The sequence below is a fragment of the Rattus rattus genome, chromosome 8, assembly GCF_011064425.1.
Source record: "Rattus rattus isolate New Zealand chromosome 8, Rrattus_CSIRO_v1, whole genome shotgun sequence".
NCBI lineage: Eukaryota > Metazoa > Chordata > Mammalia > Rodentia > Muridae > Rattus > Rattus rattus.
Genome location: NC_046161.1, coordinates 104,796,163 through 104,921,748, shown reverse-complemented (window position 1 = coordinate 104,921,748; position 125,586 = coordinate 104,796,163). Strand labels below are relative to the sequence as shown.

General features: G+C 47.1%; 2 protein-coding genes across 9 annotated transcripts; one reads left to right on the top strand and one right to left on the bottom strand.

The window, feature by feature from the left end:
* The first annotated feature begins 30,576 nt into the window (after positions 1–30,576).
* Positions 30,577–79,135, top strand: Fbxl2 (F-box and leucine rich repeat protein 2). Its single transcript, XM_032910987.1, has 15 exons — positions 30,577–30,628; positions 39,197–39,258; positions 55,711–55,765; positions 56,059–56,133; positions 58,401–58,495; positions 65,209–65,277; positions 65,369–65,464; positions 67,175–67,301; positions 67,416–67,490; positions 69,424–69,554; positions 70,634–70,694; positions 71,384–71,428; positions 71,920–71,976; positions 77,457–77,669; positions 78,221–79,135. The coding sequence occupies exons 1-15, from the start codon at positions 30,626–30,628 to the stop codon at positions 78,326–78,328; spliced, it is 1,272 nt and encodes a 423-aa protein (XP_032766878.1). The 5' UTR covers positions 30,577–30,625; the 3' UTR covers positions 78,329–79,135.
* Positions 79,136–80,170: 1,035 nt separating this feature from the next.
* Positions 80,171–125,330, bottom strand: Ubp1 (upstream binding protein 1). Of its 8 annotated transcripts, none has more exons than XM_032910985.1 (17): positions 125,254–125,330; positions 124,713–124,971; positions 111,933–112,084; positions 105,867–105,943; positions 101,271–101,376; positions 100,547–100,653; positions 98,604–98,756; positions 98,404–98,514; positions 97,855–97,962; positions 92,589–92,692; positions 90,659–90,713; positions 90,375–90,468; positions 87,564–87,654; positions 86,735–86,853; positions 84,561–84,703; positions 83,911–83,965; positions 83,637–83,792 (listed from the first exon to the last, which is right to left on the bottom strand). In XM_032910985.1, exons 2-17 carry the CDS (start codon positions 124,823–124,825, stop codon positions 83,737–83,739), a joined length of 1,644 nt encoding a protein of 547 aa, XP_032766876.1. In that variant the 5' UTR covers positions 124,826–124,971; positions 125,254–125,330; the 3' UTR covers positions 83,637–83,736. The 8 variants fall into 8 exon arrangements, with proteins under 8 accessions (XP_032766870.1, XP_032766872.1, XP_032766876.1 ...); XM_032910986.1 differs by having other exon boundaries at positions 124,713–124,902; XM_032910984.1 differs by having other exon boundaries at positions 124,713–124,950; positions 125,254–125,321.
* Positions 125,331–125,586: the final 256 nt, after the last annotated feature.

Genomic DNA, 125,586 nt, shown 5'->3' with positions numbered 1-125,586 from the left:
CCTCAGGACAGCGAGCTCCTACATCCCATTAGGAAAAGGCCATCTTGGGACTGGGGATGTGGCTCAGTTGGCAGAAGGCTTGCCTGGCAGGCGCGGAGCCTGAGTCCTATTCCCCAGCACCGCAGAGAACCGGGCGTGGTGGTAATCGCTGGTAATCTCAGCACACCAGGAGGTTGGCAGAGGTAGAGGGAGCGCATCTCATTTAAGTATTTCCTTCAAAGGTATTTCCTACATCACCCTAGCATTCCTGAGCATCGTTACCACTTAGATCTTGGTGACCTCCAGAGCGCACGGAATTCCCAGGTATGGAGGGCAGGTGACCTGAGAAGTCACACTCTTAAGTAAGCGTCTCGTCTCGGTAAATCAGTCCCAAGGTTGGTCCCACCCAGGATAGAAGATCCTTTCCAGTTTACGGGGTCCTGTCTCTCCAGCATCTCTCCTGGCCTGGTGGCCAATGTCTCTGTAATCCTGACATTCTGAGACCGAGGCAGGAGGATTGCTGCCAGTTCCAGGCCAGCATGGGCTACATAGCAAGACCCTGTCTCAATCACTCAATCAATAAAGAATAATATCATTGTTAAAATCAGTACACCAATGACTCTGTACAGTTTATAAGTTCCCTCCATATTAATGTACACAGTAAAAAAAATGGTGTTATGTGTCTATACTATGGCTGCCCGGGACCTAGACGATAACAACGCCATGGTTTGTCCTTCTGAAATGTCCTGTTTAGGCAAGCCAAATGCTAAAGGGTGAACAAGAGTTTGGTACTAAACCATGAGAAACTGTCTGCAGTTAGTGAGCTAGGACACAGACATGGGAAGAATTTGCTTCTTTTTTGCAGTGTGGGCTGGGGTTTGAACTACATTGGCTTAAGACAGACATCGCTTTTCAGCTCACATTGTTTGCCCGAGTCAAAGCTAGTCTGGAACTCACTAGTTAGTCCAGGTTGACCTCAAACTCACATCCCTCCCACCTATACCCCCACAGATAGAGAAAGAGCTGCTTAGCCCAGGGCTTCACACATATGTCGCGTGCGTGCATGTAACTCGGGTCATAAGATTAGAAGGCAAGTGCCTTTATCAACCCAAACCATCTTGCTAACCCCCACATAACTTTCAGATTACACTAAAGAGACAGCAAGTCTCCTACACTGATTAATTCCTTCAGGTGGATAAGTTCCCCACTTAAAACATAGGTGTTTGAGGGCGTTACTGGAGCGAGGGCTGACAACCATTCCCATGTAAGTATAAATGAATTCACCTAGCTACTTTCTGTTTAGCAGTTAACAAGACAACCCAGGGGGGGTGAGATTTCACATGTCTGGGCTAGAGGAGACATTGAAAGTTGCTGCAGGCGACGCCCAGAGCCCCATCCAAGGGCAATGCCTGCTAACATCATAGAAGTCATTTTGAAACTCACTACCTAACCCTGATGGCATTTTAAACATTATCTTTGCTCGGGTCTGTCTTGGCCTGTCCTCCTCCAGGGAAATGGTATGTTCTAGAGGTATAATTTGTGCAAGCACTGGGGAAAACTGTCCAGCTGTCTCCCGTGAGTGTATCTTTGCCTCCTGTCCCAGAAAGTGCTGCGGCGTCTATCCAGAAGAAACGGAACGGACATCCATAGAAAGATTTGTTCAGGACAGCTCGTAGCTCCCTCATTTGCGCCAATCAGGAGCAGCTTGGACGTCACCAATGGATGGACAGCCTGACACGTGGTGATGATGTGTTCAAATGGTACAGAATACCAGCTGCAAAGAGATCAAAGCGCAATGCTAAGACACTGGATGCTTGCCCAGCATGCATGAAACCCCAGGTTCAACTCCAATGCGGTCTGCAGGGTGTGGGTGAATGCCTTCAATCCCAGCACTTCAGATGCAGAGGCAGGAGACTCAAGGCTCAGAAGTTGAAGGTCATTCTTAGCTATATCAGTGCAGCCTGGGCCTACAAAATATATCATAAAAACAGGCTAGCAAGAAGTCCCAAACGCAGAAGGCTCTTGCCTCGAAGCAGCTGACCTGATTCAATCTGCAGCCTGTGTGGTGGAAAGAGAGAACAAACCCCCTTGGGTGATCTCTAACTTCCACATTCAAATTGGGACAAACACATCCACGCGTCCACAAATAAATCAATGTTAAAAAGGCACATACACCAAAATAAATAAATAAAACCAAATACCGAGAAAAGTCAAATACAAAGGAGTTCCTCCATATGATCCATTGATATGAAATTTGATTCAAAAAATGAAAAAGAAAGAAGCCCAGCCAGGTTATGGTGTAGCTCACCTTTAATCTGGGCATTTGGGAGGCAGAGACAGGAGGAGCTCTTGGGGGTTCAAAGCCAGCCTGGTCTACATAGTGAGCTCCAGGACAGCCGTGGCTACATAGTGGGACCCTGTCTCAAAACATACATACATACATACATACATACATACATACATACACACATACATACACACATACATACATACACACACATACATACACACATACATACACACATACATACACACATACACACATACATATATACACACATACATACATATATACACACATACATACACACATACACACACACATACACACACACACCTACACACATATAGACACATACATACATAATACACACATACACACACATACACACACACATACATATACACATACATACACACATACATACACACATACATACACACACATACATACACACATACATACACATAGACACATACATACATAATACACACATACACATACATACACACACATACATATACACATACATACACACACATACATACACACATACATACACACACATACATACATATGTACATTTTTTATAAAGGAAAAGAAATCAGAGATGAGATGGCCTGTTGCATTGAATAGCTACTTCCTGCAATGGATCCACCACCTCCAGAGGGAGGAAGAATTCTAAGATTTAAGGACTTAGGAAGAAGCCCCAGCTTCAGGAACTTAAACTGGGAAAACCTACAAAAGTTCCAGGGTCCTGCCCCACGGTTCTATGAGCAGCAAGCAGGTGCTAAGGGAGGGACGACTTTTTTTTTTTTTTTTTTTTTTCGGAGCTGGGGACCGAACCCAGGGCCTTTCGGTTGCTAGGCAAGCGCTCTACCACTGAGCCAAATCCCCAACCCGAGGGACGACTTTTTAGTGGAGCCGCCTGCAGGTTGAGCAGTGCCTCCGGGTTGTCATTCAAGAGGGGGTGGGCCTTTCATGGTGCTTGGGTGACACATGCTCCAGAGAGTAAACTCACCCAGCTCACCAAGCTAGTCTTGGGCAGAGCTTTTTTCTTTAATCTGTCGATAGTGTCCTATCTGGGGTGAATAGACATCTGTTCCTGTCTCCCTAGGAAAGCCTCCAAACTACCAGCCATGCCAAAGTTGCCCAGAGGGACAGGAACACAAGTCTGAAGTATGTCTTTTCTCTGGAGAACCATGATGATCATGTGAGTGTGGACATTTGTGAAAGCCCACCGTATTATATGTTGAAGTATACAAGTTTATTGAATAGTTTTATTCCACAAGTAATCGATCAAATACTTTAAAAATAATACATTCACACTAGGTGGTGGTGGTGCACGCCCTTAAGGAAGCTCTAAGTTTGAGGCTAGCCTGGTCTAGAGTTCCAAGCCAGCTTGGTCTACAGAGCAAGTTCAGGACAGCCTGGGTTACACAGAGAAACTCTGTAATAACAAACAAACAAACAACATGATAATGATGATAGATTTAGTTACTTATCTGAGGGACAAAAACATTTAATGAAAAGACCACATACTGAGATGTGGGTGGGGCTAAGGGATGCTGAATTTCCGGGGTGGAGCTACTGGGACTGGGAGGGGAGGTTGGGGTGTTACCAAACCAGGCAAGAAACAGCCGTACCTTGGGAAATTACCTAATGGGAAAAGGGCATGTGCGAACAGGAGAACCCAGGTTCACTTCCCCAGCACCCACAAAAACACAGAAAGGCAGATTCTGGGCGGCAGTTGAGCTGGACTCTCAGGTTTCGCCCAGAGACCCTTTTCTAGTCTACTTTTTGCTGAATAAAACATTGACCAAGGGGTTGGGGATTTGGCTCAGTGGTAGAGCGCTTGCCTAGGAAGCACAAGGCCCTGGGTTTGGTCCCCAGCTCCGGAAAAAAAAGAAAAAAAAAAAAAAAAAAAAGAATAAAAGAAAGCCCAAAGCTCGCCTTCCTTCAACAAGGCCACACCCACTCCAACAAGGCCAGCCACACTGCCTAATAAAGCACCTCCCTGTGAGCCTTTGGGGGCCATTTTTCATTCAAACCACCACAGGGAGGAAAGGGTTTATTACAGTTTACAGGGAAGCCAGGGCAGGAGCACAGGTCAGGAACCACAATGGCTACCTTAATTAAGACATGCCCACAAGCCTTCCTAATGGAGACCATCTCTCATTGAGACTCTCTTCCCAAGTGATTCTAGGTTGTATCACGATCATAGTCTGAAGTCATCACGAAGCCGGCACGAGATGGCTGCTTGCACATGGCCCGGGTTCCTTGCTGCTAATTCTTTTCTGAAATATTTCTGGAGCAGCGGGTGTTCCGTTCATTGACCCTGACGTCAGCCGGCGTGTGATTGACACCTGCCTCTGGCTACAGGCGCAGACTCAGGGAGACAGCGACTACATCAGCTGTAGACAAGCTGCTTCTAAGGAAGTGGGAATAAACTGTCTACCGGGGTTAACAACCACACAGGGGGCTCTAGAGTGTGTTGACCTCTCCCAGCGACACCCGGGACAGTAGCGACATTTGGAATAGGATGCTGGACAAGTTTGAAAATAAGTAAGTACTACTTTCCCAAATTCTTCTGGCTTTTGCTCTGGTAAACAGGAAGGAACGCTGTGATGGAGCAGATGTCCAGGCTCGTGTTTCTTACCTACGCACAGATTCTCAGTATCCTGTCCAGCCTAGTACTGAGCCAGTGTTTTCATTGCTCTGAGGAACCTCCTATGGCTAATGAGATACCTCACCAGATAGCGGTGCTTGCCGCCATGCCTGATGACCTGAGTTGAATTCTCAGGTAATACCCTGGCACGCGTGTGCGTGCGTGCGTGCGTGTGTGTGTGTGTGTGTGTGTGTTTGCACACCTAATTTAAAAATTTTAAATGTTTGGTGTGGTGGTATATGCCTTTAACCCTATTACTCAGAAAGCAAAGACAGGCGGAGCTCTGTGAGTTCAAGGCTAGCCTGGTCTACATAGAAAGTCCAGGGCAGTCAGAGTGTCATGGTGAGACTTTTTCTTTTTTTTTTCTTTTTTTTTTTTTGGAGCTGAGGACCGAACCCAGGGCCTTGCGCTTGCTAGGCAAGCGCTCTACCACTGAGCTAAATCCCCAACCCTGTGAGACTTTTTTGAAAATAAAACTAACAATAACAACAGTGACAAAAACCCTAAAATGTAAAAAATGTAAAAATAAATATGGACGGTATAATGAGCACAATCCAGGCGAGCGCTCAGCTTCTATCGCTCACCAGACTGTCTCCCGGAACACCCACCACCTTCGGTTTCTATCTTCTGTCCGTCTCTCCAGGAAACCACAGCCACAGCTCACCATCTGCTGGGTCCTTGCTCCAGGATGTCTGGGTTTCCAGGGAAGCCTTTTCTGTACCGTTTCCTCCTCCATGCGTGCTTCGTTTTAAGAGACAAGATCTTGCCATCTAACCCAGGATAGCCTCCTGAGTGTTAGCATTCGAGGCATACACCACCGTCAGGTTCCCTCTGAGCTCCGTTTTCTTCTGTTCTGACCCAGTACCCTTTCCTGTCCTATTTCTTAAAGCCTCGCTGTTGCATTTTATTCTTTTTAAAGATGAAGCCGGCTTCCCTGAAACTCTCTGGTACAAGGGATCCTCCACTCTCTGTCTCCAAATAAGCCAGGACCATAGGTCCCCACTTCCTGCTTTGTTCTGTGTTCCTGAATACAATGCCCTAGCTCTGCCAGACCAGTAGGGTTAGTTGGGATTATATAGTTTTTTAAGACAGGGTCTCACTATGTAGCACTGGCTGGCTCAGAACTCACTATGTAGACCAGCCTGGCCTCAAAATCACAGACATCCTCCTGCCTCTGCTTTTTGAGTCCTGGGATTAAAGGTGACTGCCACCAGGCCAGTGCTCATGAGGTCACTGAGGGATGTGTCCTGGGACAACCGTACAAACCGCCACTCAGATCCTGACTGGTCTCCATTTTAAGCACAGATTTTTTTAAAAGAAACTTACACGAAGGAGATATTTTGTGTCATATAAACCCAAGACTCCAGATTCATCCCTCATTCCCCACTGTGGGCAACCAGGCACAGCCTTCTGAAAGCCCTCTCAGGCTGTGATGGTTTACATGTGCTTGGCACAGGGAGTGGCACTCTTTGGAAGTGTGGTCTTGTTGAAGTAGGTGTGGCCTTGTTGGAGTGGGTGTGGCCGTGTTGAAGTGGGTGTGGCCTTGTCGAAGTAGGTGTGGCCTTGTTGGAGTGGGTGTGTCAAGTAGGTGTGGCCTTGTTGGAGTGGGTGTGGAGGGGGTGGGCTTAAGACCCTCATCCTAGCTGCCTGGAAACCAGTCTTCCACTAGCAGCCTTCAGATGAAGATGTAGAACTCTTAGCTCCTCCTGCACCATTCCTGCCTGGATGCTGTCATGCTCCTGCCTTGATGATAATGGACTGAACCTCTGAACCTGTGAGCCAGCCCCAATGAAATGTTCCTATAAGAGTTGCATTGGTCATGGCGTCTGTTCACAGCAGTAAAACCCTAACTGAGGCATAGGCTAAGCACTCTCTCACCCCCAGAAGCTGTGTCATCACCGCGTTGTCATGAGAGTTCCCTCCCTGCATTACTTCTTCACTACGGCCACCAGCACATTTACCACAGAGTTCAGTGAATCATTCTCTTTCACAAGCCTGTCCCTGAAGTGATGCAGAGAAGGAATTACAGTTCCGGAGCTTAACAGATCTTTGTGCTATGTTTGCAGTGCCCTGAGACGTCTCATTTAATAGCAGCAAAGTCAGACAAAACACAACTCTCACCTTAAAGGGAATAAGAAACAGTCTGTGGGGTTGGGGAGTTAGCTCAGTGGTAGAGCGCTTGCCTAGGAAGCGCAAGGCCCTGGGTTGTTTGATCCCCAGGGGGAAAAAAAAAAAAAAAGAGAGACAGTCTGTTCTGGAGCCATTTGAATGACCATAGTCCAGGAACCCAGATTTAGGTTATCCCAAATTCCATGTTTCAATGTGGAATCAGTTCGACAGTTTTACAGAACAAAGAACATTGTAAATCAAGGCAAGTTTGGAATACAGTACGGAGACTGGTCGGTGTGGTGGTTTGAATGAGAATGGCTCCCACAGGCCATTTGAATGCTTGGTCCCTAGTTGGTGGAACTGTTTGGGAAGGATTAGGAGGTGTGGCCTTGTTGGAGGAGGTATGTCACTAGGGGTGGCTTTGAGGTTTCAAAAGCCTACACCATTCCCAGTTAGTTCTCTGCCTCCTGTCTACAGATCATATGTAGTTTCTCAGCTACTGTTGCAGGGCCATGCCTGCCCTCCTGTCTGCTGCCTACCTGCCTGTCTCCTGCCATGTTTCCACTGGCAGGAAGCCCTGCTGCTAAAGTCAGAGTCTGACATTACCAGAAAGCCCTGAGCATGGTGCAAAATGGCAGACTCCCTTAGTCACCAGGGCTTCGTCTTCTCTACCTTCAGGATCCTGGACACCCAGGATCTGAGGAACATCATGTAGCCCTTAGAGAAATTACAGGTCCCAACTCCCTTTCTCCCGATAAGAAACCCATTCAGCAAGTACCTGAGATTCCTGGAATCCCTCCCCATACTGATGAGGTGTCTCAGCACCTTCACCTTAACCCAGTGACATTTGCCCTCTCCGGAAATTCCTACGCCCTCCCCAAAGTTTTATATATAAGCATTGTTCTCCTGAGCAAAGCTGAGCTGCCTCTCTGAAGCCGAACCTGGAGATAATCTGTCATCTTCATTGTGCTCACCAGTTGTTCAAACCGTTTGTCTACCCTGCTCCCTTCATCAACTCTGGAAGAGAAGGGAGGATCACAGCCCACCAAAGGAGGACCACAGCCCACCAAGGGAGGACCACAGCCCACCAAGGGAGGATCATAGCCCACCAAGGGAGGATCATAGTCCACCAAGGGAGGACCACAGCCCACCAAGGGAGGATCACAGCCCACCAAGGGAGGATCACAGCTCATCAAGGGAGGACCTCCCACCATGTTGGTTATGGATTCTACTATCCTCTGTATCTGTGTGTCTCTGATTAAATGCTTCTTTTATAGGTTTCCATAGTCATGGTGCAGAAGCTTTTCTATGGACCTCAGATGCTATCTAGTGATATTCTTAGCTTGGGGACCTGCAACATTCCAACCTCTCCACACCATTGCAGGTTTCTTGGTTGGTTGGTTGATTTGGGATTTGTTTATTTATGACAGGGTTTCTCTGTGTATCCCTGGCTATCCTGGAACTCCCTCTGTAGACCAGGCTGGCCTTGAACTCACAGAGCTCAACCTGCCTCTGCCTCCTGAGTGCTGGGATTAAAGGTATGTGACCCCATGCCTGGCCATCACTGCAGTTTTAACCAACTAGTGAGTCTTTGCAGATAGCTACTTTCCAGGAATTCCTGGTCACAGCAAGAACTGTATGGACTTTATATCATCATCCCCATAATCATCCCCAGCCCCATCATCATCATCTCCCTACTTAACCCACACGATATGAGATGTGATGCTTAAATAATTTCCCCAGAATCAAGACATCTGGTGAAACAGAAGTGCCTGCCTGAGTAGCCTTGCCTCAGATGCTCCATTCCACTGAACTTCTAAGGATGAGGTCTCCCAGCCAAATACCCGCCCTCACCAGGGAGAGCAGCAGGGTTCCTGTTTATCCCCAAGAAGCAGTTTTCTTCCGTTTTCTGCCAGCCCAGGATATTATTCAAACAAGCCAACCACTCCCTGTCAGTTCTACCGGGCATCACCCCACCCTTCTGTTACCACAAAGCCCACCTCTAACGGACAGTCCTCAATTACCACACTCAGATGCTGAGGGTAGCCCTCAGGTGGTCAGCACAGTAGAGGCCTTCACCTCTATTTCCTTAGTCAGCTCCTGGCTGGGCTCTGCAGTCCTCAGAACCTCACAGCCTCCCCTGAGCACCAAAAGCCACCACTCCCAAGAGGCAGGTCACAGGCAGGAAGCTGAAGCCAAGCCCAGGAGGATGGTCCAGGGCCTCGACCCCCACCTCACACCACCTCAGCAGAAAGAACGGGAGTGTATGAGGTGACCACTATGTAACTGCAGGGAGCACAAGACTGGGTTTGCAAACAGAGTCTCTATAATTGGGAGGAAGAAGAAATTGTCCAGGGAGGCTGGGGATGTAACTCTCCAGCAGAGCGTTTTCCTGGTGTGTGTGGGGTCCTGGGTTTGATCTTTAGCACTGAAAAGAGTGAAGTAAGAAGAAAGTGAGGAGAGGGAGGAAGGGAAGGAGGGGGGAAGGGGGAAAGAGAGGACGAGAGAAGGGGAGGGAGGAGAGAGAAGGGGAGGGAGAAGGAGAGAGAGGGGGAGAGAGAAGGGGAGGGAGAACGAGAGAGAGGGGGAGAGAGAAGGGGAGGGAGAAGAAGATAGAGGGGGGAGAGAGAAGGGGAGGGGGGAGGGGCAAGAGGTGGAGGAACGAAAGAAGGAAGGAAAGAGAGAATTAGGGAGAGGAAAACTTCATTTCCGAGGATGCTTTCATGGGACTTGGTGGGACAACACAAGGAAGAGTCACCGGAACTATGAGACACAGACATTCAGATGGTGTTTGAACTTTCAAGAATCCACACATTAACCCACGAATCCCAGGTTCCTTTTGAGAAGCAGTCCCAGACAGTCAGACCGTCAGCTCCATCCCTTTGAGGGTGCTCTAGGGTTAATTGTTTTTGTTTTAACCACAAACCCATCGCTTTGTTTGTGTGTCCACACTCAGGCAAGGCGCATATTCTACTTTGAAAACCCGCGGTTGGCATCCATCTTTCTCTTCCTGTGAGCATCACGTGACAGGCCCCGCCTCCGCTCCACGGTTTAGTAAGGTTAGTGAACCCAGCACCAATCTCTCCAGCCTTGGAAACACCAACCTCCAAGCTGGCGTCTGCTTTAAACGATTCTTTTAGTCGTTATTATGATTGGTAGGGCGACAACGGGTTGGAAGTCAGTCCTCTCCTGCCGGGAATTGAACCCAGGCCATCAGTCAGTCTTAAGTAGCTGGTGCTTTTCGCACGGCCCGTTATTGGCCCTGTATCAGGCTAACTCATCCTTTCCCCTCGAGATCAACGTGCGCCCCGTTTAACCCAACCACTCATAAAGTTCTGCACAAAGTCCGAAACCTACCCGAAGTTTTCTGAGATTCCCGAGGCATCTGTTACAGTTCTCAGAGTCACCTCTGCTTTCTGATCCTTGCCCCTGATTTCTGAGGCCCCAGAAAGTTGTGGTCTCTTCACCCCAGAGCCGAAGCTAACCCAAATGAGGGATTAATTTTAGGGTATTTTTCTCGTTTATTTTATTTATTGTTTGGATCCATATGTATTCTCGCCTGTCCTGGCGCTCATTATATAGACCAGGCTGGCCTCAAACTCACAGAGATCCTCCTGCATCCGCCTTCTGAGTGCTGGGATTAAAGGCGTGCACCACCACAGCCCGGCTCTATTTTTGTTTTATTTTATAATTCTCCTCATTACCACTGTTAGCATTCCGTGGGTGGACGGGGCTCACAGTGAAAGTGAGAGACAACTTTTGAGGTTGGTCCATGGAATCTTGGAGTTGAATTCAAATCCTGAGCTGTCCGAGTTTGCTTTGCTTTCGTTGTGATAAACACCATGACCTCGAGCAACTTGGGGTCGAAAGGTTGATATGGGCCTGTGGGGAAGCCAAGGCAAGAGCTCAAAGCAGGAGCCTGCAGCACACATCATGGGGATACTGCTTGCTAGCTTGTTCACACCCATCTACCCTTCTCTCTCTCTCTCTCTCTCTCTCTCTCTCTCTCTCTCTCTCTCTCTCTCTCTTTTTTTTTGCTATGGGTGTTTTGCCGTCATGTATGCAGTGCCCATCCCAAAGCTCCATTCGCTTGCTTTCTTATACAGCTCACGCCCCTCTGCTTAGGGATGGCACCACCCACAGTGGGCTGGACCCTCCTCTATCAATTAGCAACGAAGAAAGTGCCCCACAGACGTGGCTACAGGCCAGTGTGATGGACGCGGTTCCTCAGTCAAGGTTCTCTCGGCTGAGATGACATCGGGTTTGTGTAAAGTGACACCGAGCTAGAGCAGCAGGCTTTCTTTCTCCCCAAGCCATCCTCCTGGCTCCAAATCCACCATTTTTTCCCCTTTTGGTTTGTGCTTTGTTCTGTATTGCTCACCATCTCCCCGCGCTTTCTTCTTGCTGGTCTCCTGTCCCCAATCTCATCGCCAAATGCTTCCTCCGTCTTAGGTCTCTGCTCCCCTTGGCTTCCCACCACAACTCTGCATGCGCCCAGCAGGAATAAACACCCCAAAAATGTTATACTCACAGATGAGGATCATACTGGGCTCTCCTCAGAGCTAGACCACTACGATCTTCCCTGGACCCCCGGGATCCCAGCTGGGCTTCTTGCCCTTCCCACCTGAAAAGAGGACACGGAGTGTCCTGGGACCCTTGCTTGAGTGTTCAGCCACTCCTCCCAATTAGCTGTGTATAAGTCTGTCCCAACTGCACAACACCTTGGGGTCTCTGAGAGGGGTTAGAGGAAGTCGGTGGAGGGAAACACCGGAAGGAGCTCCATCTACACAGCCATGGAAGAGCCTTCAGCTGAGCGCAGACCCTTCAGTGCAGCCATGTTAAGGCCACCTATGCTCCAGCCTGTGACCCTCACCCCTAACTCTGTAAAGTAAGCCTGATTCACTGGTTGTTTCCCAGAGAGACGTTGGGACTCACACCATAGAAGGAGGGACTTCCTGGGGTTGGGGATTTAGCTCAGTGGTAGAGCGCTTGCCTAGCAAACGGGCCCTGGGTTCGGTCCCCAGCTCCGAAAAAAAAAAAAAAAAAAAAAAAAAAAAAAAAAAAAAAAAAAGGAAGGACGCCTAGACCTTGCCATGGGAAGTTCACTGTTCCAAAGATTTTGCTTTGAGCTGGGCTTAGCGGTGCATGGCTGTAATTCCACAACTCGGGCACTGGTAAATCAGGAGAGCTGAGTTTGAGGCTGGCTTACAGGACTTAGTAAGGCTCTAGCTCAAAGTCAAACATGAAAGAGAGGCAGGCCAACTAAGCAGTTCAGTGGCCGAGTGCCCGCCTACCTTTTCGGGAGGCATGGCAATCAATCCGCAGCACTACAGACGTGGAGAGGGGGCTGGACAGACGCCCAGCAGCTTGGGGTGCTTGCTGCTCTTCCAGAGGGACTGGGGTTCAGTTCCCAGCACCCAGGTTGGGCAGCTCACAACCGCCCATAACTCCAGCTCTGATGAATTGGATGCCCTTTCCTGGCCTCCATGATCACCCAAACACACGAGGTTACACTCACACATATGCAGAAACAAACAAAAATACATTTTAAAGGAAGGGAAGGAGAGAGGGCAAGAGGGAGGAGGGGAAAGGTAATTAAACCACAGGAAGGACAATGGGCCTGCTCATAGCAGTGTATATGACAAGAAGCCACGCGGGACACCCTGTGCCTGCACAGCTGGGCCACTGTGATTATGCTCATGGGTCTGTCCCGTTCTGCACCGTGGGGTGGGGTCTTAAGATCTCTCTGTGGTTTGGAGGGTCTACACCGCTCCTATCCTGGTGACTGATGTGTACTGGTTGGCAAAGATTTGCTGAATGAGGGAGGTGAATTCCACAACACTGAAGAAGATTTCTCTCCCACAGTCCTCCTGGCTTTATATCCCGCCACTTCAGAACTCAGTGTCTGCAGCGTCTCCACGGAGCAGTCCTCCTGGTAACTAAGCCCCACTCCCTCCACAGATGGCCCCTCCCACACCTTGCCCCCACAGGACAGCCTCGTAGAGCTCAGTAACTTGGCTCCGGAATAGAACATTTAGGCCGTAGGTCTGTCTGTCTCACCTGCCTCGGTACTCTGAATATTCTTGAAGACGGAGAGCACATCCTTTCTGGATTGCTTGCTTTTGTTTAAGTTGCATGAGCAAGGACATGTTTTTTCTTTTACTGGCATATTTTCATTGTGCATGGCGCTGTGGTCACAGAGCAGCTCTGTCTCTGGCCTGTCAGGTACTTTGACCGTCTTGACCTCCTGCTCCCTCCTTTTCTTCTCTTCTCCCCTCTGCCTCCCCTGTTAGTCTCCTTCCTTCCCCTCCCCTTCCTGATTTCATATCATATATGCGTATGTACGTCTATATATTTATATGTAGATGTATAGATAAGGTTTTAGACAGCTATAAAGAATTCTGTGACTCACATATGAGGAAAATGTGGTATTATTTTAAACCTGGCTTACTGCGTTTAATGTGACAGTCTCCAGTTTCATCCATTTTTCAACATTTGATTCTTTTAATAAAAATATTTTTGTGTGTACCACATGCATGCAGTTGCCTAAGGAAGCCACAAGAGGGCAGCAGGTCCTCCGGAGCCAGAGTCACAGGTGGTTCTGAGCTGCTGGATTTGAGCGTTGGGGACCAAACTCAGTTTCTCTAGAAGAGCATCACATGGCTCTTACGTGCTGTGCTCTCTCTCCAGCCCCGCCATTCATTCTTTGTAGATGACTAGCATTCCATTGTGCAGATTGGTGGTGGGATCCATTGTTCACCTGACAGGATCTAGATTGACCTAGAAAACAAATCTCTGGATGTGTCCTTGAGAGAACTGCTATGTTAAGGATGAGAAGACCCATCCTTTTTTTGTTTTTTGTTTTTTGTTTTTTCCGGAGCTGGGGACCGAACCCAGGGCCTTGCGCTTGCTAGGCAAGCGCTCTACCACTGAGCCAAATCCCCAACCCGAGAAGACCCATCCTTAAGATGGGTAGTGCCATTCATGGCTGAGGTCTGGGACCGAAAGGTGGGCAACCAAGAAGAACTGAGCACCATGAAAAAGCCAGGGGCGGTGATGTCATCTTTAATCCCATTCCTGGGGACAGAGCCAGGAAGATCTCCAGAGTTCACTGGGCAGCCAGCTGCCCTGACTGAACCAGTGCACTGGAGGGTCAGTGGGAAACCCTGGAGGGAGACACCAGCATCCACTTCCAGCATTCACATGTGTCCATGTGTCTACATAGGACAGATATACATGCAAACACCACACACACACATACATACACACATACACACACATGCACACACACATACTACACATACATACACATCACACACACATACTACACATATACACACACATACTCATACATATCCCACATACACACACATACACACAAACATACTACACATACACACACATACACACACATACCATACACACACACACACACACACACACAAACCACACACACACACACACACATACACACACACACACACACACACACATACCATACATACACACACATATACACACATACCACACACACACATACACACATATACACACACATACACTCACAAACACACACATACCACACATACACACACACACACACACACACACACACACACACACACACACACGAAACCCACCTGATGTGCCCATTTCCAGCAGAATGAACCCAAATCAACCTTTCTCTCTTCAGTTGCTTTTGTTGAGTACTTGGCCGTAACAATGAGAAAAGCGGCTAATACACTGCGTGTGCCACGCCTTCTTCATTCATAAATCCTTCATCTGTTCAACTCCTAAGCCAATCATTTACCTTGGTCACAGCGCTGTGGTAAACGTGAATACTCAGGTGTCTCTGCGGTAAGCTGTCTTAGGCTCCATCGCATGGACACTCAGGAGTGGCATAGCTGGGTAGCTCTGGCTTCAGAATTTTCAAATGTTTATTTATCTATTCGTTACTTAGTGTGTGTGTGTGTGTGGTGTGTGTGTGTGGTGTGTGCGCCCGTGCATGTGTGCACACGTGCATATACACCTATCTATGAGTCCAGTGTCTCTCTCAGTTGCTGTCCACCTTATATTTTGAGACAGGGTCTCTCATTGAACCACAGTCCATCAATTAGCTAGACCAGCGGGCCAGCCAACTCCAGGGATCCTCCTGTTTCTACCTCCCCAGAACTGGAATTGCTTGCATGTCGCCGCCGTGGCTGGCTTTTCACACGGGTGACTGGAATTTGAACTCAGGTCCTTCTGACTGCCCAGCACTTTACCAACTGTACTGTCCCCAGTCCCTCAGGGTCTGCTCTATAGGACAACAGCCCATTGCCATGTGTTTTGCCTCCTGTGGCTACTGCAGGCCTAGGCACGTCTTGGGTGTTCGGTTAGACTTCGCTACGTGAAGGAAGACTTCGTGTGCCTGCAGAGCTGGGCTGTAGCAGCCAGTATAGAATTTCAGACCCGTTTGATGTGCAGCGGCCTTACAAATCATCTTGCTACCAGCTACCGAAAGCACTGAAAAAACCCAGAGCACAATGTGGCATTTACTTGTGGGCTGCCTTGGAGGCCCCGGAGGCTGTGGGCTGGGTCCCGGGTAAACACAGGCGGGCACTGAAGAGCCATTGTGGACACTGGGCTTCTTTCAAGTTGCTCCGGGGTCTGAAGCCGATTTGCAGCTGGACCCCAGTCATTGCCAAGACTGCTCCCTGCCTCCCAACCCTCAATTTACCTCCCCTGCCTCTTTTAAAAATTAACTAAAAGAAACCATCCAGGGAGAAGCTGTTAGCCTGCAGGCTGCCAGTGGCAGGAGAGTTTTGTATAAGCACAGGGTTAGCGCCTAATCCGCAGAGCAGGGATGAGTCCTCAGACAGGGGTGCTGAAAACTGGACCCCAAAGGAAGCCCCATCTGGACTTGGAAGGCAGGCAGGTCAGGGCTGCCAAAGAGAAGGCCTGGCACACTGAGGAGTCTTACTTCTGGGTGGGTTTTGTCCCTGCTGTTTCTGTGCTGGTATTTCAGGGATCCCGGGAAGTTCCCAGTCTCTCAGGAAGCCCCTGCAGGCTCCAGATGGTATCCTGTCGTCTTCTTCCTTTCTTGTTGAAATGCAGATGGTCCTGAGAGGGACAGCTCTGGTAAAATATCGTATTTAAAGCCTGTGGTTAATTCTGGCTTTCCTGATTTAATTTGCAACTTTCTTGGGGCCTCCTTTCACATTTCTGGATCGTGGTCGCTTTCCTCTAACACACATCATAATGTCGCCTAGGTAGAGGTTGTGTTTATTTAAAAACAAGATCTTGCAGGCTGAAGAGGTGGCTCAGTGGTTAAAAGTGTGTATGACTTTTGTAGGGGTCCAGAACTCAGGTTTCACCTTTTAACTCCAGATCCAAATCCAGGGGATCTGATGCCGCTGGCTCCAGTGGGCACCTACACTCACGGGCACTCCCATTCTTCACATATACACATAAATAATAATAATAATCATCATCATCATCATCATCATCACCAAAAGGGGACTTTAGAGATCACAAATTAACCTGTGAAACATAGCCTTGCTTTGAGAAACAATTAAGCTGACCTTCTCATTGACCCCTCTGTAGGGGCCAGCAACAGCGACAGCCCTCTTAGGGACTATCTATCCAAGACTGACCCCAGATAGCCCAAGGATTACTGGTCTTCTTGTGCCCACTGGTATACATGTGTTTGTCCGTCTTCATGCCCAAATCTTTGTTTCTAGGAACGGTTGTCATCATATGGGACACAGCAAACCCTCCCCTAAGGCTCTGCAGAGTTAAAACCGTGCATCCGAGATCTGTGCTGACACGGGCTTTGTAGTGAATCTTAGCAAAGGTATTCTCCCTGCCTTTATCTTTTCTCTTCCTTTGGTCCTCCACCTCCCCCTTCCAGTCCCCCACTCCCACCCTCCTTGGCTGAGCAAGTACTGAGCTTGAACCCAGGACACAGGTCAGATGAACAAAGCCACCCTGAGCTCCACCCCCAGCACAGGCACACGGTCCTTCCCATCCCCTTGAGAAGAGGTGTTTGAGGGGTTCAACGTTGGCCAGGAGCGAATGCACGTCACCAACTCATCGAGGGTTAATCATTCCTTTGTGTGGTTTCTGGTTCTGGTTCTGCTGCACAAAGCCCAGTGAAGGCAGAGGCTGATGTGTTTATAGAAAGAGAAAGAGAGGGGGGACATGTTCTGTGTAGATGTGGTGAAGTATGGGGCAAGGGGGTGCCTCCGAGGGCCCATGCTGAGGCATCCCTTCCCCCTGAGGGACCAGCCACAGGATGGTATAGTATAGACTAGAGTTTATTCAGGACATGGGGAGGGGAGATGAGAGGGTGGTAGAGACAGAGAGAGAGACAGAGAGAGAGAGAGAGAGAGAGAGAGAGAGAGAGAGAGAGAGAGAGGAGAGAGGAGAGGAGGGGAGGGGGAGGAAGGAAGGGGAGGAGAGGAGAGGGGAGGATGAGGAGAGGCTGACCGTGAGCATGTGGAGAGAGGGGAGGGGAATGGGGAGAGAAGGGACAAGGGGAGGTGGGGGGAAGAGGGCAAGAGGGCAAGAGAGCAAGAAAGCAAGAGAGGGAGGAGGGAGCAAGCAGCCCCTTTTACAGTGTCAGGTTAAGTGTTAGCTGTTGCCAGGTAACTATGGGTGGAGCTTAGACAGAATGCTAACGAAGGTGACGTATCCTGTTGGTGGCCACAGGTCTCCTGCCTCCCGTCCATCTCTTTCCTGAATTTAGAGTGCCTCCTACAGTTTGAATCTGAAATATCCCCTCCCTTCTACATATAGACTCATAATTTGAATGCTTGTCCCCAGAGACTGTTTTGGGAAGCTCTGGGCCTTTGGGAGGTAGGGAGTAGCTGGGAGAATCTGTTTAGGGGCAGGCTTCTACAAGTCACACCTGCCCCTGGTTTCTCCTTGGGCTCTGCTTCCTGGTTTGCTATGGGGCGAATGCCTTCGCCTTACACCCCCATTCTGCTATGCAGTGGGCTAGCCTGCCCTCCCTGCCTAGGTAGATGGAAATCTCCAGAGCAGAGAGCCAAAGCAAGCCTTTCTCTCATGCCTTTGCCACAGTGACTCAGTGGTAACTACCACCTCACACTGTTAAATTTGTCAGAGCATGGACCCAAACCCATGCCATCCTAGAGAGGGAGGTGACGTGGGGTTATTTTGGGTTTGTCACAGGAGGCCATCTGATCTGGACAGGCAAAGACATCAGGAAAAGGACTAGGGTTTACACCAGCGGCTCAAGGTCAAGAGATGCAAGGAATTTCAAACCAGAGCAGTAGCCATGAGAGACGTGGGAGCCCAAGCCAGCAGAGAAGACTTAACCCGAAGCAAGTTGTGTATTTTGATCATTAGCTGTCGCATGTCAGTGTGTTTGCAATGAAAAATAGCAAGGCAGAAAAGTCAAGGCCAGCCTGGGTTACACAGAGAATCCCCCTTCAAAACCCAAGGAATGTCAGTGTAGCTCAGCGGTAGAGCCTTGCTTAGCGTGTGAAGGTTTTACATCCGATCCCCGACACTGCAAAAAAAAGGGGAAAAAACGATTACCTAAACTGGGGGAAAAAGAAACAAACAAAAAAGCCAAAAATAGTACAAAGGAAACCCACAGGGTGAACTGAAGGTTAGAGGGGCTAGAGGAATTAATTACGGCGTTAAATAGTTCAAAGGAGGGCTAGAGAGATGGCTCAGTCGGTAAGGGCACTGGCTGTGCCTGCACAGGACCTGAATTTGGTTTCCAGCACTCACATCAGATAACTGACAACCCCCGGAAACTCCACCTCCAGGGGATCTGTCGCCCTCTTCTGGCCTGTGTGGGTTCCTGCATACAGAAACAAATCTTAAATAGCTCGGAGGAACAGGGCAAACTGAAAGTGAACGCGGGTCACTCCTGTTCAACATTGGTTCCTATTTTTCTGGTTCCTTGACACAGGGTCATGATGTGTATGTAGCCCTGGCTGCCTTGCATTGACTATGTCACCAAGACTGGTCTCAAACTCGTGACAAATACCAGCCTCTCTTACCAGGATTAAAGATGTATACTACCACCTTCAACCCTTGGCAGCTTTGACTGATTTTGTTGTTTGTTTTAAAACGGGGTCTGGATGTGCAAGCAATGTCTGCTTGAAATTGCTGTGTAGTCAAGGCTTGCCTTGAACTCAGGATGTAGCCCAGGCTGACCCAGAATTTTGTGGCAATCTCTGGGTCTCAGCTCTCAAATGCTGAGAATTTAAGTATGTGCTACCCTGTCTGGATCAACTTGTGTACTTTAAACATGTGTGAATTCATTTGGAACCTCAGTTTATTGTTTAATTTTGTATATGCAATGAAATATAATATTTTTTAACATTATACACTAGAGGCCAAATCCACTTACTGCCGAGATAACAAATCAATAACAATTAGCTGAATCATCTAACAATAAGAGGATAGGCATAGCTAAGTGTAAAAGTGGATCTGGAGAGCTAGCTCCGTGCTTAAAAGCACGCGCTGCTTTTAAATGGGACCCAAGTTCAATTCCCAGTCCTGAGTTCAGGTTGCTCCCAACTGCCTGTAAACCCAGTTTAGGGGGATCTAACACCCCCTTCTTCACAACCTTCTTCTGATCTAACACCTTCTTCACAAACGCGACTGAAGATGGGATGCTCACACAGTGCAATGTGATTTGGTAACCCCAACTTTAGGGCTGAGTCATGATTGGAACCAGAAGGGGCAGCAGGGCACCAGGCAGTGCCATGGGAATGCAGTCTCTGTGGACCCCACCAAGCGCTTGACCAAAGCCTGATCAAGCCCTGCAGAGGGCATCGCCGGCATCGCCCCCCCTCTCAGACTGGTAGAAATGCTTGGCGTCTGTTAACCTTCTTCGCCGCACCCCCTCCCCCACGGTTTACTTCCATGCTGCCCATTAAAAAGGTGGCCAGGCTGATGTTTGTTTATTGGAAGAGGAGGGGATCCTTGGGAGAAGGATTCGAAGCCCACTGGTCTTCATTCCGCCGTGATTCAAAGCTACATCTTTTCCTGTCTGCTGACTTTTTAGCAGCCCTGCCTGCCTCTGCTGGAGCGAGTGAGCAAATAAAAGGATTGCTTCGTAGGGGCTTGAGCAGCTTTGGAACTTTATCTTCGTTTGCACAGGGGGAAAAAAAAACAAAGTCTAACTCCACATTTCACACAAATGTGCAATGTGTGCCTCTGGGAGCAGAGAGGAGAGGGTAGCAAGAAGGACGCCATTATTGACGGGAAAGCTCCCCGCTGCAGCGAATAGGACGCAGTCTAGACTACTTAGGTGTTGGTGTGGACCGAACACTGAAGCAAGCGGAGGGTAGTAGGGGGTTTTCAGTGATATAGGGGAATATAGTATAAACAGAGAATTAAAAATAATTTCCCCGGGGTTGGGGATTTAGCTCAGTGGTAGAGCGCTTGCCTAGGAAGCGCAAGGCCCTGGGTTCGGTCCCCAGCTCCGAAAAAAAGAACCAATAATAATAATAATAATAATAATAATAATAATAATTCATAATTCCCCCGAGCTGGGGAGATGGCTTAGTAGGCAAAGTGCTTGCTGGGCAAACGTGAGGACTGGGGTTCGATGCCAAGCGTCCACATAAAAGGGTGGACCTGGCCTGGGGGATGGTCAAAAGTTAACACTAGACTGCTCCCCCAAAAGACCCAAGTTTGGTTCCCAGGTCCCATGTCAGGCGGCTCAGAACTTCCTGTACCCCCAGCTTCAGGGGATCCGACACCTCTAGTCTCCAGGACACCTGTGCTCACTTAAACGAACCCACACATGCACATATAGTAAAATAAAATAAAATAAAAACCCACAGCTTAGTAGCACCTGCATGTGATCTCAGGGCTAGAGGAATGCAGGCAAACTGATCCTTGGGGCCCATGGCCCACCAGCCAACCTACTCACTTATTAAATTCTAGGCCAATGAGAGACAGATCTCAAAAATAAAATGCACCCAATAATGACATTCAAGGCTGTCCTCTGGCCTCTACTCATGTATCACATGAGCACACACATACACGTACCTCCTTTCCCCTCAAAGTTCATGAACACAAATAATTATCATCTAGGAACAGGGCCTAGGAAGAGGCCATCACAATACTGCGGCTGAGATGAGAGAATGATAAACTCATAGGTCAGAGGGGACAACAAAATGACACCCTGTCCACGAAGACCAAACACCAAACAAGCACACTCAAAATAATTTAAAAGGAAAAAAAAAAGCTTCAAATGTTAGAAGCCGTCTGGCAAAATGATGCTGTCTGCCCCCAAAGGCCTTCTGCTCTAATCCCAAAATGTCTTTGCCCCACTTATAACGCTGGCTTGTTCAAGTTCTTAATTATGCAAGTTAAGATTAACTCATTTATCTTGTAAGAAATGCAACATCAGAAGCATGTGTCATTATGAGTTGGTATGTATAATTTTTAAAAGACTAAATTGGTCATAGTGCCTCGTGTCTGTAAGCTGGGAACTCCAGAGGTGGACGTAGGGAGATCAGATTTCAAGGTCATCTTTAAGAACTTAGGGAGTCCAAGGCCAGCCAGGACTATCCAAGACCCTATGTCAGAAAGAGAGAGACAGAGAGAGAGACAGAGAGAGAGAGACAGAGAGAGACAGAGAGAGAGAGAGAGAGAGAGAGAGAGAGAGAGAGAGAGAGAGAGAGAGAGAGAGAGGAGGGTGAATTTATATATTTGAATTTAAATGATCAAGGCATATGATTGGGAAAAATGTATTGGGTGTCAGTGAGGGAGGCTGAGTGGGCATGAAGACTTATCACTGAGAATCTTCTTCAGTTACTGAAAGACACAGTCTCACAGATCTAAAAGGCACAAAGCCAAGCAGGACAAACATGGAGATGGAGAAAGGGTTCAGGTCTTGCAGAGGACCCAGTACGGTTCCCACCCTCCATATTAGTTACTATATAACCTGTAACTCCAGCTCCCAGGGATCCAACATCCTCTTCCAGCATCCGAGGGCACTGCTGTCAGGCGCACTTACCCCCAACCACACACACACACACACACACACACACACACACACACACCACACACACACACACACTTAACAAATAAAATCTTGGAGCTGGAGAGATGACTGAGCGGCTAAGAGCACTGGCTGCTCTTCCAGAGGTCCTGAGTTCAATTCCTAGCATCCACACAGTGGGTCATAACCATCTGTAATGAGATCTGATGCCCTTGTCTTTCATGCAGGTACATATGCAAATAGCTTACTCACAACATAAATAAATCTTAAGTAAAATAAAACCTTGGGGCTGGAGAGATGGCTCGGTGGTTGAGAGCACTGATGAGTCTCCCACAGATTCCCAGCACCTACACATGGGTTCAAACACCTGCAAGTCTAGTTCCAGGGACCCAATGCTCTCTTCTTGCTCCCAGGGACACCATTCATGCATACGCTACACAGATGCACATGTAGGAAAAACACCCATACACATAAAACAAAAATGAAGGGGTTAGGGATTTAGCTCAGTGGTAGAGCGCTTGCCTAGCAAGCACAAGGCCCTGGGTTCGGTCCCCAGCTCCGAAAAAAAGAAAAAGAAAAAAAAAACCCAAAAATGAATAAATCCTTAAAAATATAAAATCTTTTAAAACGACAGAGTTATACCTAGGTATCATAAAACTGCTGAAGGCATATTATAGAAAATGTCTTAAATAGTAAAGAAAAAAGGAGGAACATAATACCATTTAATTTTTTTAAATTTATTTTTATGTATGTACACTGTAGCTATCTTCAGACACACCAGAAGAGGGCACCAGATCTCATTACAGATGGTTGTGAGCCACCGTGTGGTTGCTGGGAATTGAACTCAGGACCTCTGGAGGAGCAGTCAGTGTTCCTAACCACTGAGCCATCTCTCCAATCCCATAATATCATTCATAATAACCATGATCTCATTAAATTCGTGTATTCAAAGCTGAGACATCTCATATTAAAGACATAATGCAGCATGTATCTCTCTGTCGACATGTTAAACTCATCCATTCAGAGAGGAGACTATCTATGAATGCTTGTGAAACAAGTCTGTTGATTGATCTGTTCATCTGCCAATCATTTAAGACCAGCCTTCCAAAGGACACAGCACAGGATATTTGAAAAGAACAAGAAGAAGAAGTTAGACCCAACTCATACAACCAGGTGGTATCTGGCAAAGCAGTAATCAAGAGTAAATGGTGCTTAAGTCGAGACATTCGTAACAGAAAGAGAGAATGATAAACCATTGAGACGATACCAGCTAGGAATGTGTCAGGGACAGGGCTGGAGAAATGGCTCAGCTGTTAAGAGCACTGGCTGCTCGCTACTCTTCCAGAGGACCCAGGTTCAATTCCCGGCACCCAGATGGCAGCTCCCAACTGTCTGTAACCCTAGTTCCAGGGGATTTGACACCCTCATAGACATACACACAGGCAAAACGCCAGTGCACATTAAATAAAAATAAATAAATAAAATAATGAATGTCAATGCAGATTTTCTTTTTTTTTTTTTTTTTCTTTTTTTTTCAGAGCTGGGGACCGAACCCAGGGCCTTGCGCTTGCTAGGCAAGCGCCCTCCCGCTGAGCTAAATCCCCAACCCCCAATGCAGATTTTCTTAAGAGCACCTTGCCCTGCTGTGGCGTGCACACATCCCCACATCCCCTATAAATAAATGCCTTTAAAAGGGGCAGCTTTGGGGGCTTGGGGCATAGCTCAGATGGCAAGTGTTTGGTTAGCATTCACGAAGCCCTGGCGACGCACAAACCTAGTGTGGGAGCTTCCATCCCTAACTTCAGCTCTGAGAAGATAAAAGAGGGAGAGTCAGAAGTTCAAGGCCATCCCCAGCTCCATTGTGTGAGTTCACAGACAGCCTGTACTACTTGAGAGCCTGTCTTTCTTACTTATTTATTTGTACATTGTGTGTATATAATGTATGTTTCTGCATATATGTTCGTGTGTGGGTAGGTGTGTGAGTGCCCATGCGTGTGCGCCATGGTGTACACGCGGAGGTCAGAGAAGGACATCAGGTGTCTGTCCTTGCCTTCCAGCTGCTTTGGGACAGCGTGTCCTACTGTTCATCTTTGCATAAACCAGGCTATGAGGCCACAGATTTCAGGGGTTCTCCGATCTCGCTGTAGGAGTGCTGTGCCGTGCAGGTTCTGAGGAGTCTCACTACAGTGCCCCGGCTTCTGATGCCAGCCCTCCATCCGTTAAACAACCTCCCAGCCCAGTCTTCAAGCCATTTCCTAGTGGCTTTGCTCCCCGCCTCCTCCTTGGGACCTTCTCGATGTGCACAAATCAGGAACCCACCAAGTGCCAGCCACCAGCTAGGCAACCATCAGTCATTTGCTAGGCTCCTTCCTATCCAAGCCAATGTGGCGGGCGTCTCAGAGCTTCCCACACAAGCTTGTGTTGCCTCTGCAGCGGTTGCTGGACTGATTATGTGAAACTCGGAGAAGGACAGCTAATGCAGAGGGAGCGCCTCCAGTCTGCCCCCCACCCTCCCACACCCCACATCCCTACCCAACTCCAGACGTGCGTGGCAGGGAGGTTATTTTTGGATGTGTTGTCTGTTTAGGAAATCATCTGTTCTGGAAGTTAGGGAAAAGGACCGTGAACCTTAACAGAGGAGCTCGCCAAACCTCAGAGGTCACCAAAGGAGAGATGGATTGATGTCATTAGGCTCCCCAGCAAGCACCTTTATCTGGCTAGCCCTCTCGTTGGCCCCCAGTCTCACTCTGCAGCCCAGGTTGGCCTCAGACTTTGAGCAATCCTCTTCCCTTAGCTTTCCAAGTGCTAGCATTGCAGATGGGAACACAATACTTCGCTCTTGTTCGTTTTGAGACAGGGTCTCCCTCTATAGCTCAGACGGTCCTTGAATTCAATTCAATATATAGTCATAAGAGGCCTTGAACTCCTGATCCTCCTACCTCCATATGGGTGTGTGTGTGTGCGAGCGCGCGTGTGCGTGCGTGCATCTTCCCTCGCAAGCATGCATCTGCATGAGTTTACGAGCACCACATACATATAGTAGCTCTTGGAGGCCTGAGAGTGTAGGGAACCCTAGAAGTAGAGTTTAAAGTGGTTGTGAGCTTCTTGATGTGGCTCTGGGAGCTGAGTGCAGTAAGCACTCTTAACCACTGGGCCATGTCTCCAGTCCCAACCTCCTAACATCTTGCTATTTTTTATTTTTTTAATATGTGTACAAAATTATTCTTTGAAGGAATCTTGAGAATGTGGTTAACTTCATGTATATTCATGGTTCTCTAAGCAAAGATAAGACACAATCCTTAAGAAATGCAGAGTCTATAACTTAAAAGGATACAAAAAAGGTAATAAGTATCCAGTTTGAGATACTTTAAAAAGGTGTGTGTCTTAGTTACTTTTCTACTGCTGTGATAAGACACCATGACCAAAACAACTCATGGAAGAGTTAATTAGGTACTTACAGTTCCAGAGGGTTAGAGTCCCTGACTATCATAGCAGGCAGCTTAGCAGTAGGCAGGCAGGAAGGCAAGTGGCAGGCATGCGGCAGGCAGACAGACAGGCGGCAGACAGGCAGACAGGCGGACAGGTGGACAGGCAGGCAGGCAAGCCTAGCACTGGAGCCATAGCTGAGAGCTTACATCCTGACCCACAAGCAGGGCAGAGAGAGTTAACTGAGAACGGCATGGTCTTTTAAAACCTCAAAGCCCACCCCCCAGTGAAGCACCTCCTCCAACAAGGCCACACCCCCTAATCCTTCCCAAACAGTTCCACCAAGTGGGGAACAAATATCCAAACATATGAGCCTACCGGGGCCATTATCATTTAAAGAACGGCAGTGTGCTTGGAAAGTAAACTAAAGTAAGCATCAGCTTGATTTGTATCTTGCCAGATATATTATGGATTAGTTAGAATGGCTTTTATTGTTCAGTAGCAAAGGTGGTGAACTTTCGAGGCCATGGGAACTTAGTTTGATCTCTGAAGCCCATGAACTGGTAGAAGGAAAGAACCAACTCCACGAAATTGTCCTCTGAACTCTACATAAGCACTGTGTCATGCATAGCCACATACGCTTCATTTGAAAACACACACACACACACACACACACACACACACACACACACACACACACACACAGAGAACATTGATAATAGAATTAAGAAGAAATAGAGACAGTCTCCTCTAATCCTCCAAGAGGCACCCTCTCTTCCGGGTCCAGTGGTGTTTGAACGGAACCTGGAGCTTGACCCCACTCTATCTGCTACCTCTTTGCACACCAACGTCCCCAAGGCAGCCACAACCACAGCATTCCCCTTGGAGGTGTGTCAAACTACCACCAGGACCCAGATGCTGACATCAACTGCCAGACCTCCCTACATCCCTATGCCTTCTGTGTCCACGTCTTGCTACCCTAACGACAACGACATGGTTTGGAACAACTTAGCTGACATTTTCTTCACCAACCTCAAGACGAGAGGGAAGATGCTGAGAAACTAGGGAATGCACAGAAGAGGTATCAAGAAAGCAGACTATGGGACTGGAGACATGGCTCATTGGATAAGGGCACTGGCTGCTCTTCCAGAGGACACAGATTTGATTTTTAGCATCCACATTGTTGTTCAGGCCGTCTGTAATAATTCCAGGTTCAGAGGATGTGATGCCATTTTCTGACCTTGGCAGTTACCCAGCACACATGTGGCATGCAAACGTACGAGGAAAACACTCATTTAGATAAAATCAGATAATTTTTAAAAGAACTCTGGCGCTTAATTAACTAATACACAGTTTGGATCAGGCTTGCTGAAGCCCGCCTGTAATCTCGGATGAGGCAGAACCATCATGAGTTCTAAGCCAGTCCGAGCTAAGCAGCAAGACCTTGATCCAAACAACCCAAAGGGATCACCAATTTACTCCGACACTAACGAAAAGATTGGGGACGTCTCTAACTTATACCTAGTCCAACAGTTGCTAAAAGCCTTGATAACCATGTATATCCTGAAAAAGGAATGATATTAAAAATAATTTCACCAGGGTTGGCAAGGTGGCTCTACACTTGCTGTTCATGTCTGGTGACATGAGGCTGGTCCCTGGAAGCCACACGAGGACAGATGCAGGTGCTTGTGTCTGCCATCCCAGCACTCCCGTGGCAAGGTGGAAACCAAAGACACGTTGCGTAGAATCATTTGGCCTACTGTGGTGGTTTGCGTAAGAATGTCTCATATGTTTGAATGCTGAGTCATCAGGGAGTGGCACTACTTGAGAAGGATTAGGAGGCGTGGCCTTGTTGGAGGAAGTGTGGGTGGGCTTGGAGGTTTCAAAAGCCCAAGCCAGTCCCAACACCCCTCTCTTCATGCTGCCTGCCAATCCAGATGTAGAACTCTCAGCTCCTCCTCCAGCACCATGTCTGCCTGCCATGAGATAGTAGACTATACCTCTGACACTGTAAGCCAGCCCCAGTGAAATGCTTTCTCTTATAAGAGTTGCCAAGGTCAGGCAGATGGTGATGGCACACACCATTAGTCCCAGCACTTAGGAGGCAGAGGCAGGTGGATCTCTGTGTTCGAGGCCAGCCTGGTCTGTAGAGATCCAGGACAGCCAGAGCTACACAGAGATACCCTGTCTCAGAAAAACAAAGGCCATTATCCCTGCACTCAGTCTGATCCTGAGTTTTGGACACAGATGTTCAAATCATAGCTCAAAGAGACAAACTTAGGCAGGAGATAATGGTGTTGGTGAGAGAATAAGATGAGAAAAATAGATTTCAAGATATATAATACACTACGTCTACATCTGCAGTTGTATGGATTGTGTGTGTGTGTGTGTGTGTGTGTGCATGTCCACATGTGTATATCTGCACACATGTGTGTACATGCATGTGAAGGCAAGAGGATACCCTTGGGCACCCAAGGCACCATTCACCTTGTTTTCTCTGTGTCTCACCAAGTAGCCAGGGATCTCCAGGGATCTCTTGTCTGAGATTTCACACCACTAGGATTACAATTATAGGCCACCGGCGATGACCTTTCTCCTCTCTTAAATACCTGTTCTAAGGACCCAGTTCATGTCTTCACGCCTGTACAAGTACTTGAGGACCTGAGTCATCTCCCTAGCCCTTGACCACATGCTTTTGTTTTTGTGAGACAATGTTTCTCTATGTATCCCTGGCTGTCTGGGAACTCACTTTGTAGACCTCTGGAGCTCACAGAGGTCTTCCCATCTCTGTCTCTCAAATGCTTGGATTAAGGGAGTGGACCACCATACCCTCATGTTTTTTTAAGACAGTCTTGAGAAGGTTTGTTAATGGAAATCAAATTCAAAGGGGAAAAAGGGGGGCATCAAACACAATTCATTCCACACAATCAGGCAACACTAGGAATTTTTGCTGGGGTTGAAAAGATTGGGAGCAAGAATCTTGGGAATGGGCTGGAGAGATGGCTCAGTTGTTAAGAGCACTGTCTGCTCTTCCAGAGGTCCTGAGTTCAAATCCCAGTAACCACATGGTGGCTCACAACCATCTGTAATGAGATCTGATGCCTACCCTCTTCTGGTGTGGTGGTGGTGAAGAAAGCAACATACATAAATAAATGAATAAATGAATGAATAAATCTTTAAAAAAAAAAAAGAATCTTGGGAATGTAAAACCAGTGTTATCTATCATCCCAGGGGAGATGTACGGGTGATTGTTGATTTTTGTTTCTAGTTAGTTAGTTAGTTTTAAGACAGGGTCTCATGGAGCCCACACTGGCTTCAGACTTGCTGTGTAGTAAAGAGGGTGACCTTGAACCTCTGATCCTCCAGTCTATTGTTTATGAGCGTCCTTGATAGCTATTCTTGGTTGTCAACCTGACTATACTGGTATGAACCTCAATCTAGAAAGGGAGAGATCACACTGGTGATCCGAATCTTGAGGCTGGAAGACAACATGCTTTTGATCCAGATCTTGAGGCTGGAAGACATGGTCTTATTCTGTTGCCTTTGGATCAAGATGTAGAACTCTTGGCTCCTGCCTGGATGCTGCCATGCTCCCTCCTTGATGGTAAGGGACTGAACCTCTGAAGGTGTAATCCAGCCCCAGTTAAATGTTTGCCTTTATAAGACTTGCCTTGGTCATTGCGTCTCTTTACAGCAATGGAAACCCTAACGAAGACAGCACCATACAAGGTTTCTGCAACATTGTAGCTCAAACCCAGGTTTCCTGCAAGCCAGGCAAGCTCTCTTCCAGCTGAGCCATATTCTCTTACTAAATGTTTCTTCTCTACCAGTGGATGGGCTGGATCTGAGGATGTCCAAAATTTATTGAGCCACATTAAAAACATCCAATGAATTGCTGTCTGATTCACTAAATTAGAAGCTATGCTTATTAACCTCCGACAGTAAAAGATCTACAAAGACTAACACATATAAATGTGTTTATGTGTTTGAGATGAGGTCTCTCTATGTTGGTCAGTCTTGATTTGAACTCCTGACTCAAGGGATCCTCCTGCCTCAGCCTCCCAAGTACTTAGGATTCCACCTTAGTCGCTTCGCGCCAGCTTAAGGCTAATAATTTTTGATCAAAGGAAGTAGCTTATAGAATAAATGCAGACTTCACGGCATGTATTGATTTGGAAGCATGCAAGTGAAGAGATTAGAATACCAGTCGTGACCATTTCAGGTGTTGGTACTTACTGTGATTATGCTCATTGGTCATTTAAAATGGCCTCAACAATGGAGCGCCATCTTGAGTGACTGGTATTTGTTTTGTTTTTGTTTTTTCCAAGACAAGGTCTTATATATTCCCAGGCTGACCTCAAACTCTGTAGGTAGCTGAGGGTGACCTTTCTGGTCCTCCAGGTTTCACCTCCCCACGCTGAGGTTACATGCGTGCACTAACATGCTAGGTTTATGTGGCGCTGGGCTTCATGCACCCTAGGCAAGTGGGCTACCAGCCAAAAGTCCCATCCCCAGCTCCAACAATTTAACAATTTAGGGTTTTGTTGTTGTTTGTCTTTTAAAGACTTGATTATTTTATGTATATATGAGTACACTGTCTCTTCAGACACACCAGGAAGGGCATCAGATCCCATTACAGACGACTGTGAGCCACCATGTGGTTGCTGGGAATTGAACTCAGGACCTCTGGAGCAGCATTCAGTGCTCTCAACCACTGAGCCATCTCTCCAGCCCCTTGCTTTTTTTTTTTTTTTTTTTCTTTTTTTCGGAGCTGGGGACCGAACCCAGGACCTTACGCTTCCTAGGTAAGCGCTCTACCACTGAGCCAAATCCCCAACCCCTGCTTGTTTTTTTAATAGAGAGACTCCACAGAGGTATGTTGCTCTGGCCAGTGCATATCTGGGACACCTGTCGGTTGCAAGGGCGTCAAGGTGATGATGCTGTGGTGATGGGAAAGGGCCAGGTGTGGAGCTCCAGGGCAGCCAGGCCCCTCCTCAGAGCTGCTTGGGGCAAGGAGAGGTGGGCGGGCCGAAGGGCGCGCCTACGGATCACGTGTCAGACGCGGGCCAATGGCCGTTTCGGAGCCCACCTTGAGGCCGGGGCGGGGCGCCGGGCTGGCGTCACCAGGACAACGGGCGTCGCCGGCGCCGTGTGACTTCAGGCTGTGGGCGCGCTCGCGGCCATGGTGAGTCTGGGGACTGCGCCGCGGGGCTGTGGAAATGCTGGGCGCCTAGAGGAGGGCGCAGAGAAGAGCCAGGGGGATGCTGGGCGGGGCAGGGCAGGGCTCGGCCAGGTCGGATGCGGCTGGACAGGACAGGACAGGGCAGGGCACGGCAGGACAGGGCAGGGCAGGGCAGGGCAAGGCAAGGCAAGGCAAAGCTGGTTAGATCGGAACTGAGAATCTGGGTCCTCAGGTCCTGGATGCAGGGTCCACCGGGACACTGTGCTCTCTGATGCACACCCGGGACCTCCACTCGGTGGACCACCCCGATGCCGTGACGCTGTTCGGAGCGTGCCCGGGAAGCCACCAGAGGGTGTGGTTACATAGATACCCCCAGCCACACACTTCAGGCTGCGTACTTCAGGCTGCTTTTATACAATGATGTCAATATCAAAACATGCATTTGTTTCAAGTTCTGCGTCCTGACGGGGCTCTCAGCACGACGGGATTTAATGGGTGGCTTCTGAGATGCCCTTTCACCCCTTTTATAAAAATAGAGAGCATTGAACTGGACTTTCTTTTTTTTCCCTGAGTGCTGCACTCTCAGTGAGGGATTTAATGAATCTGTCATTAGTACATTGTAAACGCCTTACAGAAACCGTTAGCTTTGCTCAATAAACTTGAAAGGCTGTGGGCATGCCACCTGGCCTCCATTAACTTCTTCTTTGAAGCCTTAATTGACTTGGCCTGTGTGCTGGCTCTAATGGGCAAGGTTAAAGTGTGATTTCTTGAGAGGCCCCCATCCGGAAGAGAAGTAGGCTTCCTGGTTTGTGACACACCCTGGGAATAGGATATTTGAGGGTTAGCCAATAGAGAAGTGCCTAATTTTAAGAAATACGTATCTAGAGGTCCGGCGACATGGTTCAGGGGGTAAAGACACTTGTTGCCAATCCTGATGTCCCGAGTTCTCTACCCCTGTCCCACCGAGTGTTGGGAACAGAGTCCTGTAAATTGTCCCCTGACCTCCGAACAGGGCATGTCCTCCATTTAAGTAATGTAAGAAAAAAAAAAATACGAACTTGCCGTGAGTGATTAGATGGAGATTTGCTTGGTGCGTGTGTGTGTGTGTGTGTGTGTACACGTATGTGTGTACATGTACACGTGTGCACGCACGTGGGGATGAGGTCCAGAGGTCTATGGTTGACTTCCTCCATCCATGTCCAGGTTGGAGCTCCTAACTCTCCCACCCACGGCTTCCTCAACACCGAGGTTACAGACCTCACACACAAGTGGGCTGTACTGGAGAGCTTTCTGCTCCCCTGTGGAGAAGCTGTGGTGTCGAAGTGAGAGCCTTGCTTCTTGTTTGGATGCTTTGGTGCTGAGCCTTCAGGAGTGATTTGCATCTAGTTCTCAGCCTTGGGCTAGGTGTTGTCAGCAGAGCAGGCCTGCCTGGCCCTCTCCGACTCTGTTCTTCCCTTTAGCAAAGGGAAGGAAGGGACCAGCGCTCACAGGCTTGTGGATGTGTTCACACTTCTGCCTAGGACAGCACCTTGGTCTGCGTTACGGTCTTGGCACCTGCTCACTGCGGACCACAGAATGGATGGCTTATACCGTGCCGTTTGGGGCTCAGGATGAAACAGTATTGTTTTTAAAAATCGCTTTCTTCTCCTCTCTCCTCTCAGTCCCCCTCCCCTTCCTTCTCCTCATCTCCTCTTCTTCCTAATTTTCTTCTGGGGTTGCTGTAGACAGACATCCAGGGGTCGGTGTGATTTAGTTCATTTGGAACAACTTAAGTGTTAGAATATCTTACCTTGTTGCCAACGAGTTTTGTTATTATTTAATTTAGCTTATAGGAGAAATTTATTTTTTAAATTGTATGTCATATCGACATGTTTTTCTATTTAATGTCTCCCCTTATTTTGCACCCCACTTTCTGATTTTTGTCTATAATCGGGTCCGGTTACAGGCTTGGAAAGCAAACATTTGGGGGAGACTTCAAATTGAAATGTTTGATGATAGTCTTCCTCTTTATAGCCCCCCTCCCCTCCTTCCCTCCCTTCTTTGACTTTTCTGGGTGTGTGTACAGGTCAGAGGTCAGCCTTGTGTGTGCAGGTCAGAGGTCAGCCTTGTGTGTGCTACCTCAGGTACCAGCCACCCGGTTTTTTTGTTTGTTTTTTAGTCTGAGTCTCTCTCTGAACCTGAGACTCACAATCAGTCAGACTGGCTGGCCAGCGAGCCCCAGAGGTCACCTCTCTCCTCTGCTGGGGTCAAAGCACACTTGGGGTTTTGGTTGGTGGTTTTATGTGTGTTTTGGGGGTCAAGCACAGGTCCTCAGACCTATGTGACAGCACTTTACCAACTGGGCTCTTGAAGGTTTTAGTTTGTTTTTTTTTTTTTTTTTTTTTTTTTTTTTTTCGAGCTGGGGACCCGAACCTAGGCCTTGCGCCCTAGGTAAGCGCTCTACCACTGAGCTAAATCCCAGCCCCGTTTGTTTTTCTTTTAAGGCAGATTTTTCTTTTTTAATAGCCCCTGACTGGTCTAGAACTTACTATGTAGGCCAGCTGGGCTTCAAATTTGTGCTGATTCTCCTGCCTCAGCCTCCTGGGTACAAGGATTGCTGGCATACATGCTCCTCACACAGGCTATGGTAGAAGGTCTTAAGTTCAAGGCCAAGTTGGGTAATTTAGAGAGATCTTGTCTCACAGGGAAAGGGGCCTGGGATGTAACTCGCTGGTCGAACACTTGCCTGGCAAGTACAAGGCCCACAGTCCCCGGCACCTGCAGGGGGAGGTGCTGTGTGAGAGAGATGCTTAGACCATGAGATCTCGGGGCCCACTGACCATGATGGAGTCTGGATTTCTCTTCCTGATGCAGCTGATGTGAAGAGTGATTTCAGCTACTCTAACAGCACCTCTCTTCCGGGTTGGGCTAATCACATTGAATTCCTGCACCCTTCCACCATCCCCATGAGATGGGCATCGCTAGACGTATTGAGTAGACAGAGTATGGAGTAGTTGGTCAGCAGCCAAGGATGGATTTGAACTCAGCTACAACCTTCTCACCATAGCCTTCCAAACTAAAGCACGTGTTCCATGAAGATCAAGGCTCTCAGAGAAGGACTGGGAGGACTGCCCAGTGGTTAGGAACACCGAGCGCTCTTCCAGAAGACCCAGGTTCAAATCCCAGCATCCACATGGCCGCTCACAACCATCTGTAACTGTTTCCAGGGGATCTGACACCTTCTTCTGGTCTCTACAGGCACGAGGTTCACAAGTGGTACGCAGACATACATGGCAGCTAAACACCTTTACATAGAATAAAAAAGGATAAATGAAAAAAATTAGAGGCCCTGGGTTTGGTTCCCAGCACCCGCGTGGTGGCTCACAGCCACTCTCCTTCCTCCAAAGAGTAAAAAGAATTTCAATGTCTTGTCAACTGAGCCAGAGGAGGACCAATCCCTTTCCACTCCTCTCTCTGACAAGCAGCAGGGGCGGTGATAACAGCTTGCAGAATTAGTTTTGGTTTTGTTTGCGGTTATTTCTGGAACTGTGCGTGTGAAAATGGCCGTACCTGCTCCCTGCTCCACGATGGCCCGTCTTCTGCAGGCCGTGTCTGTAGACAGTCTCGGCTACTGAGAGCTCCAGAGCGCACGGCCTCTGTCCTGCTCTGAAGGCATTCACAGCCCCTCCCGCCAGGTCCCTCCTTCCTTTCCACCACCCTGGGCCACCACATTCCGTGAGCATTAGAGGGGGTGACATCAGTGTCCCTTTCCGGGCTCAGCTTCCCCAGTCAGCTGTTCCCAGCAGTCTGACCAGGTGTGACTCTCGGCAGTAATCACCACCCACTGCAAGAATGAGTCCCCGTGAGGGACCAAAGTGGACAGTGCCAGTCTGCGGCATGAACACGAGTGTTTGGAAGGGAATCGGATGGGCACCTCCTCCAGTCAGAACAGTAGTAGTTCCCCCATGAGACCTACGATTGCCTCCTGTTTGTTGTTTCGAGATTCATGATTCATTGATTTTCAAAACATGGTTTCTCTGCGTAGCCCTGGGTGTCCTGGAAATAGTTCTGTAGACCAGGCTGGCCTGAAACTCAAGAGACCCACCTACCTCTGCCTCCAGAGTGCTGGGCTTAAAGGCGTGTGCCCTACTGCCCAGCTTTTGAGATGTGTCGTTAATTATGTGTCTATGTTTCTGGGTGGGGGTGTACACATGAGGGTGGATGCTTGAGGAGGCCAGAAAAGGCCACTGGGTCTCCTGGCGCTGGAGTTAACAGGCAGTTGTGAGTTTTGACATTTTGTTTATTTGTTGGGACAGGGTCTTACTATGTAGAACAAACTGGCCTTGAATTTAGACATCCACCAGCCTCCACTTCCCAAGTCCTGGGATCAAAGGTGTATGCCACCACTTTGGGGTGTGTGTTTGTGTATGGGGGTGTGTGTGTTTGTGTATAGATGTGTGCATTTGTGTGTGTGTGTGTGTATGGGGGTGTGTGTATGGGTATATGTGTGTTTGTGTATAGATGTGTGTGTGCATATGTGTGTTTGTGGATGTATGTGTGCGTGTGTGTGTGTATGTATGTGGATGTATGTGTGTGGGGGGGGGCAGCGTCTCCAGGGTTACCCACTACACCTCTCCCCAGTGCTGGCCTGCCTCTTTCTTCTGGAGAGGTCCGTTGTGTGTCCTGGGATACCTTACATGTCGTTTGCAGTATCTGTGAGTCGTGTCTGTTTCTGTGTCCATCTCTGTCACCTCCGTGGTCACCACCCCTGCTCCCTAAAGGTCTCCTGGCATGCCCTGGAACTCCCATTATATGATAGTGTGGCTTCAAACTGTGGCAATCCTTCTGCCTCTGTCGCTGCCTTTGAAGTGCTGGGGTTCCAGCGCCACCACACTGGGCTCTTTTTTATCTCTAGATGCCCTGTGCATGGAGAAGGTTTCAACCTTAACGAAGTCCACCCTACCTGCTTTGTTGTTGTTGTTGTCTGTGGCTGACCTGGTTGATCCTGTGTTCACGTCATCTGTGTGGAGGAGGGAACGTTCAGTCCTGTAGTTTTCACGAGGATATCCCCGCCTATTGTGCCATTTCTGGAAAAGACTTTTTCTCATTTAAATCAATGGCTCCCGGCTGTAAGAGTTTGTATGTGGGCCTTCAGTCCTGTCCACTGTAATTGTACTTTTTGGTTACTTTATTGGGTTCTTATGTCAACCACCTTCTCCACCCCAGTCCCTTCCAACTCCCCAAAACTAGGTAGATGAGAAAGGTTGTAGGAAACGGGGCATAGATCTCTTTAGACTAAAGGACGTCGAGTTCCTTGGGGCAGCTCCCCTTGTCCTCTCCTTGCCCAGGACCACCTGACAAACCACAGCAGCAGTGGGAGTGGGGGTAGGGGTAGGGCAGGGGACAGGGGGAGGCAGCCAGTGCCTCTCCCTGAACGCTGGAATTTTTTATACCTTCTGAAGAGCCCACAGAATTCCAAACGTAAACTATCTTCAGCTGGCAGAATCCCGCCCCTGCCAGAGCATGAGTCAAATCATAGTCAGCTGCGGTGGACGATCTGAAGCAGCCCCACGTCCCACACCTGGGATGAAAACCCAGTCACACTCCCATAATGTAACTGGGTTTTTAAAGAAACCAAATTTCTTTCCCACTAAAGTTCACTTCTGTATTCCTTTAATTATCCCAGGACTTCAGTGCTTCATTGCTATAGCTTTATAAATAAGTTTAAAAATTAGGAGTGGAGAGATGACTCACCAGTTACGATTGCTCCTTCAGAGGACATGAGTTCAGTTCCCATCACCCAGGTCTGCTCACAACTGCCTGCAATTCCAGGTCTAGGTGACCTGACGCCCTCTTCTGGACTCCATGGGTACTGCACACACAATTGCATGTATGTAAACTGCCTTAGGGTTTCTATTGTCGTGAAACCAAAACCTGGCAACTCTTAGAAAGAACGCGTTGAATTGGGGCTTGCAGTTCAGACGTTTGTCCGTTGTCGTCATGGCGGGAAGCATGGCAGCACTCAGGCAGACATGGTGCTGGAGGGGTAGCTGAGAGTTCTGTATCTGGATCGGCGGGCAGCAGAGAGAGAGTGACACTGGACCTGGCTTGGGATTCTGAAACCCCAAAGCCCACCCCCAGTGACACGCTTCCTCCAAGAAAGCCACACCTCCCAATAGTGCCACTCCTATAAGCCTGTGGGGGCCATTTTCATTCAAACCAGCACATACAGAGTCTTATAAGTTTGAAAGAGTTTTAAAAGACCTCACTAAAGTATTTTAATTAATTTTGTTTATTTGTGTCTGTCTGTCTGGACTCAAGTGATTGCTCTGCCTGAAGCCCTGCAGCAGCTGAGATGGGCACAGGCTCCTGTGCCTGGCTGTTGTGTGAATGTTAACATCAGGGAGTTTGAGTTGTCCAACCTTTTCTTTTTCAGGTCTATTTGAGCTATTTTGGGTCCCTTGCATTTGTGCGCAAACTCAGGGTTAAGACATGGATGTTGGGGTTGGGGATTTATCTCCGTGGTAGCGCGCTTGCCTACCAGGCCCAAGGCCCTGGGTTCGGTCCCCAGCTCCGAAAAAAAGAAAAAAAAAAAAAAAGACATGGATGTTGGTGTGAACCACAGGCCCATGCAGCAGTCCGGGGTGGGGGTGGGGTTGTTAATACGTCACCCTCACGGCGGGCATGGAGTTTGCCAGTTCACGCCTTGTAATCAATTTCTCAACAATTTTAAAGCAAGTCTCTTTGCCTCCCCGTATCATCCTATCTCCTTTCTTTTTTCTTTTTTCTTTTTTCTTTTCCCTATCTCCTTTCTCTCTCCTCTGTTTGCATTTTCTGAGGGAGGGTCTCAGTCTGTAGTCCGGGCTGACGTCTTTTATGTGCCAACCTTCCTGCCTCTGGCACTGCTGGATTGCAGGTGTCCACCACTCCCTGCTGCTTGCGTGCGTTGTGTGTGTGAGTGTGTGTGTGTGTGTGTGTGTGTGTGTGTGTGTACGTGCGAACGCATGGGGATGTAGGTGCATGTGGGTGTATGATGAGATATATGCCTGTATGTGCTTGTGTTATGTATATGTATGTTGATGTGTGTTTGGACGTGTGGGTGTGGTGTATGCTCATATGTGCATGTGTCTATGTATGTCACCGTGTGTATATGCCTGTGTCTGTGCATGCCTGTGCATGTGCAAGTAGAGGCCAGTAAAGGGTATTGAGCAGCCTCCCCACTACATTCCACCGTATCCCTGGAGACGGAATCTCTCCCTGGGCTCAGAGTTCACGGGGTCAGCCAGGCTGGTGGACTGAGCTGGGATTACAGGCATTCACAGCCGTGTGTGTGGCTTTTTCATGCGGGTTCCGGGATTCAAACTCAGGTCTTGTGTTTGCACAGCAAGTCCTCTTACCTGTTGAGTCACTTCCCAAACCCAGAATAAAATTTTAGTATGGAACTCATATATATATAATATATATAATATATATTTTATATATAATATATTATATACACATACATATATACATATATACATAATAATTATATATAATATACATATGTATATATATGTGTGTGTCAAATTTATTTCTAAATATATTATTCATTTTAATATCATTATAAATGTGATTGCTTAGTTGATTTCATTTCAAAGCTGTCCATTATTAATGTCTAGAGAGATACTTTCTTGAAGCTGTAACGATGGCTTAGTAGTTCAGAGCACTGGGTGCTCTTGTAGAAAACTGGAGTTTGGGGTTGGGGATTTAGCTCAGCAGTAGTGCACTTGCCTAGCAAGCACAAGGTCCTGGGTTCGGTCCTTGATTCCGAAAAAAAAAAAAAAAATCTAAAAAAAAAAGAAAACTGGAGTTTGTGTCCTAGCACCTACAGTGAGTGAACAGCTCACAATGCCTGTAATTCCAGCTCCAGGGGATCTATCGCCCTCTTCTGGCTTCCTAGGGTGCTGCACTCACACACACACACACACACACACACACACACACACACACACAATTAAAAATAAAAAATTAAAAATAATTTTAAAAGTATACTTTTCGTATAAACATATAACATTGCTGACATTTTGACAAGTTATATGATTTTGTGTGTTTTTAGTGTCATCTACATACAATACCATGTCTTTAAATGGAGGCTGTCCTGTTTTGTTTTTTTTTTGGTTCTTTTTTTCGGAGCTGGGGATCGAACCCAGGGCCTTGCACTTCCTAGGCAAGCGCTCTACCACTGAGCTAAATCCCCAACCCCAGCTGTCCTGTTTTTTACACCTTCTGTTTCTCTTGCTTTTCAGAGCCTCCAGTAAAATGCAGTACACAGGTGGCTGTGTGTTGACATTTTTAAAAGATTTATTTTTATTAATTTTAATTATGTATATGTGCTAGTGGGGGGCTTGGGGTGATGGGTGAGCATGAGTTCTGGGGTCATGGAGGCCAGAGATGTTGAGTCCCCTGGAATTGGAGGTCCAAGTGGTTGTAAGGTTTGACATGGCTGCTGGGAACTGAACTCAAGTGGTGAAGTTGTTTTTCTTTTCTGCAGGAGACTTCATTTGTTTCATACAATGGCCAAAGAACCGTTTTTCAACTTTTCTCCTCTTGCAGGTTTTCTCAAACAATGATGACGGCCTTATCAACAAGAAGTTACCCAAGGAGCTCCTCCTAAGGTAAGTGTGATACGTTAGTTCGAGAGCCCGAGTTTGGCTCGGGCCTCCAGATGCAAATGGCCTCTGTCCCGGTGTAGTCCTGGGCTAGAGAGGGACAAAGCCCACCTGACTTTCTGGTTTGTTTAGTGGGAAGCTGTCTAGCTTGTTGCCGAGTCTACTTGGTCTGCTCCAGAATGTGCCAAGTCTGGATTCCTTTTGTAGCATGATATAGACTGTAGCAGCAGTGCCCCTGTTGGGTATGAATTCACAGTCATAATTGATTAGTAACGGGGGAAAGGTTATTGCTACAGGTGTGGGCCAGAGGGTTTGGCATTTTCTGAGAGGTGAGTAGTTCAGCCATTACGAAAGCTGTGTGTTTATGATAATCCTGGGCGAACAGCCAGAGTGCTGTCCCCCAGGTATTGAGCAGAACGTGTTCTAATTGATAACACCCGAGAGCAAAGGGTGTCCTTGTTCAGAGAACAGCCACTTGCTTATCATGTCACCAAACGGGTCTCCAGGTGACACTTGTTTGCCACTGGGCACTGCAACTTTGTTCTTGGTTTTCGGGTTTTTTGTTTGTTTTTGTTTTTTAGTTCTGCAGTTGTCAAATTGTTGTTCGTTGTGGAGGCTGACACATCTTAATTCTTTACATGAGTACACATGATGATCTTCGAGTGGCATTTTCCAAACTGTCACCAGTGTCCCTCAGAACAAGAACAGGTTCTGATCCAAGGATAGATGTCTCTTTGGTGCATGGCCCTGGGTGAGGAGCGATTCCTGTTTGTGGTATTCCACGGAGTTGTAGAAGACGCTTACTTACGTCCAGAGAGATGGGGAATATGACCCCGGTCCCTGGACATGCCACAGCGTTTCAGATTTGAGAATTGCTTAATTATCGGGGGAGGGGGGTAATTGTTGATGAGTTACATTTGCTTTGGGATAGATTCATGCACATGTGATAAGGTGCACCTGTGGACGTCAGAGGACTCTATGAGCTGCCACAAATCAACAAAGGCTGCAGAAAAACAGCCATCGAATTCAGCGTGGCTGAGTCCAGGGTGGACTGCTGGCACTATACAGGGGACACAGCCCTGAAAGTGACTGTAATCTCAGCTTGAGCACTTGTCTAGCCCAGGCCTCGGTCTGCAGGGTGAGTGTGGCTGTGGTACTCTGGGAGCCATAGCCAGCTCCAGGCAGCCAGGGCATTAGTCATCCATCACCAGGCTGTGATTAAACTCCACCCTTCTCCAGACCCTCTAACCCCTGACAACACACTCCCTCCCCCCATCTTAGGGTTCGCTTTTATGCTCAACCACCGAGTGGTTTCAATTTGCTGATGCAGAGGTCGAAATAAGGGGTTCTGTTGTTCTCTGTGGTCATTTCTGAACCCACTGTAGAAGTCAGGCCTCTTGGTTGTCTTTCTGTAGAGTGGCCAGCCCGTGGCACCCGCAGCCGACCTAGCTGTGGCTGAGGGCCACAGATATTCTGGAATTGTTCGGTCACTGCAGTGACATCGGTTGACAGATGAGAAAATGCTCGAAGAATGAGAAGAGGGTGGGGAACAGGGAGCCCTGTGGCCGAGGGAGCACAGAGCAGAGACTCCGCCCTCCACAGAGGCCTGAAGACAGACTCAGACCGCAGCCAAGGGAAGCCCGTAAGAACTGCTGGCGACTACCCAGAGGAGTTCCTCTCCTTTTGGTCTCCAGGGTCTTTTTGTTTCGTTTTTAATGATTTATTTTATTTTTAAGTGATGTGCATTTGTTACTGTGGGTGTGCATGTGAGTGCAGTGCCCACAGTGTCCAGAAGAGGGCGCCAGATCCCCTGGAGCTGGAGTTGTGGCAGTGACTCGGGCCTGATGCAGATGCTGAGAACTGAGCGCAGGGCCTCAGCAGGGCCTCAGCAGGAACAGGGCATCCTCCTAATCGCCGGCCAGTTCTGTGGCCCCCTCCAAAATCTTTTGAAGGAAACGTAACTGAGGAAGAGTTGAGCTTTGGAAAAATATAGTAAACTGGATTCTGAACATTTCTTAAGCAGAATTTAGTACTCAACTCTGGTAACAGGCCGGCCGTCCTCCTTGCTGTGTGTCCTTGTCCACGTCTTCTTAACATTTGTCTCTATCAATATCTATCAGTATTTAAGTTAGGCCAGGCGTGGTGCACACCTCTTTGTCCTCGGGAAGAAAGGGCAGGTGCATCTCTGTGAGTTCTAGGCCAGGCTGGGCTATACAGCGAAACTCTGTTTAAAAAAATATTCTTTTACTGAGTCAGACGTGGGACTATGGAGGTATTGAGGCGGTTCTGTGGGTAAAGGGCTTGCTGTGCAAGCATGGAGACCTGAGTTTGGATCTCCAGGCACAGTGGCACACCGCTTAACCAGTGCCCAGGGGGTCCTTGGGTTACTTGGTCGGCTGGCCAAGTGAAATGGTGAAATGGTGAGTCTAAGTTCAGTGAGAGACCCTGTCTCCAAAAAATAAGGTGGAGAGGAGATTAACAAAAGATGTAGGCGTTAACCTCTGACCTCCACACTTGCACATATAGGCACACACACACACACAGAGAGAGAGAGAGAGAGAGAGAGAGAGAGAGACAGACAGACAGACAGACAGACAGACAGACAGACAGACACGGGGGGGAGGGAGAGAACAGCAGCAGCCCACAGTGTACCCATTGTTAAGAACATGGAGGTTGTGGTCATCAGGTGTAGCTTTCGAGTCGTGCACAAGGCTCCTGTGTGAAGTTTTTGAAGTGAATTGCCCCTTGAGAGCAGCCGTCCATCACATTTCCTTGAGAGTTCACGTCCCTAAGCTCCTGTTCTTATTTTGGAACTAGTCAGAGAAGGTAAAATTTTATTTTATTTTAATTAATTAGTTTTATTTTTCTCTCTTTTTTATTTTTTTTTAAACTTTTTTTTTTTTTTTTTTTTTTGAGCTGGGGACTGAACCCAGGGCCTTGGCGCCTTCCTAGGCAAGCGCTACCACTGAGCTAAATCCCCAACCCTTCTCTCTTTTTTTAAAATTGGGTATTTCAATTTTATTTTTTGAGGCAGGGTTTCTTTCTGGGTGTCCTGGAGCTCACTCTGTAGATCAGGCTGGCCCAAAACTCCAGAGATCCACCTGCCTCTGCTTCCCAAGTGCTGGGATTAAAGGCGTATGCCACCACCATCCACCCCTTTTATTGATAGTTTTAAAAATACTTAATGTTTTTAATTTACAAATTCCTTCCACGTACTTTGTTATTCAGCTCATACAACTTGACTTTTTCTACACATCTTTCACTTATGAATTAAAGATTTTCTTGGGGCTGGGGGTCGCCCAGGGTTAAGAGTGCAAACTGGGGGTTGGGGATTTAGCTCAGTGGTTGAGCGCTTGCCTAGGAAGCGCAAGGCCCTGGGTTCGGTCCCCAAACAAGGGCAAAATGGGGGTTGGGGATTTATCTCAGTGGTAGAGTTCTTGCCTAGCAAGCACAAGGCCCGGGGTTCAGTCCCCAGCTCCGAAAAAAAGGAAAAAAAAAAAAAAAAAAAAAAAGAGTGCAAACTGCTCTCACAGAGGATTGTTGCATCTGTTGACTCCTGTAACTCCAGTTCCAAGGGATACAGTGCCCTCTTCTGGGCTGCATCTGCAAGTGCACTCATGCTCCCATACACAAGACACGTAATTAAAAATAAAAATTACCTTTGTAAAGAAGGTGGTTTTCTCTTGCCCTCCTCAGTAGCTCACACCTTTCCTGTCCCTGGCGAGTCAGGTGTATGTTGCCCACCACAGTGGGATTGCCCCTTGGAGTTGAAGACATAGTACCTGGTTTTCCACATTGTCAGTCTCAGTTTTTGAAGCCAGATTTTATGGGTTGAAATTTAAGCCTCACCCGTTAGTGTGGCCCCTGAAGATATGACAATACCCTTGGCCCTTTCCTTTCACCGTCTCTCTCTGTTCACTCAGTTTCTCTGTCACTTTTTGATTTTTGATTTTTGATGCTCTGTCTCCAGGATATTCCCATGAAAGGCTTGCAAGAAACATTGTCCCAAGTCCCTGTGTATCTTTTTGTCACTGTTACACAGATGAAACACCGAGCAAAAGCAACTCGGGGAGGAAAGGGTTAATTTCATGTTACAGTTTGTGGTCCATTGTGGTCTGTTATCCACTGAGTGGATACAGGAACTCAGGCAGGGCAAGAACTAGGACTAGGACCTGAAGCTGAGGCGGAGGGGCTTGGACAGGAGAGAGGGGGTGGGAGAGAGGGGGGTGCTGTTTGTTGGCTTGCTCTCTCCGGCTTGCTCAGCCTGCTCTCTTACAGAACCCAGGGCCACCTTCCCAGGGCTGGCCCCACATCTGGGCCTTTCCACCTCAACCATCGATTAAGAGAAAGCCTCACTTACTGCACAAGTCAATCTAACCGCCATTTTCTCAACCGAGATTTTCTCTTCCCAGGTAACTTGTGTCAACCTGACACAAGTCGAGCCAATATAGTCACTGTGTCGTTTACGTTAAAAGCAAATCTGGTGGATATTAAACTGCCTTGTTCTTCCTCTTCCTGACTGATTCAGTACATTACTCCATTTTCTGGATATCACACTAAGGACGAAAACAGTCCTCCTCTTCGAGTTTAGACCGACAGCGATCCCAAGTCTGAACCTTCCACTTCTCTCTCCATGTCTTTCAGCTGTCTGTGGTTACTGGCCTGTCTGTAGGCTGGCGTGTGTGTGAGTGTGTGTGTGTGAGTGTGTGTGTGTGTGTGTTGTCTGCTGCTGCTCTGTTCCTAACAGAGGTCTTTGTTCTGTATTTATTGAATAGTCCAGAAAACATGGTGTAGGAAAGGCACGAGGAGAGGTGCCTGTCTACAGAAGTCCCTAATGGTTTTACGGGGAAGAAGTTACTCTCCTCACCTAAGCCCATGTGGTAAATGGATGTTGTCAACCTAGAGCCACATGTTGCCTCCAACAGGGCAGGGTATTTGTTTTGTTTAGGCTGCTTTTAGCAGATGATCACCGCAACACATACATGCACACATGCACTTTCTGGGTGGGTGGCACGGCAGAGTTTAAAGCACCAGAGCGTTTGCTGCTCTTGCAGAGGACCCTGGTGCAGTTCCTAGCACCCATAGCGTGGCTCACAACTGTAACTCTGCTCTCAGGGAACCGATGTCTTCTCTGACCTCTCAGAATACATAATGCAAAAAAAAAAAAAAAATGCATGGCTTCAGGTCAGTTTTAATTTTCCGTGAGGACCTGAGCTCAGCCGTTGAGAGCAGTTGGGTCGAGCCGAGGACTTGGGTTTCCAGTGCCCATGGCAGGCGGCTCACAGCACCGGCAGCTCCAGCTCTACGTCTAATGTCTCCAATTCACACATCCTTCCACACACATTCTGGTCTTGCACACTCATAAAATGCATGTCTTTACTTTGAGAGTGTTTGTCAAGTCACTGTTTCTGCTATTTCTGCTGTTTGCACCCCCCCCCCACAGGAATGTCTGACAACCCGTCAGTTAGATATTCTGCTCCCATCTTCGTCGTCTGTCATTTTCTCCCAAATCCTTTCTATGCCTCTCTTTTGGTCTATTTTTTTTTTTTTTCATTTTTGCGACATGGTAACATAGGCCTTTAATCCCAGCAGTTGTGAGGTAGAGCAGATAGATTCCATGAACCCAAGGGCCAGCCTGGTCTACATAGTAAGACCCTGTCTCAAAAAAAAAAAAAAAAAATCCTTCATCTGTTGTCGCAAGATAATGTTCTTTTTTGTTTTTTTTTTTTGTTTTTTTTTTATTTTATTTATATGACAAGTAAGACACACCAGAAAGGACATCAGATCCCATGACAGATCACCATCTGGGATTTGAACTCAGGACCCCTGAAGAGCAGTCTGTGCTCTTAATGAGCCATCTCTCCAGCCCAAGATAATGTTCTTAATTATTCTTTTGAGCATTTTAAAGCATTGTGTTTATTATTATTACGTGTGATGTGTGGGCTACAGTGTTGCCATGGAAGTCAGAAGACTCCCTCCTGGGGGATGAATGTTTATTATTGTTATGTGTGACATGTGGGTTACAGTGTTGCCATGGAAGTCAGAAGACTCCCTCCTGGGGACCAAAGCAGGTGGTCAGGCTTGTGCCTACAGAGCCACCTCGCCAGTCCCTGGTTTTGTTTTCTGACACATTGTTTCATGTAGCCCAGGCTGGCCTCAGTCTCACTATGTAGCCCAAGATGGCCTTAAACTCTTGCTCCTGCCTCCCCCTTCCTAGACTGGGATCCTAGGCACCCGTGCGCTCAGCCTGTTAATTCAGGTTTCTGCCTCACAGCATTGTGCTGGCGTCAGCTCCTGGGAGAGGCGCTGGCCCCTCCCCTTCAGCATTTCATTTTCCTTTAATTCATTAAAAAAAAAAAATCTCTTTAGTGTGGACTGTCCATTCTTAATTATTCTTTTGAGCATTTTAAAGCATTGTGTTTATTATTATTATGTGTGATGTGTGGGCTCCAGTGTGGCCATAGAAGTCAGAAGACTCCCTCCTGGGGGATGAATGTTTATTATTGTTGTGTGTGACATGTGGGTTACAGTGTTGCCATGGAAGTCAGAAGACTCCCTCCTGGGGACGCCCAACGTTTCTCTTTCTCTTTTGCCTTTGCTGTTTTGAGCCAGGCCCTCACTGTATGGCCAGTGCTGGCCAGGAACTCCATATGTGGACCAGGCTGACCTTGAACTCACGGAGCTCCTCTGTGCGTTACCACAGCCAGCAAAAAATAAGGTTTCTTGAGGACACCGTAGCAATTTGACCATCATTTGATAATCTTGAAGAGACACAGTAGACCTGACTAATCTTCATTATGTAGATGAGAAAAACAACAACAAAAACCCAAAAAACCAGGCTCAGAGGCAAACTGTCTCAATCCAGATTCCACAGTTGGTAAGCATGTGGGGTCAGAGTTCGAAGGGCACATGTGTCAAGCCTCAAGTTTCTTCCTCTGTAAACTTACCACTCTACAGTCTTAAAAGTGGTGGGTAGTTTGTTTTGGTCTTATTATCCAGCAGAAACCCTCTAAATTCTCACATCTATTTGTAAAATATCAAACATACACTCTACATAGCCCTGGCTGTCCTGGAACTCACTATGTTGACCAGGTCGGCCTTGAACTCACAGAGATCTGCCTGCCTCTGCCTCCCCAGCACTGGGACTGAAGGTGTGTGCTACCAGGCCTGGCTGAATTCTTACCCCACCGGGGACTGCAAACACCATTTCACAGCCTGCTCAGCTCTAGAGGTCATGAGTCTAACCGGTCTGTGGCTGGGACGAGTGTGTGGTTCTCGGCTGTAATACAGGTAAAGGGACCTGACAGCCGACCATGTAGACTGCGCTGCATTCCAGTCTGTCAGTCACCACAGAAGAGAAAGATGTGATACCAGGATCCTGTACCCTGGGGCCAGTGTGAAAATACAGGCAGAAATAATGGTTCTAATTAAGTAGAGTGGGGCTGGAGAGGGGCTCAGTAGTCCCTGCAAAGGACCCAGCTTTGTTCCCAGGACACACACGGTGCCTCACAGCCACCCATAGCACAGGTTCCAGAGGCCCCAGCGTTCTCCAGAGACTGGACGCTTCTGCCTGCATGTGTGTTGAATTAATAATTGATTAATAAATCCCGGCAGCCGGTTTGCCACCCGCCTTAATGCTGAGCATTCCTGAATGAAAGACACACGCACAGCCTTATAGTTTGATATGCTTTAATTAACACAATAGCTGGGCCACTTCCTAAGCTCCATGCAGTTAATCCACTTCCTGCTGATGATCCCGAGTGAGTTACCACTTACTCAATTTTATATTCTACCTTGGTTGCTCCGGACCCAGAGGGCTGCCCAACTGCACTCTGGGCTGTGCTCTCCTGGTTCCTTCACGTGGCGGCCATGCCTCTCTGTCCTGCACTCTTCTCAGGCCAGGCGTTTCTCCTCTCCTGTACACACTCCGGCAGGGCCCATCTCCTTTTCCTCATCTCCTCCAGATCCCAAGTCCCGGAATCCTCAAGTCCCGCCTCTGTCTGTCCTGCCCAGCCATTGGTTGTCAGCATCTTTATTTACCAATCAGAACCAACTGGGGGCAGGGACCCGCAGACACTTGTGTAAGCAGTTTGGGAGACCAAAATTAACCTTAGAATACAAGCAGCACTAGGCCAAACCCACTACACATGTGTGCATGTGGCCCTCTGGACGAGCAGCCAGGGCTTTCACCACTGAGCCACCTCTCCTTAAGTGGGTTGGGGATGTGCCCTGGTGTGCGTATGTAGTCAGAGGATGTTAGAGGTACGGTGCGATTGCCGCAGCGAAACACGATGAAACACTATGACTGAAAGCAGGTTGAGGAGAAAGGGGTTATTTCACTCGTGGTACATCATCTTGAACAGTGAGGACCGGAAGTCAAGTGAGGCAGGAACCAGAGGGAGGAGCCTGAGGCAGGAGCCCATGGGGAGGCCATGGAGGGTTGGTACTGCTTACTGCTTTGTTCCCCATGGCTTGCTCAGACTGCTTTATTATAAAACCCAGGACCATGAGCCCTGGTATGGCACCACCCACCTCCCCCATCAATCACCAATTAAGAAAATGGCCCGCAGCCCTCTTATGGAGGCTTCTTAATTTAGACTCCCTCCTCTCATTGACTTTACTTTGTGTCAAATTGGCGTAACTCTGTCTAGCCCAGAGGACAACTGGTGGGAATTGATTCCTTCTATCTGCTCTGTAGGTTCTGTGGCCTAAACAAACCTGCAGCCTGAGCCAGACTTCCAGAGGCTGCATCAGTAACCAACGGCAGGTCTCTGGGCAGCAGTGATAGGACGTGACCAAGGGGAGAGACCAGAATTGGTCTCCTGAGCTGAGTTATTCTAAAGCGAGGCAGTAATAATGAAGTCGTTTTCATAATGGTGTGACCCGTTGGCAATTCTTCACAAAGAAACAAAATAATCACATGGTGGTGATTTCTTCTCTTGGGTGCCCTGCAGCCCTGTGTATCCCAGTAGCCCAAGCGACCGGGCAGGGTGGGTTCCGGTTCTCCCTGCACGGTGGTCTTTCCTATGCGTGCAGACAAAGTTGAATCCACGGAGGAGCAGAGTAAATGATAACATCCAGTGGTAATACAGAGAACGATGCACTCAGTCCAGCACCACAGGGCAGAGGCAGGTGGATCTCTGTGAGCTCTGAGGTCACCCTGGTCTATATAATGAGACCTTCTCCCAAAGGAAAAGAGAAACAACACACACAGATTTAAACTTGCTCATTTCTGGAATTCGTCCACTTAATATTTTCAGACCTTAGTTTGCCACCCTAAAATGGAGGCTGCAAATGAGCCCAAGTCGGTGATGCAAACACGGAGAACCAGACACGTGCACAGAAATATCCACGGCAGAGGTGCTCAAGAGAGCCCAGGGAGCATCTCCAAATGCCCATCAGCAGATGGCTGCACAGAAGGACTGTGTGTCAGCATGTAGGAGCGTAAGGAGCACTCCAGGGAAGCGAGTCATGTCCCAGGGTCTGATGCCTCCATTTACCTGAAGGATCAGAGAGGCACCTTTCAGCCCAGAGCCCATCCATGAGGTGGTGATTCCCAGAGGCCCAGGGACGAGGCTGGCTGCGGTGTGCGGCCTTTCCCTTGGGTGACAGGACTGTGTCAGAGCTGACGGTGTAACACCAGTATTTGCTGAACTGTGTGGTTGATTTTACATCACAGGATTTCACCTCACCCACAAAAAGCATCTCTTATGAAGGTCAGAGCTAACGTTAAAGCACAGGCTAAAGAGAGATTTATACATCTTACCTCAGCACCAACCAGGAAATAAGGGGCACAGGCAAATCTTCCATAAACGTAATCTGGTAGTGGTAGTAGTATTTTTATTTTTATTTCATTATTAGTATTTGGATTGAGGCAGGGTCTTACAGTGCAGCCTCAGATGTCCTGGAACTCTTCACTGTAGACCAGGCTGGCCTCAAACTCACAGAGTCCCCTCCCCCCACCTCTGCCTCCTCGAGTGCTGGGATCAATTGCATGTTCCACCACACCCGGCTAGAAAGAAATTTCGCCATGTGGAGGAGTCAGCGGGAGCGTGGGTGCTGGGAGAGGATGACCAGAGCAGTGGGGAAGCTTACAGCTCAGAGCTGATGAACCTTAGGCTGCAGGGAGAGTGATGCAAGGTAAGAGAGAGGTAGAGGTTAAAAACGTCCTTAGATGCCAGGGATGATGGCTCAGTGCTTGGGAGCCTGAGACAGGAGGTTTGCTGCAAGCTCTAGGCTGGCCTGAGGTAGAGTGAGACCCTGTCTCAAAATAAAATGTAAAAAAGAAAAGTGTTTTTCCTATTTGGTTAGGAGGCCATGAAGATGTTTGCTTCTTTGAGGAACATAAGACTAATTATAGACAAGAAAGGTGAAATCAGACTTTGTTTAGAGCGAGTGAAGATCAGAGGACACGGGAGGCCAGAGGGACGGACTGATTTTCATGGGGGCCATGGAGGGTGACCCGGGCGCTGTAGCTGCTTCCACACCCAGGTTCCACACCCAGCACTGGTGTAGGCGCACGGGCCTGAGGGGCTGCTGTTCTTGTTTTTAATGTGTTCCATCCATGTGCACGTGCTCTGGAGGACACATGGGGGTTGGAGGACAACTGACAGGAATTGATTCTCTCCTCCTGTCACGTGGGTTCCCAGGACCGAACTCGGGTCTTCAGATTTGGCCGAGAGCACCTTTATCCACTGTGCAATCTCACGAAGCCGTATTGAGTTTTATAGAAACTAAACCAGCCATGTTTCAGAGGCCCAAACACAACAAAAGTCTTTGCCCTAAAATTTCCCCCCATTCACTCCTCCTCAGATCCTGCCAGGATGGGCGGGGCCATCCACAGTTGCCTGGGCCTTTGGATCCTTGTAGTCATAGATTCAGAAGAGTTTGCAGAGAGTGCATCTAAGCCTCTTTTGTTTCACCTACAATAGTTAAAAGTCCAGGGTGCTGGACTCAGCCGGTGGCCAGTGAGCTGATGTAGTTTTACCTGAACTTGAGGACTAGGAATGAGCAGGCGCCCAACCTCCAGATGACGCCAGTGCTCTGGGAAGTAAGCCAAAAACCAAACAAAAGCCACCCCGTGGACTGGGACCCCACCCCCAACCCCCAACCCCCACCCAGCTTTCCTGTGGAGGATACAACAGAGAAGAGAAAAATGGCTGTTGTCCATGTGGAAGGAAGTTTGAGGTGATCCTGGTAAACCACTTAGGGAGAAGCTGTCCTCACCGTACCAGACTCATTCGGAGTGCTTTGCAGTGTTCAAGGGGAGTTGAAGCCCACCTCAGCGGCCACGTCTCATGCACACCTGCACCTCTCCTAGGATAAAACCTTGAAGACATTTAATCCCCACTATAAAGCAGTCCTCAGTCCTTTCCCACCCCTTTCCACCTTCCTGCTCAGTCTATAAAATGGCGGGATCTCTGGTCCAGTGTTCCCTCCGCATTGAGATGATTTGCCCCATTGGGGTTGATTTCCCTGGAGGGGAGGGGATGGGGCAACTATCTCAAATTGCCCTGTGCTAGTACTAAATGGTTAATAAACCATTTAAAAGTTAAAAAGTTACGTTCTTCCTAGGACCTGGAATGATCTAAGCAAATACAAGTAGGCAGACGCCTTCGTGGGTGCCCTGGTTACTGAGACCAGCTGAGCTCTGCACGGCAGCCAGCGTAAGATTCGGGAAAGATCTACAGGAAAGCCATATGCAGAGGGAAGAGGGCATGCCTTACGAGACAGTAGAACCTCTCTGTCGAGGGGCAGAAGTGAGCTGTAGAGACGGCTCAGTGAGGAAGATGCAGCCTGCTGTCACAGCGTTCCGATCCCGGCACCATATCAAGTGACTCACACCTGCCTGTGACCAGCTTTAAGCTGACAGCTCTGGCCTCCCAGGGGACCCACATTCACTTCCACACAGCTACACACAGAGATTATAAACTAATGACTAGCCAGGCCGTGGCGCACTCCTTCAATCTTAACTCTCGGGAGGCAGAGGCAGAGGCGGAGGCAGGCAGACCTCTGGGTTGGAGCCCAGCCTGGTCTACACAGAGAACCCTGTCCCAACATAACAGTAGCGTCAGCATCAGCAGCAACAACAACGAAGTAAGCAGGCGGCATGGCTGCATGTGAGCAGCAGGCCCAGTAAGAAGGGACAGTTACACAGATGTTTGACAATGGCCCCAGAGCTTTCAAACCTGCTTACAGACAACCCACAGGTCAAAAAGCAGTGAATTCCATGTGAACACACACGGTGACCAACATGCTAAAAAAACACAAAACCCAAACAGATCCGAACAGTGGGCCTGCAGCGTGGAGGAGCGGTGACCAGAGCACGCGCTTGGGTCTTGCGAGCGATGGCTCGAAAGGGAAGATGTCTGCTACAGTGCTGAAGGAGCATTCTCCAGGCCTCAGACTCTATAGTCTGTGTTACCTGTAAAACGGAGAGCCTGGAGCTGGGCGTGGTAGTGCACACCTTTAATTTGAGCGCTCGGGGGCAGAGGCAAGTCGATCTCTCTTGAGTTCGAATCCAGCTTGGTTTACATAGCGAATTCTGGGACAGTCAGGGCTACGTAGAGAGACCCTGTTTCAAACAACAGAAAAGGCCTGAGCCGCTGAGATGGCTCAGCAGGTAAAGGTTCAGAGACCCAGGTTAAGGTAGGAAGAGAACCAGCTTCATCAGATTTATATGATGAATTATATAGTTTGTCCACACCCATACACACCGACACTGTTCATACACACACACACACACACACATGCCATTTAGACACAAGTAATAAATTTTAATTAAAAATAAACCTTTTCAAGAAAATTCAACCTGAAAAAGATTCATCACAAACGCCCCTACATAAGTGCTAACAGGATTTCTCTTCATGAAGACATTAAGTCTCCAGGAGGGAAGGGCAGTGTGAGAGGTCAGCCCAGTAATGGAGAATGTGCTTTACCTCACTAGATGACTTCAGAAGTTTTGACTGGTTTTGTGTGCGTGGATTTTTTTTCTCTTCTGATATTCTAAAATGTTTGACTCTGTCAAGTTTCCCGCAATCCAGTGTAATATCAGTAAATTTCAGAATTTTTTATGCAAGTCGACATGATTCTAGAAATATTAATTAAATTCAGATAAGGGATTTCATGCATGAGGGGACTTCAAAACATTGGGCAGAACTCTGTAACGGGACTTACGGGGGCAGGACAGACGGACCAACGGAACAGCTATCATGTCTACAAGTAGACTTGTGTCATTGCTGTGATACACTATTCCAGCTATGAGGCAACTTAAGATGAAAATGTCCATTATGGTCCTCAGAGTGATCTGCACCCACTGCGGGGGAGGGGCAAGCTTGGATTGGGGACACTGGTCACGTCGTAGCCACGGTCCAGCAGAGAGTAATGAGCTCTGGCGCTCAGTTCCCCTCCTGTTTATTCTGTTCAGGACTCAGCCCTTGAATCACACAGCCCCTAAATCACACAGCCAGCTTCCCGACCTCCAGTCTCAAGTAGTAAGGGTAACTCCATTGGGCCTGCCTAGAGGCCATCTCCCCCACCCCGCCCATCCCAGGGTCTGACATGTTGGCATCACAGCTATAATCTTCACTACTTCCTTTCATTGTATAACTGCACTCCAGGTACTGTCATGGAGAAGCTGGGAGCAACTTTTCAGAGGCAACCCCTTAAGGGGCCATGACTCTCATACTTTAGCAATTGTTTCTTTTTTGTTTTTATTTGTAAAAATTACTCTGTGTGTGGGGAGGGGAGAGAGAGAGAGGGAGGAACTTGGGGGGTCATGAGGCCGGGCAGCAGGCACCCTCACCTGCTGCACACTTTCCTTGGCCAGTTCTTTCTGTTCCTCCCTTGTGCGCTAGGATCTGTCTGTCAGCGTCTATTTTGTCCATCAAGCCCCGAGTCAGGAACTGGTGTGAGTTGTAGCTTGGCCATTGGAAATGTCACCATGTCTGATTATGGAAATGAAATTGCGTTCAGTTTAAGGATGTGTGTGGGGAACTGGATGTAAATGCCCCAGGATGATTCACTTTTCCTTCAGTGACTGAAGCTGAGTAACCGCAAGAGAGCAGGCGCGTGCACTGAGGCCCACTTGGTTCCTATCTGTTCAATATACAAGGTCTTGTTCAGAGTTTGAATCTAGATTTTTCCAAACAGCATGTGCCACCCTCTCCTCTCTCTCTCTCTCTCTCTCTCTCTCTCTCTCTCTCTCTCTCTCTCACACACACACACACACACACACACACACACACACTCTGAACTGGACACAGTAGTCCTCTCCTAGTGTAGTTGTGACCAGTGAGTAACAAGTAGCCCGTGTGTGACTCACGGTGCACAGTCTGGCTGTCCTTATAATCAAATGTGTCGTTCTACTGAGACAGTAGATTGACTCTCTGAGTGTTATGCCCTTGAGGACTTTCATGGAGACCCTAGCTGACCTCTTACCTTATCACACCCTTCAGGATTAGACCTCAGCGTGAAATGTGCGCACGGGCAGTCTGTGGGACCACGTGTGAGCTATCAGAGTGGCTGCTGGGGCAGGAGGGTCTGTAGGTGAGCAAGATAAATTCCCATGGAGGTCACGTAGGTGTGCAGAGACCCAGTCGTAAGCATACACATTTATTGCCCTGCTACAGAGTACTGCAGGCTCACAGTTGAGAATGAAAGACAGAGACGGCCTTCTGAGACAACCTCTCCCCCACCCCACCCCTCAAAAGAAACAGTATAGACAGGAAGCCATTGGAGAGAACTCCTCAAAAATTGTGATAGGGCTCTTCTGGGGACAGCACTTAGAGGCGCTCAGGATGGTCCAGCGTTTGACAACCGTCGTAGGCTTTCCTCCAATACAGCCTCTAACATAACCAAGCTGTCTCGAACCCCTGGCAACAGGATTGTTCACCTTTACACCAAGAAGGTTGGGAAAGCACCTAGATCTGCATGCGGTGGGTGCCGAGGCAGACTTCACGGGGTCCATGTGAGACCCCCAAGTCCGGGTGAGATTGTCTAAGACAGAGAAGCATCAGCAGGCCTATGGTGGCTCCATGTGTGCCGAGTGTGTCCGTGACAGGATCAGCGGGCTTTCCTTTCTGAGGAGCAGAAAATCATTGTGAAAGTGTTGAGGGCACAAGCAGAGTCAGAAAGCAAGATAAATATGCAACTTTTTAAGTAATAAAAAAAATTGTGATGGGGATGATCAAGTGTAGCTTTGCTCAGTTGATGGCTTCTGGTGGGGGTGGGGGTGGGGAAGGACTCAGTTCGCAGGGGCTGGCCACTGGAAATTGGACCATGTTCCAGTGAGATATGGGCAACAATAATTTGACTTTGTGTTTGTCATCTCCCCTTCTTCCTCCTCCTCATCTTCCTCCTCCTCTCCTCTTCCTCTTCTTCTTCCTCCTCTTCCTCCTCCTTCTTGGATGAGGTCACAAGGGGCGGGGCTGGGAGGCCTGGGAGGGCTGGGAAGTGATTAGAGTCCATTATGTGAGATTCCCAAATAACCAATAAAAATATTATGTTGGGGAAAAATAGTATGACTTGGTATGTCAGCACTCAGGTCAGCCACTGGCATTTATGCACTTAGTCTGTTAAGGCCAGTGCAGCCCTAGGTGTCTACCCCTCGTGTTCACAGAGCATTGGCAAGCGATGTCTGCCATCTCTCGGCCCCGTGGTACTGTGTAGGTCCACATGGTAGTGTGCAGTGCTGTGGTATTCTAGGGCTCTGTCATTCATCGCTGAGCCCACAGAAATTTATCTCCACGTGGCTGTCACTTTGAAGAATTTGGGGAACTTTATTGGCGCCTGTTTGCTGTCTCAGCTGTCGCCTTCCTCACACATCTCCTTTTCACCCACACAGCACTGCGCCTGCTCTCACACATCCAGCCCCCTGTATTGCGGTGCACATACAGTGTGCCCACTCTGGTGTCAGAGACGCCCTGAGGCCCTGCCACGCCCACCTGTGGCCACCTTCCTTCAAAGCCATTACGGGTCGGGAAAAACCACGTAGAGAGGGAGCTCTTTGCCAGCTGAACAGAGACACCTAACCAAATGGTTTTCTCCTCACACTTTTGGACCCGCATGTCTGAACCTGTTGGGGATATACACCAGGGGTTGGCGCTGTGTGTTGGGCAGGGCGGGGAGCTAGTTAGCCCAGCCTCAGCACCGGGGAAACCCCAGTGCTGGTCTCCAAGGAGGCTGAAGAAGGGTCTGTTTTCCACGTCTGCTTCTCAGGGCAGGAGAAACCGAGGTTCGGTGACTTCTGTTTTCAGAGAATTCGTGTGAAGGGACTAGAGCAGACTAGGCAAACGCAGACTCTTAGACTTTTCCAGCAGCGGCAAGAACTCGGTGTATGCCCTGTGCTGCCAGCCGGGGCTCTCGGGAAGTCTGTGTCAGACCATACTTTAGATTTTCAAGTTCTAATTTAAAATATTGACACCATCTTATCTTCTTGCCTTTTCTCTCTTTCTCTAGAATATTCTCCTTCTTGGATATCGTAACTCTATGTCGATGTGCACAGATTTCCAAGGTAGAGTATTGCCTGACTATTAGTGTCAGTGAGAGGGACAGGCTTGGTTCAAACAAAACATTATAGTTAAACCTTGTCTATTAAAATAACAGGGTTGGGGGATGGGATGGGGGTTTATGGACAGGAAACTGGGAATAAATGTAAATAAATTTTTAAAAAATCCAATAAAAAAGGGGTGGGGGAAATAACAGGGTTATAATTGTATCCTTTGTTTTCACTTAATATACACCGAGAATAGAAGTCATTCAGCTCACGCCCCTCACTCGGCCTTCTCTTTTCTGTCCATCTCCCAGGCCTGGAACATCTTAGCCCTGGATGGTAGCAACTGGCAACGAGTGGATCTTTTTAACTTTCAAACAGATGTAGAGGTAAGTAAATTCAGCTAGCTAGTTAGTTAGTTAGCTAGTTTTTAGCTAGTTAGTTTGGTGTGCGCGTGCATGTGCATGCGTGTACACTTGCCAAAGGGTAGATAGAGAGAGAACAAATTGGAGGAGTTGTTTCCCACCTCCCGCCAAGCAGGTTCCAAGAATCAGACTCCGGTTCCCAGCTTGGGAACAGGCGCCGTTACCCACTGAGGCATCTCTGGTCCCGTTGGTGGTAGTGTTTTTGGAGACAGGGTCTCTCTGTACCCACACCAGGTGGGCAGGGGACTGCAGAGATGGCTCATGGTGGGGGGGGTGCCAGCCGTTCCTGCACAGGACCCGGGCTTGGTTCCCAGTGCCACATGGTTGGTCACAACCCTCTGTAACTCTTGTTCTAGGCAATCTGATGCCCTCCTTGGCCTCTGAGGGTTCCAGTATTCACACTGCACACGTAAACTCACACAGGCAAACACACAGACCTATAACAAGATAAACTAACGTTAAAGATCGGCCTGAAGAGGCTGAGGGAGAAACAGCTTGAGTCAAGCACTTACGCATGAGGGAACTGGGTTACACGCCGGCGGGTTCACAGCCACGGCAGAATAAAGTGTTGACGTCACGGAGCTCAGGGCTTCTCTCCAGTGTCACTCTTTCTGAGCATGCGTGCCTGTTTCCCTGAGGTGAGGCACTTACATGAGACCAGAGATGGCTCAGTGGGCAAAGGCACTTGCCACCGAGCTTGACTATGTGAGTTCAGTCCTGGGGCCCCAGCACATGGCGGAAGGAGAGAACAGGTTCTTGCCAATTGCTCTCTGACCTTCACCCATGGACCATGGCATTTCTATACGTACACACATGTAAGTAAGTAAAAAATAAGTTGTACATTTCCTCCCCAGCTTTCATAGTTACTGAAAATGCTCTTCACCACAGCCGTTGATGTCGGAGAGCAGGGAGCCCTTTAAGAACATTGTCCTTGGTGAGCTGTCTGTCCCAGCGGAGGGGCACCCTCCCCCCAAGTGTATGGACATCACAAACTGGACTTACTGGGTGACAAACAAGACAGAAACAACCCACAGGGCGGTGGGGTAAGGGAGAGGCGGGTCTGGGAGCGACTGGGGACAGATGAATGTAATGAAAACATTGCCCGAGATTCTCAAAGTCACAGGAAGTGACCGCGCCCTGCGTTACAGTTCAACTCTGGGGCCTCGTGCTCCTGGAAGGCCCTGCTCTCCGCGGAGCCCCTCCTTCTAACAATGTGCTCCTGTGGTCGTTAGGCCTAGCGGGTAACAGGGTTATTGAATAAATATCGAACTGGCAGAGGTCTTGGTATTTCCCTCTTAGAGGCAGTGACCTGTAATTGTCACCAAGACTGTTTTTTTTTAATTCTGGTATAAGAAACTTTTGTTCCAGTGAAGGAAGAATAAAGAAATTCTCAAAATGGAGAGACACGGATGCTGCGGGGTTCAGCTGTTAGGTGCTTACAGCCTGAGGTTTCCGAGTCCTAATCGTTTTTTCCCCTTAGTAACCTTGCTTTAAAAATGATAAACTCAAGGTAGGGGTGGCTCAGTGTTAAAAGCGCTTCGTGCTTTTCTAGGGGACCCAAGTTCAGTTCCCAGCACTCATGCAGGGTAGCTTACAAGCAAGTGCTTGAGTTCCAGGGATCCAGCACTCTCTCTGGCCTTTGCGGGTACTCACAGACATACACATAAATTAGAATATATATCTTTAAAATTAGCTCAGTAATCCTCAAGCATGGTGGACAGGCCGGGGTCAAGGTTCAGACTTGCAACCCAGCTGCAATGTTAGCCAGGTATCAGTGAGTGCCAGCCCCTTGGATGCTGTGGCTCGTGTCCTAGAAAGTTCACTGCTTACAGATCTCTGCCAAGATGGCTGTGCATAACTGCACACCACACACACACATAATACACGCACATTACAGATTGACTTCCCCTTCAGCAGCACGATTTTATTCTCCCAGTGGCTGCCACAGCTACGGTTGAGTCACCTTGTGTTTGGGGAGGTTGTGTCCAAACCCTCTGCCAGGCAGTGAGGCTTTCAGAGAGTCCTCACTGTGCTGCCCTGGAGAACGCGGTCCTCAGTGCCTGGGGCAAGGATGGACTCCGATTGCACTGGGACAAGCGCACTGACGGACAAGCGCACTGACGGACAAGCACACTGACAATTCAGCGTGCACCACGCTCACAGCGCATTTTACACTGGTAAGACATAAGCCGGATGCAAAAGTGACCGCTTCTCATCTTTCTCCATTTAAGGGCCGAGTGGTGGAAAACATCTCCAAGAGGTGCGGGGGCTTCCTTAGAAAGCTCAGCTTGCGTGGCTGCATCGGCGTCGGGGACTCCTCCTTGAAGTGAGTGACAAACACAGTGACCACTCGGTCACAGCAGCTGATGGTTGACATCAGAAAAAGCAAAGCAAACTCGGCCTAGATTTTCTTCCTTCCTTTCTGTGGTGATTTGGAAGAACAGGCCACTGACATGAGGGGTACAGCCTGGAGACAAATGGCTTCACCTGCCTAGTGTGAGCTCTGTCTCCTGGATGCCAGGGGGGAGGTTATGGAGCACGTGTGGAGTGCCAGGGTGCACATCAAATCAGTGCTGAGTCCTGGATTTGCTCAGTCTCCTCTGTCCCTTTCTCCCCAACCCCCTCCGGCCATCTCTCTAGTTTCTTAAGAGACTTTACTCACACACAAAGCAACTCTTTCAGAAATGCCTTTATGGTAAGATAGATTTTTGCGTATTCATGATGGGACAGGATTATTGCATTATTTTACCTTAATTACAGCAGTCGGCATCCCTGTGCAGCTATGCGTACCCCCGTCCTCCTAGGTAGCCGTGGTTTGCTGGGGTAGCAAAGGTTTATTCGACTGACAGGTTACAGTCCAACATCGAGGGAAGCCAAGGCAGTAGCTTGAGGTAGAGGCCATAGAGGCCGCTGCTCATTGGCTGGCTAAGCCTCTTTTCTTACACAGCCCGGAGCCACCTGCTTAGGGATGGTGTCACCCACCGTGGGCTGGACCCGCCCTCATTGATTAGCAGTTAAGATAACATCCCAGAGCTGGCCACAGGGCAGTCCAGGTGAAGCTGAGGTTGGAGACTCTACCCAGTCGTTGTCACCTCTCCCCAGGTGACTCCAGGTTTATATATAGCTGATAGATGAAGCTAACGATGACGTCAGGCTTGGAGGAAAGCATTCTTACTGCAGAGCCATCTCTCCAGCCCATAAAAGATTAAAATATAAATAAATAAAAGACAGAATCTCTCTATTATGTAGCTCTGGCTGTCCTGGAACTTGCTGTGGATGGCCTTGAACTCACAGATCCACACCACTCAGCCTCCATGAGGATGGTCTAAGCAGGGATACCGTGGAAAGTAGAGGAAAGGAGGGTAGATGCAGGCCACGCGGCGTGACTGTGGTCATCACTCAGCGCCCACCAGAGTGGAAAATGCCGCAATGAAGCTGTCATTGTGGACAGCGTAGATAGACCAATAACTTAATGACTAGCTCGGGCCCTCGGGCAGGCTTTTCTGCCTATGAAGTTTTGTACGTCAGTGAAGTGGAAGCAGGGTATGGCAGGGCATGCACCTATAGGCCTGAGGTAGCTTACAGTGCAAGACATGGACATGAGACACTTGTCTCACTGAAGACACCAAAATGAATGTGAAAATGAGGCTTGCTAGTGGGAATATCAAAGGCCACTCCATTGTTTGCTTGTTCTTTTGTCTTAGAATCTCATGATGTAGCCCTGGCTGGCCTGGAGGTCCCAGAAATCCTCCTGTCTCTGCCTCCTGAGGGCTGGGGTTAAAGGTGTGCGTCACCACTGCCTGATGAGGAATACCTTCTCACCGTGGAATGGAAACCCTGATTCACTAGGAAAACCCTGCTGAGAGAAACAAGAACTGGCTTGTTCTGAATTTGAGACCCAAAATCTGTATGGATTACGTTGGTCTCTGCATCAGAGGGAGCCTCTGCTCCTGTGTGCACGGTTCCTGGCATTCAGTGCAGTTGCTCCGGGATTCCTTCACGTCGCCGTAAATACCAACTGATTGTTTCCTTTTTATGGCTGAGCAGCAATCCTTCCTCCGATACAGGTGCCAGGCTCACAGCCTGTAAACCTGTCTGTCTGAAGAGGCTGGGGAGATGGCTCAGGGGTTAAGAGCTCGTGGTCTTTGGAGTTCCCAGCACCAGTGTCAGGTAGCTCAGACCCTACCGTAACCGCAGCTCCAGGGATCCAGCGCCCCCTGCTGGCCTCCATGGGCACCTGCACTCATGTGCACATATACATACCAGTGAATAAAGGTAACCTCTTACGGTTGTATTTAATAGACCAGCCTCACTGAACCTCACAGCTCAGCCTAGCTCTAGGTGTGTTTAGAACACTGCAATGACCACAGAGCTGAGCAAATCCATCCAGCACAAAGTCCGTCTCATTGCGTGGTTGTGAGTGTCTTATATGCTTTATTGAGTGTCTGCATCTAAACACAGCGTTGTCTCTCTGGGTTTCGGTGTTCGTCCAGCTGTGCCCCCGTACACTCTGGAGGGTTTCTGGCTACAGATGCTTGTGTCACCCCCTCCCCCTGAGAGTCTGACCACAGGTGCTTGGGAGCTGTGGTCACTGAGACGAAGCTTATTTCAGCTCCCAGTTTCAGAAGGCTTGGTCTGAGCCGTCTGCCCCTGTGTGTACTGATTCTGTGTGACAGAGACAGCTGTCGATGAACAGGAAGCAGAGCGCAGGACAGGAAGGAGCCAGGGGAAGGTAGCTCCAGGGGCCCACTCCCCGCACCCTGCTTCCTCTGTCGAGATCCCTCTCCTCAAAATCCTACAGAGTCTAAGGGACCCAGTGCAGATTCAGACTGCTGTACTCCACCACACCAAGGCAGGGAAACCAAAATTCAAAATGTGATGTCTACTCACTGCCTGACTTTGTCAGATAACCACTAAAAGTCCAGGTCCAACCACTTTGTCTGTCAGTCAAGGAATCTGCAGTGGGGGTCCCAGGCAGCCCCTGTCAGCCAGGGGATCTTCTGCAGTGTGTATGTGTGTGTGGGTGGGAGTGTGTCCCTTGCAGCCACTGTCAGCTGTTTGTGTGTGTGCGTGTGCGTGTACGTGTGTGTGTGTGTGTACGTGCGTGTGCGTGTACGTGTGTGTGTGTGTGTGTGTGCGCGCCCGTGCAGCCACCCTCAGCTGGGGATCTGCTGCTTGTGCTCACTTCTGTTTACAGACATCAGGGGTCTTTCTAGTTTGCACCATTACAGATAAAGCTGTTGGGAGTGTTCATTTCTCCGGGAATAAAGCAGTTGGGCCGTGTAAGTACGTGCTTACAGACGTTTGCTTGCTTGCAGAAGACAAGGTCTCTCTGTGTAGCTGGCCTTCAACTTCTCCTGCTGGCCTCTCAAGTGCTGGCATTACAGACGTGCACCATGCCAGCCTCACTTTTGTGTCTTGTGGTGCAAGGGGTCAAAACCAGGACTTTAACATGTTAGGCAAACATTCCACCATCGCACGCACGCACGCACGCACGCACGCAGCACCAAGTATGCTAGGCTCTCTGGCCAATGAGTTCTTGAAATCTGCCTTTCTTTGCCTCCTGGTACTGGGATCACAAACCTGTGTGTGCCGCTTTGGTTTGGGGACTGGGGATCAAACTCAGGGTCACCTGCTTGTTCGGCTCCTCAGCCCCTGCTTTGACCCAGGCACACACGCCTCTCCCCCCCCCTCTTCAACACTTACTTGCGTGTGTGCATGCACACATGCCACGGACTGTGCTGGAGGTCAGCACACAAGCCTGGCTCTCTGCTGCCCCAGGCTTTCTGAGCATCAGCCTCAGGCCACGAGGCCTGGCCCCGAGCATCTTGGCCATCTCCGTGTCCCCCCAGTCCCACTTTGACTTTGATGAAGCCTCCAATCTACTTTGCAAACGGAATGTAGGGTTGTAAGTTCCGGTGTGCTCTGGGACTTACAGTTCTTCACATTCCTGCAATCCCTGGTGTGGCTGGTGTGTCCCCTTCACTTTGGCTTGGTGACACCTGTTCTCTTCTCTGTCTCTCCGATGCTGCCCAGTGCGTTAATGCTTTGAGTCCATGGATCATTTGGGGAAATGTCTGTCCAGGTCATGTGTCCATTTTTTCATTGGTTGTTTTTTATTGACTTTTGAGAATTCTTAATATGTTTTAGATACCAGTGCTTTGCACAGCACCTTTGCAGGGGTGCTCGCCCAGGCTCCTAACTGCCTGTCTGAAAGGAAGTCGCTTTGCAGATTGATTTAATTTGTAAATTGTTGTGTTTGTGTGGGCCTGCATGCATTTATGTGTACCGTGTGTGTGCAGTATCCGCAGAGGCTAGAAGAAGGCATTGGGTTTCTCTAGAACTGGAGTTATGGATTTGAGAGCCACCATGTTGGTGCTGGGAACTGAACTTGCATCCTCTGGAACGACAGCCAGTGCTACTAACTGGGCAGCCATCTCTCCAGCCCCTGAAGGGGAGTTTTTAATGAAAGGCATTTCACAGAGTTCTTCCTTATGGAACATAGCACTTCTGTGTTCCTGGGGTCACACACGCCCTATGCTGTGCCTGCCTTGTGAAAGTCTTCAGAGTTCTTTGATTTTATTTGATATGTATGTGTGAATGCCTTTATGAATGCAGCATGTGTGCCTGGTGCCTACTGAGGCCAGAGCAGGCATCAAATGTCCTGGAACTGAAGTTGTGTTGCCATGTGGGTGCCGGGAAAGTAAACAGTGCTCCTGACTGCTGGACCCCCTATGACCCACCCCTTAGAAGCTTCGTAGTTTTAACTCGAATCCTGACTTTAAAAAAAAAAAAGACATTGCATATGCTTTGTGGTTTTGCCTGCATGTATGAGTGAGTGAGGGTGTCAGGCCTGTCACGCCTCTAGAACTGGAGTTACAGACAGTTGTGAGCTGTCGTGTAGGTGCTGGGAATTAAACCCAGGACCTCAGGAAGAGCAGTCAGTGCTCTGAACGGCGGAACCACGTCTTCCAGGCCTAGTTTGACTATCTGGGGGAAGTTGTTGGTCGTTGAACCCAGGATCTCACTCATGCCGAGCTTTCCCACTGAGCCCTGCCCCTGATGAGAGCTGGTCTTTATATGTGGACTAGGGCACACATTTAGGGCACACATTTGGATTTGGGTTCTGGCTACAGATACCCAGTTACTCTGGTATAATCTGTGACTTACAGTCCGCCACACACTCTAATGGCTAGTGCCATCGTGTCTTGAAACCAGACAGTTGTTTTCCAGCCCTGCTTACAGAGCTACAAAGTTAGCTTCAAGTGTTCAGCTCCTCGAAGCTTGTCCTGAGGTGTGCGAAAGTTGCATACATATTTTGTCATACTTAGTTCTAAATATTTTTTCCAAAAAAAAATATTTTAAATTATGTGCACATGTTTATCCATTGGCAGTGGGTGGGGTGGGATGGGGTGGGTATATTTGAGTACAGTGCCCAAGGAGTCCAGAAGAGGTCACCCGATCCCCTGGAGTTGGAGTTAGAGCTGAGCCATCTAATACGTGTGCTGGGAACTGAACTCAGGTCCTCTGCAAGGGCAGTATGTGCTCCTAACCGCTGAGCCATCCCTCCAGCGGGGAGGATCTAAATCTCTGAAGTGCTGCTGCAAGCTGTATACTCCAGACTTCTTCACTGTTCGTCAGTAGGAAGAGAAAACTGATTCATTTTTATACGTTGATCCCCCCACACCCCCCTCACAGTTCTTCACTTTACTTCAGTGTCCCCGTGAGCCTCCATCGCACTGACCTTCTTCCTGCCCTAGCTGGTCTGTGGTCAGCGCGTCCAGAACATTTTCAGCTTGGTCACTGGGTTTTCATATTTAAAACATAACATGCTTTCTTCTCAAATGAATAAAAACCTCTTGTGTCTCCATAAAATACCGCCACTCTACCATAGCGGCCCAGCATCCGCACGACTCAGCGAGGACCTTCAGCGCCTTTCGTTCCTATAACTGCTGTTGGGAGTTTAAGCCTTCATCGATTTGACTGTTGTTTGGGGCTTTGTGAGGCTTGGGGCTGGCAGGCTCGAGGGACTGTGCTCCTGTAGCACTTGGAAGCCCATGGTCCCCACCACCCTAGAAACAGTGACACCGTTTTAAGTCTTTGCAGGTAGAGGTAGCCAGTGTACCCCACCAAAGGGCCGAGGAGATGGTCTGGTGTCAGGATTCTAGCTGAGACTTTCCCCAGTAGCGGGTAGCGGCTCTCCTGCACATGTCAGGGTCACGCATGGCAGCTGCCGGCATCTATCCCTCTCGCCCCTGCCGAGCCTCATGAACTGCTTGGGTTTCGTCTCCACCTTCCTAGCCCTGCCCAGAGACCCACTTTGGTTCCCATCCCTACACACCAGCAGGGCAGAGCGAGCAGGTGGCATGCAGTCTGTGGCCAGGTTTTGGAGGGGGCGGTTATGTCATGGACCAGCCAGGACCCGTGAGACCCGCTGGAGGGTCTCAGGAAGATGCAGGCTGCGTGAGCCTGTCCTGACAGGGAGCTGTAGTGGCGTGTAGCTTTCTGCTTCTGGCCCTGCCATCACCCACAGTGAGGCAGCTAGCTATTCTCCATAACTTGCGGTCCTTGCCGGCAAATGACGGGTCTTGATACTAACAAGACTGACAGTGGTCCGAGTGCCCCGGAGCACAGCACAGGGGAGATCTCGCCCTTGCTTCAAATGGACTTTTCCAGTGGAGAACTGTCAGATCTCCCATCTCAGATGATCCCCAAGGTGGGGCTGGAGGAGGGTCAGCAGACAGGTAGCTTGGGCCTTTGTACAAGCTAGCAGTAGGCAGCGTCTGGGAGTGTCCCAGCTTACTGAGCCCTGTATCTGCCAAGAAGTCTGTGGCCTTTGCTGATCTGAGTTAAAGAGGATTTGGAAAGCACTGTTTGAAGTGGATGGCTGTGCTGCCCTCTAGTGGCCACTTCGTGGCTTGCAGCCACTATAGCGCTGTAGCCACTGGAGGCTCACCCTGAGTGCTTCCTTTTTTTTTTTTTTTTTTTTTCCTTTTCCTACTTTGGGGAAAAACTTTTTTTTTCTTCTTCTCATTTTAGGACCTTTGCACAGAACTGCCGGAACATTGAACACTTAAACCTCAATGGCTGCACAAAAATCACTGACAGGTAGGACTGAGACTGGGTCTAGGCAGAGTGGCCACAGGAGATGGAGAGAAACACGGTCGGAAATGTCTTTAATATGCCTGCCTCTTTGCAGCACGTGTTACAGCCTTAGCCGATTCTGTTCCAAGTTGAAACACCTGGATCTCACGTCCTGCGTGTCTGTCACCAACAGCTCCTTAAAGGGCATCAGGTGAGAGTCCTTGGCGTTTGGGGCGGGGTGGGGTCAGAAGAAAGTGTGGGCCGAGGAGGCGTCTCAGTCTGTAAGGCAATGGATGTTCCAGCATCCAGCTCCAGGTAAACAGCCAGGACCGGTGGCTCCTACCTGTGACCCTAGTGCTCACTGGTCACCAGCCTAGCTGAATTGGGAAGTTCCAGCCAGGCTCAGTGAGAGACCCTGTGTGATACGGGGTTGGGGGTGGGGGCAGAATGCAGGAGAATAGACATGAGTCATGAGAGAGGATATAAAGCTAGGGCTGGGAAGAGGCTCGGCAGTTAGAGCACTGCTGCTCCTGCAGAGGAACCCAACACCCATGCTGGACAGCTAACAGTTGCCTCTAGGTCTAGGGGTATGAAGCCCTTTCTGGACAGTGTGGACCACTGTATTCAGAGACATATATCCACCCACACACACGTATGCACACACACGCACACATATACACACACACCACATACACACACCACATCACATACATACTCACACGCATACACATGCACACACACCACACGCATATGCGTGCGTGAACACAATTTAAACTTTAAAAGATTTCAAAGCTAATTATTTTCTATTTTCTCTTTTTAAAAATATTTATTTTTATGTGCATTGGTGTTTTGCCTGTTTGCATGTCTATGTGAGGGAGTCAGGTCCTCTGGAACTGGAGTTACAGACAGAAGTGAGCTGCCGTGGGGTGCTGGGAATTGAACTCAGGACCTCCGGAAGAGCAGCCAGTGCTCTTAACCATCAACGTCTCTCCAGGCCCATCTTCTATTTTCAATGCTATTATTTTCTTTTTGTGGTGGATAAGTACATAAAATTGTAATTAACAGTGAAAGTGTCAAATCCTAGCTAAACTTATGGCTTCAGAATGACCCTACTAACTGCACAGATTTCACTGAGATGTGCAGAATTTGAGACTAGCTCAGTGTTTGATTCGCTACCTTGACCTAACTTTGCCATATTTTTTTGCTTGTGGGTTCATTGCAATTAACTGATTTTTAAAAAATTAATAACAAAAGGTGGTAAGTAAGGAAGATTCCTCAAAGTCAACCTCTGGCCATACAGAACATGCACCCACACATATGTGCGCTTAGAGAACCCCTAAAGCCAACCCTAGTACGGTCAGTGCCTTGGACTGAGGCATTCCCGGTGACTCTACTGGGTGAGGAGGCGGCGGTTCAGGCAGCGCCTGGCTAGTCTCACCTCTCTAGGTTGTCTGTCATGTACTGAGTTCAGCACCTTCTGCAGGAGGTTGTCTGTGGTGTACTGAGTTCAGCACCTTCTGCATGAGGTTGTCTGTGGTGAATTGAGTTCAGCACCTTCTGCAGGAGGTTGTCTGTGGTGTACTGAGTTCAGCACCTTCTGCAGGAGGTTGTCTGTGGTGTACTGAGTTCAGCACCTTCTGCAGGAGGTTGTCTGTGGTGTATTGAGTTCAGCACCTTCTGCAGGAGGTTGCCTGTGGTGTACTGAATTCAGCACCCTCTGCAGGAGGTTGTCTTTGGTGTACTGAGTTCAGTGCCTTCTGCAGGAGGTTGTCTTTGGTGTACTGAGTTCAGCACCCTCTGCAGGAGGTTGTCTGTGGTGTACTGAGTTCAGCACCTTCTGCAGGAGGTTGTCTGTGGTGTACTGAGTTCAGCACCTTCTGCAGGAGGCTGCACAGGGTGCTGTTGTTCTTTGTTCTCTCAGCGAGGGCTGCCGGAACCTGGAGTATCTGAACCTCTCCTGGTGTGACCAGATCACAAAGGAAGGCATTGAGGCGCTGGTGCGGGGGTGCCGGGGTCTGAAAGCCCTGCTCCTGAGGGGTTGTACACAGGTACAGAGGTCACATATCTGGTCAGCCTGTTTCTCTTGCTGTGGTGGTCATCTTGGTGCCTGACTGGCTCTCTGACCTGGATTCCATCCCTCTTTCATTCCTCCATCTACTCAGTTAGAGGACGAAGCCCTGAAACACATTCAGAACCACTGCCATGAGCTTGTGAGCCTCAACCTGCAGTCTTGCTCGGTAAGTATGAAACAGGCATTGGTACACGGCCCACTGCCCGTCGCACCTGTGCGTCCCACTGCCACTGCACATGCCCAGAGTGGCTGGCATCCGGCCACATCACCTTGTCCTGACTCCTCGTCCTCTATCCTCACTGGAGCTGTGACTCTTTGTGAGAGAACAGCAGTAAAGTAGCATGGGCAGCACGAGGCTATGGCGCCGCCCTGAATTATATAAAGTTTGTCAGTTCCTACACACACACACACACACACACACACACACACACACACACACAATGAGACAAATGGACATGGTCTCCCCTGCCCAGGCTAGCCTGAAATGCAGTTATCATGCCTCTGAGGGCATGCTGAAAGCTGGGATTCCTGGCTGGCTCTTTAAAGAAAAGTCGGGAATGCTGTTACTAGTCACCACCTAGGTGTTCGATCTCAGTGTCATCTCTTTTTAACACATTGGGGCTGGTGGCCCTCTGATTCCTCAGTGAGAATAACAGCCCTGGCTGGGAGGATAGCCCAGTCAATTAAGGAATGGCTTTGCAAACACAGGACCTGAGCTTGATCCATAGAGCCCATGTCAAAACCTGAGGACTGGGGGAGCAGACGACAGGATTTCCCCAGCTCACTGGCCGGCCGGCTGACGGCGAGTTCTGAGTCAGCAGAATATGTCTAAAAAAGGTGGCCAGCAGCTGAAGAATCACACGTGTGAACACACACAGGTGCACACACACATGTACACACATACACACATGCACACACACACACACATGCACACAGCAGCAGTGCTGTAAACAGAGGCCATGTGCAAGAGAAAGCCAGCACTTTTCTAGGCATCCGCCTTGGACTCACTCTGTCTGTGTGGATGTGCTGGTTCATGGGCTGCATGGCCCACGGGGAAGCCAGGAGTTTGGGAAACCTAAGAGAAAATCATTACATTCATCTTTAACAAACAAATCCAGGTCTGCAGAGTGTGAGATGGTGGGAGTTCCCTCCAGTGTCTTCAGAGCTGGCTCACAGACCTGCCTGGACTGCCCCAGGGGCAGATTTGGGCTACACGGGACAGACCGGCCAGTGGTTAAACTCAACAGGAACACACTCATGTCTGCACGACTTACTATGTCTGAAGCAAAGATTATTCTAGACCTTCACAGCCTGGTTAAACAAAACTCCAAGGAATTTACCAGTGCCCACTTCTCCTTTTCTCTAGATGATTTGGTGAATGTTATAAATGCACGTAAACATGGTGATTTCTATGATGAACACACAAAGCAGTACTGTCTACGCATCCAGCCGTGCACTACCTAGGGAGTTCCAGGAGTAACTTAGTGTTCTCCACGAGTTTATGAACTGCTCCTAAAATGGTCTCTTCTGATGACTGTCCAGGTGGAGTCTTGGCCTTTCAGTGTCCATCGCTAATACTAGGATATTTCACCGCTGTGCAGAATCTCCCCTCTACTCTCATTTGTTTAGCAGTGCTGGGACTGAATTCAGAGAGAGCCTCATTCATGCCAGGCAGGCACCTACCAACCTAGTGATCACCCAGACTTATTTGTTACTTTGATTTTGGACAGGTTTGTTTCTTTGTTCGTTTGTTTGAGACAGGGTCTTACTATACAGCCTCGGCTGGTCTGGAACTAGGCAGGCTCCAGACTCCACTAGCTCTGCTTCCCACGTGCTGGGACCAAAGGTATACACTTGGCTAGTTTTGTTTTGAGGTAGGGCTTCACTAATGAAGTCCAGGATGGACTAGGCCTCCTCCTGCCTCACCTTCAAAGTGCCAGGACTACAGGTGAGTGCTGCCCCATGCAGCCTGCTTGTATTTTGGCTGGGGTGTCAGGGTGAAGTACTTGTAGGCAGCGGAGAACCGGGCAGACCGCACTAGGCTCATTCCCCCGGGCTCCGTGTAATCGCTGGCTCCTGACCCTGTGCTCTTCTCCCAGCGCATCACTGACGACGGCGTGGTGCAGATCTGCAGGGGCTGCCACCGGCTACAGGCACTGTGTCTCTCAGGTTGTAGCAACCTTACGGATGCATCTCTCACGGCCTTGGGCCTGAACTGCCCCAGACTACAGTGAGTGTGACCCCCTTTTGCTCTTTGGCTCTGAGAGGACCAACTAGGCTACCATAGGGGGTAGCTTTGCCACACTTAGGGTGGTAGAGCCAGGAGGTGTTGGCTAGGCTGCGGTATGACAGCGCCTCTGCCCACCCAGAGGGGAGGCTGTGTAGCACAGCTCACTCTCATGTAGTCTCTGGTCTGTTTCCCGTGCTTGTTCATATTTTACCTCATGTGTTATGCTTTGGCTTTGGTCATTGGAGTGGTCTGGGGAGTGTAGAATGGTTGAATGTCTCTGCTAACCCTGTCACTAGATGGGCAAACTCAGCTGCTCGCCTGTCGTCCTCCTGAGTGTAGGCAGAAAGGTTGGTTCCCAAGGTAGAGCACTCCTGCCGCTGCCCCAAACACTAGCTCTGCACACAGAGAGCGTGGTGCAGAGAGTAGCCGACCCCACAGGCCTGCGCCACCCTGATTTAACTAAACACACCTCGGTGAGTGGACCCCCACTTTCAACAGCAGAAACTGAGGCCCAAAGGAAAATCAGTTTGTCTTGCATCTCATGGATAAGGAGGGAAGCAAAAATCTGAACCTGAAAGATTCTGTCTCAGAACGAACAGCCTTAACACAGACCATACAAAGAGGCAGTGAGAGCATTCTATCTTTCTTTACATCGAAACGGTTTTGATTCTAATGAGGATGAACTCATCTTTTTCATTGCTTATACTTTTAAGGTCCCCTCGAGGGTAACTGGAGTGGAGGCCTTGCCAGCATGCCTGGGGCTAGTTCAGTCCCCAGCACCACAAGATAAATACTGTGGGTTGATTTTGTTTAGCAAGAGTCCATTTTAATTGTGTTCTAAAACAGTTGTGGGTGGGCTCCTGCTTCACTGTGATGAGACATTCGGACTTAGTACCCATCCCTTCGAGCTGGTACCACTCAACCTGTCCCAAGAGGGCCTGTTTGCGAGACCCAGGAGGACATGACAGGAAGTGGCTCAGTGTGGCACAGAGCCAAGCAGACTTGAGAATGTGCACCATACAGTGTTTCTGTTGCTAACCGGGTGCTACGTGCTTTCTTCCCTCGTGCCCACTTCGCAGAGTTTTGGAGGCTGCCCGATGCTCCCATCTGACCGATGCAGGCTTCACACTGCTGGCTCGGGTAAGGCATCCAGTTTGAGACAAAACTATGCTGTAATTCAAAGCGACTCTGGGTAGTTTGGGGAATGCGAAGAAAATGACATCTAGCTTCAGAAGATGGCTATGATGACCTTTGCACTTTTTTCAGCTGGCCAGGACACTAGAGAGACCCCGGCAGGTGTGTCCAAGTTCTTGACGTAATATTGTCACTTACAACACTCACGCTTAAGAACCATGCAGTTGAGTTACCAAGAAATGTGGGCCCCATTCATAGCTGTCCTTGAGCACACACTGCCCATGCGCTGGGCGCCTTCAGACCTCAGTGCCCCTACTTGTCAGTGAGACCCACCTTGAACAAAGCCTCTCTCCAGTGACCTTTCTGTGTGACCCAGGCTGGCCTCTGCTTGGCTTCCCTGGCTAGGACTGTGCTCTACTCGGTCTCCCACACTGCTTGTGGTACTGTCTGTGTCCTGAACCCACCTCCTACAGAGGAGTCTGATCTATGTTGTAGGAAGGTGTGACAACTCTCTTTCTCAGTTGAGAGGATGGTGCTGGAGGGCGCGGCCAGGGGGGCAGCCATGTCCATTGTTCAAAGTGAGCTTGCTGGTTTGGGATGGCTGCAGGAACAGGAGCCCCTGCTCAGTGGACTGGGTGGGCTACAGGGCTACTCTTGTGCGCCCACATAGCAGAGTATCTTGTGGACTCTTCCAGAACTGTCATGACCTGGAGAAGATGGACCTTGAAGAATGTGTCCTGGTGAGTAGACTCCTGGCAGCCTCTTAGGGCTGCTCTGTCACTGCTCGGGGCTCAGTATTGTAGCAAGCACAGGTCACCACTGCTACCCAGCATGGTGGTGGGGATCAGGCACCTGTTGGTGGTTCCACATGCAGGAGAGTACCATCCATTTCCAAGCACAGGCAGGAGTTCCTTTTATTTTGCAAAGCTTGTGAGAGGAATGAACCTGCATGTTGGATGCATGACAGGGTGGCTACAGGAAGGTGTTCTGGGGACCGCCCCCCCCACAACTCCACTGCTTTAATGCCCCGTCCCTAGGCTCCCTCAAGCACCGGAAGCAAGGCCAGAGAACAGTGTGCCTCCCTAGGACACACTGACAATGTGAAAAGAGTGTGCATGGATGAGGTTTTAGTTTTCTTTCTGTTCCCTCTGAGCCCACACTCAGGAGAGTCCAGGAGTGGGTATTAAGTCCTGGTTCAGAAGCCACACACGCCAACTGTGTTTCTCTCCAGATCACTGACAGCACTCTGATCCAGCTCTCCATCCACTGCCCCAAGCTGCAAGCCCTGGTGAGTCTGAGTTACTGCTGAGAGTTAAGAATGTCTTAGGAATGCCATGGGGTCCACTCTGTGTAAAGCCACTATCATTCTTGGTCTCAGCCCGTGCTGGGCTAGCGTGAGCTGTGAGGCATCTAAACATTACTTCTATTGTAAGGAGGGACAGGAGCTGACAGGAAATCACAGCCCCATCATCGATTCACTTCACCTCATGTTCACCCTGTCAGGGAGAAGAAAAACACCATTATCTAGGTGCAGAGACCTTTCCCTAGCACTGTGCTCTGAGGGGTCTGCTGTTGCACGTTCTCTCAGCCCTAGGGGAAAGGCTCTGGGCCCTCTCTCCGCATGCTGTCCAGTCCTCACAGGACCCCTGCCTTCCAGTGATGTTTCCCTCAAGGGGTTCTGAGCACCAGAAGGACTCTCGGTGACTCCAAACAGCACTGCGCTTCTCTGCCCCGCCAGTGAAGGGGAATGGACCACTAGGAGTCTTTCCTCTTTGCCCAGGAGTGACGATCCACAGTATCGCCTGAGGCCACACAGGGAGCCTAGACCTAGAGCCTCACCAGACCCGAATCTGAACACCTACCTACCTCTGCCTCAGTGACAAGACACCTGCCCCATAGACGTCAGACCACTCAGTATGGAGACTTGCCCACTGTATGTACAGGGCCTTACCCCACAGCAACAGAATATTACAGGCCTGGGGCAAGGAGATGTAATGAAGCAGTCAGAACATTCTGGATAAACAGAACAGTCTGGACTCAAGAAAGGACATGTTTAGTGGCAACATGCAGATGACAAGTCCAGATTAACATGACATTTTAAAGGAGACTTCAGAAAAATGTTCCTGGTACAAATTATGAAGATACCATAAAGCCAACAGAAAAATCAATGCCCACAAATACAGTATATAGAACTGCTCAGAAAATTAAAACCAAAAATCAGCGAACGGCCTTAAAGCAGAGTGGAGGACCCAACAACAGAGTGGCCTACTCTTGCCAAGTGAGCACAGCCTTTAGAAAACAAAGGGTTGGAATGGTTGCGCAGTATTGGAGGATCAGTGCCTCAACTGAGGCTTCCAACTTTGTGGCTGATCTGAGCGGTGTGGGACTTGGTGCAGCGCCATTGGTGTCCAAGAGGAAGCAGCCTGTCAACTTGGGTCTCCTGGAGAGGAAGACAACTTCAAGGAGTTTCCCATGGAAGGGCCATCTTGGAAGAGGAAACTTCAACTGAGAAAATGTCCCTACCACTTTGCCCTGTATGCAAGCCTCTGAACCATTCCCTTGATTAATGATTGATGTGGGAGGGCCCAACCCACTGTGGGTGGTGCCTCCCCTATGCCCTTTGTTGATGATTTTGTTGAAGAGGCCAGTTAGAGAAGTCTCACTTTCTCTTTTGTCATACATTCAGAAGTAGATTTGCCCAGAGGTCTGTAGAGGTAACGAGTATCTATTACTGCCTTCCTCATGAAGCACCTGCATTGTTCTAACTCAGTGGTGACACTATTGTGTACTTGGCTTACATGACAATGTCTATGCCTCACCAATGTTCCCTTTTTAATGAGTAAGCAGTCTGTCCTGTTTGGTATCCACCCATTTTTCATTCCATAATTTTAATAGTGATTAGTGATCTTTTACTAAGTTGCAATGAAGTTTTACAAAATGATCATTTCTAATTCTGTCATTTTTTATACCTACAAAGATGTAACTGTAAAGAATATCATCTATTTTTCTGTCCAGTGTTTGTTGTAAATGGATATGGGTTTATTGTTGTTGTTTTTCCTAATTCAGTGTTATTCATTTCAGCAAGATTCTGAGTTTTTTTTTTTTTTTTTTTTTTTTTTTCGAGCTGGGGACTGAACCCAGGGCCTTGTGCTTGTAGGCAAGCACTCTACCGCTGAGCTAAATCCCAACCCCAGATTCTGAGTTTTGACATGCTTTCTGGCATTAAAAATAAATCTAACTTGCCTGGTGGTTTGCATGTCACAGATTTGATATCAACCATCTCTTCAAGAAGCTGTGATAGCTTTTATAATGGCGGATAAATGCATAGTGTTTGAATTAAGAAGCAGAAGTCAAGCAGTGAGTTCAAAAGCCAGAACAACGATAAGAACATGAAGTGCCTGATCATTTACAAAACTGTAAGCAGACACAGAAGACCGCTTTGTGCCTCAAGGATTAGGAGGATTTTCTGTATCCATTCCAAGGGCATCTGGGTTCTTCCCAGCTTCTGGCTATTATAAATAAGGCTGCCATGAACATAGTGGAGCATGTGTCCTTGTTCTAGGTTGGAACATCTTTTGGGTATATGCCCAGGAGTGCTATAGCTGGATCCTCAGGTCCTATGTCCAATTTTCCGAGGAACCGCCAGACTGAATTCCAGAGTGGTTGTACCAGCTTGCAGTAATGGAGTACTACTCAGCGATTAAAAACAATGACTACATGAAATTTTTAGGCAAATGGATGGAACTAGAAAATATCCTGAGGGAGGTAACCCAGTTACAAAAGAACACACATGGTATGCACTCACTGATAAGTGGATATTAGCCCAAAAGCTCGGAATACCCAAGAAACAATTCACAGACCATATGAAGCTCAAGAAGAAGGAAGACCAAAATACTCATGGGAGGAAATGCAGGTACAAAGAGTGGAGCAGGGACTGAAGAAACTGTCATCCAGAGACTGCCCCACCTGGGGATCCATCCCACATGCAGTCACCAAACCCAGTCACTATTGCTGATGTCAAGAAGTGCATGCTGACAGGAGCCTGATATGGATGTCTCTTGAGAGGCTCTGCCAGAGCCTTACTGATACAGATGAGGATGCTTGTAGCCAACCATCAGACTAAGCACAGGGACCCCAATGGAGGAGTTAAAGGACTGAAGGAGCCAAAGGGGTTTGCAATCCCATAGGAAGAACAATATCAACTAAACATACCCCACCCCCCCAGAGCTCCAAGGGACTAAACCACCAACCAAAGAATACACATGGAGGGGACCTATGGTTCCAGCCTAGCAGAGGATGTCTGTCATCAGTAGAAGGTGAAGCCATTGGTCCTGTGAAGGCTCTTTTCCCCAGTATAGGGGAATGCCAGGGTGTTGAGGTGGGAGTGGGAGCATCTTCATAGAAGCAGGGGTAGGGAGTATGGGAAAAGGGGGGAAGGGAAATAACAGTTGAAATGTAAATACTTAAAATATCCAATAAAAATTAATTGAAAAAGAAAACAAAGGTGGGGGTGACAGGAAGCAGGAACAAAGGATGTGACAGTCATAGTATCACAGAATCAAAACAGAGCTAAATAGTCCCAAGTTGGTAAAATGTCCTGTAGGTCAAAGCTGATCAGACCTTGGACAGATACTCATCATCAGCCATCTTCCAACCACCAAAGCCACTTTCTCCCAGGATCCTTGGGCAGACACTGGCAGAGGTCAAGAATTCTCACCTCAGAATCCTATGTGTGGAAATCTTTTTTTTTTTTTAAGATTTATTTATTTATGTATATGAGTACACTGTAGCTGTCTTCAGACACACCAGAAGAGGGCATCAGATCTCATTACAGATGGTTGTGAGCCACCATGTGGTTTCTGGGGTTTGAACTCAGGACCTCTGGAAGAGCAGTCAGTGCTCTTAACCGCTGAGCCATCTCTCCAGCCCCTGTGTGGAAATCTTATCAAGGAAGTGCAGGAGAACATTGGTGTGAATATAAAATGAATCTACTATCACAGAAGCAAGATAGCGGGTCCTCAGTATTACAGTGCCACTGCTGAGTATGTTAAAACAAGACACCGGCACCTCAAAGGATGTGAGGCAGACAGCACACACACACTAGCAGTATTATTCCACAGCAGTCAAGGGGAAGCAACCAAAATGTCAACAAGTGAACTCGACATGCTTCCCATGCCAAGAATGTCGTTGAGACTGAAGTGCTGTTGGCACATGCTTCAGCATGGGTGAGCCTGAGGACATGATACTACGTGAAGTGAGCCAGGTCCCCAACGACAGTGTCATCAGAAGAAAGCAAAATAAAGCCCAAATCAAAAGGACATAACACTGTAGAGCTCAGTGGTGCACAAACACCAGTGCAGTATCATAGCAACGCTGGCTGCTGCTTTGGAAACAGGCCCCAGGCCAGGTTGCTGGTATCAGTGGCAGTCGGCTGCCACCAGGTCTATCCAGGCCGAGTGTCCTGTATCCAAAATGGGGCCAAGGTGTTGGGCTTCCAGGTTGTCGAATACACTTTGAAGTACTTGAGGCTGGGTCCAAAACCTAAACACACACTCATCTTCTACCTAGCGTGCATCTTCCACAACTGCCACTGCACTGCGTTCTCACGGTGGCCCGTTCCTATCTGTAGTGATAATAAAAATTCTTTAGAATTGGAGGATTTCAAATTCTCACATTATGGCTGCTAAACTTATAGGAGGTACAACTATGTAAATAACCCAAAATCCTCTTAAGGAATTCATTTAGAATTTCCAAATTCCCCCAAATGTACATGTAGAAACGCTAGAGAAGTTAAGCTCTCCCCCCTCCCTGCTTCTATCTCCTACTACACTCTGAGCCTGACATTCTTGTCCCCCAGCCTGGGCCTCAAAGCACGTTCTGCCCTTTCCTACTTGAACCCCAGTACCTCAGACATTAGCTCACAGACTGCCATGGTCATCCTGTCGGTCGCTCTCAGGCTCTGTTCCTTTTTCTCTTGAGAACTTTGAATGTTGGTGTGTGTTTTCTATTTTCATAGTGAGACAACTGTCCAGCCTGAAGTTAAGTAAACTTGGCTATTTCAATTCATCCTCGTACTTTTGTAACCTTAGTTACCACTTCCAAGAGGCTAGTGATAAATGACTACGGTCAGAGTCTCATTGCATAGCCACAATTGAGTCATGGATGTTTGCATTTTTAATGTGAGCACTTTGTCTGTGCTGGGGTACATGCATGAGACTGTGGGTGCTCATGGAAGCCAAAGTCATTGGATCCTTCTGTAGCCGAGCTACCAGTCGTGAGCAGTATGTGCTTTTAACTACTAGCCACTCTCCAACCCTGCTCATTTTAAACAACGACAGTAAATCTACTGGCTTTACTAGTGGCACCTCTACTCAAATTGACCCATAAAACTGCTGGAGAGTTAACTCTGAACCATGCCCCTGAAACATATTTCCTGTTTCTGGTTGGAAACTTAACTGCCATGGTCTGGGGCAGCAAACCCAGGACCTTGCCAACTCCTCTAGTGTGTGCTTAGAGAAAACCCCAGACTTTCCTATAGTACTGGACAGGGGGATGGGAGCACGCTGGCTGTCAGTCAGAGGAGGTTTTTGTAGTCTTTGGCCCTTACAGACTTCCATTTATTCATGGTGACCCTTCCCACACACGGCACTAAATAATACCATCACAGCAAGCAGTTACTCTGGGCCCTTGAGGAGCCGGCTCCCAGCTCTTACTTAGGTAGAACTTGGAATGAGGGTCCTGTTGAAGAATGTCTTTCTCCCCTCGCAGAGCTTGTCCCACTGTGAGCTCATCACCGATGAAGGGATCCTACACTTGAGCAGCAGCACCTGTGGGCACGAGAGACTCCGGGTACTGGAGCTGGACAACTGCCTTCTTGTCACTGACGCCTCACTGGAGCACCTGGAGAACTGCCGGGGCTTGGAGAGACTGGAGCTGTACGACTGCCAGCAGGTCACCCGTGCAGGCATCAAGCGTATGCGGGTAGGTGTGAGCCCCTCTTAAGCTCTCCTTGGCAATGGGGAATACCCAGAAATCAGTATCCAGATTGGTGGATGCTGATCAGGGATTACTGAAGAATGGTAGGCTGTCAGATGAGTTTTCGTACCAGGCTAGAGGGCTCAGCCAGTACCTGTCTTCTGAGTTCAAGGCCAAGAACATGGTACAAGTAGAATAGAAGCACTTCATGTTTTCTGACCTCCACATACATGCTGTGGCATGCACTTGCCCTAGTGCACACAATGTACTAAAACCAATATTCACTTGTCTAGTCTGGTGTGTTTATACAAACTCTGATTACACAAGTGCTACCTTAGGCTTCTTGCTGCCACTTGAGAGAAGTGTTTCCATGTGTCTTCAGAAGGTGCTGGATTTGGTGGTGGGTAGAGAGGGTTTAACAGGGACAGTTCTAGCTCACAGCAGTCTACCTGCCTAATAATAAAGTAACCAATTGTAAATGGACTAGAGGTTTTCAAAGGTTATATACGAATCCTAAGACCAGGGCAGATGACTCCCCGTTTCCTATTTCCTTCCAGGCTCAGCTTCCTCATGTCAAAGTCCATGCCTACTTTGCTCCAGTCACCCCTCCACCAGCAGTGGCAGGAAGTGGACATCGACTGTGCAGATGCTGTGTTATACTCTGACAGCAGCTGCTTAGGCCATGGGCCCTACCCTCCAGGTTAGACCAGTCTCCTGACTGCTCGCTCCATCTCTGGACTCTCCGTGGTGAAAGCATTATAGGTAAAAACCTTCGGCCCACATACCTGCAGAAACTGGTGATGCCCAGCACCTTAACGTCGCTACGATGCAAGCAGACCCAGGCCCGTGTCAGTTACCACACGGCAAGAGTGGTGTGGTGCAACCTGGAGCCCATCAGAGGTGGGTACCTAGGCAAATGAGCCCCATCTGGCTTTGTCAGCATTCTACGTACACCTTCAGTGTTAGCACAACCCTAGCAGAGCAAGAGTCTGTTGGTTTCCTACCTGATCTTTACGCCAGTGGTCTAATGTAATTCAGAGCACTTCCTATTGATCTGCAGGACTTGCCACTGTGAGGACTAAATAGCACCTTTATCAACGTGACTATACTGCAAACTCAGAGTGGCTGGTAGTTTGCCATGTAGAAACACGTGGGAAAGGCATGTTAACATACTTGCAGAAGACACCAAAGACACAAGCCCTCTGAGCTGGGCGGGCGGGATCGTCACCTTTCTCTTTCTGTCAGCTCATCATACCCAAGTCTAGGGACCAAACCCAAGCCCCTTTGCATCGATCCACCGGAAATTATACGCTCTGCCATATGCTACAGCATACAGTGCACTTCTGCTAAAGGAGAAAAGCCAATTAAGCCCACACTCCTCAAAAAACTCGCGGGAACCTTGAAGAAATCCAGAATTAAGGCTTAAATTATCTATAATATAATCAAGTAAAAATAATGAACGGATATACGTAGAATGGATGTGTTTTTTTTTTTTTTTTAATTTACTCTGAATTTTTAGGAATCCTATCAGGACTATTTTAAACTTTACGCATGAAAAGGTCAAATGAACGAAGTGAAGGCGGCTCTCAAATTCACAGAGCCTCACCACGTGCACTGGAGTCACCAGGGCCTTCACGCTCGTGACATCATGAGGCAAAAAGAACAAATCCACTGTGCAGACGCAGGTGCTCCTGTCCCTGGGACTGCAACAGGGTACTGTCCTTTACTACGGTGCTGCTGCTCTGTGCACCATTTCCCACTTCTTTATCAGTAACAGTAGCTGAACCTTCCCAGCAACCACTCCCCAACCAGAACTGCAAAACTGAGCTCTCTCTGCGGCTGAGTGGACAGAGGCAGTGACTCCCCACTGCACTCTAGGGGGCTCACCAGGTGAGTGAATCCCTGTATTCACTTACTGCGACACCAAGGGTTGGTCTGCCTCCTCCCTGTGTGGGGAGGGCTGGGCTGTGACAGACGGAGATGCTGCTAAAGAAGCTTGCCCTAGGCTCGGTCCAGTGAGTCACGACACTCATCTCTATTAAATACCAGAGATGACGATAGAGTGTGGCCCGTCGCAGATGGCGTACCTGATGTACAGTGACCACGACTTCAAGCCTAGCAGAGTCTGATTGTCTCCTCTAAGTATGCAGCAGGAAGTTCCTGTAACTACTTGTCTTGAGTCACATCGCCTTTGTGGAAGTCGGGGTGAATGTCATGCACCATGCACACTGAGGGCAGCCCTTGATTTCATGTGATCTCAGATGATGCTTGGACAACTTAGATTTTAAATGAGCAACACATTTACAAAACAATCAGAAAACATTTATTACACTGAACTGTACGTCCTATAACCCAAGTAGCAAACCGCTGGTGCCGTAGGTCAGGAACCTGTCTCACTGAGCAGACTAGACTCGCACTTCGTGCGGCTCAGCACAAGATCAAGTCTGAGGAGCTTGTGAGTACTTTCACCCCACTTCCAAATCTGATAAGGAATTCAAAATAGCACACAGCATTAAATGACATTTATTGTTCCATAAATCATGAGATCCAAAAAAGAAAGCTAAATAGACAAGCAAAATTCTAAAACAATTAGGAGATAAATTCACTTCTTTCCCAAGTAAGTGAATGGTACAGAAAGCATGTGGTCACACAAAAGCAAAGGGAAGGACGGATGGGAGCGCCCCCTAGAGGGCCTGCAGAGCTACAGCACTGCCAAGACCCAGAGGAAAATATTGAGACTGTTTGTTTTGTGGCAAGTAATTAACCAGGGACAGGTAACACAGGCTGTCAGCGCCTTTGCCCACTGAAGGATGAAGTAGTCTGTCTTCTAGGGGAGATTACACTTAAACCTTAATTATTCCTACCCACCCGAACAACAGGGGTCAGACAAGCGCATTCACAGCCAGCAGCTGAGCAAACGGGTACAGACGCTACATAATTAAAATGGAAAGAAGTTTTTAAAAACTCGGAGTGAGGGGAGAGGTAATGGCGGCGTAGAAAGGGAAAAGCCAACGACTCCCTTTCTGAGCAGTGTGCGAGTGCACGACTCACAGGCACACTTGTCACGGACAAAGCAAGAAGGATGCAGAGTAGAGAGCCCCCACCAATCACCACACTATCTATCCATGATTGTATTGAAACTCAGTATTCGAGGGGAGAAAAGGGAAGGTTTATGGTACATTTTAGTGTCTTGTTATGACATCTAGTGTTTCCATGGGTAATTTTGTCTCATTCAAAAAATTCCTTTAATATCATCAGAAGCTATCAACAACAATACTGTCCCCCATTCCATCACCTAGTTCTAATGTCTGGGGAAGGGCTTTAGACATGTTTAAGAACAGAGCTGGGCACAAGACAAGTGAGTGCACACCTAGCGTCCCAGCTACTTGGGAGGCTGAAGTGGGGGAATGGGGAGATGAGAAAAGGAAACCACACGAGTTTAAAAGGCAAGGAGGCTTCAAAAGGTGAGATCCAGAAACTAAAATGCTAGAACTGGGAGCGAAAGCCAAACACCCAAGTCTCTGTACCTCTTAGGGCTCGCACTGACCTCACAAGGTATGGCTGACAGTGCCGTTTGCTCATCATCTTGGCCCTTCTTGTCTGGCAGGATCCCCTCTGACGAACACCTTCAGACATGATCACTTCGGAGGAGGTGCTCAGCCTCTTACCTGACCGATTCTGCTTTGTCAGCGCAGTGCAGGGCAGCTCCCCCAGAAGCTCCCCCATCTCCTCCCCAGGTCAGCATAAGGGTCAGGCAACAAAAGCCAAACTGGCACAGAAAGGTAAATGCCCACGGTTGAGTTTTACATTCAATCCAAACCGCATACAGTGTGAAAAGCAGCAGCAACTGCTTCTGGGGGAGGTGGGGAGGGGGTCTTTCCAATGGCCCCCGCCAGGGAAGCAAGTACTCGTGATCACCATGGTTAGGAGCTGGTTGCACGTCACCTGACATGCTCTCTCTCACGAGGATGCTGGGCTGTGGCAGTGACAATGAGGAGACTTGTCTCTCCTACAGCTCATTAGGAAGGTCATCTTGTGTTTTCAATATGAAACATTTCACAGTAAAATCCAATTCCCAGACTTCTTGGATTCAGTCTTCACACACTTTTAAGCATGACTTTATTTGGTACTGAATAGAGTTCAGTCTGTATAAGGTATCACTTCAAAATTATGTGAATACCATCATTATTTTCAGCTGCAAGAAAAAAGGGGGGAGGGTTAAAACTCTGAACTAAGCTTAGAAGAGAGACAGTAGTAAGACTGACTGCACTACTCTAGCTCCTCTCCCCTCAGATGCATCCTCTGTAACACTGCTCAGGGAGCCCAGCTCTACAGGGCAAGGCTTACGAGAGCAGCAGCAGCAGATGCGCTTGTACGCTAGGGCAAAACGGGCCAAAGCACTGTGAGGGCAGAGCTGAGAAAGCCCTGCAAAAGATGTGTAGGTGACCCGCAGGTTCTGCTGGAGACGGACGTCTCTTTGCTGGAGAACTGAACTCTCAGAGGCAGATAGCAAGACATAATGGCCTCAGAAAACCGTGAGACTCCGTGAAGACGTCCATAAAGACAGAAATGAAGGTGTCCATGCTGGAGGGAGGCCCTGAGGGAGACCCTGTGGGAACGAATGCTGCAGCATTCCCAGCCTCACAGGACACAAGTTCCCCAGTAAACGTGAGTTTCTTGTTTTGTTTTTTTCTTTTCTTTTTTTTGTTTTTTGTTTTTTTTTAATTTTTCAAAATAAAAGCTATTACACTTTAAAATTAAAGCTGTTTCTTCATATAAGCAGCGAACCAATTCACTACTGTGTCACATGTGCAGGTGTCCACATAAGGTGGTCTGATGGCCAATCAAGTATAAAGCAAATCATATTTTCAAACCCTTTTGGGCAGCACCTTTTCAGAGTCACTACCGTGTGACTGCTTCCTCTTCTAGGGGTGGAGTCTGTGCTGAGACCAGTATAACTGGTCTTAACCCACGTTCTCTGCCCATTCCTGCTAACCTTGTAGTTTGGAGCTCACTTGACCTGGCCTGGATCTCTTCCCACACTGTTCCCTCTGTACAGCCTGCCCAACCGTTAGTCACTAATGACATCTGAAAACTTCTAAATTAGCACCTCAAACTCAGTGCACCTCAGAATGGTACAATTAGCTGCCCGCTTTCAGACCAAGTTGACTTGCCTCTTTGATGAGGCAGCCACTGGCCCTGGCAGTCACAATTATTCCTCTATCAAACCAGGAACCAACTGCGCCCTGCCCACATCCATACACTCTTTTTTTTTTTTTTTTTTTTTGGTTCTTTTTTGGAGCTGGGGACCAACCAGGGCCTTGCGCTTCCTAGGTAAGCGCTCTACCACTGAGCTAAATCCCCAGCCCCCATACACTCCTTTTGCCTCTGGCCTCCATGTTCCAGTTTTGCTGTCTTGTCATCTGTCTCCACAGAGAGAGCAGAAGGAAACCCCAATCCCCTTGCTCCTTTATTTAAACCACTTCATTGCCTTCCCAACCCATCTGAAATAAGAGCCGATGACCATCACCACCTGTCTTTACTGCATGCCAGGGCCTGCCTCTGTCCCAGACCCACTGTGCTCTGTTCATTCTCATGCTTCATGGGCTTTTTCCACACCTCACAGAAACTAGAGGATTCCTCTGCAGAATCCCACTCTGCCTTGGGTTAGCCCTATGGCCGGATCTTCCTTCTCTTAGACCATCTCCTCAGAAAAGCTGTCTCTGACAGCTCCATGCTTACCCAACTCCCATAAGCTCGGCACTGACTTATTCCTTCGTGTCACCGAATACTGGTCAATTCTGACTTTCTTTTCCCACTACAATGGGATTCTCCTCGAGCCCTTGTTTCATTTAAGCATCAACAGAGTGCTATCTTGGACAAAATGCTCAGTAAACACTGGCTGAATGGACGCTTTGGTTTCTTCAGGTCATCCAAAAAAACCAACCCTTCCTACATTGCTTGATAATTTTATTTCAAACACTAAAAATGTTCTTTTCCTCCATGTTCCAACCTCTTTAAAATTTGCAAAGATATCTTTTTCAAGAATATACACATACACAAGAGCTTCTAATCAGGTCACCGTGTCCTTCATAATCACAACACACCAAGGTGCACACACATAAAAAGAGTACCTTTTAGGGCTGGGGATTTAGCTCAGTGGTAGAGCGCTTACCTAGGAAGCGCAAGGCCCTGGTTCGGTCCCAGCTCCAAAAAAGAAACCAAAAAAAAAAAAAAAAAAAAAGAGTACCTTTTACTGTAGAGAATAAAAAACAACTCTCATCTTGAAAGTTCTGAACCATCTAGAAGGATAAAGCAGACATGTAAGTATAATTACGATCTCTCAGTCCTTAACTGACCAGAAATGACAAATTTATAAAGGACTCCAACACAACCTCTGCATGTTTCCTACACAAATACACAGTCCCAGTCACGCTGACAGCAGTAGGAGACAGTAAACGTTTACGCCTGTCGTTTGTGAGCCACTGAGCAGCGTGGTGTGCCCAGGCCTGTGAATCCCGACTTAAAGATTACATAGGCTGGTTCCTACTGTTACTGTTTGTCAGTGAACACAGCTGGAGCATGGGTGAGTTATACTTCTAATATTACATGTTTTAAAAACGCCACTCTCCCAACAATGTGTAAAAGGAGAACATACCTAATGCCTCACCTCAAAGAAAGAACCAGCGTCTGCCACAAATCTTACAGCTCTAGGGAAAGCTCAGTCCCTTCCCTGACTGTACTCCTTCTGCTACTAGGATACTATTGTGACCCTACCTGTTCATAAATGGCTATATTTAAACACAGCTACTGCAAAAGAGGCCAGCAGCATGTCTTACATTCCAACACTATGAGTACCTGTGTGGCAGGAGGGGGACTACTACCTGTTTGATTTACCTGGTCACTAACAAGAATGTGGATACCAGTGGGGCCCTGTCTGTAAACCTGGTTAATTTGGTGGAAAGGAATATTAAACACCGAGGCAAGTTTTCGAGCAACTTCTGAAGCAACCATTTCTTCCAAGTAGATTGCATGATAAACTGAAAAAAAGGAAAATAGCACTTTAACAATATTATTTGCTGTTTATACTTGATCTATACAGTCTGTCTTTTCAAAGTGCCAAAGAATAAAATTCACAGTTAGAAACAGGGACAAGGTTAACATTTCTTTGCCCCCTTACATTCTCTACCCATCTACTTGAGGTATAAAAACCTATTATTTATACTCATGTATATACAATAAATACTAACCATGCCTGTATAACAACTGTATGACTTTCATTTTTCTCTAACAGCCTCATAGACTGAGAGGTTAAAAGCATCAGGGATCAGAATAATGGGAGCAGTGGATTGGGACAGAGGATGAAAACGATATGTATGTGGGTTAAAATGTCATGCCGCAGACACAACGGGACGAGGGTGCTTTATAAATTATGTCACAAGCAAGCTTTTTTTTTAAAAAAGCATGTTTCTAATTATACATAAAAAAACTCTAAAAGGAGTCTGAACCAATAATGCTCCAAATGATGATGTAAGTCTAAAAATTATCTCTGTCACTGCCTATATACACACAAAATTAAAAGAAATGGAGACAGCACCCTATGAAAAATAAGGATTCAGAAAATGAAGTCTGGTTCTTCCTTAGGAAGTCCCAACCTCAGTTCAACATCCACCTTCTGATATTTCTGTCTGTGCCTTGAACACAGACAGCAATGCTCTGAGTCTGTGTGTCAGTCAAGTGGGTCCTCCTCAACCACCGACTAAACTGGACACAGCCCTCACTAGGGAAGTGAGCAGCTCCATGCACAGGGACGGCCACTAATCACACATTTGGAGAAGCCTAGCATTAGAGCAGAACACTAGAGGCAACTCTGAAGACTACCGTATCAATGACTGGGGACAAGGTCCTGCCTTCTGGCTCTTTTAAGAAAGTGGACAGAACTTTCTGTTTACAGGAACAGGGTCAGAGCTATTGTTCACATACCCTCTGTGGCTTCTTCAGGGCTGTGATCGAGTTCAGTGAAGAAAAGCTTGAAGTCTGAAGTGTTACTACCTGGTCTTACGCTCACTAAATGTGAATGGTCCTCCATGTCTCCACCTCCTGCCCTCTAACACTCATCTCTGAGGACATTTGTTCCCTAACACTACACTCCTGGCAAAATGTGAGTGAGGGGTATGACGGGTTGATACAGAGAGTTCCTGTAAGAATCTGTGTCCTTGGTCTTAAAAGCCACAGCTGTGATGATTGTTCATTTAAAAAAATCCAAGTCACGAGGCATTTCTCAGAGCTCTACTACTCTCAGGTACCTCTCTGAATTCCATAGTTTATGTTTCCCTGAAGCTGAATGTCACCGCCATTCTGTTTCAGAATGCGAGAAGAAGGGACATTACTACTACTATACGAGTGAGAGCAAGGTGTGCTGATGTACATCGGTGACCTCAGTCCTTTGGAGGATGAAGCAGGAGAATGGCAACGCAGAGACCAGCTTAGACTACCCAGTAAGACCTGGTCTCAACCTCTCACTCTCCTAAAGTGTTTCTAATCAAAGGAGGGAGGAAAAAAGAGATAACAGAGGCCACAGTGCTTCATACTATCCAACTGAGATAAATCTGCAAGGCAAAGAAGCCCTCCTTAGTCAGAAGGTAAACTATACAGCTTGTGCTAACGCTGACCAAAGACACAGCTCACCTTTCTGGCTGCATGGAACACAATGGATGCTCACCCCAGGCATGTCTACACTGGGGGAAGACTGCTACATTGACCTGCCTGTCATGTGTTCCCCCAACCCTGAAATGGAGGGGGAAAAACCCAAAAAAACCAAAACAACCACCTCTTTTCCCAGCAAGCTGCCAATGTGACACTCATCCAGAAATGCCTCAACATATTCAAGTTATTGTACTGACTGCTGGGAATTTCTTACATGAAAAGAGATCTATAGCATACACAGCTGAGGACAAAGAAGGTTCCCTCCTTTCAAGGACTTGGCCCTGTAGCTGCTCCTGTCAGCTTGGCAGTCCTGCGGCTCTTGTCAGCCTGAGGGAGGACGGGAAGGAAATGCCGTCAATACCCACCGCAGGGCGTCCCAGCGCCACCTTCACCTCCACTGCCTGCAGCTTGTGGCTGCCCTTGTGGCACAGCACTGCTCGGCTGCTCCTGGCAGACATAGATGGTTAAGCGGGGCCTAACCGACCTGCAATCAGAAGACGCCATCAGTGAGTCTGGGAGGCCAAGCCACCTCACACATGTATGATCAACAACTACAGGGATCTACGGCCTATTTCTCCTTGTGAGGACGTTACAGTGTTATTTCATTATGCAAAATAATTTTCTAATAAAAATATAAAAACCACACACCTCACACCAACTATCACAGGTCCAGACTCTAAACCACTGAGATGGTCTGTCAGATGCTGGTAAATTTAAGTTTTAAGATTGATTAAGCAATTTGAAATCAGTAAGGCTCGAGTTTACTAAAGTCTTAGCACAGACGTCTAGAGATGGTAATGGCAGCAGTGGGTCTCAAGCCAGCAAGTCACAGTTCTAGCATTCTAATTGACAGTTACACGTTCACATTTAATAACTGCTTAACAATAATCATGACCTTGAAAACCATAGATTCTGTAGAGCTCACCTAAATTAGAAGTTTTGTTTTCTTGGCAACAAACCCAGTCGTCTTCAAGAAATCAGTCCTGCCCATGTGCATTGCTACCAGTCTTAGTCTACCTCTGCCCTCATCAGTGCCTGCCCTGAAGGTGTACACAAAACAGTCTTCTCGTGAGCACAGTGCCCGATGGCACATAGGCACCGCCAACCTAGCGTGGAAACACATTCTGCCCACCAAATCCCCCACGCAGAGAAAAGTCCCTTTCAGCTCACGCAAAACAGTATAGAGTGTTTTACCTTGACTTCAGGGAATTATAGAGCCGAATTCCATCGGCTGCACCACAAATCTGAACTAAATCCTCCTTCGTCAGCTTTAATAAGTCGGCACCTGGAAAACAGCAGAGCTCTTCAGCTCAGCGAGAAAGGGATGGACGGAGCTGCTGCTTCACAGCAGGCTTTGTCACACTGTCCTCCTGAGCAGCAACAGGGGTCCTGGACTACACACGGCCATAACACAGGAACACAATTCTGTCCCTCAGAGCGGCAACACGCTGTGGTAACAAGGTGCCAGAAGCTGATAGAGCAGCAATCAGAGCCAGCAGGCCTGTCTGCGCCTAGCACAGGCCTGCTGTACTGCCTTTCTCTCCTGTTGCTGGGCTGTGGATAAGCATGTTTCCAACACCACCCAAAATCCTGCTGCTGCTTTTCTCCTTTTTAAAAACAAAAATGGAACATAAATGGAATACTGACATCTGGGAAACTTGCCCAAAGTCACCAGTGAGTGGGAAGCACATGGAGAGCGAGTCTCCTTACACCAATGTGCAGTATCAAGGTAGACACTGCTACAGTCCCATCCACAGCCAGTTCTCAGAGGAAAGCCTAGCAGAAAATCACTGTTACATCAGATTGCTTCCATAAGTACTCGGTGTTTAGGATTTGCAGTGTGTGTAAGGGAGCAGTGGGTACAAGACTGAACAGGCACTGGGCAGCAGTGACGTTGGCACAGTCAGAGGAGCCTTCCATGGACTCAGTACTTACCATATGCAGAGATGCATATAAAGTCTCTTTACCCTTTAATATCAGTCAGGACCCATACCATTAAGGTACGACTTCATATAATAAACATCTGCTTTCATATGTAGCAAGATAATGGGGTTGCTTCACTCCCTCACTCCCTCGCTTGCTCGCTCGCTCTGTTTCATAGGCTCAAATGAAAGAGGCTGACCGAGTCCTCGCTTATAAAGAAATAAAAACTAGAGAAGCCTAATTTCCACCAAGTGTAAGCCTGTGTGGAATCACTCTTGAATGAAAAGCAGATAGAGGTTCTACTAGGGTCACACAGCTGTGAAGCAGGGCTCCCAGTTGTGACAGCTGTACCTCATGAAGAGCCAAAGATGTACCCCAGCTCTGACATGTGACTGACCACCTAAGAGACCGCTCTCTCTCTCTGCCATTCTGTTGAAGTGCTGCGGCTCAGGTGATGCGCAAAGGCAGCTCTGCGCGAACCCTCCAAAGCCCCAGGCTAAGGAAAATGCAGACTGCCAAGCCCCGTGAACACTGTGTACAAGGAAGTCTTCCAGCTCCACAGAACACGCAGTAATACGCAGCCCCAGAGAGCAGAGGCTGTTCTGTGTCTGCTCCTCATTCACTTGCCCTATATAAGGGCTCATGAAATCCACCTCTCATACTGAGTTCTAGAAGTTCTAGCTTTTTATACATTAAAGACTTATTTAATCATACAGAAATGTGGATCCCAGCAAGCAAATTATTTCTACATGGAATTTTAATTTTAGACTTCAAGAGCTTCATGAGGAGTAAGTACCCAGTGCACAAACAATACAATAAAAGACATAATAAAAACACCACTGTTTGTAAAACCAGGCTTTCCTCTGGGCATGTGCACAGATATGTCTGTCCTCTTAAACTGTTTTAACAGCTCCATACCCAAGCAAAAGGAACGCTAGCTGCCACATCTCTGTGGCCCAGCATTTCTCAGAATGTTTAGTCAGGACTCATTAGCAAATGTACTATGGGCAAGAGTTCAAGGGTCAAGCATATCTGCTTCCTGCACATTCTCTTATGCATGCCCCATTACCCGGGGCAATGCTGCTTGACACCTAAAGTTCACCAGAACATTCCCTCAGTTTCCTGTGCAGAAAAAGGGCAGATCATCTGTGACACCCGAAGGAAGCCACACAAATGAGGTAACTGCTCTAAGTGAAAAGATTTAAGCCACAGGAGACAGAGCAGCCTTATGGGATCTGAGTTCATAAGGTCAAGGAAGAAAAGGCCAGATTCAAAGGGTCACATACTATAGGGCTTCATTAGCTTAACATTTTCAGTGAGCAGTCATAGGCAGGGCAGTTCAATGTGTGTGGCAAAGGGGTATGTCGGGGAAGAATGACCTTACTAGGAGGCAGCAGGATAGACTACCTGTGTAGACAGACACACTACATGTCTGTGCATCTTAACTGCAGCAGTAGTGCAGAGCTACACTCACTGCCCAGGGACAGCTCCATACATCCATCTCCATACATCCATCTCCATACATCCATGGTGTTAATGCTGACCTCTGTTTACAGTTGTGTACAATACTTTTGGGAGAAACAGAATCTGCCAACTGTCTTTCCAGTTTATCATTAACCAAAATATTATCTCAAAGTAAGTTAGCACTGGAGCTGGAGAGATGGCTCACCAGTTAAGAGCACATGTTGCTCTTGCAGAGGACCTGAGTTCAGGTTCTAGCACCCACACTGGGGAACTCATAATCACTAAATCCAGCTTCAGGGGACCTGACACTTCTGGCCTCTGTGGGCATCTACACGCACATGCATACACCCAGAGACAGGCACATATATGCACACATAACTTTAAATTAATAAAAAGAAATAGACTGAAAATACCACATAGAATTAAATACACAGCAGTGATTGAATTTCCTGGTTTGGAAGACTTTAACAGGGTGTTACAACTGAGGAATACTGAGAGATAGTATGTTTTTTTCTTGTTTGTAATACATTTATCTAAAAGTACTTCAAAAGTTTCAAAATTCTTAGTTAATAAAAGCAGAAAAACATACAAATAAAATATTCTCACGCATGCACATACCTGAAAAATTAGAGAAGAGTCTTGTGTAGGAAGAGAACCTGTTTTTGAGCAGCCACTGCTGTGTTTCCTGGGTTGTAGCTGAAGGCTGAATTTGCTATTAATTTAAAAGAGAGAGAGAGCATAGATAAAACTATTCAAGTTTTAAAAGTCACTGGCCTGTCATGAAGAATATTTAAGCAGAACTCGAAAGGCTTTAAGATCTGAAGTCGGACACCAGCTGATGGCTGAGTACCCATGTAACTGGCTGAACCTTTACATTTAATAGTTTAAGGAAAGATACTTACCTCCCCGGATGCCTGTGCAACTCCATCTCCCTGGTGATTTGGGGATGAAGAATTGCTGGAGAAGGAAAAGGAAGGAATGGCTTTTAATTTTGTTTAGGAAATTAAAGGCTATCTATTGCACAGGCAATCTGGACAGGACGACGGTGTAGAAAGTGCTATGTGTAAGCTTGCAACAAGAATGCATCACAACAGGGAGAGCCGGAGGACGGGACGCGGGCACAAAAGCACCACCATGCGTGAGGTCAGCACTGTGAAGGGTTCCCTTCAGTCTTTATATGGGTGCCAGGTAATTGGGGATTGTATGCATTCATTTTAGTTAGGAAAATATGTGAAATCAAATAAGATAAACAGCTAAAAAATAACCAGAAAAAATTCTAAGAAAAAACCAGGCTATAAGAAACAGTGATCCTAACTAAACAGACAATCTTCCTCATTAGTAAAGGAAATGAGACAAACACGCTATATTTGGACAAGTCAAAGACATAAAGACAACTGCAAGTGACTGCTCAGAGACGCATGCCGAGCAGGCCCCGTTCTCAGCACAGTTCCCCATGTCCTAGGCCTTACATTATTCTCCATTCACTAGGCCTGAAGCCCTTTCAACAGGAACTTGTCTGGTCTTCTATATATCTCAGCAAATGGGGCTGTGCTGGAAACACAGTGGGCTCTCAGGAAACATCCAGACAACTAAGGCACACAGTGCAAAGCTCATCTCTGAGATCATAGCCATGTGCTCACATACCCAGACAGGAAACACAAGAGACTTCTTGTATGTTACACACTGGCTCTCTGGTAACCTCGGGTTCATGAGAACTTTTCTACTTGTAGACACAACCACTACATGCAAACAGGCCCCTGGCTAGTTTTTCCATCTCCACAGAAGGAAAGTGAGATTTTGTAGTTTTTCTTACCAGACCCAGTCAACAAAAGACCGACATAGAACTTTCCCCTGCCATCTCATGCTTCCTTAATTTTTCTGTCCCATAAGAAACTTCCTAAAAGCAAGAACTTGGGCTGGAGAAATGGCTCAACAGTTAAGAGCACTGACTGCTCTTCCAGAGGTCACGAGTTCAAGTCCCAGCAACCACATGGTGGCTTACAACCATCTGTAATGAGATCTGATGCCCTCTTCCAGTGCGACTGAAGACAGCAACAGTGTACTCGTATAAATAAATCTTTAAGACAAACAAACAAACAAACAAACAAACAAACAAAAAAGCAGGAAGTTCTGCACTACTGACCTCCAGCAAGACCTTAGGAGCCAAAGGTTTACAGAAGGCTCAGGTCTATGCAGCTCACATTCTGAGCTCCCTGGACTCTCAGCTGTGAAAGCCAGATAACACATTTAACAAAGTCCAGAGGTCCTGATTTGAAAGCCTACAGCACTACAGTCTTTAAAAAAAAGAAAGATCTTTCCTTTAAATCTTAAATACTCAACTAAAAAACTACATTTGCTGTGAGGGTAAGAAACGATACAAATGTGTGCCATGTGGTGAGTCAAAGTCCACTGTGCTTTGTGATCAATTGGGCCTTAATATATGCATATCAGAACCTCCCATCAACCACTTACCCTGGGTCCTTAACCGGACTTTGTTAATGCTTTCTTAAATCTCTCTATCTTAAAAACTCCTCTTTCCCCTTTGTCAGTTAGGGTCTTGTTATGTAGCCCCGGGCTGGCCTCAAACTGGAAATCTTCCTATTTTCTGAAGAAAATCTTTCTGTATCTGAAGAAGATGCTTCTCTGCCTGCTTTCTGCAGGACTTAACTGTCAGGGTGTGAGACACAGACGAGGTGCACAAAGGTTGTCAGGTGAAGACTATGAGCCAAGCACGGGCTGTTTTCTAACACCCAGCACAGACACACACAGAGGCCGCATGGATAGGAACTGGAAGGAAAATGGTGCACGCACAGGGCCACACAAACCAGGTACCTGTCTGGGACACTGCACGTGTTCTGCTGTGAGTTGGTGAAAGTGGGCGCTGGGGAAGGGCTGTTATTCACATAGGCTGTAGGGGTGTCGGGCCATGGAGAGCACTAAGGACAGAAACAGAAATGAGTTAACAACATGGTTTTTAAATGTACAGAAGAAGCACTTTTGTAATCTGGTCTCTAACTGACCCCATACAAACTTATAAACCATAAGATACCCGCTGCCTACCAAATGTGTCAAATTCACCCTGTGCAGCAAAAGACACTCATTTAGCTTAAAGATGTCCTGAGTGATGATAGCAGCAACATTTACAGACGTTTGTTTTCTTAAAGCTTACATGTAGGCGCGCGCGCGCACACACACACACACACACACACACACACACACACACACACACACACACACACGCAGACAGACAGACACACATACATTTCTAGTATCTTGTCAGATGCTCCAGCAAACACGCCTCAAGGTTTCAAGGTTTAAAAGCAGCAGACAAAGAGATTCACAAGCAACATCTGACATTCCACAGTGATCTGGGAATGGTTAGGGCCTGTCGACTGCTCCTTATGCCTGCCAGGGAGCAGCCTCATCCGTACCCATCAGTACCACTATATGATAGGATATAAGGTTTACTGAGCAGGCTAGCACACGCGCCTGTCAATTGTGGGTAGTTGCCAGGACTGTGCGTTCTGAAACAGACATGGTAAACTGAGTAGCTCTTCACCTTAAGCAAATTCTGACAAGAGACAGAGCAAAGATACAGAAACACATTCCAGTCATAAGACTGAATAAGCTGAGGTCCAGAGTATGCTGAGCAGGCCACAGCAATCAAGTAGAAACTGTCCCTTCCGAGCGAGCGTCACAAAGGTCCACCTAACAACCAGTACTCTTCCCACACGTGTTCTGTTGAGCATGTTAGTTTCAAGGGTTCCCCTTTGTAATGGCCTGCTCCCGTTTGAGAGAAGAAAGACACCACATCTAACCTTAGCACTGGGGTTTCAAGACTCTCCACAGCCAAACAAATTGGCATTTTATCTGTTTTGTCCATTTTTATATTTATTATCATTAAAATGTGTATAATTCTTTCAATAAGGTTGTCCTAATGAGTTTTTCCTTTCAAAGTTACCTTTATTTATGTACACATGTGTGTGCGTGTCTGTATGTATGCACACCTGCCATGGTATGCACATGGAGGTCAAAACACTCTGGGGACTCTATTCTCTCCTTCCACCACCTGAGACTTAAAGACAAACTCAGGCTGCTGGCATACACACAAATACTTAATCTCTTACCCAGGTTTAATCTACAGTCACAGGACAAATCCAACACTTAACTCTCTGGCAGGCTTGTAGCCTATGTCTGTAGTGAGGCTGTGGAGGTGGAGGCGGGATGGTCACAAGTTTAAGGCCAACCCCAAGACCCTAAATTTAAAACAAGAAAACATTCTTCCCAATTCACAAAGATCTACTGTATCCAGGAGTGGTGGGGACTCACCCTTGCAACCCCTAAATCCAGGAGGCCAAGTAGGAAAGACTACCATGAGCTTGAGTCAGCTTTGAGTCAAACCCCAGAGGCTTTACTGTGAAGAACTGGGGCTACCGGGCTTGGGCTGCTCAGGACTACAGAGCACCTGTTCTTGCAGAGAACCTGGGTTAGTTCTCGGCACCCACACGCTGGATCACAGCCATCTCTAACTCCAGTTCCACAGGACCCAACACCATCTTCTGGCCCCCTAAGTACTACACATGTGGTGCACGGACATGCATGCAGGCAAAATGCTCATACATATAAAATAAAAACATGTAACTCTTCAAAGCTATTGAGGTTATGGAAAGGCCTCCAGGCATGAGGGTGATCACAGAAAGGCAACATTTAAAACCATCAGAGTACAAAGGTGAGACCAGGAGAGACGAGCGGAGTAAACCTGAGTATTAAAGAGATTTAAAATGTTTGTGATCCTTGGATTCTGCAGGCTACTTCTTCCTAATTAATAATAGTTTTAACTTTCAATAGTTTTTTTTTTTTGGTCTGTTTTGTTTTCTCCAGAGACAGGGTTTTTCTTTGTAGCTCTGGTGTCTTAGAACTCGCTCTGTAGACCAGGCTGGCCTTAAACTCACAGAGATAAGTTTTAATTTAATAAATACAAATATTCATCGTGTCAGGAAATGCTTCCTTTTTACAACTGTTCAAATTTACAACGAAACATTTGGATGCTATTTTGAAAATAATCAAGGGAAAAAAATCATCTTTTTCAAATTCTTTACAAAATGTTAAGCCCACTAATGTGAAACCCAGAGCTTGCACTGAGAATCTCTCTAGACAGAAACCACATGTCTTAGCAGCCACCAAATGCAAGCATCAACAGGGAGAGAAAAGAAATCATCAGCTGTCCATATCTGACCAATTATGGAGCCCTTGAAAGAGAGGAAAAATCACTGCAGACTCTGTTCCCCAGACAACCACCTTTCAAAGCAGAAACTAATGGCTGGTCAAGTCGGGTAGTGACCTTACTATAGATGGCACTCCACATGGAAATCCCTGTTGTGTTAAGAGAAGAGCCTTTGCCTTTTATCCACTAGGGATCACTCTCTCTTTAGGTGACACAGTGTGGAGTGTCCGTGCCTATTACAGCAGGGCTCTCACCCCACCAACCACATGCAAGTGTTTCCTCTTACACCATCCTCTCCTAACACAGTGTAGTCATGCATCCAAGCACACATATCTCAGTAACTCTCAATATCCAAAGCAACGCCTCTCCAAAGCAAACTTGCCTTGGTTACTGCTAGCTCTGTGAGGAAACACAGCTATCCCCGAACTTGAAGTTGGTTTGGCACAGTAGAGAGCCCATTTATTCACCATACACTCATCTATTAAAAGTTCAGATGCTCTGACTATCACAAGAAGAGTTCTGAAGTCTTGTTTGCTTTATTTGGCTGGAGGGCAGATTAGAACCTTCTCTGCTAGGCAAGCACGGTAGCACTAATGGGCACCCGCTGTTAGCAGCAGTGGAAGGAAGTGCTTACTTCAGTGATGCTCCTGAAGCCTCGGCCGATGGCCTGGACCTGCACGGTTCTGGTTTCAGGGTACTCGGAATGTGGACGTTTCCCACAGAGATTAAAGAATGAGGACCCACTGTGGGCAGCAAGCCATGGCAGCCCAGGGGTGTGCCAGAGATCAACAGACACACGAAGGCTTTGTTACTCATCACCTCCTGGGAACCAGTAGGTGTGACAATTCAGTGTGGGACCCTGTCATCCAGCACCTCTGTCAAGACTTCTAGATATATCCCTTTAACTGGAAGCCAACGTTAACTGCTCAAAACTGCAAGAAAGGTGTTCCGCCCCACCCCTACCCCCCAGTACCCGACACAGACATTTGAAGAGACAGACGAAAGGTTGCAGCTATGGTCTTGGTTAAGGGGTTCATGTTCTGCACCTTGCATTTTGAAAATAGTTTTTTTTTTAGCTCAAGGTCTAACCAACACTAGAAGCATCATACCCAAACCAAATGCAGCCAGGGTGGCAGGTGACACACTTAAGAAGATGTGAAATCCCAGGCATGAACTGCTGATGTTTTGCATATTGACTTAAAAAGCACTGACAATCTACCATGGACTTCCTCATTTTCAGATTGACAATTTACCATGGACTGCCTCATTTTCAGATTGGCTCGGGCTACAACACACTAGAATCAACTTCTTTAAATTAGAGAGTTTGTAATGGGCAAGTTAAGTTATAAGGCAAGTGACTTAAGTTCCCTTAAGCCCCTCAAAAAATTATTAAGAACATTTGTAGGTTTTCAGAACAATTGAAGATAATAAAACGTAGAACAGGAGGACAGACAATTGGGGAAAGGAGCATTCAGTGGTCCTGACCACCACTGATTTAAACCAAAACAGTCCAATTAAAGACAATATAAAGAACCAGGCATGGTGGCTTACACATGTAAGCCTAGGAATACCTGGGAGGCTGAGGTAGGAGGACTGCCCTGAGAGCAACACAGTGAGTTCCAGGCCATGCTGGACTAGTGTGAAAAAGGACGGTAGGTAGGTAGGTAAGATAAAAAGATAAAAAGTGCAGCATATGCTCCCAGCATCCGGATGCAAGCATGCATATAGAAGCTTTTAAACCCGGCTTTACATGGGAAATGACATCCCTGTGAGAGCTTGTGATGTTGATCTTCAAATTCCACGATTAATCACAGATAAAGATAAAAGAGTGAAAATCCACTCTTCAAATTGGGGACACCAATAAAACAGAGTACAATAATGAACAGCTCAGTGAAAACAGTTATTTAGGGAAAACCTATAATCTAACTACTCGTATTTAATAAAGGTATGTACGGTGATTTACATGTACAACAGAACAATCCTCCATGGACTGCCGAAAACATGCTATTTTAACCTGACAAAACTCAACAAGATTCTCACTGGCTGCTTATTCCTGAGGGTGCTGGGGTTAAGTGCAGCAAGGTCACCACTGTAGTCTGAAGAATTACATCACAATGCAGGTGCCAAGAGTAAACACTACACAGTCAAAGATGTTTTTCTAACAGTGCCACCAAAGAGGCCTTTAAAAGCACAGACACACACACATCCTTATAGTGCATGCAGGGAAAGTGACATGGAGTACTGCACATGTTCACGTCAAGCTTCCTGTCATCCTTTAATTACCTAGGAAATAGTCTTATTAGGTATACATGTAAAAAAAAGCAAAACTTTCGTTAACTACATAAAAATAGCTATTTAAAATTAGTTAAGTAAGCTGGGAGCTGGTGGCATACGTCTTTAATCCCAGCACTTGGGAGGCAGAAGAAGGTGGGTCTCTAGAAGTTTAGTGCCAGCCTAGCATACAGAACAAGTTGTAGGACAGCCAAGGCTACACAGAGAAACTCTGTCTCAAAAAACAAAACAACAAAAACAATCAAATTAATAAAAATAAAATTAGTCAGATAATTTCAAGTATCTTGAAGGAGTTGTGTGTGTGAAGGGGGAGGGAACAAGGGAACAGGTTGGGAAACATATCTCTGAGTGTCCAAAACCACCCAATACGGTCAACACTGTTTATGTTTAAAGTGTTAGATTTAGGAAATTTTCCTCAATGAGGAACAAACAGAGAGCAGAAAGCTAAACAAAAGCAAATTAAATCAAGACATGGACATCAAAAACAGTTTCGGCTTTATTTTCTATGGGAGTTGATCCTATATCTAACACTGCACAAGGAAGGGTTCTTGCACAATGAAAAGAGAAGCAGAAGCCCCTTACACTGCCTCGCTTTGCCAGAGAATCACCGTAGTCTGCTGGCAAAGTCCGCTTGCTGGACTTTTTCTGCTCATGTTCAACTGCATCTTCAATTATAGGCTCAAGCCTCATCTGGACAAACACCAAAGATTGGGATCAATGTCTTTTCATTATACAAAGAAAGACCTAATACCCTGTTTTATGTCTTCATATGCGTTCAATTAAACAAATGTATGACTAACAGGATTCAATGTTAAAGAAAATGCAAAACCCCAGCAGTGACAAAAATTGGACATTCTAGGCCCCCACTTAAATCTCTTATCAATTTCAAAGTTTTCAGGTCTATTCTGAGACCTCACATTGGGATTTCAGCATCTTCATTCAAGATCCCACCCATGCAAATAAACTCATAAAAATCCCCAATCTTAGGAAAAATATGTGCCCACAAAGCCCTCAGAATATCACGTCAATGCGCCACCCAGCCACCCCAACCCCCTTGTTGCCACACGTGTGAGGTCCAGCTAACACGCACGCCTCTGCTTCTCTCCAAAGCCAAAGGCTGCGCTGTATTACCTCTGTGAGGATGGTGGTGTCGTAAGACGGCTGATACTTTTCTTTTTCATGAGCTGTTCTCTTCTCCATCTTTTCTCGGTCATTTTTTTGTTTCCTGTCCGCACCTTTAGGCTTGAACACAAAGTAGATGACTTCATTCACCTAGCAGCACACAGCTTAGTAAGCAAAACTGAGAGTCCCTCCTGGGTTCCGTTGCTTACCTTAAAGACTTTGATTTGGCAGCTAGCTGAGTGAAGATGATCTGTGTATTCCCCGTTTTCATTCTGCTTAAAGGTGTCAACCTGGATCCTAAAAGGCACTCCTTTTTCACCTCCATGCTTACGTGGGGTGAATTCGGTGCTGATACAGTGTACCTATAAAACAATTCAAGCCAAAATACATAAAAAAAAACCTTCTACTGGGGCTCTTCCTATTTTATTCCCTCATGGAAGTACAGTCAAGATCCCTTAAAACAGACAAAACAGTCACATTATCTTATGAAGTTTCTGAATTACTCTGGGTACAGGCTTTCCTTTCAGAACCAAATGTCCCTGGAGCCTTTCGTTCTAGTGCCTCTGTCATGGGGATCTGCTCTAGTGAGGAACGAAGAGCATAGACGCTTCTTTGTGGTATCACCTGTCTCTACCCCAACAACAAGCACTCAGGTCCTAAGAACTGCTTCACCATAGTCTCCACTCTGCTGTAGTCAGCCAAGCTTCTTGCTACTGCTTCTCTGTATACACCATATTGTGATGCTTTTCCTGGGCAATTTTAGGCCCTAAAGCCTCATTCTTTCCATCTAAAATCTCCAGGTTAACCCTTGTTAAGTTCTGTCAGGATCCCAGGGGCAATATTCATGCTTCCCCTTTCAGAAAACAAGCTCAGGGTAGAACAGAAAGTTAGCAAGCAGTAAGACCATAGTCACTTCAGACTGTTGCATAGACATACCCTCCTCCAAATATGCAATGTGAAAGCTCACCTCCGAAATAGGGCTGCACAACCTGAGATAAGGCCAGGTACTGTACCTCCCATGTACTACAAAACTTGTTATTCTATTGAACAAATACTAATATGAATCATGTCATCATCATTATTAACTGATGGTAACTTTTGGGAGACAATTCAAACACCGAGTGCTAATGCTCCTTAGAGTTGATGTACACACTTAAGCTGGCCAACGATTCAATGGCTATCCCCTTCTATGCCATAACTATCTACACAGTAGTTAAAATCCCACCACTTACAAATGCACACAGTACATAGCACAGTTACTTGTGACTTTTAAATATGTGGTCATGTTAATTTCAAGGTTGTCTGTGGATGAAACTCCATGGGTGTGTGTAACATATACAGCAGTGGCTGGGGCGGTGTGCCCAGCTGTCCTCCCAGCACTCAGGAGAGGAGGCAGGTGGGTCTCTGTGCACTCAGCTGAGACAGGTCTGCAGAGCAAGTTCCAGGCCAGCCAGAGCTACACAGAGAAACCCTGTTCAAAAAATATGCCAATGATAACTAAAACTAGGGGAAAAAGATGGTAACTGCTTCACCACATGATGGACACACGGAGAATCCACTTTTATTTCTTCACTGTGGAGGCTTTAAAGTTTGCTCGCAAACATGCTTTAAATAATGTTAGAGAAAAAATTTTAAACCTGAAACTTTTTTCAGCAGTTTCCTTTAAATAGGAGTTTCTGTTCAAAAGAAGTGTGCATCATGAAAAACAGAAATTTCTATTATTATGAACACCAATAATAAAAATAGAATTAAAACCAGGTGTGATGGCACATTGTTCTACCTGGCAAACTCCAGGCCACCTAGGTGGAGACCTTGTCTCAAAAAAGCCAGGTGTGGTGGTGCGCAGCTATACTCCCAGCAGAGGCAGGAGGATCTCTGTGAGTTAAAGGCCATTCTGGTCCACAGAGTGAGTTTCAGGACAGCCAGGGGTATTAAAGGACGCTGTCTCAAAAAAACAAAAAACAAAACAACAACAAAAAAACTTTTCACCAAACATCTTTTGTCTTCATGACTAATCCACTAAATTAAACCCATTTTAACTTTGTTTATTTTTTTAAAAAAGGCATTACATTATACTTTACAAGTAGGAAATATTTTCATGAGATAGGAGTTTAATTTTCTAAATGACTGGGGCAGACATAAAAAGGCAAACCTGAATGAAGGCAGATGTGCGCTTTGCAGGGTCCCACAGAAATTCAACTGCATTTAACTGGCTTGGATTTGTTCTTGTGTCAATTATTCCCACAGACATTGGAATATCTGTATGTTCAAACACAAGTTACAAAAAAAAAAAAAAAAAAGGATCCATCTTAAGTAATTAAAAGACTTACAATTTGAGCCTGGTGTGGTGGCTACTCAAGTAGAGAAGCAGAGGCCCAGCTATTCGGGAGGCTGGGGTACAGGGAATGGCTTGAGATTAGGGGTTCAAGCACAGCCTGGGCAGCACAGTGAAACCCCATTTCAAAACGAAACAAAACAAAAAATCAAACAAACAAACCAAACTTACAACTTACTATATTATGCTCTATGGAAATAATTAATCCATGTTGAACTTCCCTTCACCGTTCTCCGTAGTCAACCTTGTCTTCAATATCAAATCCACCTAACAAGAATCACAGTTTCTCCCACCATGGCTTGTATTTCATTGCATTAAAAATATGATGGATGGCGCCATCTGAGGTTTAAAGCAGCTTTAAATTCATACAATTCCTGGTTGAGGTTACTTTAGCACCAGAAAGCTACTTCACTCCTTTAGCATTAAACAATTCTCAAGACACGGATCTAACACCAACTGCATCTGAGCAACAAATTTTTCGTGGTGCCGGTATGTGACCAGACAGCACCTTCACTTCCAGTCTTTTGATGGCCACTTGTACCTAAATCAAGAAGCCGGTCTCCTGGGCGATTCCACTTCCAGCCTTCAAGCTGCTGATGCTCCGTGTACTGTAGCCGTCTGTCATGGAACACCACTCTTATGATGCTCTGTAAAACAAGGGAGGGCAGTAAGCACCCTACCTGCTCAGAAGCATCGCTGTCACTGCTATCCCAGATTAATCAGTAATGGAGGGGCATGCAAACCCAGTATGCTACTTAAATACTCCTTCTGTTTAGTTGGACATTATGGCTCTCAACCTATAATGCCAGAGGTTGAGGCAAGAGAACTGCTTCAAGTTTGAGGCCAGCCTAGGTCGCATTTCAAAGCCAACATAGGCTATGGTGACATCTTATTTCCAAAATAAGAGAAGAAAAATTCCACCTGTGAACTTTTCTATTTTTGGATACCTGATTTATAGCACGAGTACTTAGAAACTAGGAATTATACCTAAAAATTATGTACAAATTTAAAATGTGTAATTTTAAAGTAATTCATACTATAATTTAAAAAAATCAGTGTACATGGCCATGAAATTATTGAGTAGGGATTAGATTTCTATGAGAAACTACCAGCTGCCTAAAAGAATTATGAAAGATGAAAAATGTTATAAATATCGATAGATAACCGCAGATACAACAGTAAACTAGTAATCTTAATACTAGCTGCAGTGACTCACGCCTGCAATTCCAGCAATCTAGAGGCTATCTCAGAAATAACAATAATGGCTAGGCTTCTTTAAGGATGGGCTTGTAAGATGGTTCAGAGGGTAAAGTGCTTGCCAGATAACCTAAGATCAATCTTGGGAACTCACATAAAGGTGGGGAGAGAGAACTGATTCAATAAAATTTTTCTCTAATGGCCACACACACATTGTGTCATATACATACAACTAAATTATACAAATCAATAAACTACAAAGATGACCATCCTAGCAGGGCCTAGTGATACAGGCCTATAATATTAACCTAACTACTTGGGAGTGCAAGGCCATCCTTTGCAACTTAACAAGTCCCTGTCTCAAATTTTATATAAAAAAGCAGAGCCAGACACCATAGTTCACATCTTTAAGCCCAGCACATGCAGGACAAGAAGAAGGATCACAGCAAGTCTGAGGCTGACGTACGTGATTGGCAGGCCACAACAGGACAAACTAAGAAGTCAAAGGGTAGTAATGTTGGGAGTGGTTTGAACTGGAAGATACAAAAGAACACTAGAAGGAACTAAATGTTCTGAGTAAAAAGAGGCTTCCCCTATAGAACTAGCACTAGATAAAGGGGCCAACTACCAAGCCAAGGCCATGGGGCAGAGATCAGTGCACAGCCACTAAACCAAGGCCAAGGGAACAGAACCTGGAACACAGACACAGGCCCTGCCATCCCAACACTCGGGAGACTGAGGCAGCAGGACCAGGAAACCTAGGTCATAGATCAGCCTAGGGTACATTACTTACTTCAAAGCTATCTGGGCTATATAAGGAGGTCTTATTCCAGACTAGGCTACAAGGTGAGACCTCAACATTCATAAATAAAAAGCAAGGAGAGAGAGCACATTAAATAGATTCAACACAAATAACTTCTGTAACACCTCACAGCACATGAGTACCATGTGTCTCCAAATTTAAGCCGTACAGTCAAAGATGACAGGGGCAATAAATGTAAAAAGATGTGATTTTCAATAAATTCATCCTATCATCATTTATGCTTTTTTTTAAAAAAAAAGATTTATTTATTATATATAAATATACTGTCGCTGTCTTCAAACACACCAGAAGAGGGTCTCAGATTCCATTATAGATAGTTGTGAGCCACCATGTGGTTGCTGGGATTTGAATTCCGGACCTCTGGAAGAGCAGTCGGTGCCCTTAACCACTGAGCCTTTCTCCAACCCATCATCTATGTTCTTAATTCTACCTCTCAGGATAGAATTAGATATATTCTAACATATTCAACAGAAAAAAAATCAGACATGTTACCAACTAAATAGAGAGTAGGAAGTAAAACCTCTGAAAATGACCCTTTCGCTCCAAGTTAATGTGACAAGTATTTTAACTAGCTTGTTCCAACATGCCTCACCTACTACCTACTTCTTAATCAGGTAACTGCCGTAAAAAGCCAATTAAACCAGGTACGGTGGTGCACACCTTTAGTCCTGGCACGAGGGTTGGGGTGGCAGAAGATCTCTTGAGTAAGGCCAGCCTAGTCTACCGAGTGAGCTCCAGGGTGGCTAGAGCTACTACACAGAGAAAGCTCATCTCAAAACGAGCAAACCAACCCACCCCACGCCACTTTTCACTGATGAATCCAGTCCTGACCTTTGGTGTGCATATCAACACCAACAGTCTCACATGGTAACCTGACCAAAACCACGACCCTGCATGTACCAAGGAACACAGGGCACGAGGGCCAGAGACCCAGCTCGGCAGCTATGATGCTCAGGAAGGACCTGCTCTTGTGGAGACCCAAGCTGTGCTTCCAACATCCACGTGGAAGCTCAAAACCACCTGCAACTCCAGCTACCAGGAATCTTCTGACTACTAAGAACTCTTTCATATCACACACACACACACACACACACACACACACACCACACAAGCATCTTTCATACCACACAGACACACCACACACACACAAGCATCTTTCATCACACACACCACACACACACACACACACACACGCGCGCGCACACCTTTTAAAAACAGCACATAGATGAAACTAAGACTGGGAAGTTGTTGGTAACTGTTTACACTGACAAGAGAATCTATTATGACACAAACATGTTTCACATGCTACTATGTAAAAGGTCTATGTGAATTCAGAGTATCTCCTCTCTATTTCTAGGTGTGATTAAAAGTTTACAATACAAAAGTTAAAATAACAGGCCTGACAGCACAAGCCAGCAATTCTGCTCTTAGAAATCCCAAGGCAGGAAGACTGTAAATTCAAGGTCTGTGTAACCTACACAAGGACCTCCAGAAGGCTTATTCACGTACGAGAGAGAGTCCAATGGAGCTGTGATTTAGTTCACTGAGTGCTTGTAGCATGCATAGGGTCTGAGATTCAATCCTCAATACTAAGAGGAAAACCAAAAACCAAACAAAGAAGTTTCTAAGCTATTCTAACAATTTGGGACTTGGAGATAAAGTATGCACGAAGCTGTGGGTTTAGTGCCCAGCACCTACACACACTCAGCATGGTGGTATCCACCCAGCACTCACAGGCAGAAAGACCAGAAATTCAAGGCAATCTTCAGCCTACACGATGAATCTGAGACCAGCCTGGACTACAATGAGACCCTGTCTCAAAACACACATGCACCACTTTTGGATCCAGTTTTACAGGTCCAAGCACAAGACATATCAAACATTAATCAATTTTATTATAGAATCCTAACATTCCAACCTTTTATACTTGTGCATTTTTGGTAAAAGCAGCTTGCTTCAGTTGTCAAATTTAACTTTCACAGAGACAGAAAAACAAATGCAGTCATTTCTCCTCTGAAAAGTGATTACTGGGGGTAGTGGCATGCATTATCTGGCCTGCGTGAGATCTGTCTAACCCTAGTATTGCAACACACATCAGGAGAGCTGAGCTCTGCAACCTCCTGCTGACAGGACACGTGTACCGCTCTAATAAGCTCATTACAAAACTTATTGCCTCTAGTGCTGGGTATGTGTAATATGCCCTGTGCCCAGGCAGACAGAAGCTAGGATCCACCCTACATGCCCCATGTGAGAGTATGTGTAAGTATGTGAGAGTATGCGGATTGCCTGAGTAGCAACTTCAATCCTCAAGGTTGAGCAGACATGGGCTGTCTGTGTCTGTTCTATGTAGGATGGTGGACATCCTCATTTAGATATGTTAGTAGATAGACTGAAATTCTAATTTACACTACAGAAAAATTTAAAAAGCAAAATAAAAGAATCTTTAGAAAGTTTTAAATTGATAAATTTTCAAATTAGAGATTCGGGCTGGCTGAACAGATGGCTCAGCTGGTGACAGTGCTGGCAGCACAAGCCTGACAATCCAGGTTCAAGCCCCAGAACGCAAAGACGGAAGCGAAGACAAACTTGCAGGCTACCCTCTAGCCCCCACACGTGGCATGTGCATCTCTGTGCACGTGTGCGCTCGCTCTTGCTCGCTCTTTCTCTCCCTCCCTCCCTCCCTCCCCCCCCCTCCCTCCCCCTAATAATAAATATGTAAAGTCTAAAGAGTCTGGGATTAACTGTGGTGATGGGTTCTGCTCTGCACACCTAAGCTAACTTCTCTACTGCTTTCTGGTTCCCAACAACTGTCATTGCCATTTCAAACATGAGGAAGCAAAATACAGCCTAAAAAGTCCAAACCTTTAAAATAGTCATTTGAAACTTTTTATAAAAAAGCTTGTAGCAGTGGCTCGGAGAATAAGGTACATTTCCAGAACACGCATGGTGGAAGCAGACAGCCAGCTTCCCCCCGGCCTCCGATGGCGTGCTGGGCAGTGGCACATGCACAAGATAAGCATGCATTTAAAAAAGAACCAAAGAAATCTCTTGCATGAAAATAGCCACTTTACCCCAACACCACAGTACCGAGTACAAGTTAAAGCAGACTGTCCTTACCTTCACCAACTTCCCACTGATCTCAGGCACATCTCCCATTTTGCGATTATCCAGCATCCGAATTTCATAAGACTGGCCTAATTTAAAAAAATTATGTATCAAAAACAATCCATGTAAAGAACACTACGCCACTCTACATAATTCAACTGTCCCTCACAATATACAACTACATGACATTAATTTGTCAGTGTGCCCTAGAAGCAAATTCAAGTTGATTATTCTCTTAAAATCACTGCAGTCTGTCCTAATTACACATGGGGTCATCTCAGTTTACTTTTCCCTGCCATTCTACTCAATTTCTACCCGAGTTTCTGCTTTTCTGAATTATTAATTTACACCATAAAAGTTACTTTTAACTTATAATTTATGGGATTTTAAATATGGTCAGAGCTGTACAACTACCACTCCTACCAATTCTAGAGCAATTTCATGATCTTAAAGCCCACAGGCAGAGGATCACTTCCTAAGCTCCCCTGTGTCTCCTAACCCCTAGACAATCACTCATCCACCTCCTATCTCTTAGGGACTCGACTACTAGAGACATCTATGTAAACAAAAACGTAATATGTGAGGTTTTGGAGATTGGGTTCTTTCATTTAATGTAACATTTTTCTATTTTGTTGCCAGAAAACATTCTATTGCATACACAGACCCAATTTGTTCATCTACTTATCAAGTGATGTATATTTTGTGTTGTTTCCAATCTAGGGTGACAATAGATGGTACAACGAACATGGACAAACCATTTTTTATATAGAACAAGCCCAATTTTAATCTGGAAGCCCTTCTCTGTTTTAATGAATACAAGTCACATTTGCTCATTGCTTCATTTGTACATTGTACAGACAATCACACACACACACACACACACACACACACACACACACACACTTTCTGCACACTGTTCACATTTAGAAAATTAGGAATAAGCTGCTGCAAAAAAAAAAAAAATTAAGCACGAGGAGCTGGAGACATAGCTCAATGTTACAGAGCACTTACTGCTTTCCCAAAGACACAAGTTTGATTCCCTGTCCCCATATCAGGTGCTTACAACCTCCCATAAGGCTAGCTCAAGGGGCAACAGCATTCACATCCACACTGCCTACCCCACAATGAAACACACACACACACATATTAAATATACCCAAATTAAAAAGAAATACTACTTCTGGGTTGTTATTAACAAAAACGACAATATAATTTGGCATAAACTGATGGCTGTTTTCTAGTACCCGCTGAGCTGGAGACCTAACTAACACCTTACCAATCCCGTGGGCCTGTACAGTGCAAAGGAGACTGCAGATCAGCAGCTCTAAGCCTGTGGGTTGAGAACCCCACAGGGGCCTCATATCAGATATTTACATTATGATTCATGGCAAAAATGAAGTAAAAATGAACTAATTTTACGGTTGGGGATCACAACATGAGGAGCTGTATTAAACGGCTGGCTGCAGCATTAGGAAGGTGAGAGCCACTGAGATTACAGTTCTCAGCAAGAGGTTATCAAAACATAGTCCAATCACTTGAAAACTGGTAGAAACAAAGCCAGCTGGGCACAATACATTACTGAGAAATAGTCTGAAATTTGTCCATCATATTGAAAGAATAATGAAAGCATTTATGACAGAAGCTTTAGAACGTTAAGGCATAGATTGCAATATATCTAACAATGAATCTTAATTTTGAAAACTAAACATTTTTTAAAAAGCATGGGTGCAGTTTTGAAAAATATCCCAATACAGACTTAAAATTACATCAAATCTCACAAGAACTTTGTTATCCAATTAATCAAAATGTTTAACTAAAAGTCAACACCCTAGTGGATGAAGCAAGACTGAGAACTTCAGGCCAGCCTAAGATACAACAGAGAAATACTACTGTCTTAAAAAAGTCACGTGGACAGAGAGTGGTGACTGCGTACAATGGTAAACTGTAAATATCCCTCTAGAGAGCAACCTGTGCGCACCTGTCAACACGTTAAATTCCAGAGCTTTGGGTTTAGTATTCTAACAAAAATATAAGAGAAGGACCATTTTAACTCGTATTTTTGTCAAAGGGCTGTCTGTCCAATACTCAGGAAGTGCTCACGGAGCTGGGGTGTGGTGGTGCATGCCTTTAATCCCCAGCACTAAGGAGGCAGAGGCAGGTGAATCTCTTGAGTTGGAGGCCAGCCTGGTCTACAGAGTAAGTTCCAGGACAGCCAGGGCTACACAGAGAAATCCTGTCTTGGGAAGGTTTTGGGGGTGGGGAGGGGCGATGGGGGTGCTAATTTAAGACCAGGAAGAGAGTCAACCTCCATGAAATAAATACAGACCACTGTTCACCTCAGTTTGAATTGGCCAGTTCAAATTGAGAGTTTTCTGCTTTTAGACGTAAACTTCAAAAGGAGAGCTGAGAACTGCTCCAGAATACTGATCAAGGACAACTGCCAGCTCCAGACGTGGTGAAGACAGCAAGGAGCAGACCCAGAGCAGATCAAGACTTAAAGGATTAAGTCAAAGACCATAGGGCACCCATAGTGATCAGTTAATGTAAAATCTGGAGCTAAAGGAAGAGATTGGCCTGGACAGGCTAACAGAGGGTTTTTGTGGCTACAGCTGTTAGGTAAAACCATTTGAACACGAACACTGAAGGAGTAAACAGAAACAGAGGGCTTAACCTCTTGGAGTCACCCAAGAAAGCAGTGATGAGAGGCCGAGAAGCAGTGCTCATTTGGTTCCTGGACAAAGGGAAACTTGTCCCACTGGGATTACTTCATGATCCTCAGAAACTCAAAATCCACATAACTGAGAGAATGGGGTGGGGGTGGGGTGGGGAGGTGGCACCTCAGCTTTCTTTGCTTGATGTTTCGTGGTCCACCTAAGGAACCAAGAAGCTGACAGCCTTCCTACAGACAGATCAAGAATTGCTGCTCCTGGAGAAAAACTGTTTATTCTCCCAAACCAGCAGTGGGCTTTTAAAGGGTCAGTGACCTGGACATGGTACTATGTGCCTGTGATTCCAGGTTGAGGCAGGAGTTCTAGGCCAGCTTGTTTTAAGTCCCAAGGGACGAACTGTAGCTCATCCCACCAATCCCTCCCAAATGCTAGGATTAAAGGCATGTGCTGCCCAGCATGGCAGACAGAGGCAGGAGATCTCTGAATTTGAGGCCAGCCTGGTCTATACAGTGAGTTTCAGGACAGCCAGGACCATACAACTGGGGCCTTACCTGGGGGGTGGGAGTACAGCAAGTGTTCCTAGCCTCTATGCTACCTAAGTTCCAGTCTCTCATTTCTACAGTACTGACTTTTACTAACAAGAAGCAAAACTAGACAAAAGGAAATCTACTATAGAATAAAACAAAAGTAATTAAAAACTTCATTTTTTCTAAAGTGTACAATATTTTAATAGAAATTTAAGTCAACAAATGTGCTATTAGATCCTAGAGCATAAGATCTATTTGCAAATTAGCTAATATTGGTTAATTAACGTTCATAGCAGAATGTTTTCTGAATAGAATACAACTCCAAATGAACAGTATTTTGAGAGAAACAGAGAAAGGGTTTTTGCCTGCAGAGTGAGATGATGCTCCAGTGGCCACAAGGAGCTAATCCACAGGGCACTAAGGCAGAGCAGGGCTCACAAACACCCCCTTCCAAAGACTTAGCCCCTGGCAAAGAGTAATCTACTCAAGTCAGACCCTGCTCAAAGGAGAACCAGTTACTCCAGTCTGGACTAGTTTTCACTCTAGGGTAACAGTCAGGGATCTAACTCTGCATACAAATGGCTACTCAGACATAACAAGCAAATACACAGTTGCAGACTTAAACTCTATACTCCTGTAGTTTGAAAACAATACACCTCCCAATCAGCTGAGAATTCTTCTTCCAACTTCTGCCACCTAAATTACCTACAGTGTCCTCTTTCTTTTGTTTTCTTCCAGCAGTCCTAATGAATAGCTCTAAGAGGCAGGGGGACAATGAGCCTAAGGCAGTTACTAGCAGAAAGCAAATGACAGCATTAGCTCTGGAGCACCTGCCAGCTCCGCTCTGACCCAGGCAGGCAGTGCTGGAGGGCTGGGGAGTAAGACTGAGCCAAGGAGCACTGCGCTGCATACAGGAAGCCAGTGATCCCAGCAGACAGACAAAGAGACAAGGAAAGTGCACTCATTTCCCCAAGTATTTGATGCAATGATGATGATGATAGCAAACTCTGAGTGGCATGGTGACATAATTTATTCCCAGCAATGAAGGCAGAGGCAGGCACATCTCTGAGTTCAAGGCCAGCTGGGTCTACACAGTGAGTTCCAAGGACAGTCAAGAATATACAGTGTGATGGGTTTGAATACAAATGGCCCCACAGACTCATGTGTTTGAATGTTTGGCTCATAGGGAGTGGCACTATTAGGAGGTGTAGCCTTGTTGAAGGAAGAGTGGCTTTGTTGGAGGAAGTACATCACTGTAGAGGCGGGCTTTGAGGTATCATACGCTCAAGCTAGGCCTAGTGTGAAAGTCTCCTGCTGCCTGCAGATCTCTGCAGACCTCTCAGCTCCTTCTCCAGCATCATGTCTGCCATGTTTCCCACCATCACAGTAATGGACTAAACCTCTGAAACTGTAAGACAGCCCCAATTAAATGTTTTCCTTCATAAGAGTTGCCATGAGAGGGCTGGAGAGATGGCTCGGAGGTTAACAGCACTGTCTGCTCTTCCAGAGGTCCTGAGTTCAATTCCCAGTAATCATGGTGGCTCACACCATCTGTAATGAGATCTGTGCCCTCTCCTGGGCCTGTAGGCATACACGTAGGCAAAATGCTATATACATAATAAATAAAGAAATCTAAAAAAAAAAAAAAAAAAAGAGTTGTTATGATTATGGTGTCTTTTCATGGCAATAGAAAACCTAAGACATACAGTGAGACATATTTCAAAAAGTGGATGGGGATAGGGTTTGGGTGAGAGGCAATGTGGTCCCCAAGACAGCAGCAGCCTCACCTAAATTTAACCTTTAACCTGAGTGCTTGGCAGGTGGACCTCGGTGAGCACCAGGTCAGCCTGAGAACATGTCTCAAAAGAGAAGAGAGGTAAGGAGGGGACAGGAGGGAAGAGGAGAGAGAAAGAAAAAAGCAAAGTTCTTGGGTCCTGTCCCAAAGCTCCTAGGACCTGGGGTCTCAGTCTCAGCCTCCTGTAGCGCTGAAAGCGTTGCCCTGTGTGGAAGCTCAAGTACCCAGCTGGCCAGGACTGCAGAGGCAGTCAGAACGTCCTCTTGGAACAAGGTCCTGTTCCAGAAAAGCTCTTAGTGGGTCTGCTATGGAGTCAACACTTGCCTTACCCAGTTAGAGCCCTGGATTGGATCCCAAGCACCTCAACAACAAATAAAACGCCTCTTATTAAAGCAGCTAAGAATTAACCCTATCTTTTGCCAGTGCCTAAGCAACCCTCAGGGTTCCATGTCCAACACTACAGTCAGCCAACAGAGTAAAGTAGGTTACAATGACTATCCTTGCCCCATGGGTTACTTCTGAAGATTCCAAGTCCTAAATACATTATAAATAAAATCATTTGAAACTTAAATCTGATAAATGAACCCCAAATAACTTCTGTATAGTAAAAGCAAAGTAAGGTGACACACATGTCTCAGAGAGGACTGCTGTCTTAAGATAAAGAGAGCTGCAGGATTCTAAGCTCCTTAGTAAGGGAAATCAATAGCTCTGGAACTCACTGTGTAGATCAGAGTGACCTCAGACGCAGAGGTCTGCCTGCCTCTGCCTTTCATGTGCAGGGCTCAAAATCACGAGCCAAAGGCCCAGGTCCTTTCCACATTTGATAATATTAACCATAAATATAAAACCTACAACCTATTGTTCAATGAATAAAGAGTCCATTTAATGACAGGAAAAGAACTACAAACTACATCATAGATAACAGTGTTGGGTCAAAAAAAAAAAAAAAGTCCTACAGTGTTTGCTAAGCTTGTACAATTTCAGAATCTCATTTTTAATTATCAATAGCACTGTAGGTTACAATATCAAAGCACTTCTTTAGATTTTTGTAGAGTTTTAAATGTCAGTATATGACGACCGTACCAACCTTGGTTCAAGTAAGTGAGCGTCTCATCATGCAGCTTCACGGCTGGCGAGGTTGCAGCACACATTACATACTGGAAGGGGGGGTGCTTGGCCTCAGCCTCCAAAGAAAGGCTGGAGTCTTCTTGCTTGAAAATGGGCAGCGCCAACACATCACTGAAAAACAGAACATCGAAACTCACCTTTCTTTGCGTTTTAGATTATTTTAAAGCAAATAAACACAATTCAGGGGTTATTACCAGCCACCCAGTGCTCAAGACTGAACCTAAAACTTTGCATGTACTAGGAAGTCAATTATTACATTTAAAATTAAATATAAGAAATATTTCATAGAACAAAACTATTAATGCTAGTCTATTCATCTAAAAGATACTATAAGTCATCCATTTCACTACTGAGAACACATGAGAAACATGGTAAAGTAATAACTGTAGCATGTAACTTAGTGGAGAACACTTGCCTAACACACCAGGCTCTAGGCTTAAGCCCCAACACCACCACAAACAACAACAACAACGAAACTATCTGGAAATTTTTTTCTTTTAAAATTTGTAAACTGGCCAAGCATAGTGATACAGGTCTTTAATCCCAGTCCCAGGAGGCAGAAGCAAGTGGATCTCTATGAGTTCGAGGCCAGCTCAGTCTATGTAGCAAGAGTTACACACTAAGACCCTCTCAAAATAAATTAATAAAAATGAAAAGTACCAAATAAAATGGCGCTCAGCAAATACTCCCCACCAAGGCCAGCTAAGCTGAGAGTGAAGAGCTTCTGGTCCAGTCCAAGAAAGTGACTCACAAAACCAACTGGCAGCACAGACAGTGGCTACAGTGACCTGCAACCAGGGCTCTCTTGGGACTGTCTATACCTGCCAGCCTTGTGGTTGAACAAACCTGGGCCTGGCTAGCTGGCTCTGTTGGTGTCTAACAGCTTCACTGGATATCAATAGTCATCTTTCAACAGTGTACGATTCCATTATTTTTGGCATACTGATAATAGCCATGCAATCATTACTAGTATCTAATTCCAGAACATTTTCCTCAGGAAGAAATCTCTTATTGTAATATCAGCTCTTGGGAGAATCAACAGTTGGATGCCAGCATAGATTATACAGTGAGATTTTCTAAACCAAACCAAACCAAAAAACAACAGTTAAGCATGGTGGTACATTCCTTTAATCCCAGCACTTGGGAGACAGAGGCAGGTGAATTACACAGAGAAACCCTGTCCTGGGTTTGATCCCTGGCACTACTCAATGCAGACATGGTGGCTATGCTTGTAATCCCACAAGTTCAAGGTCAGCCTTACTACAGAGCCAGTTTGGGGGCAGTTTGAGCTACAAGAGACCCTGCCTCAAAGGGAGAAAAAGATAGCCCACATCCAACTCAGTGTCTCACTGTCCTGCCTGCTTCCCTTCCCTATCACTGGCCTCAAGTCTGTCTCTACTGATGTGCTGACTCTGAAGAGTTAGTGCAGATGAAGTATAGGCTATACGCCGTCTCCTGGGATGGGCCTGTTGCACTTGGCATCTTGTCTGGTCTACCTGTGGTTCAGCATAAATCACAACTTCTCTCCTCAGTACAACCTTACTACATTATATGGACAACATGTTCTGCATCTGTCCTGGGGGCGTGGGGCTTCTTCTCTCTTCTAGCTATGAACAGTGCTGGGAACACACTTATGCTCCTGTGTAGATAGCACTCAGCTCCCTAAGTATGAACCTCAGCAGAGTCCTGGACCACATGGCCAGACAGCTTTCCAGGGCAGCTATAACGCATGTCCACATGAATACAGGGATATTTACTTATTTTTATGTGCATTAGTATTTTTGCCTGTATGTATCTGTGTATGTGCACCACATGCATGTTTGGTGCCCATAGAAGCCAGAAGAGGGCATTAGATCCCCTGGAAGCGGAGTTGTGAGTCACCGTCTGTGCTCTCTCCAGCTCCCTTGTGGTGTTTTTGTTTGTTTGACACAGGTTTTCATTTAGCTCAGGCCAGCTTCAAAGTCACTGTGAAGTCAGGGAAATTACCACGAACTCCTGACTCTCCTCCTACTAACTTCTCAAATTCTAGGATTATAGGCATGTGATACTAAATGTTTCTTAAACTTGACTTAATTAAAAATAAAATGTGGGGCATAGTGGAACACACTTTTAATCCAAGCACTCCACAGGCTAAGGTAGGCAGACCCATTCCTGTGAGTTCCAGGCCAGCCAGGCTACATGGCGAAACCCTGTCTCAGAAGAACAAAACAAAACAACAACGACAACAAAAATCAACCCCCAAACCCCCCAACAACCCTGAGGGGATGTGGATCAATGGTAGAATATTTGCCTAGCATGTGCAATGCCCTATGTTCAATCCCTGGTTTTAAAAAAAGGGGGTGGGGTGGGGATTTAGCTCAGTGGTAGAGCACTTGCCTAGCAAGTACAAGGCCCTGGGTTCGGTCCTTAGCTCCAGGAGGCAGGAGGGGTAGAGACAGAGAACAAAGCAAGGAGTGCTAGTAAATCCAGCACTGAGGCAAGATCACCCCAGGTCTATAAGACCATATATCCCAAAAGAAATAGAAGGGGTTGGAGAGATGCTCAGTGGTTTAGTACTTTTTACTCTTATGTAGGCCTGGGTTTGGTTCCCAGCATCCACATAGCAACTGAAAGATGTTTATAATTCTTTGACTCTCTTTTACACACACACACACACACACACACACACACACACACACGAGTGAGAGAGAGTATGAGAGGGGGGTGGTAATAAAAATATTTTTTAAAGTTAAAAAAAAAGAAAAAGATGAAAAAATTCTAATAAACACAGCAAATGTCAGAAACTAGATTTTTAAAAAAGATTTATTTATTTATGTATGTGAGTACACTGTAACTGTCTTCAGAAACACAAGAAGGCATTAGATCTCATTACAGATGGTTGTTGCCGGGACTTGAACTCAGGACCTCTGGAAGAGCAGTCAGCTCTTAACCGCTGAGCCATCTCTCCAGTCGACAGATTCTTTTTCTTTTAAACCCTCCATCAGCTCGCTCTCAACCAAGGTCCTAACAAATCCACACAAACCCACCCACTGCTCTCTGTCCACAGTGACCTCTCAACACAAGGCTCTCAGGACCATCTGCTTGCTCTGCTCTTCTACAGAATGCCCAAGTTCAGGTGTCAAGGACAGACTTCCACACACTCCCCATTACCCTGCTCATACAGAGATCTGAGAAGTTTGTGCATAAGCACCCAAAGCTGTTCCTTCACTGCCATCAAACACAAGCAGCCAACATACGGTATTCACTTAAGAGTCAGGATCTCCTATGTTGAGCTATATGAAAGTGCACAATGGTCTTTGTAAACCCAGAAATGGAGTCGTCTGAATGTTAGAGACAGACTCTTTTAAAATTATTTTTATTTTATGTGTATGGGTATTTTGCTTGCCAGAAGAGGACATCAGATCCCCAGGAACTGGAAGTGCAGATGGTTGTGAGCCACTATGTGAGATGGTTGTGAGCCACTGAAGCTCTGACTTTAAAACTGTAACAAAGTTGGACATGCCTGCTACCCTAGCAGAGTCAGAGTCAGGAGTTCAAAGTTATCCTCAGCTACTTGTGGAGTCGAAAACCAGCTTGGGCTACAGGAGTTGTGTCTTCAGAACGCAAAGCAATGTGCTGAGTGTGGAGGGCACACCTGGAACCTCAGCGCTAGAGGCATCAAGAATCAAGGCCAGCCTCGGCTACACCTACAACAAACCGATAAAGTGACCTTGTCCAGCAGTGTATGCTGTTTTCCAGGAGGACCTGGGTGCTGTGTCCCCTTTCATAGATTTGAACATGACTATAGAGAGCAATAGGTTACTTTTCAAAAACAAGTTAAAAAAAATTCGATGTCTTCTTAGTGAGAACGTAACAAGTAAGTAATGGAGACATATTTGGAAGGTGAAATTCTACAGAATTCAGAAGACCAAGGACTGGCTAATAACTCATCCAGGAAAGGCCCTGCCGCATAAGGCCTAGTGACCAGCTCAGTCCCCCAGGACCCACATGGTGAAAGGACAGGGCCAACTGCAGTAAGCTGTCTTCTGACGCTCACATGTGTACTATGGCAGGCACGGATACACATGCATTCACATGCATAATCATAAGTAGGTATAATACTTTTTTTTTTTTGTTCTTTTTTTCGGAGCTGGGGACCGAACCCAGGGCCTTGCGCTTCCTAGGTAAGCGCTCTACCGCTGAGCTAAATCCCCAGCCCCGGTATAATACTTTTTAATTCAAAAGACAAGAATAAAACCATGATGGGAATAACACAAAGGTTATCTGAACTAACAGAGTGCTCTATTCCCAACTCTGACCCACACAAAACAAGAAAGCAGATATCTGAGGCAGATCATTGATTCAAAGTCAAGACTATGTAGAATTCCAGGTCAGCAAAGCAGGGAGGGATCCAGAATATCACATATGTTCTTTAAAAAAAGAAAAAAAGATGTATTTACTTAGTGTGGATGTACATATACATATACACATGCATGAATTCTACGTGTCCTACATGGATGCAGGAGCCCAAGAAAGGCAGAAGAGAACACTGGATCCGTTGCAACTGGAGTTATAAATGATTGTGAGCCACAGTGCAGGTATTGGGAGCTGAACCCTGCTCTGAGAGAGCAGTCAGTGCTCTTAACTGACTGAGCTGAGCTTCCTCTCCAGACCCAACATAGATTCTTCTTACGACCTAATTATCATGTATGGAAGTAGGCTGATCTAGAAGCCAAGTTCAGAAACTCGAAGCAAGCCTGGAATGCTAAACGGCTTTCACCAAAGAGTGCATTTCCACTCTGAAGATAGAACCATGATGCTGTGTTATACTTTTGGCTACTCCCACCAGCACATGAACTGAGGAAAGAGCCAGGATAAAAGGGAGCAGGTTCCTGCAAGGATGCCTACTATAGTAGTTTCTCCAGACGGTAGAGGAGACCACTAAATGTGCACTTAAGACGGCCCTAGCCAGGTAGGAAGGCCTTCCAGGAGTTTGGCACACTAATGAAAACCATAGGCATCAAATTATTCCAGGTAATTCCACAATGCCAAGACACAAAAATAACTGAGCATAAAGACAAACAAGACTCTAGGAATAAGAACCCAAAGCAAAAACAACAGATGGCTAACACCCAGTCAGACTCCATCTGCAGTGCCCAGCTCTTCTGTCTGGGCTACAGAGGACTGAGGCCTCACAACAGCTCCTAAGAGACTCTTGCTAGCTGGGATCTTGTTGGTTTGAGTCAAAGAGAAGCCCATGTGGGAGATTTCAGATTGAGACAGGAAAAGGCAGGTGCAAGGCAGGCAACACATAGGCTTCTGAGAGCTGGATGCTGAGCCAGCAGGAGCTTAAGGGCACCCCAGCTCCTTCCCTGGTCCTCTCATCACTTCTGCCAGAAACACCTCGGTGGCTTTCATTTTCCATTTAATTGGATACAGAAATGACTCAGATTTCAAACACTAGAGTTATCAAACCCAAATTACGAAATCACGCTTACCTAGCTTGAAGAAATAAAACACAGGTCTAGAAAGATCTGCAGGGAAGAGATTTTCAAGGATATCAAACCCAAAAGGGGAACACACAGAATTCCCAGAACAGGAAATTAAGGTGACCCAAATGGCAGCTCCAACTAAGAAACTGGAAACTTGGGAAAATGGAATGGAGAGAAAGAAGTTATTCAGAAGAGGACAGAGAGGGGACAGGGGAACGGTAAAGAATAAAGAGATTGCAGGGTTTTGGGGTTTTTGTTGTTGTTGTTGTTTTTTTTGTTTTTTTGGGTTTTTTTTGAGTGGGGTTGAAACATTCATCATGCAACTCTGGCTGTCCTGAAAGTCACTGTGTGTGATCAGATCAGGCTGGCCTCACAGAGATCAGCCAGCCTCTGCCTGCTGAGTGCTGATTAAAGGCCAAGACGGCACATTATCACCCAGTGTTCCAGAAGCAGCAGAATGCTGCAGCAGGGGTAGCATCCGAAGAGGCCAAGTCTAAACAAACTCCAAACTTGACAACTGTCCCAATTCACTGACTCAAGAAGCCCAAGTGACCACACTAGGACAAACACAAAGTGACCCACAAACAAGCACACCTTAGGCTCCGTCAGTCCTCAGTCTGCAGAGTTGTTGTGACCACTCACCAGCAGGTGAGGGACAGCAGCACACAGAGGAAGTACTGAGGCTAGACAGCCCTCCAGGAAGGCAGTGCGGGAGGGGGCAGAAGCTGGGGTAAGAGGTCACTATTGAGCAGCTTGAAGCTAAGACTCAGCCAGGACCCCATGACTCAATCACAATTAAAATAATCTTAATTTTCCCATGTGCCTGAAATAAATTACAGGTGCAACATTCTCACTGAAAAAGAACTAAAAGCTCAAATCCAGAATTCTTTCCAGATAAACTTCACAAAACTCTTTTCTGTCTTGAAAGACAATTTCACGTAGCTCAGGATAGCCTTGGATTCACTTTAGCCACGATGGATCCTAAACTGCCCCCACTCCTGAGTACTAGGATTTCAAGTGTGTGCCATGATGACTAGCTTCAACCTCTGAATAAATAGTTAAATCCCAGCCCCACACAGGCTAAGAATGTAATTCTAAGAAAAACAAACAAGGGCCCGGGAAAGTGCTGGTCTGGCACAGGCACTTGTGGACAAGCTGGGACCCATAAGGTAAAGGAAGGTGGAATCCTGAAAGGGGTCCTGATGTCCACATATGTGCGATGGCAAGTACACCTCTCCCCACACCCCCCCCACACCACCCCCCACACACCCCCCACCCCACACACACATCACCCCCCACACACACCCCACCACACACACACCCCACCCCACCCCCACACACCCCACCACACACACACACATCACACCCCACACCCCCCCCCCCCACACACCCCCACCCCCCACACCCCCCACCCCCCACACCCCCCCCCACACCCCCCCCCCACACACACATATCACACACACACACACACACACACACACACACACACACACACACACACACTCTTTCTAGTAAAATGTGGTAAAAAGAAGGCTAGAGAGATGATGGTTCACTGTTAAGAATGAATATGTTGCTCTTAAAGAGGCCCTGGGTTTGGTTCCCAGCACCCACATGGTGGTACACACCATCCACAACTCCATTCGCAGGAAATCTGACGCCTTCCAGCCTCCATGGGTACCAGGCACAAACATGGTGCACAGACATGCAGGCAAACATTCATACACATATAAAATAAAATATACCTTTTAAAACATTAAAAGAAAATTTTAAAAAGAAGGCTAAAAGCTAACCTTTTCTAAGAATGAAATCAAACAATCTGAAAATTTAGAGGCATTCTCTATAAAAATCAGTAAAATATTTAAAGATTCCAGCCTTTGGAGTCTTTAGCCACCATTTCACTGAAACCCTAGACATCTCACAAAGGGAGAGACAGAAATTCTAACCAAGTCATGTGCCTCTACTCAACGACTACACAAGTTTAAGGCCAGCCTTAAGTACATAGTGAATTTGAGGCCAGCATGGGCTATGGCATGGACTATATAAACCTCACTCAAAAACTAACACAACACAAAACAGAACAACAGAAACATGATTCTCGGCCCACTTTCTTCCTGTGGAAAGCCTACTCCTCTCTGTTGGGACTGCTCGATTACTTACTGTCGTAGGATGGTTAAGAAAGTGATGCAAGGACAGAGGCCAACCCTAGCCTGGATCTGCAAGCCCCAGCTGCCAGCTGCCGCTCTTGTGAGTGATGCACTCACCACAGGCTACCCAACTTCTCTGAGCTCTAAGAAATGGTGATGTTGAGGAAAAGATCTTACAAGTGTGTGAGACAGAACAGACATTTTACCCTGAAAGGGTATGATTACTCAGACCTGGATGTAAAACAGAAACGTTCTCAAAATTAACACAGTGAAGAATGGCAAGTTGACTCAGCTGGCTTTGCTGCCAGGCCTAGCAACCTGAGTTCCACTCCTGACACATCTGGTGGAGAGAACCCACTCCCAAAAGCTGTTTTCTGACCTTTACACTAAGTAACTGCAGTAGTATGCACACACACACAATAAGTTTAACATTAAAAATTAAAAAATTTAACAAAGTAAGCCCATCATTGAAGGCAAAAGCTGACAATATGTTGCAGTAATAGTTTGGGCCCCACCACCAGGGCTGACAACTAGCTATATTAAAGAATACAATTTCTTGATACTGTGTAACTTAACAAGTGTCAAAATGTAACAGGCCATAGCAGCACATGTCTGTAACCCAGCACATGCCTGCAAGCCAGCACTCTGAAGCAGGAGGATAGAAAGTTCCCAGCCTTTTAAACGGCTACCTACATAATCAGACTCTGCCTCAAAACAACAGAATAAAGAAAACGCAAAAGCAGATTAAGGAAATGCAATGGTTTTACAGCCAGTGGAGCTCTAGGAGCCTATCACTGGGCTGATCAGTGGGTAAAGGCATTTGCTGCCAATCCTGGCAACTAGAGTGTAATGGGCAGAACCTAACTATGTGATGGTAAAGGAGACGAAGGAAGAGAACAAGCTGTCACCCGTCCTCTGACCTCCACCCTAGAGCTGTGGCTCATGCCCATACTCACAATGAATAAAGTTTTAAAATGCTAGTTATTTTAGCAGGGCTGTGGTGGTAGCATTCCTTTTTCCCAGCAATTGGAAAGCAGAGGCAGGCAGATCGCTGCAAGTTTGGTGTGGTCTACAGAGCGAGTTCTAGGACAGCTAGGGCTATATAAAACAAACAACTTATTTATGTGTATGGATGTATTACCTTCATGTCTGTCTGTCTGTGTACTACATGCATGCCTGGTGCCTGAGGAGGCCAGAAAAGGGCTGTGGATCCTCTGAGACTGGAGTTATAGCCTGCATGCAAGTGCTTAGAATTGAACCCAAGTCCTCTGGAAGGACAGCCAGTGAGTGCTCTTAACCACTGAGCCATCTCTCCAACTTAGTAAGTTTTTTAAAAAGTAAACTACCACTTGTCAAATGTTGACAATTTCAAAGAATATCCACAACTATCTATATAAAAGGCTATCTATATAAATTTGCTTTTTCTAAGCACTTACCTTTGTGAGGTTGACTTTATTTGTATCAGATAAGCAAATCCAAAGGAGAAAGTTAAGTTTCACAAAATAAGAAATAAAAACAAACTTCACTCTTATGGTTAAGTTTTTTTTTCTTTGTGAAATACTTTTTAGTTAAAAAAAATAATAATAAAAATGGTTTTAGTTATCTTATCAGTTAGTAAGGGCTGGTTCTTTCCTTCTCTCTTTCTTTGACAGTCACATGTATCTCAAGCTGGCTTAGAACTTGCTATCTGGCCCAGAATAGTCTTAAAATTCTGATGTTTCTACCTATAAGAGATGAGTGTAACACTGTGCCCAGTTTTAGGCAGTGCTGGGGATTGAACCCAGGGCTACATGCATCTAGTCAAGGACTATCAATTCAGCTACATCCCCAGCCTAAAACTGATATTATAAGAAAACAAATTGACGGGCTGGAGAGATGACTCTGTGGTTAAGAGCACTGACTGTTCTTCCAGAGGACCTGAGTTCAAATCCCAGCAACCACATGGTGGCTCACAACCATCTGTAATGAGAACTGATGCCCTCTTCTGCTGTGTCTGAAGACAGCTACAGTGCCGTCATATAAATAAAATAAATAAATCTTAAAAAAAAAAAAAAGAGAAACGATTGACATTTATGTATGGCTTGGTTCATTTCAAAGGGAATCTGAACAGTTAGCTTACAAGTTAGGCTGTACCTGCAAAATGAGAACCAGACTCCTTCCCCCCAGAAAAAGAAAAGCAAAGGGAATATCAGAAAGTAGCCTAAACAGGGTTCCAACACCATCAGCCTAAATTAATCAATAAAACATGTATAATGCCACACATATGAAGAAAAAGATGCTCCAATTCTTTCAAGTTACTGTCCATAAAAGCTAAAGAAAGTACCCCCTGCAACATAAATTTTAAGAATAAAATTGCACTATTTGGAAGGCAGAAGCAAATCTCAATTTTTGAGGCCAGCCTGGGCTATACTGTAAGCTCCAGACAGCCTAAAAAAAGTCTTAAAAAGTCACAAAGGCAGAAGATATGGCTCAACTGGTAATGTGCTTGTCTAGCTACTATGCACAAAGACCTGTGCACCACACGGACAAGAGATGGTTCACACTACAATCCAAGCACTCTGGAGGTGGAGGATCAGAAGTTATCCTCGGATATTTGGGCTAAATGAGATCTCTTCTCAGAAATAAATAAATAAATAAATAAATAAATAAATAAATAAATAAATGGTGGTTTATTCCTATAATCCCAGCACTCAGGATTTATTCAAGGAAGCCCAGGCTACATACTGAGTTCCAGGGCAGCCTGGACTGCACAGTGGGACCTCATCTCAAAAAATAAAGAAAAAAGGAAAAGAAAATGAAAGAAAGAAACTTACCTAGTACACTCAAGGCCTTGGGTTCAATTCCCAAAGCCCTGAGGTTATAGACAGAATACATTCTATTTTAAGAAATCCAAAGACAGCAAACACAGTATAAAGAACACTAGAAAGCACCTTGCACTTATTTAAAAAATACAATACAATTAGCACAAGCATGTCTTCAACATGCACGCGGTAAGAGGACAACTTGCGGAAGTCAGTCCTCTTTCTAGCATGTGTCCTGGGGCTAGAATTCACAGCGGCAAGTTTGATAGCAGATGGCTTTACCTGTTAAGCCATCTCTGCAGCCCACGGAACCAAAATTCCCACCAAACCAAAATTTTATCAAGATTTTCCCTAGAAGTTCAAGTATACTTTCTGACCTGTGTGTCTATATGACAATTAAAATATGTACCCAGGTTTGACTCAAAATCAAATGATCATCCTGCCTCAGTCTCCCAAGTGCTGACATTAAAGATGTGAGCACGCACCAGGCTTACTTCTTGAGCCTCACAGGTAAGAACAAATAACAAAAAGACAAGCTTGCTTCCTAACACCTTCCCAACAGGAGCAGGCTGCTCCAGGTAACTCGGGGTTAAGGGAAGCCTGCAGACGCCTAATGCCCCTTGGAGGTTCTGCTGTCAGCTCAGTTTTCACAATGGTTTATACTTGAAATTTTCAAATAAAAGGTCTTGAAGGCACAGGAGGCCTCTTGATCAATTCCTCTTGATTTCTCATGATGTAATTAAATATAAACAAATAAACAAGTCCCCTCAAAAACTGATACTTTCTGAGATTCTGGAAATTTTAGATTATAGGACATAGCCAAAAACACCTAAAAGGTTTTCCCAAGCGGAGCATCGCAGATGAGAACCACAAAGATGCCAGCATGCCTTAAAGATTGTTAATATTAAGAGAAGGCTGCCACCAAGAATTGACTTCCTTTTCAGAAAAATAATCCCAAACACAAGTTAGCCAAATTGGTAGAATTATCAAAAATGCAGCAGTTAGTTCACAGAGGATCCTAGAAAAAAAGCCAAGTTCTAAAAACTACCAATAAGCAAGCTTTTCAGCAGCCCCATCTGACTGAAAATGAGAAGCAAGGAGACAAGGCTGGGCTAAGTTCATGTGCTCTCAAGAGGACAAGGACACTCACTACAGGAGGACTTCCACAGAAGACCTAGTCTTCAGTACTCCTCTCTGGACGATTCCTACACTTTCAGTAGCTCAATTTCCTCAACAACCAAGAGTTGTTCTAGAAAACAATCCACCTCATCCAAAGCCCTCAAGTTACACAACTGCAGAGAAAGGAGGTGCCAAGATCAGGAGTCGAGCAGAGACCAAATCAGGGTCAGATGCGAGCGGCTTAATTCTTTAGTATGCTTTCCACCGCTTCTTTCCACGGGCCAAGAAACCTCCCGACTGGACAGAGTCAAGGCAAATTGCTTCAGGGACTTGTGCAGACCAGTCTGACCCAGGTCACTTCTCTTAGGGTAGTAATGTTTCTGACCTCCCGTGCCAGCAGGGAAGGTAGGAGAGCTCCTGGGGAACCCCCCCCCCCATTGCACTTCGCACACTTCACACACCAAGCATTTTGCTGAAAACTGAGTACTACGCTTAATTTACACAAGTTTCAAAAACCACACTTTTTTACCTCCTCGGGTAAACTATACCTACACAAGCCATATTCCAACATCGAAACAAAGAGCTGCCGAGCCACGAAGAACTCAACTCTTTCGGGATAAGTTAGAGGCAGACTCACTTGGCTCCTATCTGTTTCAACTCTCCCAACTACACAAAACGGAACAGCTGCTGGTGCAGACAGCAGTGATTAAACTATTGTTTGTGGCACAATCTTAAAGCCCTCAGCAACAGGAAACAGCCTGAGGGGAGTCACTTTGAGAATGAAGAAACCAAGGCAAGGGCCCAACTTCACTATCAATCAGGAGACTGTACAAGCAAGTCATTGCGCTCGCCAAACCTCAGGGCTACTTTCACTCACAATATAACTTACTATCGTAATGTCAAGCGGCTAAAATTCGCAGGCCACGCTAGGAAAGGCACCGTAGGAAAAGCTGCAGTTTTCCCATTAGAAGCGGTGCCTTTTGAACAGCCTATTCCAGCTAAAAGGGCTCGTAAATCACTTGGAAAGGAAGCCCCTACCCCTCTGACCCGGTCTCAACAGCTAACGCGGTTCCCCCTGGCAGAAGTGACAGGGTCCTCCACCACTAGCCGCCCCCATCGTCCTCCGAGGCTACGGCGCCACGCGGCAAGACCCCGACCCCGCGGCCCAGGCCCCGCCCGGCGGAGGCAACCGCGCGCCCCTTACCTCATGCTGTAGGCGCCGGCGCCCAGCTCTTGTCCGATGCCGGACAGGCTGGAGTCGAAGTCGTGCACCAGCCCGGACTCGATCACCTCGTCCATACTGAGCACCCAGGCCATCTTCCGGCCTCGCCGCCGCCCCGCGCAGCGCGGCCTCCGGGTCCGGGGAGAAGGCGCCCGAGCTCCGCGGGCGCGTCCTGAGGGAGGACGCGGGTGAAGCCTCCGGCGGCGCGGCGAGTGGTCACCTGCGGCGGCGCGGGACGCGGCTGAGACGAGAGCGGCCGAGGCCCAGCTGTCAGGGCACAGCGTGCCGGCCAGCAGCTGCAGCGGGAGCGACCGGGCCGCGAGCCGCGCTGCCCTCCCGCGGCCGCCGGCCCCGCGCCTCATGCCGCCGCCCGCCCCCGGCGCCGCTCCCTGCGGCCGCCGCCCGCCCCGCCCCTCAGCCCAGGCGCACATCCCCCGGCACGCCCGTCACCCGCTCCCCTGGCTGCGCCCCCCGGCCCTCTGCCCGCCCGCCCAGGCTCCAGCGCCCCTTCGCCCCGGCCAACCCCTGCCACCGCCGCTCCGCCGGCCCGGACGCAGCTTCGATGCGGCTCCGGCTCGACTCGCCGCCGCTTCCGCCTCCTCCTCCGGCCCCGCCCCCGGCCCGCCCCCGCGGCCGCTCCTCCCAGGCCCGCCCCTCGCGGCCCCGCGCCTCGCGGCGGCACTAGAGCCTGGGCCGAGCGGCGCTGCCCGGCCCCCGCGGCGTCGGGGCCTGGCGGCGGAAGAGGCGTAACCAGACTCGGCTGACTGACAGGTCTTCTGGGCAGTCACGGCAAAGCGGCCGGACTGGATTCCCGTGAGCCTCTGCGTCCCCGGCTGAACCACCAATCAAAACGCTC

Bases quoted from the DNA above. Each gene is read 5' to 3' on its own strand.
- Fbxl2 (XM_032910987.1), top strand. The intron at 67,491-69,423 runs GTAAGTATGAAA...CTCTTCTCCCAG, and splicing joins TCAACCTGCAGTCTTGCTCG to CGCATCACTGACGACGGCGT. The intron at 71,429-71,919 runs GTGAGTAGACTC...GTTTCTCTCCAG, and splicing joins ACCTTGAAGAATGTGTCCTG to ATCACTGACAGCACTCTGAT.
- Ubp1 (XM_032910978.1), bottom strand. From the start codon at position 125,092: ATGAGGCGCGGGGCCGGCGGCCGCGGGAGGGCAGCGCGGCTCGCGGCC. The intron at 105,944-111,932 runs GTTGGTACGGTC...TTTTTAAATTAG, and splicing joins GCTCACTTACTTGAACCAAG to GCCAGTCTTATGAAATTCGG. The intron at 90,714-92,588 runs GTACCTGGTTTG...TTCCTTCTCCAG, and splicing joins ACGTGCAGTGTCCCAGACAG to CAATTCTTCATCCCCAAATC.